Raw genomic sequence first — 139087 nt, 5'->3', positions numbered from 1 at the left:
TTCAGGGATGCTTCTCAAACCCCATACCTCCCAAACAGCTCCCCACCCCCATCACCCCTCTATGGAAACGTAGGTGGGGAAGGCCTCAAGCAAACCAATGAAACATGACAAAATTTGGAAAAAGAAACATATGGAAGTGGCCAGGGCCTCTCTCTCTCTCTCTCTCTCTCTCTCTCTCTAGTTGAGCTCATCCAATCCTGGAGCTCCAAACACCATCCATACCCTGCTGACCCCCGTTTCTGTCAGCCCTCATTTCTGTCTCTCTCCTGACCAAAGGACTCTGGCATCCAGCCGCCTGCCGCGGCCTCCACTGGGATGTCCAGACACATCTCTTCTGCGTCCTGGCTAAAACAGAACTCGGTTTTTTCCTCTTGCAAACCTGCTCCTCTCCCCAAGGTTCCCAGGCAGTCCTAGCCCCAAAGCATAGACCCGCCCTGTTTTTTTTTTTTTTTCCCTCTACCCTCTCATTCACCCCATAGTTTCCTGTTACAGCTACCCCCAAACAGGTTCCTCCCCAAGCCCACCCCCACGCTCTCCAGTCCTCTCCGTTCAGCAGCAGGCAGAGCAGCTGATGTGAAGTCTGATCCCCTGCTTCCCACCTCTGTTGAGAAGGCCTCCAGTGGCTTTTCATCAGACTTAAGAGGAGTCTGCACTCAGCCACACTGGCCTTTTTTTTTTTTTTTTTTTTTTAATGTTTATTTTTTTGAGAGAGACAGTGTGAGCCAGGGAGGGGCAGAGAGAGAGAGAGAGAGAGAGAGAGAGAGAGAGGGAGACACAGAATCTGAAGCAGGCTCCAGTCTCTGAGCTGTCAGCACAAAGCCTGACGCGGGGCTCGAACTCACGAACTGGGAGATCATGACCGGAGCTGAAGTCGGATGCTTAACCCACTGAGCCACCCAGGCGCCCCTACACTGGCCTTTGTGTTCCTCACACAGACCCAGGGGACTCCCACCTCAGGGCCTTTGCACTTGCTGTGCTGCTGACTGCCTTTATTTCGATTGCAATCCATGGATACCTACCTCTTCAGGGCAGCCTCCGCGCCAGCCTGGCTGAAGTACCTGTATCACATCATCCTGCTTTATCATCCTCTGATCATGTGCTTACCATCATCATCTGACCCTATTCTTATTTGCTTGTGTAAAACTGTAAGAACAGAGTGGGGCCTGCCTTGCTCCCTGCCAGATCCTAGCCCTGGCCACACCCTGCCTGCTGGGTACCCCTGTTCGTTGCTGTCTGTACTGCAGCCAACGGGGAGACGGACCGGAGCCATGAGCTCCTGGTTTGACCTGGACCCTGGGCACTCCCCCAGACCTCTTGTGCCACCCACCGCCCCCCACCCCCCACTGCTCTGCCTCGGTTCCCCAGTTTGTGAAAAAAGGTTGGATGTGTGCAGTTTGAACGACCCTCCTCCAGCTTTGGCAGTCTGAGTCTGGACAGCCGAACCGAGATGTCCTCAAGAGAAGGGAGGACCCAGAAGAACACAGCCTGCCTGGAGGATGGGACGTAAAACAGAGATCTTGGTGTCAGCAGAGGAGTCTGCTGGGCCTGATGGCAGGTCTGGGTCTAGGATGCAAAACCCCGGGCTCTGGGCAGGTTCCCTCCTGTGCTGCTGTCAGCCTCAGTGTCATCTGTAAAAGGGGTACACACACTAGAGCTCGGATGGAGGCACCTTCCCCTGGGAGGGTTTCAGAAGACCTGCGTGGGAGTCACCAGCCTCAGGGATGGGGTTCAGAGACCCTGCCCCCTGAGGGCCCTTCACCCGGAAAGGCCTCATTGGCTTGAGCCGGCTGCAGAGAGTTAACAGTTGAAGGCCAAAGAATCGGTCTCCCCAAAAAGGGTTTTTAACTGAGAGGTTGGCTCCAGCCTAGGCCTGGGCTGGTAGGGAGGGTGGCTGGGCCCAGTTTGGGATTTTAAATGTAAATAGAGAGGCATTAAGTACTTTTCAGCATTTAAGTGGAGACAAAGGGAAATTCACCAGGCGAGACGGTGGGGAAGGTTGCCTTTAAGATGCAAATGTGTATTGTGAAACCCTGAATGGGGACGTTGTTCGGGGCCCTGGCCCCTAACCCCTTGTGGCCGGGCAGTGGGCTCCAAGGGGTCCGTGGGTCAGACGAACCCGGGCAGAGTGGCCAGAGATCAAAGGAGTGGACAAGTCGCAGCTGAGGCTGAAAGGGTGCGAAACGTGGGGACCGAGAGAGCTTGGAGTTCCCGGAGGCCCCGCTTGCAGGGAGCCTGCTGGCCCCCCAGGCCCGAGTGGGGCGTAAAGGAAGAGCCGGGTGGAATGGGATAGGCCAGGGGGCAGGCTCTGAAGTGCAGGTGGCCCATGCTTAGGGCACCGGCAAAGCGTGAGCCCCGCGAAGGGTTCTAATACAGTACGCATTGTTTTAAGAATGGAGGTAAGTAGTTCTCGTGGAAGAAACCAGACCTTCGTGGAACTTCACACAGCTTCGTGCCGTTTTCATTCGGAATGGCATTAAGGGAGAAGGGATGGCAGGACCGCGTGCACACGTCTGCATTTGGCCTTTAGGGGAGCCTTCACCCCAGGCACCTGCGGACCATGGGTGTCGAGTAAGAATCCCCAACCACTAGAGATAAGGCCTTGAGGGTGATGGGAGATTTGAACCTGTCTCCAGGAGCCAGCCGCCCCCTCCGTCCGTCCTCCAAAAGCAGGAAGGCTGTGGGACCCAGCAGCGGGCACAGGAGGAAGGGGGGGTGGGGGCCCAGCCTGCCCCGGCGCTGCCAGCAATCTCGCTGCCCTTCCCCAGGCCGCCTTGCCCCTCCCCCCAGTTCTTTAAAAGCTGTTAGTTTTTTCTCAATAAAGTTGTTCGTGGTATAAAACCCAACGGTGTAGAAGTTAGGATGCGGAGGGAAAACCAAGTCCCCGCCCCTCGCCCCCACCGCCTGTCCTCGGCCCCGCTCTTGGCAGGCGCCCGCGGCTGAACGGGGGCCCTCGTGTCGCCGCTCCCCGTCGCATACGCAGTTGTGCTTCCCTATGTGTTGAACAGGACGTTTCCACGGACACATCCAGGTGTAACTTGGCCTTCGGAACAGGGCCCGGGTGTTTTCCACCAGCCCTGTGGGTGGACGTGCGGCGCAAGCCGGGACTAGCCTTCCTTGCTATCCTGGAAAGATCTAGAGCATTCGTCCTGTAAATGGGGTTCCTCTGTCCAAGAGATTTGCTAACTCTTGGTGACCTGAGACCAGGTTGCCCTCAAGAGCATGTCCCCCCACCATTTCCTACTGCCGTGCTGTGTTCCCACCTGGGGCATTTTTCCACGCACGAGTGCCACCCCACAGGGAGAGCACTGGGCCCTCAGGATTCGTTTTTCTTCCTCTTCAGGTTTTGTAACCTCCAGCTGGTGTGCACATGCCCTCCCTTAGGCCCCCACCTCAGGTGCTGCCATCACTCCTCAGGGCCTCTGTCCCCCCCACCCCGCCACCCCCACTGCCCTCTCTTCTGGGCTGTGGCAGAGACTGGCGGTCTGCCTCCTGCCTGCTTTTCTAAGTTCATGTCCCATTCTTCATTCCTGTCAGTGGCCTCAGCCGCCCGCCTGGCTGCTCTGGGCTCACCCTACACTTGACTGCACCTCCCCCTGCCCCCAAGCAGCATCCCCAGCCCTGGGGATCCTGAGGCTTGGAACTGGGGTCTCTGTCCAGCCCTCCCGCCCATGTGTGCGTCACAGGGCCTGCATGTGGGCTGCTCAGAGAGCCTGGACCAGGGGTGAGGATTTGAAGGAGGAAATGAGCAGTGGAAACTAGAAAATGGCTTCTCCAGGCTCCGCCCTTGAGTAACTGTCCCCTCCCAGGCTCACCCTTGGGTGGGGACCAAGGAGAGCAGCTGAGAGGAGCTGGGTTGTTAACGTTAGGGAGGAAAGGCCCAGTGAGGAGAGGGTAGCTCCCAGCCCAAAGCCTTCTGGGGATTCCCTTTCCTTGGGGGCAGGGGTCTTCTGGGTACATTCCCGGTCTCCCCCCGCCCTGCTTCTTCCCCCCACCCAAGGGTCAGTTTACAGGCTCCGAGAGGGAGCTCTGCCCTGGCTCAGGCTCCGGGACCCGCAGCCTCGCCTCTGCCCCTGCAGGGCTTGGTTTCCTTAGACGGGAGTGTGGAGTTGGGGGGGAGGGAGCTGGGGGGACATCTCTATCCCAGAACTTCGGTTTGAGGCCCAAGGAGCTAGGACAGGATCGAGAAACCATTCTCGAGGGGGATCCAGAAGATGAGGACAAAAGCCGACAGGCAGAAACCACCTGCCCGTGTCTCCCTGGACCACCAGCCCCAGTGGCCTGCTTTGGCCACCCCTGCAGCGCAATCCCTGTTGGCTGAGGTGCAGGCAAGGGAATCTTGGCTTTATCTCCCTTTGTCACAAACAACCTCAGTTAGTGGACACTTTCTTCCTGGGGAAGAACTGACCCTAAAGAGGTGGGGCGGGGAAGAGGAGACTGCAGCCCTGTGCTCAGCAGCTGGGAGCCTGGGCACCACGCTTTCCCGGAATATCGACTGTTTCCAGGGGGTGGCGGGTGCATGTCCCTCCACTGTCCAGATGAGGAAACTGAGGCTTCAGAAAGGTTGGGCAATGCCCCAATGACATCCGGCCAGAAAAAGATGGCAAGGCATTTGCTGTTTACCCAATTGCAAGTAGCCTCCCCTCCCCTCCCCCCAGACACTTGATGTACTTTGTTTTATAGCACTTATCACTTTCTGAGATTATCCTGTCTCCTGCCTGTTCCCACTAGAGCAGGAGCCCTGTCTAACTCACTGCTGCATAGGGCCTGGCACATAGTAGGCCCTCAGTAAATATTTGTTGAATGAATGAGATGGGATTCAAACCTGGTCTGGCTTCCTGTCCCAGCACTGACCTTACATAGGTCACAACTTGAAGTATCTGTGCACTGAGCCCACTGGGCTGCCTGGCAGAGCAGGCAGGGACCCCACAGAGTTGTGACACCTTTGAAAACCCTAGTGGAAAGCCTACTGCGACCTTTGCAAGGCTCACAGAATTCCAAGGCTCACAGAATTTTATTTCATCGTTGCTTGTCCCATTTGGGGACCTTGAACTTTTCTACTAGTCAAGAACGTGTTAACTGCCCCTTTCTTCCTGTGATGAGGCGCGGCCTCACACCAGACTGCTCCCTAATTGCCATTATCTGAGGGGGGCCTGAAGGGTGGGGACATTACGGCTGCACCGGGTAGCTGGCAGCACAGGCGTCCTGCTTGGACGGCCACCATACGTACACCTGGCCCTGCCATGGCCCCCCTCCTCGGCCAAATTCAATCCAGTCCTTCCTCCACTTACGAGGCAGCCAGAGGAGCTTTTAAAAGGCAAACCAGAGCTTGTGGCTGTCCTGCTGGGACCCTCCAGCGCCCCACCCCCCGCCCCGACTCCGCCAGGCCCCGCTGACCTCTTCGACTTTATCCGCCGGTGCTCCCTCCCTCCCTGCGGGCTCCTTCTCCTGGCGGGCACACCCCTGCAGACAGGCCGGCTGTGGCGCCAGGCGTCCTGCTAGCCTGCCCCCCCCCGCCCCCCAACCCCCCACCCCCGACTGCCACCCCCATCTGCACTGGCTCCCTCCATCCTGTCATCCTGATTCCTTTCCTAAGGTTTCTCCAGCTGCGTGAGCTTTTGCTTCCTATCTGTCCGCCTGCCTCCAAGACCTTGGCTGTCTTGTGTAGCATCGAATGATGAGAATCTAGAAACGAATCTAACTCTTGGCCCTAAGTCAGGTTCAGAAATATATTTAAAGATGGGGGAAAAATAACCAAACCAACGTGTAATCTGGAGCCTGACATCAGTAGCTCTCAAAAAATATGCTCCCTTCCTTTTCTCCCCCCCTCCTCAGGTAATCTTTCTTGAAAGAGGTGGGCTTTGAATAATGCTTTTGAGACCATCAAGGGATTGAATGGGAGGATTCTTAGCCCACATCTTGTCCTATCTGCCCTGTTGCCCCCCCACCCCCATTTTACATGACGAAGCTGAGGTCCAGAGAAGAGGCAGGACTCACTTGGGGCATGCGGATTCTACTCCAAGTCTAATTACCAGTCCAGTGCCCTTGCCCCATCTGTCCAGTTGGCTGGGCGTGGGGACGGGAGAGCAGGGCCACAGGATGAGGGCGGGCATCAGGCTGTGCGCCACCCTTGTCTGGGTGTGAAAGACAACCATAAAGGCTGTTCATCTCGGCCCCAGGCCCCAGAACCATGCCTCACTGGAAACAGCTGAAGGGGGTGTTTGACCTCGAGAAGAATACGAAGAGGGACTGAGCTCTCTCTGACGCTAAACTGTATTCTGGACCTGCCTGCCTTACACCCCCTGCCCCAAGACATTGAGAAAGCCTCAAAGTGGGTCTCCCTGTTGCCAGATCTTCACAGAGGCCAAGTTTTCCCCAAAGCCCCCGTGGGATCTTGCCCACCCCTGCCGAAACACGTGGACAGCTTCCCATCACACTCGGAGTAAAATCCAAATGTCTCCCCACAGCCCGGAAGGCCAGATGTGGTCCTGTCCCCTGCTGGTCTCCTGTTTCTACCCTGGCTCCCCTTCATTGCTGGCTTTTCTGTCCATGCCTTGGACATCCAAGCCGCAGGCCACCGCAGTGCCTTTGTGCTGTTTCCCCTCTTCAATTTGAAGACTTTCACGGCAATTGCCTCTTTTTGTGACTCAAGTTAATGTCACCTACTCCGGGAAACCCTCCTTAAACACCCCATCTGAAGTAGGGTTACCCACTCCCCCCCCATCCTCCACACTTTCCCACGTTTTTCGTCATAGCACGTCTCACTATTGGGGAGTTTGTGCGTTTCTAATCCTCATTTCTCTGCCCCACCCTAAAGTCAGCTTATCTGCCTTGTGTATCACGGAATCCTCTGTACGTGGCACACAATAGATGCTCAATAAATATTTGTTTGAATAAATGAAGAAGAAAAAAAAGGGCCCCTCCGGGGTACAGAGATTTGTCCTGGTCTTTTCTGTCCCAAGTATTACACCAGGTGTCTGGAGAGCCTGGGGGGGCGGGGGCGGGGGTGAAGGCCAAGACAGCATCTTTCCGGAGCCCCCCATCTCAGGTCAGGATTGCCGCGAGGTGGCCGTTCACCCCAGCCGGAGGCAGAACAGGCCCACCTGGGGCAATTTTGTGTCCAGGGAACGGGAGGGTTTCAGCGCCAGGGTTGAAAACGAACCGGGAGGATGTGGCGTAGTTCGGGTAAGCGACGGCCGAGGTCAGGGTCAACGGGGAGACCTTTGGGGGACATAAGATAAAGGGTTCCGGCGACACACCGGCAAGGTGTTGGTGCTGGCCCCCGAGCGGACGTGCCCTCCTCTACTCTAGGGGGGTTAGCAGTGGTGGGTGTCTAGCTATTGCCTCAGTCGGTGCCTCTCCAGAGCGGGGGGGTGCAATAGTCCCCCCTCCGCCCCTCCGTTTCACGGGGGCCCGAGGCCCTCGACGGCCTTTGCCGAAGAGGCGGCGCGGGACCCTGCGCTTCTGTCTCGCCGCCGCCTGCAGGCGCCCTTCCCTCCCTCGCCCCACCCGCCCCACCGCCCCCAGAGGTCCGAGCCGCCGGGCCGGGCCCGTCCCCGGAGCGGGAGCGGGCTGGAATGGCAGCGGCGAGACGGCCCCGGGCCACTGGGTTCGGCCCAGCCGTTAGGCGTTGGGCGCGCGCCCCGCCCCCGACGTCCCAGCCGTCGCGGGCCAGCCCCGCCCCTCGTCTCCACGGAGACCCGCACGCTGCACCGCGCCCGCCTCTGAAAGGCCGTCCTGCGGCGGCGCGTGCCTGCGCGGCGCGCCTTCTCTGGGCACCGCGAGCAGTGTCTCCCAGACGCTTATTGACATGCAGACTCCCAGACTCCTTCCCTGAAGAGTCAGTCAATAGGTTCAGGGAGGGGCGTGGGAATCTCCTTTAGCAAGGCGATTCTTATGATCGATGATCGGCAGGCTTGGGAAGGGAATTGACCCCAAAGCCTACAGAGTTGAAATCCTTGGGTATATGCACCCTTGGGTATATGCTAGAATACAGTGACTCCCAGCTCCCTTCCTAGTTTTGTATGGGGCCTTGAGCCAAAAGCTTCGGCTGACTTATCAGCCCCCAGAAGTGTGGTTCTCAATCCTGGCTACACACTCAAATCACCTGGTAAGCTTTAAAAAATACAGTGCTTTCTTTCATACCAATTGAATTGAAAGCACTGACGGTAGGGCCCCGACATGAGGATATATTTTATTTTGAAAATGTTTGTTTACTTATTTTGAGAGAGACAGAGAGAGAGAGAGAGAGAGAGAGAGAGGGAGAGAGAAAGCTCACGGAGTAGGGAAGGGGCAGAGAGGGAGAGAGAACTGTGAGATCATCACCTGAGCTGGTATCAAGTCAGATGCTTAGGGGCACCGGGGAGGCTCAGTCGGTTGGCATCCAACTTCAGCTCAGGCAGTGATCTTGCGTTGGTGAGTTCGAGCCCTGCACTGGGTTCTGTGCTGACAGCTCAGAGCCTGAAGCCTGCTTCAGATTCTGTCTCCATCTCTCTCTGCTCCTCCCCAGCTCACGCTCTCTCAAAAATAAACATTAAAAAGAGAAGAAAAAAAAAAAATGAGATGCTTAAACACCTGAGCCACCCAGGCGCCCCATGAAATATCTTAAAGTTCTAGCCCTCCACACAAGTGTAGGGGGGAGAATGACCGTCTTGGGCATCACCAAGGGGGGAGAATGACAGTCTTGGGACATGTGAAATACTGCCTTGGCAGCTCAAACTCTGTGGCCCAGCCTGAGGAGATGAGCTCCAGGGGCTCCTAATGGTCAAAGGGACAAACTTCTGGGCACCCCAGTTTCTGGAATGGCAGCACTCCCAACAGTGGAGAGCAATCTGAAGCTGGGATAACAGGGAAATCTGGGGGGGGGGGGGGACACCACACTTCCCAGGACCATTTCCCCGGTCAGGGAGAGCAGGGGGAAGGGTGCCCCAAAGGCATTCTCTTTTCACTCCTGCTTATACCCCCTTCCACCAGCAAAGGTGGCAGGTGGTCCACAGGCTCTCAAAGCATTATGGCCAAAGAAATCATCCCTCCTTAACTCCTCCCCAACACTGCATGGAGCTCACATTCTATTTATACAAGGGAGCTGGGGTTTCTGTGAGGCTAAGCCCTATTTTCAGGGTCATAGACTTTAGGTACTAATTGCCTTGGACTTTTTTACATCAATAGTTTCCTTTTAAAAATAAAATGAACATATGGGGCGCCTGGGTGGCGCAGTCGGTTAAGCGTCCGACTTCAGCCAGGTCACGATCTCGCGGTCCATGAGTTCAAGCCCCGCGTCAGGCTCTGGGCTGATGGCTCAGAGCCTGGAGCCTGTTTCCGATTCTGTGTCTCCCTCTCTCTCTGCCCCTCCCCCGTTCATGCTCTGTCTCTCTCTGTCCCCAAAATAAATAAACGTTGAAAAAAAATTAAAAAAAAAATAAAAATAAAATGAACATAAAATTGATCATTTTAACCTTTTTTAGCATAGAGTTCAGTGGCATTGAGTGTATTCACAATGTTGTGCAACCATAGTTACTATTTCCATCAGCCCAAATAGAAAGTGTATCAACCGAATATTAACTCTCCCTTGCCCCGCCCCCACTTCTATCCTACATTCAGGGTCTTGGATTTTTCGTATTCTAGGCACTTCATCTAAGTGGAATCATACATTACTTAACCTTCTATGTCAGACTTATTTTACTTTGCATAGCACCTTCAAGGTGCATCCATGTGATAGCATGACTCAGAATTTATGGCTGAATAGTATTCCGTGTGTGTGTGAACATATACTGCATTTTGTTTACCTATTAATCTGCTGATGGGCACTTGGGTTATTACCACCCTTTGGCTATTTTTTTTTTTTTTTAATGTTTATTTATGTTTGAGAGACAGAGAGAGACAGAGCGTGAGTGGGTATGGGGCAGAGAGAGAGACACATAATCTGAAGCAGGCTCCAGGCTCCGAGCTGTCTGCACAGAGTCCGACGCGGGGCTCGAACTCACGTACTGTGAGATCATGACCTGAGTGAAGTTGGACGCTTAACCAACTGAGCCACCCAGGCGCCCCAAACCCTTTGGCTATTGTGAATAATGCTTCTGTGAACACAATGTAGGAGTATCTCTCTGAGTCCCAGCTTTCATTATTTGGGGTCTGTACCTAGGAGTGGAATTGCTGGGTCATATGGTAATTCCACATTTAACTTTTTGAGGAATGACTAAACTATTTCCCACAGCGGCTGCACCATTTTACATTCCCTCTAGCAATGCACAAGGGCCCCAATGTCTGCACATTATTTTCAACACTTGTTTTCCACTTTGTATAATAGCCACACTAATGAATGTGAAGTGGTTTGGATTTGCATTCCCAAGTGACTAATGACACTGAGCATCTTTTTCATGTGCTTATTGGCCATCTGTATATCTTCTTGGGAAGAATGTCTTTTCAAGTCCTTTGATTTTTTTGTTACTGAGTTGTAGGAGTTCTTTATATACTCTGAAACTAAAAAAAAATTTTAATGTTTATTTTTGAGAGAGAGAGAGAGAGAGAGAGAGAGAGAGAGAGAGAGACAGAGCAGGGAAGGGCAGAAAGGAAGACACAGAATCAAGTGCAGACTCCAGGCTCTGAGCTGACAACACAGAGCCCATGAGGGGTTCGAACTGTGAGATCATGATCTTAGCTGAAGTCGGTGCTTAACCAACCGAGCCACCCAGGCGCCCCTGCCAACAGTAGTTTTGTATTCAGTTTTGAATCAGGAAGTTAAGCGTGAGAATTTCAACTTTGTTCTTTTTCAAGATTGTTTTAATTTTCAAGGTGCCAGGATTTTCCATATGAATTTTTTTTTTTTTTTAAATTTTTTTTTTTTTTCAACGTTTATTTCTTTTTGGGACAGAGAGAGACAGAGCATGAATGGGGGAGGGGCAGAGAGAGAGGGAGACACAGAATCAGAAACAGGCTCCAGGCTCTGAGCCATCAGCCCAGAGCCTGACGCGGGGCTCGAACTCACGGATCGCGAGATCGTGACCTGGCTGAAGTCGGACGCTTAACCGACTGCGCCACCCAGGCGCCCCTGAATTTTTTTTTTAATGTTCATTTTTGAGAGACAGAGCAGAGACAGAGCATGAGCGGGGGAGGGGCAGACAGAGAGGGAGACACAGACTCCCAAGCAGGCTCCAGGCTCTGAGCTGTCAGCACAGAGCCCGATGTGGGGCTCGAACTCACGGACCGCGAGATTGTGACCTGAGCCGAAGTCGGATGCTTAACCGACTGAGCCACCCAGGCGCCCCTTCCATATGAATTTAAGGACAGGTTTTTCTATTGCTGCAAAAACATCATGAGACTTTGATAAAGACTGCATTAAATTTGTATAATCTTGGGTAGTACTGTTGCCTTAATATCCAGGGGCGCCTGGATCTCGTGGTTAGTGGGTTCAAGCCCCGTATCGGGCTCTGTGCTGACAGCTCAGAGCCTGGAGCCTGCTTCGGATTCTGTGTCTCCCCCCCTCTCTGTCCCTTCCCTGCTCGCACTCTCTCTATCTCAAAAATAAAATAAAAAGAAAAGAAAAATAAAGCTTATGAAAGAAATTGAGGACGACACCAAGAAATGGAAAAATATTCCATGCTCATGGATTAGAAGAACAAATATTGTTAAATGTAGATACTACCCAAAGCAATCTACGTATTCAGTGCAAATTCCTATCAAAATAACACCAGCATTCTTCACAGAGCTAAAACAAACAATCCTAAAATTTGTATGGAACCAGGCAAGACCCCAAATAGCCAAAGCAACCCTGAAAAAGAAAACCAAAGCTGGAGGCATCACAATCCCGCAATTCAGGCTGTATTACAAAGCTGTAATTATTAAGACAGTATGGTACTGGCACAAGAACAGACACTCAGACCAATGGAACAGAAGAGAGAACCCAGAAATGGACCCACAAGCATATGGCCAACTAATCTTTGACAAAGCAGGAAAGACTATCCAATGGAATCAAGACAGTCTCTTCAGCAAGTAGTGCTGGGAAAACCAGACAGCGACATGCAGAAGAATGAATGTGAACCACTTTCTTACACCACACACTAAAATAAACTCAAAATGGATGAAAGACCTAAATGTAAGACAGGAAGCCATCAAAATCCTCGAGAAGAAAGCAGGCAAAAATCTCTTTGACCTCAGCCGCAGCAACTTCTTACTCAACACATCTCTGGAGGAAAGGGAAACAAAAGCAAAAGTGAAGTATTGGGACCTCATCAAGATAAAAAGCTTCTGCACAGCGAAGGAAACAATCAGCAAAACTAAAAGGCAACCAACGGAATGCAAGAAGATATTTTCAAACAACATATCAGATAAAGGGTTAGTATCCAAAATCTGAAAGAACTTATCAAACTCAACACCCAAAAAACAATCCAGTGAAGAACTAGGCAAAAGACAGGAATAGACACGTCTCCAAAGAAGACATCCAGATGGCCAACCGGCACATGAAAAAATGCTCAACATCTCCCATCATCAGGGAAATACAAATCAAAACCACAATGAGAGACCACCTTACACCGGTCAGAATGGCTAACATGAACAACTCAGGCAACAACAGATGTTGGCGAGGATGTGGAGAGAGAGAGGATCCCTTCTGCACTGCTGGTGGGAATGCAAACTGGTGCAGCCACTCTGGAAAACAGTATGGAGGTTTCTGAAAAAACTAAAAATAGAACTACTCTACGACCCAGCAATTGCACTACTAGGTATTTATCCAAGGGATAGAAGTGTGCTGTTTCGAAGGGGCACGTGCACCCCAATGTTTATAGCAGCTCTATCGACAATAGCCAAAGTATGGAAAGAGCCCAAATGTCCATCGATGGATGAATGGATAAAGAAGATGTGGTATATATATACAATGGAGTATTACTTGGCAATCAAAAGAATGAAATCTTGCCATTTGCAACTATGTGGATGGAACTGGAGGATATTATGCTAAATGAAATTAGAGAAAGACAAATATCCTATGATTTCACTCATATGTGGAATATAAGATACAAAACATTTGAACATAAGGGAAAGGAAGCAAAAGTAATATAAAAACAAGGAGGGGGACAAAACATGACTCTTTTTTTTTTAAAATTTTTTTTTTAACGTTTATTTTTGAGACAGAGAGAGACAGAGCATGAACGGGGGAGGGTCAGAGAGAGAGGGAGACACAGAATCTGAAATAGGCTCCAGGCTCTGAGCAGTCAGCACAGAGCCCGACGCAGGGCTCGAACTCACATACCGCGAGATCGTGACCTGAGCCGAAGTCGGTTGCTTAACCTACTGAGCCACCCAGGCGCCCCAAAACATGACTCTTAAATATAGAGAACAAACTGAGGGTTACTGGAGGGGTTATGGGTGGGGGGATGGGCTTAAATGGATAAGGGGCATTAAGGAGGACACTTGTTGGGATGAGCACTGGGTGTTACACATAGGGGATGAATCACTGGAATCTACTCCCCAAACCATTATTGCTCTATATGCTAACTTGGATGTAAATTAAAAAATAAAAAAATAAAAATTTTAAAAAGGGGTATTTAAAAATTTTTTTTTTTTTCAACGTTTATTTATTTTTGGGACAGAGAGAGACAGAGCATGAACGGGGGAGGGGCAGAGAGAGAGGGAGACACAGAATCGGAAATAGGCTCCAGGCTCTGAGCCATCAGCCCAGAGCCTGACGCGGGGCTCGAACTCACGGACCGCGAGATCGTGACCTGGCTGAAGTCGGACGCTTAACCGACTGCGCCACCCAGGCGCCCCTAAAAAGGGGTATTTTATAACTTAAAAATATTCTTTCTGGTACTGTTGTAAATGAAATTATTTTATTTTTCTTTATGTTTATTTTTGACAGAGAGCGAGACAGAGCATGAGTGGGGGAGGGGCAGAGAGAGGAGACACAGAATCCAAGGCAGGCTCCAGGCTCTGAGCTGTCAGCACAGAGCCTGAAGCGGGGCTTGAACTCGTGGACAGAGATCATGACCTGAACCGAAGTCAGACGCTCAACTGACAGAGCCACCCAGGGGCCCCATGATTTTTTAATTTACTTTGAATTGTTTTCAGTGTATAGAAATGCAACTGATTTTTGTGTATGGATTTTGCATTTTGCAATGTTACTTAGTTTATTACCTCTAATGTGTATATGTGTGTGTGTGTATCCTTTAGGGTTTTCTATGTACATGACTGTGTCACCTGTGACCAGGGATATTTTATTTCTTCCTTTCCAATTAGGAAGTCTTTTCTTTTTCTTGCCTAATCGTTCTGCATAGAATTTCCAGCACTATGTTGAATAGAAAGTGGGCATCTTTGTCTTGTTCCTGATTTTAGGTAAATGGCTTTTGCCATAGTATGGCCTTTGTTATGTCAAAAAACTTCCTTCTATTGTTTTCAGTGTTTTAATAATGAAAAGATGTTGAATTTTTTCGAGATACAACATGGTATCAATTTTAGGCGTACAACATAATGGTTTGGTTATTTGTGTATATGGTAAAATGATCACAGCAAATGTAGTTAACATCCATCAACACAATTACAATTTTTTTTTCTTCTGATGAAAACTTTTAAGAGTTACTGTCTTAGCAACTTTCAGACATGTAACACAGTATTAATTCTAGTCACCATACTGTACATTAACTACATGATGGGCTTTGTACTCCGTACTTTGTAACGGAGGTATGTACTTCTGACCATTTTCACTGATTTCACCCACCTCCCACTCCGTCTCTGGCAACCACCAATCTGCTTTCTGTATGAGTTTGGTTTTTTGCTTTTTTAGATTCCACATATGAGATCATAGGGTATTCCGTCTTTCTCAGACTTACTTCACTCAGCATACCTTCAAGGTCTATCCATGTTGTTACAAATGGCAAAATTTCCCTTTTTGTGGCTCTGAATACACACACACACACACACACACACACACACACACACACACACACACACATCCTTATCCATTCACTGACTGATGGATGCTTCTGTGGCTTCCATGTCTCGGCTACTATAAATAATGCTGCAGTGAGCATTGGGTGCAGGTATCTTTCGAGCTAGTATTTTCATTTCCTTTGGATTTAGTTTTTTGAGGAACCCCCATACTGTTTTCCAGAGCGGCTGTACCAGTTTGCATTCCCACCAGCAGCGCACGAGGGTTCCTTTTCCTCCACATCCTCGCCACACTTTTCATTTTAGCCATTGTCACAGGTGGGATCTCATTGTGGTTTTGACTTACATTTCCCTGATGATAAGTGATGTCGAGCACCCTTTCATATACCTGTTAGCTATCTATCTTTGGGAAAATGTCTATTCAGCTCCTCTGCCCATTTTTTAATTGGATTTTTTTTTTTTTTTGGCCATTGAGTTATAACCCTTTCTGTATCTTGAATATATATCCAAGGGGGTTAATACCCCTTATCAGAATATGATGTGTAACTATTTTCCCCATATTCAATTCTTGTTGAATACTTACCAGTGTTTCTTCTGCATCAATTGAGGCTCATGTTGGATTTTTTCCTTCCTTCTATAAATGTGGATTATATTGATAGATCTTCATGCTGAATCACCCTTGCATTCTAAGAATAAATATCACTTGGCCCTGGCGTATAATCCTTTTAATTTGGTGCTCTTCAGGATAACCTGAAGTGATGTCAGAGTTGGAGGATCCGATCCCATGGCAAGGAATGAAAAGACAGCAAGACGTTTCCCTGTTCTTCCACAACTCCTAAACAACCCCCAAACAGTGCTTGCTAGGGGTGGAAAAATGACTAGAGCCAGAGCCAGAGTATTTTTCTGAACTGACAGCCATGCAAGTTTCTCAAAGCAGAAGCAACATACACAGATGCAAACCTAACTGCTGAATCCAGCACTTTAGTTCAGTAGGCCCTCCAAGGTGGCTTTTTCCTCCCCTCAGGCTAGAAATTTATCACGGCCTTTACCCTTTCTCCTCCCTGGTCTAGACTAGGCAGTAATAATCCACCCATGAACCAGACTACGGCCTAAGTGGCTGACAAAGTTCCAGCACTGGCTCCCTTCGTGTAATTCCAGGAAAATTACATGCGCCCCAGCAGAAGGGGGCATCTTCAGCCTTGCAGTGCGGAGGTGGGATTTCTGCCAGAGGAAGGGGGGCCAGGAAAGGTACTGTGAGGGCACAGTGCTCCTCTCCTGGAAGGAGAGAGGAACAGGGTGCACCATGCTGGTGCTCAGGTTATCTTCCAGACGGCCAGGATTTTCTGGCTGGTTCAGGAAACGAAGGCCATGGAAAGCCAGTAGAGTGGGACGGGCTAAGCCCACTTGGCAAAGAAGTCCCGCCAGCGCCTCACACCCATAACCAGGTCTCCTGAAGCACGTGTATTCCAGACTTCTCAGCCAGCACTTGCAAAAGACATTTTTTTTTACAACATACGAGCAGTGCATGCAAGTTTTAACTGAGGTGGGTCCTCAATTAATGATCATTCTGAGGTATTCAGGAATGAGATCACAGTATTGCATTTTCTGCCCATTAAAAAAAATGTTTATACATTTTGAGAGAGAATGCAAGCAGGGGAAGGAGGGAGGGTGAGAAAGAGACAGAATGAATCTCAAGCGGGCCTCGCACTGTCAGTGCAGAGCCCAACTCGACACCTGATCTCAAGAATTGAGGCTTGATCTCATGAATCAAGACCTGAGCCGAAATCAGGAGTCAGGCGCTTAACCAACTGCACCAGCCAGGTGCCCCTCTTCCAATTAAAAAAAAAAAAAAAAAAAAATATATATATATATATATATATATATATATATATATATATATATATATAGTGTGTAGGCTTTATAGGTGCCCTCACAAATTTTTATTTTTTTTAAACTTAAAAAAAAGTTTATTTTGGAGAGTGTGTAATTGGGTGAGGAGCAGAGAGAGATGGGGACAAGAGGATCTGAAGTGGGCTCCATGCTGATAGCAGAGAGCCTGATGCAGGGCTGGAACTCGAGAATTGTGAGATCATGACCTGAGCCGAAGTTGGATGCTTAACTGACTGAGCCACCCAGGTGCCCCAAATTCTTCTTTTAAAAATATAATTTATTGTCAAATTGGCTTACATACAACACCCAGTGGTCATCCCAACAAGTGCCCTCCTTAATGCCCATCACCCACTTTCCCCTCTCCCCCACCCCTGCCCCAAAGTCTTTTATTTATTTTTTTTATTTTTAAAAAAATTGTAATGTTTATTTTTGAGACAGAGAGAGACAGAGCATGAACGGAGGAGGGTCAGAGAGAGAGGGAGACACAGAATCTGAAGCAGGCTCCAGGCTCTGAGCTGTCAGCACAGAGCCCGATGCGGGGCTTGAACTCACGGACCGTGAGATCATGACCTGAGCCGAAGTCAGACGCTTAACCGACTGAGCCACCCAGGCGCCCCTGCCCCAAATTCTTTTAAAGTAATTTCTACAACTCAACATGGGGCTTTAACTCACACCCCCAAAATCAAGGTTGGATGCTCTATCAACTGAGCCAGGCAGGCACCCCTTCCCTCTACTTCAAGAGCAGCTAGAAAACTGGATATTGTGCGCTGTCTTCCAGTTTAAAAAATATTGGTTGGATGGGGAACCCGGGTGGCTCAGTCAGTTAAGCGTCCAACTTCAGCTCAGGTCATGATCTCACAGTTCGTGGGTTCGAGCCCCACATCGGCCTCTGTGCTGACAGCTCAGAGCCTGGAGCCTGCCTTGGATTCTGTGTCTCCTTCTCTGCCCCTCCCCTGCTCATGCTCCGTCTCTCTCTGTCAAAAATAAATAAACATTAAAAATATATATATATTGGTTGGATGCATGTAGGGAAAGTGGAATCAAAAGTTAACAGGCAGGGGGCGCCTGAGTGGCTCAGTTGGTTAAAGTGTCCAACTTTTAATCTTGGCTCAGGTCCTGATCTCATGGCACGTGAGACTGACCTCCGTGTGGGAGGCAATCAATGGGCAGGACTGCAAACTTAGTGGTGGGGAGAGGGGCTGGCTACAGCACGCATTTGATATCTTTAAATTTTTTTTTAAGGCTAAATCCTCTTCTCTCTGTGGGCCTTACACATTAGTTGTAGCTCAAAATACTTTAGGGTATTATTTTTATACCAGTTCAACTCTGGCTGCACGTTAGAATCACCTGAGGAGGTATTTTGTTTTCGATTGTCTTTTTTTTTTTTTTTAATTTACTGGAGAGAGAGTAAGCGAGCAAGTGAGCGAGCAGGCACAAGTGGGGGAGAGGAGCAGAGGGGCATGCATATACACACACACACAGAGGGAGAGGGGGAGAGGGGGAGAGGGGGAGAGGGGGAGAGGGGGAGAGGGAGGGGGAGAGGGGGAGAGGGAGGGGGAGAGGGGGAGAGGGGGAGAGGGAGAGGGAGAATCTTATGCAGGCTCCACGTTCATCGAGGAACCCAACAAATGGTTTGATCCCACAACCCTGGGATCATGACCTGAGCCATGAGTCAGAAGTTCAACTAATGGAACCAGACTGGTTTCCCCTCCTGGAAAAGTTTTAAAAGGGACGCCTGGCTGGCTCAGTTAGTAGAGCACACAACTCTTGATACTGGGGTTTTGGTTCAGGCCCCATGATGGGTGTAGAGCTTAAAAATAAAATCTTAAAAAAGCTACTTGGGATACCCCAGCACTGTCAAGTTCAGTGAATCGGATGGGGCCCAGGCCTCCAGCTGATTCTAATACACAGCTAAGCTTGAGAGAAAGGAACCTTCTGCCAGCCAACTTTACGCAAGCTGTTTTCTCTTCAACTTGTTTTTTTTCCTCTTTACATAGGGTAGTTTGTACCTTACAAGGTTTCTTTTTTTTTTTTTTTAACGTTTGTTTATTTTTGAGAGGGAGAGCACAAACAAAGGAGGGGCAGACAGAGAGGAGACCAAGGATATGAAGTGGGCTCTGTGGTGACAGCCCAACGCGGGGCTTGAACTCACAAACAGCAAGTTCATGCCCTGAACCAAAGTTGGACATTCAACCGACTGAGCCACCCAGGAGCCCCTCACTTTTCAAGGTTTTAAAGAAAGGGAAAAATTTTAAGTCAGGAAAGAGGAAACCTGGCATGAAGCCAGTTTTAAGCAATGAAAGGTGACCTCAGCTCAGGTCATGATCTCATGGTTTGAGCTTGAGCCCCGAATTGGGCTTTCTGCTGTCAGTACAGAGCCCTCTTTGGATCCTCTGTCCTCCCCACCACCTCCCCGTCTCTCTCCAGCTCCCGCACTCTCATTCTTGCCCTCAAAAATAAACATAAAAAAAAAAAAAAAAAGTTGGGGCACCTGGGTGACTCAATCAGTTAAGCATCTGTCTCTTAATTTCAGCTCAGGTCATGATCTCATTGTTTGTGGGATTGAGACCCACGTCAGGCTGGTGCTGACAGCACAGAGCCTGCTTGGGATTCTCTCTCTCTCTCTTTCTCTCTCAAAATAAGCTTAAAAAAATGAAAGTTAAATGTTAAAAGGTAACGAGAGATGAGGGAGCTAACACATGTAGATAGCATATGTTAAGGGCTGAATTGTGTCCCCTCCCAAATTCACATGTTGCAATCCTAACCCCCAGTACCTCAGAATGTGAGGACACATTCTTTCAAGAGGTAATTAAGTTGAAATGAGGTCGTATGCATGGGCCCTAACCCAGTATCAGTATGACTGGTGTCCTCGTAAAGAGACATTAGGACACAGACACACACAGAGGGAAGACGATGTGAAGAAACAGGGAGAAGACATCCACCTACAGGCCAGGCCAAGGAGAGGGCCCCCAGAAAGAACCAATTCTGCTGACACTTCAATCTCAAACTTCTATCCTCCAAACTTGCAAGAAAATAAAATTCTTTTGTTTAAGTCACCCAGACTCTGCATATTTGTAACAGTAGTCCTAGCAAACTAATACAGGACATATCCAAGAGAGGAGCCAAAGAACACAATGGGATCTGGGAGGTGAAAATAGTTTGGGAAATGGGAAAAGGACTCTAGGAGGGCACATCATAGTCAGGTTCAGAGTTGGCTTCGGGATAAAGTTCATGGTGTGATAGGTCAGATCATGATTTGTCATGATGAAGGTAAGAGGACAAAGATCAGGGTCAGTGTTAAGGAGAATTATCAATTATTTCAAGACAGGGTATGGATCATGGCCTGTGTCCAAAGGATGGTTACGATGTAAGGTTCAAGGTTACATGGGTCAGTTAATATAGTGGCAGGTAATGTTATTTCAAGGTCAAGTTGAGAAAGGTTAGAATGACTGTCAATATCAAAGTGAGAATCTAGAGCAGGGTCAAGGTCAGGTTCAAAATGAAAGCAAGATATAGTCATGATGATCAGGGTCAGAACCAGAGTCAGATTCAAGGAAAAATTCAAACTCACATTCACCTCAAGGCCAGGGTGTCTCACAATACAGAACGTTTTGGTGTCAGGACAAGAGTCTCAAATGGGCACCTGACTTGCTCAGTCAGAAAAGTGTCCAGACTCTTGATCTTGGACTAATGAGCTTGAACCCCATGATGGGTGTAGAGATTACCAAAAACAAACAAACAAACAAACAAACATAAAAAAAAAAAAAGAATACTAAGAATTAGGGTCATTTCAAGATCAAGTACAAATTTGGGGTAAGATATGGTCAGGGTGGTGGTTTGCATCAGAGTTAAGAGTCTGTTGAAAGGTCTGAATAAAGTGAAGGATAAGGGCCAGGGTCAAAGACATTTTAAGTTCATGGCAGCTCAAAATCAGGGATATCATCAGTGACAGAATCAAGGTCAAATATAAACTTAGGACATGATATGGCCAGGACAATAATCAGGATGTTTCAGATTTAGGTTGAAGGCATCAGTGTCAGCATTTGGTTCTGTGTCCTAAGTTAGGTCAGTTTCAAGGACAAGTTAAAACTGAGAGCAAAATATGGTAAGGATGATGGTTAGGATGAAAACAAGGGCTAGAATTAGGGCCTGGTTCAGGACCACTTTCAAATTCAGGGTCAAATTCGTAGTAATTCCAATTTCAGGGAGAGTTAAAGTCAGGATGATTATCAGTGTACAGGTTGAAGATCAAGGTCAAGTTCAAAGGGTGAGCTATAGTCAGAACATTAGTGGATCAGGGTGAGATTCCAGGTTAATTTTAAAGTTAACCCAAGGTCATGTCAAGGGGATCATAGTCAGGATCATTAGTGTAAGAAGGACAAGGTCCGGATCAAGTGGTTCTTGGTTAAAACCAGGGACTCTGTGAGATGGAGGATGATCAGGGCTGGGACAACGGTTAACTTCATGGTCATTTCATGATTAAATTCAAGGGTAAGTTCAGCATTGATCTTGGTTAATTAGCATGCTAGCATCAGGCTGAAGGTCAATTTTGAAGTTCAAGTTCATTCCAAAGTTGTAATGAGTATTAAATGTGATGTTTAGGGTCAAGCTCAAAATGAAGGTAATTCAGGAGAAACATGATATCCAAAGGGTGAGAGACTGGATCAGGGTTAGGATCGAGGGAAGGTTCTAGCATTAAACCAAGTCCAAGATCACTTTATAGCCAGGGCGGGTCAAGGTTGGGTTCACAGGAAAGGTCCAGTTTGAGGTAAAGAACGGAGTCAACTTATAATCAGGATGAGACATGGTCAGAATCAGGGCAGTATCAGGTCAGGTTCAAAGGGTGAAACATGGTCAGAATGAGTTTCAAGGTCATTTCAAAGCCAGGAAGATCATCAAGGTCATAGTGAAGGTTAAGAGGTTCAGCATCAAGTTCATGTTCAAGATCAGACTGGGGGCAAAATCATGGGTCTTTATTTTTTATTTTTTTACATTTTATTTATTTTTGATTGAGACTGAACACAGTGGGGGAGGGGCAGAGAGAGACAGAGACACAGAATCCAAAGCAGGCTCCAGGCTCTGAGCTGTCAGCACAGAGCCCGACATGAAGCTCGAACTCACAAACCACGAGATCATGACCTGAGCCAAAGCTGGATGCTAAACTGACTGAGCCACCCAGGCGCCCCTGTTTATTTATGTTTTTTGAGTTTATTTTTGAGAGAGAGAGAGAGAGAGAGTGCGTGTGTACAAGCAAGGGAGAGGCGGTGTGTGGGGGGGGGGGGGGCAGGGAGAGGAGAGAGACAGAATCCGAAGCAGGCTCGAGTCTCTGAGCTGTCAGCACAGAGCCCGACGTGGGGCTCAAACCCATGAACCTTGAGATCATGACCTGAGCTGAAGTCGGACACTTAACCAACTGAGCCACCCAGGCGCCCCCAAATCATGGGTCTTGAGAGTATGTCTGGCTGAGCATCAGGGTCTGGGTCAGGATTAGTGAAACAAATGAAGGAAACTCAGCAGTATAAATTCACGTCAAGAGCCAGGTCTGAGAGTCTGAGCCAATTAAGAGGAGTCTAATTAGTGTAAGCACACTCAGTCTGATTCATTTGATTTATGTAACTCCTAACTGCAAGTTAGTCTAAACCAAGATGGACACAAGAAGTGCGCTCCATGCATTCATCTCTTTGGCACATTCTTACTGGGAGGTAGAGTGAATTAGCACGAATCTAATTAGTGCTATTGAGAAGCATCATTATTAGTTCAAATGAGCTCGGTCTCAGGCATTCTTCCCAAAGGCAAAAACTCATTACCTAGTTAGTATCAACTAACACGAACATAAGCAATGCAACACACATTCATCTCAAAGGCATATTTTTAATGAGAAGTGGGAGGAATTAGGTTCAACCTGAAGAGGAGTTGGGATAAGAATTCCTGTCAACGCAACAAAATCGGCCTGGGACTCCTTATAGGTTGTTGGAGCAAACCACCAGTAAACCCAGCAATCCACACTCACACCGTGACACACAGTGACTTTGGGTCCAACTAAGGCATACTACTTAAACAAATCTGTGTTAGCGCAACAAACGCATTCCCATTCTTCTCAAAAGTAACATCTCCCCGTCAGAGCAAACGGAGATGAGCGTGAGCACAGCAACAGCATCCGTCTCCATTCACGTTCTTACCGGGAGGCAGAGCACATTCAAATGAACCCGAGGAGTGTTACTGAAGAGAATCCCAAGTATCAATGAAAACAAACTCCATCCCGCACATCCTCCTCAAAAATAAATCCTTACCGCTTGTTGAAGCAAATCGACTTGTTTGGCTCAAAAGCACATGCTTATGGGGAATCTAAGTGGGAATACGAAAAAAGATACTGTACTAGTGCAGAGTTCAGTGTCAGCCATTCCTTCTTTCTGTAAACGGCCAGGATGATTATCCATCTTAGAATAATGGTTGCGACGAGAGGTCAAGGTGAATCTCCACGTCACATTTAAGGTTAGGACCAGAGAACAAGATCGCTGAACAGGAGCCTGGTCTGTAGAGGAGTGCATCACCCAGGGTCCGTAACCAGAGAAGATCTAGGCCACGTGGCACCAGCCAAGGTGGAGTTGTAGCTGTGCGCTTCTGAGAATGCTATCTGTAACACACAAATGGAGCCAACAGCAGGCGCGAGGGAAGGAACCAAATGAGGAGCCTGAGACGTGGGAATGTAGAAACGTGTAGCAAAGGAGAATCCAAGAGCTTAGTCAACGGGGGCACTTCTAGAAGCAAAACCTACGCCAACCCTCTGACGTGGCATTTATTCAGTTCCAGCTGGTGACCTAGAATGTTGAACACGAGGCCCCTGCTGCCACATCTTCCTCTCCTGCGAAAAATCAGAAATCCAGAACTATGTGGTATCTAAGTATCAGCAACTATGCCAACCACAACACAGAACAAAAAGAACACAAAGGCTAAGTTATAGTCATACCCACAGGCTGTGTATGGTCCACAGGCAACCAACACTCGGTAGCTGCTCCTCTAAAGGGACAACGTCTTCTCCATTCAGAGTCCCCAGGCCCCATCACTGTGATTAAAAAAAAAAAAAAAAACAAAACCCAAAACTAGGGATAGGTACTGCACAGCTGGATGTGACAAGGCCTTTCTGCCTCAGAGCACCACATGAGCCCAGTTATGGAGGGCTCTTTAGCTTGATAAAGCACTGGCTATGATTAGCTAACATGGTCTCTACCGAGCCAAGGGTCTAGAAGAAGGAAAAAAGACAGGGCAAAGGCAGATGATCTTTGTTCTTGTTACATTTTATTGGCATCACGTTCATCTCTTTACAGAAGAACTTGGCCCACACCCTAGAATGTAGACCTTTGGAAAAGGGGGAAGTGCTCCGTTAAGCAAGCTACAATGCAGGGGCAGATCCTAGGGAGGGGGCAGAACTGCCAGGGTTCCATACCAAAGAAACAGGTTAATTAATAATGGGCAAGACTGGGAGTCGGTGGGGAAAAGGAGAAAAAGGTTTGCTAACCTAAGGATACCACAACCCTGAAAGGAGCGCCTTCTAGAACAAAGGTAAAATCACTAGGACAGATCTGTTAGGATTTTCCTTTCCCTCTTATCAGTAGGATGCTGATCTATAGGGGATCGAAGTGTGGAAGTGGGGAGGGGAGGAAAAATGAGAATTTTAATTTCTGAAACAACCATTTATCCATTGCACGCACCACTGTATTATGCAAATCAACCTTTTGGAAAATTTAGACACAGAAGGGAACTAGACAGTTTTCCCCCTGGAGAGATGAAAAGCTTTTTGGCTCTTAAGTCTTTGATAAAAGGCGTACATAATTCTTGTGTCTACTGTACAGAATACTGCCTCTAGCTGGATTTCTGAATTCTGAGTTGCTAACACTCTGCAATCCAGACAGGGTTCAACCCTCCATCTTACACGCCTGCATTACAGGACTTAAACACATAATCCAAGAATTTCTTACACTAATTTATACATTTTTAATTGGTTGCATATATTAACATGTACTATAAGATTCTTTTCTAAGAAGCATTACATAATAAATGGATACTGTAAAAAGATCTGATTAGTTAAAAGTAACAAGCATTAACAGATACATACAAAACTCAGCCTTATCAGACTGGGTGTGAGCCTGTAATGAAGCATGGGGCACCAGCCTTCCCAAGTGGTAGCCTTCACAGGAGGGAGGGGTGGGGGTGGGGGTAAAAAGACCACAAGACCGTTAAAAAAATCAGATAACTAATTAGACACAGATTAACTGTAAACAGTTCTCTCTCCCCAGTGGACAAAAAGAATAAGCTTCCGATGCCGACTCCACACCAGAACGATTTCTACAGCTTGCCTGTCCTGGCTGCCATACGAGGGCTGATGTGGTGGGTGGGCAGACCCCGATGGAGTCATCACAGGCCTGGGCTGGAGTCTGTCTGCTTGTGTCAGGTGTAGGTATAGGGGTGTGTGTGTGTGTGAGTGTGTGTGTGTGTGTGTGTGTGTGTGTGTGTGTGTGTGTGTGTAAGGGTGAGTATGTTTGTTGGGTTTCTTTTGGCAGCTGGATTTGAGAGATGACTTTATGTTTTGTTTGGAAGAGGAGAGGGGGCTTGTGTTGGAAGGCCTAAGTGTGTTCTTTGTTTGTGAAGGACTCTGTGCTCTGCTCTCACTGCCCCTTCAGCAACTGCAGCTTTCCGCCGAGGCCTTGGCCCGGTCGTTCTTGTCCAGTTTGATGGGTTCGGGGAATTCGTTGTACAGCTCCACCTCTGTTTCCTGGGCAGGGAGAGAGAGAGAAAGGCCTGTTACTCAGGGTATGGGGAGTTTCTGAGCTCAGCTCTGGCCCTCTTCCACTGGGCACAGTGGGAAGGGGCCAGGGGACAGACCTGGCAGTGAACGGAGGGCTCTGGTGGAAGGCATTCAACCCTCTAGGCCCAAACGGGGGGAAGACAGGTTTTGCAATAACTCTGGGACAAGGTGAAGAGAGAAATTCAGCAGGAAGGGTAGCAATTGACACTGAGCACTCAGGACAGAGCTGACTCATGCTCTCCATCATAATCGAAATCTGGTGGCTTGGGGACCACAGCCAGCTCACAGATGCTTTGAGTGGTCCGTATCGTATCATTGCCAACACTTCAGAAGTCAGACTTCAGCATGGGCTGGATCCTGGCAGCTCTTAGCCCTTCCACAAGGCAGGAAGGGGCTGGGGCTGGAGTGCTGGCTGCCCTCTCAGTCCCAAAACATTCCCCTAGGCCCCTATCTGACATTCATTTTTCTGGACTTACGGTCTATTTTCTTTTTCTTCCAAAGTTAAGAGGGTTTTTGTCTCTAAGTGCTGCGTGCTCAGAAACCAGCTATGGATGAATTTTATCACCAACTGTGGTTGCGAGGTCACAGCAGATGGACTGTGGTCAGTTTAGTGTGACTTTCTGCTGAATTAACAAGTATCCAGTGAGGAGCAGTTTTCTGCTTCCTGGTGTAGGAAAACAATCTGTCACTTAAACACTGAGCACCTATGTGCCAGCAACTGTTCTAGGATATGGAGATGAAGCAAGCAATGTTTCTAGTCGCTAAAAGTTGTCTAGGGAATGAGGGCCTGGGTGGCTCAGTCAGTCGAGCGTCTGACTTCTGCTCAGGTCATGATCTCACAGTTCGTGGTTTTGAGCCCCCTGTCGGGCTCTGAGCTGACAGTGTGGTGCTGGCTTTGGATTCTGTCTCCCTCTCTCTCTGTCCCTCCCCCACTCACACTCTCTCTCAAAAATCAACACGGAAAAAAACTAAAAACAAAGTTTTCTAGGGAAAATTATACTATTCACAATAGCTATAAAAGTAAAAACCCCCAAGAATTCACATTAAAAAAAGTGAAAGGTCTACCGAGGTATACAGAGTATACAATTCAGTGGTTTTTTAGTGTATTCACAAAGTTGGGCAACCATCACCACTAATTCCAGAACATTTTCTTCACCCCATAAGGAAACCCTGCACTCATTAGCAGTCATTCCCCATCCCCATCAGACACCCCTAAGCCTTGGCAACCACTCATCTACATTTTTTTAATTTTTTTTTAATGTTTTATTTATTTTTGAGAGATAGAGAGAGACAGACAGACAGAGTATGAGCTGGGCAGGGGCAGAGAGAAAGGGAGACAGAATCCACAAAGCAGACTCTAGGCTCTGAGCTGTCAGCACAGAATCCGACGCGGGGCTCGAACCTGTGAACCACGAGATCATGACCTGAGCCGAAGTCGGATGCCCAACCGACTGAGCCACCAAGGTGCCCCTACATTTTTTTTTTTAAATATATTTATTTTTGAGAGAAAGCATGAGCGGGAGAGGGGCAGAGATGCGGGGATAGAGGATCTGAAGCAGGCTGCGCTGACAGCAGTGACCCCGATGTGGGGCTCAAACCCACAAACCGTGAGATCATGACCTGAGCTGAAGTCGGATGCTAAACTGACTAAGCCACACATGTGCCCCCATCTACTTTGTCTTAATAGATCCGCCTATTTTGGACACTTCACTTGATGGACATTTGTTTGTTTCTGCTTTTTGGCTACTAGGGCTATTCTGGATGTACATGTTTTCACTCTTCCTGAGTATATACGTAGGAGTGGAGTCAAATGGTAACTCTTGGGGTGCCTGGGTGGCTCAGTCAGTTAAGTGTCTGACTCTTGATTTCGGCTCAGGTCATGATCTCATGGTTTGTTGAGTTTGAGCCCCGTACTGGGCTCCATGCTGACAGTGCAGAGCCTACCTGGGATTCTTTCTTTGCCCCTCCCCTGCTTGCCCACGCTCTCTCTTAAAAATAAATAGACTTAAAAAAAAAAAAAGATAACTCTTTATGTGTAACTTTTTTGAAGAACTGCCAGACTGTTTTCCATACTGGCTGCACTATTTTACATTCCCACCAGGAGTGTATTTAATATGAAAGGCAAAGGATCTGAAAAATGATACGGTTTTATTGAAGGATATCACACAAGACCTAAAATAATAGCTGTTATGGACTGCATCTTTGTGTCTCCCCCGAATTCCTACATTGAAATCCTAATCCCCAGTGTGCTAGTATTAGGAATAAGAAATGAAGGTTAAATGAGGCCATAAGGCTGGGGCCCTGATCGGACAGGATTAGTGTGTCCTTGAAGGAAGGGACACCAGAGAGAGGGGGCTCTTGCTTGCTCTAGGTCTTGCTGTCTGTGATCACGTAGGAAAAGCCATGCACCTGAGAACACAGCAGTCAGCAAGTGGGGGAGAGAGTCCTTAGCAGAAAGTGAATTTGCTGGCACTGTGATTACAAACCTCTGGCTTCCAGAACCAAGAGAAGATAAAAGCCTGCTCTTTTGCCACCTAGTCTATAGTATTTTGTTACGGCATCCAGAGCATACTAATAAGATAGCTGTAATGCGCAATCCCAGTCAGAATCTCAATAAAGTTTTCTACTTGGGTGCGGGGAGCGGGGGGGGGGGGGGGAGGAGAAAAAAGGTGGAACTATAATAAAATTCTTAGCCTAAATGGAAAATGCACCAACATGGCCAAGGAAAAAATGCAAACAAGACTGGAGGGGTGGGGGGGTGGGGGGAGACTTGCCTTATCAGAGGTCAGATACACTATAAAGGCAGTCAAATCAAGACGGTCCAATGCACAATTGCCAAATGGACTGGAGAGACCCAAAATAGATCCCAGTATACATGAACATTCACCTACATAAAGGTAATGCTTCAATCCACTGGGGAAAGTGGTTTTTTAACAATTTGCAACTAATGTTGGAAATAATTGGCTATCCCTCTTAAAGAGAAAGGTGAGACTCTATTTCCGCCTATAAGCCTGGATGAATTCCAGTCGAATCAGACAACACATAAGCTAGATATAGAAAACCTAGAAATTTAAAATGACATACCTGTCTTAAAAAATTACTCTTTTCCTATGGCCCAGGGATAAAGCATAAGTGGAAAAGTCACATGCGATGCAGGTGAAGTTAATTCCTGTTCACAGAGTGCTCATGATCAGCGACAGGTGCCCAGGCTCCAGTGCCGCACAGCGGTGGCCCACAGGACAGGGAACCCCCAGACCGGCGGCAGAGCATCAGACCTACAGATGGTGCCGACTGCTCGCTGGTCAGCAGGTAAGAGAAAGGGCTGAAGCACTGCTGCCTTCGAGGAAAACGTTCTGGCAGCATCTTTTACTATAAATTATTTTTTAGAGTTTATTTTGAGAGAGAGAGCGAGCACGCACGTGCAAGCAGGGAAGGGGAAGAGAGAATCCCAAGCAGGCCTCCTGCTATCAGCTTAGAGCCCGATGCGGGGCTCGAACTCACAAACCGTGAGATCATGACCTGACCCGAAACCAGGAATCAGACGCTTAACCGACTGAGCCACCCAGGTGTCCCTGGCACCATCTTTTAAAAGCACACATACCTTTCAATCTAACAATCTTACTCCTGAGAGGCTAGCATGTAGGAACAAAAAAGCATTATAATAAGGCTACAGAGACAGCAATATTCAGAGAGAAAAACTGACAGTGATGCCAGTCAACAGGGAACTGGTTGAAGGCAACTCCCCATACCTGTTTAGATTCGCATGCAAGTATCAGGAACATTAGGGAAAACATAGCAGGCTATTATTGACCTAGGTGCGAAGGTGGGTTAGAGGAAGCAGAAGAGAGGGAGGCCTAGGCCTCAGGCCTGCACCCTGTTATCCACGTTTCTCAACAGGGGCTATCCTGGCATTCTGGGTCGATCAATTCTTCATCAGGCAAGACCGTCCCCTTTCATCACGGAACCCTCAGTGCAGCCTCCAGTTGTTCCAGAATGGGAACAACCCATTCCAGTTACCTCCCTGCCCACATGTCCAGATGCCCCATCCTGCTGAGAACTGCTGCATTCTAGAAACCTGGTTTCCTGGAGCTGGCAGAACCTGCCTTGCCCCTCACAGCCACCACGTGCTTCCTCAAATGTTCTCTGCACCCTCTGGCAGGCGCCTCACCTCTGACACTCACTCCCCCCCTAAGTCTGACTATCACAGATGACAGACGATGCCTCATGATGTCCCTTAACTCACTGGCCCTAACGGAGCCACTCAATCAAAAGAGACTTCAACTCCCACATGCCAACAACAAGAAGTAACTGTTTGTTTTCTGGAAACAGCTGAGTAAACAACATTAAGAAAGAAATTCTCATTCAAGGAATACATTTCCTCGAGTTGCTGGGTAAGCTTTCCTTCTGGTGATCAAATATAACCATTTATGAGGATGACAGGAGTGACCCCATCTCATTCAATCTTAACCATCCTGCAAAGCAAGTATTCTCTTATGAGGGGATGGAAGTTCAGAGATGAAACACACACACACACACACACACACACACAACACCACTAAATTTAATGATGCGTAGCAAACCTGGGATTTGAATTCCAATTGATGCTCTCCTCCAATGGAAGAATGGAAGGAGCAATGTGGCCAGGGGCCTCCTAGCGGTCTGATCTCCTAACAGCATGTGGGAGAATAAGCACATACCCGTAAGGGTGGCCCTCAGCCTGTCTTCACTGCCCCTGTCCTACAGAGGTGGAATTTCTGGGAGCTTTAGCAAAATGCCTCATTACCTTCCCAGATAAACACATGGGGTTTTCTGGCTACACGGACAAAAGAGCTAGGAAAGAAGATTACGGACAAGGAAGCCAGGCAGGGGCTGGGTTGATGGTCAGTCAGCAGAGGGAGCCAGATAGCTGCTGGAGACCCACCTGTTTAAGTGCATTCCGTGCAATCGTCTGGAACGCCTGCTCCACGTTGATGGCCTCCTTGGCACTGGTCTCGAAGTAGGGAATGTTGTTTTTGCTGTAGCACCAGGCCTGTGCCCGCTTTGTGGCCACCTGGAAGAGGAAGCAGGGTGTATGTGTGCTCCTAATCTAGCACGGCCTCAACCTTCTCTAGAAGGATCATGGTCCCTAGTCTATAGGTAGCACAGGTGAGGGAGCAGACCTGGGGGGTGAGGGTGTGCAGGGACACAGCTGCAGACCTGTCCAAGGTCACCCTGCTGGCTCTGCGTAACACAGCTAGACCTCAAACCCAAAGCCCATTCTATAATCCATAGTTTCTGACCCTTAGCTACACTTAAAAGGAGTAAGCAGCTAGCCCTAGAAGTATTGAATCATTTCTCCTAGGACCTCAGAGGTCCCAGCCCAGGAAATGCCTGGCAGCTTGGTCTCTAAGGTTCACTGTCCCTTACCCATTACTGCTCATATTAAACCACCTGTGTCACAATCTTGTGTCACAGAATCCTGCTGCTCTCACCAGCACCCCTACCCTCTCCTACCCCAATTCCTTCCCCGAGCCTTAGCCTATTTTCAGGCATGAGGGGACTGTCACTTAGAAAAGGGAGAAAATGAGATCAATGGCCAGAAATAAACCTAGTTATAATTAAGAGTCTATGTTCCCAAGAGAAATGCTATTTGAAAGTGAACCAGAGCAATTTTACTCAAAGCCCAAAGCGCAATCTTTTGCACACATGGAGATCCAGGCAGGCCCCCGAGGTGCAGGAGAGCAGAATTACAAAATCTAATCCCTTCCTTTCAAGTGCAGAAGAAAAACTGAGGCTCAGAAGGCAAAGGCAATGGTCCAAAGTCACAGCCGGTCAGGGGCAGCGTGGGGATTTAAACCAGGTCTCCTGAGCCCTGGTCCTCAAAGGCAGCTGGCCAAAAGGTAGTTCACATTCCCACATATACCTTTCTAGAGCCATTCTGAGCGTAGCAAAGAACCCTCCAAACCACAAGGCACCGTGGAAGCCAGTGCCTCTCACAGGAGGGGAAAATAACAACGGGCCCATAGAAAGCCACCATTTTCCAAGCTCTTCCTGGGTGCCAGGCTTTCAGGTGCAGCGTCACCTGATCCCAGAGTATTCTTGTTACAGGAGTCAACGTTCAGACTCCAAGAAGTATTCCCAAATTAAAAGTGCATGAGCCAGGCTTTAAATGCAAGTCTGCTTTTAAATCCAAAAGACCAAAATGCAGACTGCAACCCAGCCTCAAGTCCAATTATTTCATGGGGACCAAAAGTGATGGACTTGCTACTTTGCTGGCATAATCTCAAAGGGAAAACCACTGCAGACTTTCACTGTCCCTGTGTTGCCACAGAGAAAGCAAAACTGGTATGCCATTACTCGGTTAGGAAGCAAGGCTTTATTCCAAGGGCTGGATGGGTAACTAGTTATCTCTCCCCTCTCCCCCAGTATGGGGCACACACACACACACACACAGATAAACTGGGTATTGGTCCTTAAGGCACGTGGCTTTTTACTAATCAAAACTAAAAACAGTAGCCATCTGAAACTTAGCTGCTACTTTTAAAAGAAGGCCCAGCAGCCACGACCTAAATGAGGGTAGATTCGTAAGCCTCCACATTTTCGACTGTCACTACCTTTGGCACTTACTTGTCTGTTTTCGAGGTCAATCTTGTTTCCCAACACCACGAAGGGGAAGTTTTCAGGATCCCGGGGACTGGCCTGGATGAGAAACTCATCTCTCCAGCTATCAAGGGTTTTGAATGTGTTGGGGGCAGTGACGTCAAATACCAGAACGCAGCAGTCTGCGCCTCTGTAGAAGGCCACACCAAGGGACTGGAACCGTTCCTGTCCTGCTGTGTCCCAGATCTGTGAGAGACAAAACATTATTATTCCTTGGGGAACACGGCTGTAGGAGTGGGGGGCACCAGAGGAAACGAGCTGGATCACGGAGACACTCAGAGACAAGTGACTTCAGAACCAGAGTATCCAGAAGAGCCCTGACAGACAGCATGTGTGAGTGCATGTGTCTGTGAGGGGTGACACTGAGTCCAAACTCTGTTAGAAAATGTCTTTACCTTGATCCAGGTGGTAGTCACACGAACATATATTTATGTGAAATTCATGATGTAAACTTAAGGTTTATGTACTCTGGGGACTTTTTGGGGGTGACAGAATTACAGGGAGGTGATTACTCACTGAATTGTATATTTAAATTTACACATTTTACTGTCTATCAAGCTTACCTTAAAAAAATGGGCATGTTTTACTTATACTATAACTCACTTAAAAACAAAAAAAGCAAACAAAAACCCCTGACAGAGAGAGATGAAGGGAAAGACAGACAACAAGAACATACTCTAGAATATAGGTGAAAGCCGGCTTTCAATCTGAACACCATGTACTACTGACCAGCTCAAAGAACTTCACGCCGTTCATTGCCTTGCTAGGTTTGAGAGCGAAGATGGATTCCCTCGCTGCCCTAGATTCCTAACAAGGTCACCCTGATCAGCCTGGAGAGATGACAGGTGTTATGAGAAATGGTCCCACACCCCCCAGCCAGTCACCAGGTTTAAGAAAGTGGCTGGGTCAGAAGCAGCATACTATTACCTCCAGCTGACACGGGTCTCCCCCCCACTACTGGATTCACTGTCGGCAGGGAACCCGCTCAGCTTCAGAACACAAGAACTTGGACCATCCTTACAACCCAGATACATACCAGCTTTACGTCCACATCACCGGCCAACCACCCCAAAGGCCCAGGGTTTGAACCCAAATGGGGTGTGGATTGGACCACTATGGTTTTATCTCCAGAACCAGATTCTGCAGAAAGATGGTTGAGCTCCTCTGTGAAGCCCTTCTCAGGCAGCCAGTCCTGCCTCACTCCAGGTGATCTGGAACACCTGGGCAACACGTCAAGTGTCCCTAGGCCATACAAAGATTGAGCTCCCAGTTCAGGGAAGAAGAGCACCATACAAGACGAGGGTAGGATGCCTGGTTAGGATGACTTAGGTGCGAGGCTGAAGGGCAGCAGAAACAAACCCAAAGCCTATTAGTCTAACTGCCTCTCATCAGAGTTGGAGGACTAAATGCTGCCCCACCCCCAAGACAACAAGCTAAGTACACACATGTAGACACGACGTGATCTCTAGTGTCACTGGATCCCCAGCAGAGGGGCTGTTGGTGAGGTCTGATTTTGTGCTTTTCAGGTTTCCCAACATCCTACACTGAATGTGCCTCTGAGTGAAAAAATGAACCCTTTCTCGTAAAAGAGAGACTGGGACGAAGGGGGACTCAAGACCTTGGTCACACAATAAGGAAAGTAGAAACACACAACTATTCCTATAAAGAGAAAATAAGAAAACAAGATTTAAAACCAGAATTTAAATCTAGGCTTGTACCAAAAAAAAAAAAAAAAAATACTGTTAGAGAAGTAAGTAACATTGTTCTTATGTAAACATCTGGGTAAGTAAAGCCAAAAGAGCCCTCCAAACACTTGGCACACACCGCCCCACGAGACCATTACTCTAGGTGTCCGTGCTGTGGGGTTTTATGTAGCTGAAATCCTCCCCCACACGTCACTCCTCTTGCCCTGTGAAACACTGCAGCACTTTCTCTGACAGCGACTCACACCTTTATGGATGCCCAACAAACTCAGCGAACAACTTCATTCTTGTTAAAAAAAGCAAAACCAAAAAAAAAAAAAAAAAAAAAAAAAAAAAAAAAAAAAACCCCGGCTGCCAATTTTCTGTACTTGTAACTCAGTAATGAATGCTAACATACAGAGCCTCTTCTGTATTTCAGGTGCTTGTTTAGGACAGAATCCCAACAGGAGAATTACATAAGAACTCTACCACTTTTGGGTGGAACCAAATGGGTATTTGGAACTCAAATACACAGAGAAGGCAAAGTAAGGGGTTGTTAAAAAGAAAAGCTGAAAAGCTGGGCAGTTATTCTTAGCAACTTTCAAAAATTAATTTATCTTCAAACCTAGAAAAGTATAGTCCTATAACTGTGGTCTTTAAAACTTTTTAGTATTTTAACCGAAATATTTTGTTTTCTACATTCAAAACACACCCATACAACTACCTGCTACTCGAATGTGACAAATATTAACACTGACACCTTCGTGTCAGTTTTTTTACTATTTTTTACTGTCTAGTTTTATTTAAATTTTAGTCATTTAAAAAATTATTTTTTCAAAGTTTATTTATTGATTTTGAGAGAGAGAGAGAGAGAGAGAGACTGCAGGGGAGGGGCAGAGATGGAGAAGAGAGAGAGAGAGAGAGAGAGAGAGAGAGAGAGAATGAATCCAAAGCAGGCTTTGCACCACCATCAGTGCAGAGCCCAACATGGGGCTCAAACTCATGAACCTCGAAATCATGACCTGAGCTGAAATCAAGAGTCAGATGTTTAAACTGAGCCACCCAGCCCCCTACCCCATCCCCCTTTTTAAAAGGAAACAGAGTTAACCCTTCCTCACAGCATTCCCTTTCCTCCCTCCCCAGAAGTAAACGGTTCCTGAAGAACTTTTTAGACAAATGGTATTATCCTATACATCTTTTTTTGCAATTTGCTTTTTTTTTCCCTTTTCCAAAAGTTAATGGTTATATAGCATTCCACTTTCTTAAGATACATCCTTTATTCCCTGGTCATCTGAACTGTTTGCAGTTTTTCAACGTTTTTTATTTATTTTTGGGACAGAGAGAGACAGAGCATGAACGGGGGAGGGGCAGAGAGAGAGGGAGACACAGAATTGGAAACAGGCTCCAGGCTCCGAGCCATCAGCCCAGAGCCTGATGCGGGGCTCGAACTCACGGACCGCGAGATCGTGACCTGGCTGAAGTCGGACGCTTAACCGACTGCGCCACCCAGGCGCCCCTGCAGTTTTTCAAAAAAGCTGCAGTGAGCATTTTTCCTAGGCGTCTCTTCTTGTGCCCAGAGGTAAATTTCTCTAGGCTACCTGCCTAGACAGAGAATTGCGCATGTTCAACAATGGAAAGCAAAATGGTAGTCTCTATTAAGAAGAGCTAATATCCCACCAACAGCTTGAGAATATTCTGCTTCCCTATATTCCTGCCCAAACTTGATTGTGTCAGCTTTTTTTTCCATGTCTGCACATTAAAAAAAAAAAATTTATTTGGAGAGAAAGCCACATGTACATGCATGCAAGCAGGGAAGAACAGAGAGGGAGAGTGACAGAATCTCAAGCAGGCTCTGCAAACCCACAAACCGTGAGATCATGACCTGAGCTGAAACCAAGGGTCGAACGCTTAACTGAACGAGCCACCCAGGTGCCCCTTCATGTGTACATATTTATAGTAACACACTTTATTAACTTAAAATTTTTAAAAATGTTTATTTTTGAGAGACAGACAGACACACAATGTGGGCAAGGGACAGAGGAAAACATAGGATCTGAAGTAGGCTCTATACTGACACCAGCGAGCCTGATGCAGGGCTCAAACTCACCAACTGTGAGATCATGACCTGAGCTGAAGTCAGACACTCAACTGACTCGAGTCTGGGTCGCCCCATGCTTTAACTTTAAATTACAACGTAACAAATTACTGTTAAAATACAATAAAGAGGGGCACCTGGGTGGCGCAGTCGGTTAGGCGTCCGACTTCAGCCAGGTCACGATCTCGCAGTCCGTGAGTTCGAGCCCCGCGTCAGGCTCTGGGCTGATGGCTCAGAGCCTGGAGCCTGTTTCCGATTCTGTGTCTCTCTCTCTCTCTGCCCCTCCCCCGTTAATGCTCTGTCTCTCTCTGTCCCAAAAATAAATAAAAATGTTGAAAAAAAAATAAAAAAAAAATACAATAAAGAATATCTGGGTAGTACATCTGAATCACTTTAAAGAACTCTATCTACATCAAGAGAGATCTATATAAAATGAGGAATATATTAGAATTAAAAGGCTATCTAGTTTGCATTTTTCTTAAAATGTATATAAACTCTCACTTGCAACTCAGTGACTTTAATAATATGTCTGAATATTTATTTTCTACATGATGGACTCCTTGTTTAAAATGTTATGGTAAAGGGGCTCCTGGGTGGCTCTGTCGGTTAAGCATCCAACTCTTGGTTTCAGCCCAGGTCATGATCTCACAGTTTGCGAGCAAGTCCCAAAGCTCTGTGTAGGACTCTGAGCTGACAGCATGAAGCCTGCTGAGGATTCTCTCTCCCTGTCCCCCTCTCGTGTTCTCTCTCACTCAAAAATGAGTAAGTTAAAAAAAAAAGTTACAGTATGACATTCTTTTAGTCCTATGGACAGTAAATAGAATATCTGTTACTGTTTACCATTAACAATTTCAATTATTATTATTTTTTAATGTTTTTATTTATTTTTGAGACAAAGAGAGACCAAGCATGAACGGGGAGGGGAAGAGAGAGAGGGAGACACAGAATCCGAAGCAGGCTCCAGGCCCTAAGCTGTCAGCACAGAGCCCGACGCGGGGCTTGAACCCACAGACTGTGAGATCATGGCCTGAGCTGAAGTCGGACGCTTAACCGACTGAGCCACCCAGGCGCCCCATTTTTTTTAAATTATTTTTTTAATGTTTTAATTTATACCATTAACAATTTCAGATAATACTTTATATTGAAATAAGACACTTTTCTTCCCATCTCCATGATTTACTTATTTTATAACCAGAAGTTTGTTCCTTCACCTTGACCTGTTTCTCCCACTTCCCACCCTCCCTCCCCTCTGGTGGCCACCGGTTTGTTCTGTGTATTTATGAGTCTGTTTTTGTTTATTCATTTGTTTTTTTCAGATTCCACAGACAAGTGAAATATGGTATCTGTCTTTGATTTGTTTCACTTAGCATAGGCCCATCCATGGTGTTGCAAATGGCAAGATCTCATTCCTTTTTTATTGTGAGTAACATTCCATTGTATGTATACGCGTCTTGTCTATTCATTCATCTGTGGATGGACACTTGGGCTGCTTCCATATGAAATAAAACACTCACTGAATATTATAATTTTACTTCAAATCTAATTTTAGTTCCAGAGAAGGCAGTACTATCTTAAAGGCTCGGACAAGGTTTTCTTTTTCTCTTACTCCAGGAAGATCACTTAACAGCAAACACTTGAGGGTTTTACTTAAGTGATGCAGAGAAATGATGCCTTTGTCTGTGACAGCCCCACACAGAATTGTTTCCATTTCCAACACACTTTGTTGTAAATTTTTAAGTTTACAAAGTCTCAACAGTGATCCTCAATATAATGACACGTGCATGACCTTATGTTTCTAGCATGCTGTTAGTGCTCCATGGGACCAAACCCGATGCTCAGGATTTAAGAGCCGGTGCATCAACTGCCTGAATCCTGTCTGTCTAGGGAGCCTGCTGAGAGGTCGTTATAGTCCTTCTGCCAACTCTCCTGGCCACGGCAGCGCAGAACGGCCCACCGCACAGTAGCCACATGGATGCTGTCCCTTCAGGGTTGAATCCACTTTATTCAACCAGGCCCAGAAGTATCTGGAGTCACAGGACCACGGGAGTTTCTTTAAGCCACACAACTGCTGGCAAGTTTTTCCCGAAGGCATCATTTGATAGCATCGGAGAAGCGGAGGGTGTAAGGAAGAGGAGGTGTTCCCTGCACCTACAGTGGTCCAGCCTGCCCTGTCGCCTTTTTAAATTTGCAATTCCCTGCAGTTAAGCCACTGGAATTAAAGGCTTCTTCTCATAATTGCCTGCTGATGTCTTTTGTCCAGTTATCCAGTGGGTTGTCTGTTGACTGGATACTATGATGCATTATTAACATTTTCTTCTGGTCTGTGGTTTGTTTTTGTCATTAGGGAGTCTTATTATTCAAATGTTTACTTTTTTTTTTCCTTTCTTTCTTTTTAAAAATATGGAACGCTTCATGAATTTGCGTGTCATCCTTGCGCAGGGGCCATGCTAATCTTCTCTGTATCGTTCCAATTTTAGTATATGTGCTGCCGAAGCGAGCACTCAAATGTTTAATGTAGTTTTACTGTCAAACCTTTAGGATTTTCGCTTTCTCTATTTTAAACACCAAAGGTTAAAAAAATTTTTTTTTTTACTTTTAAAGTTTTCATTTTGTATTTTTTTTCATTCAGGTCTTGAACCCTCCCTCTTGGTTACTCCTCCTCATTTAAAGGGAAAACCACTGGCCCGTCCCATTTACTGTGTAACTCCACTTTGCTAGTCTTCTGGAAGCCACCTCTCTACTCAGTGTCCAGCTGGGGGTGGCTTGTTTGTGTGCTCTCTGTTCCCTTGATCTGTCTCTGACAATATCACAGTTTAAATTGCTATGGATTCAGAGTAAGTTACCTTTAAATTTTTCATGCATACTTGATTCCATCTAATGTTTACTACTGACTGATTTCTAGCTTCTTCCTGAACCATATAAGGAATTTAAAAAACCCACAGCAGTCACTAATCTTCCTCCACACATTAAATTACAGAGGTCCAATCCTGGTTTTCTATGATAGTTTAGAAGTTACATACTCTTACTATTATGGTCATAATTCTAACAATAAATACATGTATACAATTAAAGTTGACCTCAATTTATCTTCCTAACCTTTCCAAATGAAATCACTTTCCTTCTGTCTGAAGTACATCTTTTAGAATTTTCACCGTGGAACTTAAGGATATATGCTTTCATTCTTAGTATTTTTAGTAGAGACAGAATACTGTGGTCAAGGTTTCTTTCAGAATATATTCCACTGCCTGGTGATCTCCACGGTTACTGTTTGGAGTCAACAGCTTCATTTTTGCTTCTTTTCAAGATCATCTTTTTTGTCTGGATGCTTTCAAGTTCGTCTTTTTTTTTTTTTTGGAGAGAGAGAACGACCAAGTGCACGCAGGGGAGGGGGGTAGGAGAGGGAGGGAGAGAATCCTAGCAGGCTCCATGCTCAGCATGAAGCCCAATGTGGGGCTCGATCTCACAACGGTGAGATCATGACCTGAGCCAAAATCTAGAGCCACCCAGGCGCCCCTGTCTGTTTTGTTTTGTTTTGTTTTGTTTTGTTTTGTAATTTCATTATGATTCATCAAGATTTCTTTTTTATTTATCCATCTTGGAGTTTGGGCTTCCTCAATCTGTGGATTGGTGCCACATCAGTTCTAGCAAATTCTCAGCAAATATTATCTTTGATCTTTGTTTTGAGATTGATTAAAAGGAAGTTTGACCTATCTACTGAATCCTGTTTGTACCTCTCTTTCCTACCATTCTTCATTTCAGCTCTCTTCTAGCATACTGATCTGTTGCTAAAAACATTCTCGGATTTCCACCTTTTGGTTATTGTATTTTCCTTTTATAAATTCTACTAACTTACACACTTGTTTAGTTTCTTCTCTCCAGATATCTAAGACTGTCTTATTTCTCTGAAATATAAAAACCACTCTGAAAGATCAGGGAACTTTCCATTGGTTCTTGTCTTGTTTTCTTATTTGGATCATCTTATTGCATGTTGCTAAAAGCCCGTGAAAAATATGTGAGGATTCTTCAAGATCTACCTTGATGATGCCTTTGTCCAGAGATGATGACTCTCATTTACTTCTAGTCTTTCAAGCTGCCTGCAACAGCATGAGGGCCAGCTTTTCCTTTCAACCTTTCAGGAACACGTTCTCTGGGGCACCTCGGTGGCTCAGTCTATTAAGTGTCTGACTTCAGCTGAAGTCTTGATCTCATCGTTCATGAGTTTTGAGCCCTGCGTCGGGCTCTGTGCTGACAGCTCAGAGCCTGGAACCTGCTTCGGATTCTGTGTCTCCCTCTCTCTGCCCACCCTCCCCGCTCGCACTCTCTCAAAAATAAATATTAAAAAAAAAAAAAGGAACACGTTCTCTTTCCCACTGTTTCCAGACTCCAGTGACCAGTGGTTCCTCAGAAGGTGTTCACTCCAGTAGTGCAACAGTATAGGGTGCAAGCTTAGTAGGGTATGTGGGCTCCCAAACCCAGGAGGACCTGGGGTCTGACTTCTGAATCAGCCCACATCGCCGTCAAAACCACAGCTTGGTCCTATAGCTCTGTTTCTCCTAGGTACAGGATGCAGCTTTTAGTCTGGCTGGTACACATGTGGAATCCTCGGGTGCTACTTTACTCTAGTACCCTGAAGCTATTCTGTTCCCTTCTGCCTTCTATGGTCTCTGAGAACTCCTCTAACTGTTGTTAAGTAATCAGTCTCTTCTCTTCAGAGACAGAGTTTGCTTGTTGGTGTTCTGCAGTTTTGAGTTTCCCAGGTAATTTGCTCAGTTCTTACAGCTTACTGTTTTCTTCAGGTGTCTTTAACCTGCAGTTTAACTGTTCGTTTGGCTTATTTCAATGACCATCTTTTCATTTCTTGAAGTTCTATGTTTTCCATATCCTCATTTTTTATAGTGTCCTTTTTCTCTATGGTTTCTATTCCCTTTCTAAAAATCTCTAGTCATTGTGAACATCTTTTGTGGTACGTTATTTCCTCATGTGGCTATGAGCTCACCTTCTGTTCTGAGGTTGCAAGTCTTCCTATAAAAATGGTCTCGACTCTGCTTGTGTCAGGAGTGGCAGGGGTTTATAGGTTTATGTCCAATTCTTTAACATTTCTGTACCATGTAGAGTATAAGCTCAGAACCCACACATGAGCATAGTGGGACTGAGCGTCTCCAACAAGAAGGCAAAGAGGCAAAAGCCCCAAGCTTTTACTCCATGCATGAGCTCTGCCACTTCACTGGATTAAGGCATTTGTTCCTGTTTTCACATCTTTCCAAGGTCCTATGTGAGTGGGAGTCTCTCTCCCTCCCTCTCTCTTTCTCTCCAAGGGGATTCCTAGTTCCAGCTCTCCCACCTTTTGTAGTCACTTCTCTTGCCCATGGTGAGTGATAAAACTCTAGTCCTGGTTATAAAGTTGCTTTTAAAGCATCATGACAGAAGCCCCTGGGCTTATCACTAGTTCTCAGTTCCATCTTCTTTCCTGTAATCTGGAAATTACCTTTTCTCTCAAGCTTGGCCTTTAAAACTTTAGTCTGAGCCTGGGTGGCTCAGTTGGTTAAATATCCGACTTTTGATTTTAGCTCAGACCATGATCTCATGGTTCTTGAGTTTGAGCCCCACACTAGGCTTCGGGCTGTCAGCTTGGCAATCTGCTTGGGATTCTCTCCCTCACCCTCTCTGCCCCTCCCCGACTCACATGCACATGTGAGCGCATGCGCTCTGTCAAATAAAACTTAGAACTTAAAAAAAACTTTAGTTGTATTTTAAACATCTCTATGTGTATGTGTGAGGGAGGTGGGGAGGGGAAATCCATATTAACTGCATCCTGGAGGTGTGAGTCAAGGAAGTGTCAAGAGTCTTTATCCTCTGGGAGCACGTCACAGCTTGAGGTCAATGTGCATAAAAACCATCTGTAATGCCTGGATCATTCAAACATTTCAGCAAACTTGGCGTTTGCCAGGACTACAGTGGGATAAGAACTATATTTGTCTCAAGAGGCCTGAGTCTGCCAAGGGCATCATTTAATATAGGAAGAAATAACTGCTGTGGAGGTAGGAATTTGAAAAGACAACACCTGGGCTAAAGGTTGGAGACCTGGGGATGGGCTGAGATGGGACAAAGGGGCTGGGCTGGAAGCAGACATGTGCAAGGACAGGGTTGTAAGAGCAGCACTTGGTTTGGAAGAGCTGGCAAAAGACAAAAAAGCGAAGAACAGTTTGTAGCCAGAACGCAAAGGCTTTCCAAAGGCCATATGAAAGAACCCGTATTTTATCCTAACTGTTGCAAGAGAAGCCCTTGAAAGATTAAGGTGATACATGCAAAAGCCAGGCTGGCTTAAAAGAAACTCAACTTTGGTGGCTACAGGCAGGACAGATGAAAAGAAGCCAGAAAAACAGGGAACTACATTAATAGCTACTGTAAGAACCTAGGAGAGACCCAAAGATGTTCTGGCCTAAAAAACTATGCAAGGATATTAAAAAAGGCATGAGTTAGACATTTTGCAGACACAATAAGACAGAGGACTGTGTGTTTTCAAATTCAGCAAAAACAAAAACAAAAACAAAACCCCAAAATAGAAGTCCAATGAAATTTGAACTTTTTTGGAACGACAAGGAAAAATTTCTAGTATGTCTCATGCAATATACGGTCATACTTGATGTCCTGTATTTTCTCGGCAATACCACCTGTGGAAAATTATCCATGAATATAGTAGTGGGAACTGAAGAACAGGGAGGGGAAATGCCTAGGCATGAAAAAAAAGGGTTCAGAATGAATGAACTAACAAGATTTGATTGGCAAAGTTGTGACATGTGCTTACCTGCATTGTAACTAGTCTGTCATCCACCATCACCTCCTTTGTCAGAAAGTCTGCTCCTATTGTAGCTTTGTACTGATTACTGAATTTCTTGTTCACATACTGGTTCATGAGTGATGTCTTACCAACTCTGAAATTGGAGAAAAACCACAAGTATAGGTCAACTAGGAAGGGACTGAAAACTGATTCCGGTATTTGCAGCTCTGAAGAGACTTGCCTATCTTGAAAGAAAACAAAGAACTGTAATCACAACAGAGCGCAGTGCCAGCAAACTGCCCAGCATTATTCATTTGAGGTTGTATTTTCTCCTGGGATAAAAATAGAGGGTACAAATGTAGCCCAGATGTTGAAAAGCTGCTTGTAAGTTTTGGTACAAGCACCTCAGATGGTACAGCCTAATATTATTTTTTCCTTCCAGAAAGATGTCAGCAAATACTCTCCTTCTAAAAGAAGCTACAGTAATAAGATCGTTCCAATATTCCAAAAATATCCCTTATGTCTTCGGTGTCTCTCCATTTAGAGGCTGCTATTCAGTCCAAGAAGTAATGGCAGGAGGAAGTCATTGGCTGAGAGCAGACATATACACCAGTCAGCCACCTGCTGCTTCAAAGTCTAAAATCTGAAGGAGAAAGCACCAGTATTCCACCAAATCAGAATCTACCTCAAAGTAAGCTCTTCCAGAGATGTTCCCCCCGCCCCAGTAGGAGAACTCAGCAAAGAGACAATGGATTTCTTGGTGATGAGATTAGTTAGGGCAGGCTGAAGATGATGCAAAAGCCTTCTTCAAAGCCAACTGGATCACCTTCCTTTCTCACTAAGGAACATTCTTATCTGTATATGCAGAGCACCTGGAAGTGCAGTTACGGCTTAAGGAAGTGAGTGTTCTCCAATCCAGGCCACCTGCATCTGAATTTTCAGGGGAGAGGCCAGGAGATCTGGAATCAAGTAAAGGCCTGGTGATTCTTTCTGGGCAAGTTTGGGCCTAACACCGTATCTCTCAATCCTGACAGCACACTAGAGTCACTAAGAGTATGGGAGGGAGGGAGACAGACAGACAGACAGATGTGTGTATTTAAGGTACTGCCAACTCGGCCCTACCCACTGGTCTGGAAAAACACCAACTTTTAAAAGGCTCCTCAGGCAATTGAAAAAGCCAGCCAGAGTAGAAAAATCACTGCCTTTTTAAAGGGCAGGGGACTTTGGGATACGGAGGCACACCCGTGTTTATTATTATTATTTTTAAAAAGGCCCAGCTTTCAGTTGGTCTAAGGTTTCACAGGTCACCTCAGAAAAGTCTCCTTTTCTGAGCTACTGCTAGGCCCCACAGCTGCTAGGCATGGCGTCAGTGGCAACAAATCTACTTAAACAGCACTCCTTAGACTAACCAGCTTGGAAAAAAGGGACTCCATGAAACTGCTCTTGAGTTTAAATAGCCCCCCCTCCCCCCAAATCATGCCTAAGATCATGGAATGAAGGGTTATATAACAAGAGATCGTTCACATTTCTGCTGTGCCCAAAACAGCTGGAGACCTAGGGCCCTCATGCCACCACTACTAGAGAAGGAAGTGGCAGGTGTCAGCGTGGAGGGCACGGGCTTCATTCAAAGGAGGCTTCATCCAAACCAATGTGTCCGTTCAAATGGTGAGAGCCACTTACCCAGAATCTCCCAGGATGATAACCTTCAGCAACACTTTCTTCCTAGAGGTCATCCTTCAAACTAAAAGGAGAAAGGAAAACACACTGTGAGTGTGACAGAATTACCAAGGCAAACCACCTCCCCTGGCACAAACCTCTCAAGAGCCGCAGGAGAACTGTGTCCTGAGCCTTCCTGTTGGCCATCCTGCCCCTCGAAATGGCCTAAAAGAATGGATTCTCCCTCCTGGATCAGTCTGGATCAATGCTCCCAACTTACTCAACAGCTCGGTCCTGTTTCATTCAAGTCTCTGTTCAAACAGCACCTCATCAGAGAGGTGATCACTTTATCTAAAGTAGCACCCCCTCTCCCTATCTGCTCTCTATCCCTTTACGTGGCCTTAGTTTTCTTCAGAGAACGTACCATTACTTCACATTTGCATCTATTACATCTGTCTTCTCCCTTTTCCAATAATCTCTGCCAAGACAGATGTATTCCCTGCTGCATCTCCAGTGCCAAGTAGAGAATTATTATCAAATATTGGGTTAGCATGAGAATAATACCTGACCTTGTAGCTCCTGGGATCACTGTTTTCTGGAACATCTTTTAGGCAGCCTTCCCTACCACTGACCATATAATATGTCAGATGCCTAATCTGTGTTCATCTCTATTCCAGAACTTGCCCCTGTTTACTTATCAAGACAGGGTTCCTGTCTTAATTATCCCTCGGTGTCCCAAACCTGACTCAGTGACTTCCAGGAAAGTAGGAGTCCTAAATTCTGGACCCCAATGGCAGCGACTTATCTAAGACTGCTGGAGGAACACTCCTCAGGCGCGGCTGGAATCCCCAGCAGGAGGCCCATGTTCTCCTCCAGAATCAGGAATTCAAGACTGAATGTGAGTGCCTCAAGATTGACATCTACATCTTCTGAGAACCACTACCAAGCTCTGGCCCATTATCCTCACCAGACAGTGAAACAGCTAGGGCAGCAGACTACAAGTAACAAGGCCAGGGTCAACTCTACCTCCTGCCTCCAGTGGAACTGGGGGAAATAAGTGTTTACATATAAAAAAGTAAGTAAGCGTGTTCAATAAAGCCTGTTATTCTTCTACAGTTTGGGAGAACAGGCAGTCAGGACTGGGTCCTAGAAAAGCTACTTTTTAGTTTCATTTTTAACCAATGAGCTTCTAGAAGGCTGAAGCCGATAGTACTGGCTACAGTATGCAAAACTGCATGCAAAAACTGTTCCCAGACTACTTAGATTTTTACTCTGGCTTTGCTACTTATTAGCTGTGTGACCTCAGGCAAATTATCGAACCATTCTGTTGGAATGGGGATACAGGGATCATAGCCATCATGTCCTAAGGATACTATGAGGCCTGAGTGACTAAAATGCTATGCTCCGGACGGTCACTAGAATATAGTAAGTAGTTAACAAATGTTGGCTGCTACCGTTTTAATGAGTGTCAAATACAGAGACGTGTAACAGAACAGACTCCAGAAGGCACTGAGAGAACCAGGAAATCACAGAGCCTAGACAAGGTAATGAAGCCACGCTCCCCCATTTCCAGGTGCCTGGCTGTCAACTGCTCTTTCAACAGGTGGCACTGCAACAAAGACCACAAACTAAAAGGAAATTTTACAACTGACTACTGCCCCATAGGGCAGGGTTAGATTATGAATCCTATGCCCCTGAGGGTGGCGTTTTCCATGGCTTCTCAAAGAGTGCAGCAGTGGGAGCGAGACCAGAAGACAGTTTTACCAGGCATGTAAACCAGGCCCCATGACACACCCAAGGGTCATGCTGTCTCTCACCGCCCAAAGCCTCACTCCCCTGGCAGGTCTACTGAAGACACCATCTCTGCCCACCAGTATCTGTCTATAAAACTCCCATTAGTGCCAATTAGGGGGCAGTACAAGACGAGCTGAGTTTGTGCAAAACCTGTTTCCTTTAGTCTTCCATCATACCTAGTTTCCAGTGCCTCCCGCCCCCCCAGTGAGAGGTATACCCCAAATCACCTGTTACCTGTGGAGCCCCATCACCCCCTCCCTTCCTCCCCAGAGACTGCCTTGACCAAGGTTTAAGAGTATCAACCCGGGGGACAAAGCAGAAGAGACTCATAAATATGGAGAACAAACTGAGGGCTATGGGAAGGGTTATGGGGGGGGGGATGGGCTAAATGGGTAAGGGGCACTAAGGAATCTACTCCTGAAATCATTGTTGCACTATACGCTAACTAATTTGGATGTAAATTTAAAACCATAAAAAATAAAACAAGTTATAAAAAAAAAAAAATCAACCCAGGTCTGGTCTACATTTTGGGGTAGAGATCAGATTATGACAGTTGGACAAGTTTCAAATTTGAAGGGCAAATTAAGGAAAGGGATGAAAAAAGAGGAGAAACTTTACAAAGAAAGCCTTGAAGAATATTTAGGAAGGATTATGAGAATGTGAAAAGGGATTTCCATAACTTGGTTTAGTGAATTTCACTGATGTACCAAGAATTACTTAATGGCTTTTAAATATTATAAACAAAGGGCAACTGGGTGGCTTAGTCGGTTAAATGTCCGACTTTAGGCTTGGGTCATGGTCTCACGGTTCGTGAGTTCGAGCCCTGCGTCGGATCCTCGGTACCCTTCTCTATCTGCCTACCTCCCCACCCCGGCTCAAGCTCTCTGGCACTCTTGCACTCTCTCCAAAATGAATAAACATTAAAAAAATAATAAAGAGGGCTTAAAAGTAAATATTATAAATACTAATTTAACAAATGATGATTTTAAATTTATTTAAAAAAACACCAAGAAATGCGCTTCACCTTGCTGTTCCCACTTGACAGATTTCATGTTTGTTTCCTTTGTGTTTCTGCTCACACAGGCTGCAGGCAAGCCCACCTGTGTAGCTACCTTGTTAGGCTGACTCTTGAGCAGCAGAGCCCTGAGGGTTTTCTTCAGTCACGGTGATCCCAGAAAACACCTGAACACACAGTACTAAAGTCTCCTAAGTGCCCACTAGAGCAGGTGCACATCCCCAGCACACAGTCTGTATTTTGTTCCTCCTATATTCTTTATCCTTGTTGCTAGTACTTGCTTTTGTTATAGTCTTCACGTCTATATTCCTTTGAGTGAATTAAGTGTTTAAACAGCCATTCCTGCCTTTTACATATTATACCAAAAATCTGGGGAAAGTAAATGCTATAAAGAACATCTTTGAACTTCAGTTTGTGGGATCATTTCTTTGGGACACAGCAATCTTCTTAGACTCACAAGACTATCACAGGCCATACTTGGCACTTGTCTACTGAGGACTGGGACAGGAACACAGCTTGCTAGCTGTTCGTGCAACAATCCACATAGCAGCTCTCAGGTACAGGGAGACAGTGTGGGTTCAACCCGACTTAAAACCTTCACTGCTGAGGGGAGCCAATCATCTCTTTGAATAGCTTCTTTGGCTCCATGTGAGGGACACATCCAGCACAACAGCCACTGTGCTCTGTGAAGCCCAAGCATGGGGGCCCATCAGTATGACGCACAGCCTCTCCCTGTCCGGATGCAATTACCAACCAGGAGACATTTAACCATAAGCCACAGTGCCCAGCAACAGAAGCAACAATCTGCCTTTATCAGGTTCCCAGGAAACAAAATTAACCAAAGGTCAAATTCTCACACAGGAAAAAAGGTTTTCTTAAATTTAATTTATAGATAATGTTTAGGAATGGGGTTACTGAGTCAAAAGTATAAACATCTTCATGACTTTCACTAACTCACTTTCCTGAAGGATTTTCCACATTTATACACTGCAACTGTTGCAATGGTTAACAGCAGTAGGACTTAATTTTTTTTTATTATTTTTTAATTAAATTTTTAAAGTTTAGTTACTTTGAGAGAGAAAGCGAACGGGGTAGGGTCAGAGAGAGAGGGAGGAGAGAGAGAATCCCAAGCAGGCTCTGCACTGTCAGCACAGAGCCCAATGCAGGGCTCAAACTCGTGAACTGTGAGATCATGACCCGAACTGAAATAAAAAGCTGGACACTTAACTGACTGAACCACCGAGGTGCCCCAACAGCAGCATAGGACTTAAATAAGAAAATGACAATCTCGGGGCACCTGGGTGGCTCAGTCAGTTAAGTGTCTGACTCTCAGTTTTGGCTCAGGTCAGGATCTCAGGGTTTGAGGGTTCAAGCCCTGCATCCAGCTCTGCACTGACAGTACAGAGCTTGCTTGGGATTCTCTCTCTCTTGCTCTCTCAAAATTTAAAAAAAAAACAAACTTAAAATGACAATCTTATTGAAACAAAGGGAATCTGAATAAATGAAGAGATATTCCCAACAGAAATCCTTAATACAGAGACAAAAATTCTCCCCTGCTGAAACAATACTAAGGGTTGTTTTGGAACTTGATAATCTAACTTTATTCATAAAAATAAGTGCACAGGAGTCCCTCCTATTCCTCTCTCCAAAAGAATATTGATAGAGGACTTGCCTTAACAGTCTTGGAAAGTATGTTATACAGTATTAAAAGTATGGGTCTGGAATAGGACTAAACAGAAAAAGAGCCCAGAAATGAACAACTCAGACAAATATAGCATTATAAAATTCAGGAGCAAAAGGATGAAAAAAATTCACTAAGTGAAGGCAGCCAGAAAAATTCTGATGAGAATTAAGATCCGTATACTTCATGTTCCAAAACAGATTCCCAAAGGAGTAAAAATTTAAATGTAAAAATGAAGTTGAAAGGAATACACACAATATTAGCAGGTTTTTCCTGGGTGACAGAATTACAAATAGCTTTGTTTTCTTTATGCTATATTATTGTGACCTGTGGAGGGGGGAAAAATTTAAAAAAAGATTTTAAATTTATTTTAATGTTTATTATTTTTGAGAGGGAAAGAGACAGAGTACAAGTGGGAGAGGTTCAGAGAAAGAGAAGGAGACGTAGAAACTGAAGCAGGCTCCAGGCTCTGAGCTGTCAGCACAGAGCCCCACGCAGGGCTTGAACCCATGAGCTGTGAGATCATGATGTGAGCCAAAGTCGGACTCTTAACTGGCTGAGCCACCCAGGCACCCCTAAACATTTATTTATTTATTTGTTTGTTTGTTTATGTATTTATTTAGAGAATGCACACATGCAAGTGGAGGAGGGGGCAGAAAGAGAGGGAGAGAGGGAGAGAGAGAGTGAGGGAGAGAGGGAGGGAGGGAGGGAGGAAGAGGGAGAGAGGGAGAGAGGGAGAGGGGGAGAGAGAGAGGGAGACAGAATTCCAAGCAGCTCTGTGTTGACGTGGGGCTCAAACTCACAGACTGTGAGATCATGACCTGAGCCAGGATCAAGAGTCGATGCTCAACTGACTGAGCCACCCAGGCACCCCAATAGGCACTTTTTTTTCTGAGCAAACACTAACAGTATTCCATATGCTGAATCAATTCTTTCCCTCAAGGATAATTTTTCTTGTATAATAAATCAATAGCTAGAATTTTCCTCTATTAGCCTGAAGTTATCACTTTCTTCATCTCTGAAGCAGAGAAGCCAACTGCCCAACAACAAAGAAAGCCCAAGTAAGTAGAAAAGGTCAGGAAAATACTGTTCAAGGGGCTGGACTGGGCGCCTGGGTGGCTCTGGCATTAAGCATCTGACTTCGGCTCAGGCTACGATCTCACAGTTCGTGGGTTCAAGTCCCATACAGAGTGACCTTGTGCCCTGCTTTGGGTGAGCTCAAGCCCCACTTCAGGTGGGCCCCACTTCTCTCTCTGCGCCCCTCCTGGGATTCTCTCTCTCTCTGCCCCTTGCTCACTTGCTCCCTTTCGCTTTCTCAAAAAAAAAAAAAAAAAAAAAAGCCGATAGTGGGGTGGGGGTGTCTGGGCTGGGCAGGGTCAGCGAGGGCCTGTCAGGGTCAGTCAGAAAAGGCCTGACCGAGAATGGTCAGGTGGAGGGCAGTGAAAACAAAGAACTGATATGAAAAAAACTGTACCAAAAGGAAAGGGGCAAAAGTTGGGGGTCAGCAGGCCACTGCAAAGTCTGGCCAGTGCAATTTTGCGTGGTGATCACAAACTCACAATGACTACAGTCAAGTGGAGGTGAGGCTCTAAGGAAGTACAGTATTAAGAAGTTGAAAGCAGGGCACTTGGGTGGCTCAGTCGATTAAGCCTCCAACTTCGGGTCAGGTCATGATCTCACTGTCCTGTCCGTGAGTTTGAGCCCCACGTCGGGTTCTGTGCTGTCAGCTCAGAGCCTGGAGCCTGCTTCGGATTCTCTTCTCCCTCTCTCTCTGCCCCTCCCCTCCTCATGCTCTCGCTCTCTCTCTCTCTCTCTCAAAAATATCGAAAGATTAAAAAAAAAAAAGTTGAAAGCAAAGCATCTGCAAAGCCATTAAGACAACAGTGTAAAATGCAGGGAATGGAAGTGGACGAGGTGTTGTATCATGTCCAAGGACACACAGCAATTGAGTGACAGAGCTAGAATTATCAGGCATGTCAGTGCAGGCCCCAACAATCAACCATCATGCCACTCTGTGATACCAGCTCTCACAGCAAAGAGGATCTGTTTCACCAGGGTGGGGAATCAGTCCTCAGTTAGGCATTGTGAAAAGTTCCCTCTGGCAACTGAGGCACACACACAGGGTTTGGAAACCACTGACTTGAGGTCATAACTGCCGTTGTGATTTGCATGTGTGTCTGAGGCAATGACAGCACTAAATATGTGAACAAATGCTAAAGGTGCAACAAGGATGGGACAGAGAAATCAGCTGATAGTTTTATTTGCTTGGTGCTGCCAAGTTGCCTACCTGTAACACGTAGGTCCTAATCATACAGTTGACTTTTCTGCTACCCTGTCTCTCCCTGTCCCCCAAATAAAGTACTGAATTGCAGAAAATTCAGAAAGGTACACAAAAGAATGAAGCAAAGACAAAAAGGCACCCACAATTTCATCTAGAAACGATCACTATTACCATCAGAGTATAGGTCTTTCTAGTGTTCCTTCAGATGGTTGAGATTATGCTGTATGTAACTTTGCATCCTGGTTTTTTTGTATATTAAATATCCTCCCATGTTATTAACATTAAGGTTGCATGATTTATTTCAGCATACGGATAGTCCTGCTCATTCCCTTGTTATTAAGCATGCAGTTATTTTTAATTATGAGATGAACCTATGTGTATGATCTGTCAGCATAACCCGAGCAGACACACAAATGTGTTATCACTAAACAAAATAGTATGAAAAATTTAAAGGCCCTTGAAACATACTGACGAATTATTTTCCAGAACAGCTTTATTAACACCCACACCAGCAGTGAACTAGTATTTCCATTTCACCATACCCCAGCTATCATTAGCACAAATCATTGTTAGTCATATAGCTAGAAAAGAGGGTCAACTGGTTCCACCTGCATTTTAGATTAGCAGAGGTCAAACAATTCAACCAGGTATCTCTCAGCTGTCTTTGACGGTCTCTGCCTGTTTTACCTACCATAATGTGATTTATTGCATACATGGTTTAAATATAGTACTGAAAGGGAAGCATCATGGGGACGCAGATTCCAGAAGTTGTAGGCTTCTGAGCGGATTCAAAAGTACCATTCTAAACTTTAACCAGCATGGAACAGCTCCATCCCATTTTCTTCCAAGACTCCGTGCTCTGTACCTGACCATTAAAGACCCAGCAGCATACCCTGTCCTCAAAACCAACAAATAGAAGGGTCAGAATGAAATAAGCAAGCAACATGTGCTGGTAAAATTTTAGAGAAGGTCACAGGGGAGACACCAGGAAGGCATTTGCAGTCATATACTATTATTGTGCTGGTTATCAACCTGAACAGTAATGTCTACTGTAGGTAGGCTCTTTTTAACTTTCCAAAGTCAAGAATCAGATTAGGGCCTAAACAGTTGAAGAGCACAGAATAAAAGACCCCTTCCTGAATGCACTCTGTAACCAGGCACTACATTATAGACTTCACTAAGGTCATGCAGTTAATACAGCAAGCCTATAAGGTCTTATTCTCATTTAACACATGAGGAAACAGAAGCTCGTAGGTGGTCACTGGATTTGTAAAAATATTCAGATGTGAGACTGGAGCCCACGACCAATTACAAAGACCTTGTTCATCTCAGCCACTACACTGGGTTGCCCACCAAGATCAAAAAGGCATTTCATGCTTCCAAATAACTCAGAGGGTGAGATGGAGTGTATAGCCAAAACAAGACCAGCACGAGCCAGTAACATGTTGAGAAATTGGGCGCATGGTACTGCTCATGCTATTTTTGTACATATTTGAGATTCTCCATAAAAAATTGTAAATACAATTCATACTTTTAACAAATTAGGAATATCTGGAGGAAAAAATCAAGAATGTGTAAATTTATTTTCATTAATAAAAATACTGTGGCAAGTTTTTATGGCAAATGTGTCCCAGATTCAGGCTTGATAAATCATCATCTGTGATGATCAGCTTTTGGTCTGAGGGCAAGCCGACTGTTAGTTTTGTCACCATAGAAATCTTAGGTTGGAAACACGGCACATACCTTCTAAAAAGGAAGCCTATATCATTCAGAGCCTGGAGCCTGCTTGGGATTCTGCGTCTCCCTCTCTCTCTCTCTGCCCCTCCCCCGCGCGCGCGCGCGCGCGCGCTCTCTCTCAAAAAAGGGAAGACTATATAAAAAATTGTTATGACTTTGATAAGAAGTAACTTAAAAAAATTTGTTTTAATGTTTATTTTTGAGAGACAGAGCATGAGTGGGGGAGGGGCAGAGAGAGGAAGACACCGTATCCATTTTTTTTTTTCAACGTTTATTTATTTTTGGGACAGAGAGAGACAGAGCATGAACGGGGGAGGGGCAGAGAGAGAGGGAGACACAGAATCGGAAACAGGCTCCAGGCTCTGAGCCATCAGCCCAGAGCCTGACGCGGGGCTCAAACTCACGGACCGCGAGATCGTGACCTGGCTGAAGTCGGACGCTTAACCGACTGCGCCACCCAGGCGCCCCTGAGGAAGACACAGTATCCAAAGCAGGCTCTGGGCTCTGAGCTGTCAGCACAGAGCCAGATGTGGGGCCGGAACCCACCAAGCACGAGATCATGACCTGAGCTGAAGTCAGAAGCTCAAATGACTGAGCCACCCAGGCACCCAGTAGCTTTTTATTTTGAGTAGGCTCCACACCCAACATGACCCTGAGATCAAGAGTCACATGTTCTACCAACCAAGCCAGCCAGGTGCCCCCAAAGTAACTTGTTTTAAGATCAGTTTGAGAAAGAAAGGGAGAAGGATAATAGGAGTTTGGATTCCTACAACAGAGCAGCTTAAGAGCGAAAGTGAACGGGTGCCTGGGTGGCTCAGTCAATTAAGAGTTTGACTCCAGTGCAGGTCATAATCTCACAGTTTGTGGGTTTGAGCTCCTCACTGGGCTCTGCCCTAACTGTGCAGAGCCTGTCTGGGATTCTCTCTCTCTGCCCCTACCCCTCTTGTGTGCTCTCTCTCAAAAATACATAAATAAGCTTTAAAAAAAAAAAAAGTGAAAAGTTAGAAAAAGAGCAGATTTTTAAAAAATAATCTCTATCCCCAACATGGGGCTCAAACTATGATCCCAAGATCAAGAGCTGTAAGCTCTACCGACTGAGGCAGCCAGGCCCCCAAAGAATAGAATTTTCAACAGATAATATCACCTAGCCAATTCCAATTGCTGAAAGACACTGCATAAGGGTTCTACAGTAGCGAGACAGCCATGCAATGTCATAAAGGTAAATAAAAACAATTCTCACCAGCACTCCAAGCCAGAAGGTGGAAGAAAGAAGTTATGCTGGTTTGCAGAAGGTAGGTTTGTTAGATGGGCATAGGAAATACAGTGAAGGAAGTGAAGGAAGACTAGCTACACAGAGGCCTAAGATCAAACATTACCAAGTGCTTCTCCTGAAAACTCATTGTGTGCTTGTCCCTAGACTAAGCATCTTATCTGGGTAAACATGAAGAGTAAGATAACTGAGTGTTCCTTACAGGACAGTTTAAGGGTGTTCAGTGTCCTTTGGGGAGGAGAGTTGAAGTGTGGCTACTCTAACAATCCAAGGATTAGCAGATCAGAGAAATCCTCTACTAAAAGAAAGAGGAAAAAGGAGAGGGACATAACAGATTGCCTGAGTTAAACATAAAAATGGTTTCAAAATTCTAGGCCCAGAGGAAAGGCAAGAGAAATAACATCACCAAATGAGGTTGTGAGAGCTACTGAATTAAAATTGAAGCCACAATTTCAAACAGTAGCAAAAATGTCCCTCCAATAAGCAAACAAGAAAGATGGAAACTGGAGTTGTTTGGAAACCCCACAATCAGATGGTACAAGAACCGGGTGCAGGTACAGGAAAGCGAAGGAGAGAAAAAAGTAGGTCACAGTCATACACTTCCAGGAGGGGATGTAAGGCATGAGAGAGGAAAAGGCCCATTCTGGGCAAGGGGCAGGACTGGCAGGGTGCCAGTCTGGCAAGGAGGAGGGAAGGGGATGAGTGGAGGGCTTTGACAAAAGCCCTTTCTGTGGAATCATGAAGTCACTTTGGGGGAGCTCAAGATAGTGCTGGTGTTCCAGAAACTGAGACAACAGGATTAGGCTGGAAAGCAGAATTTAGCAACCAGGTCAGAAGAATCACTATCTCTGGATGCACAACAGGCATTTAGGCAAGCAAGCCACTCTTAGGTTTAACTAACCTTTGTCTTGTTTTTATTGAATAAAGTCACTTGCCTGGCCTAGAGCACCTTCCCTGCCATTCAACTGGCCAATCTCTTAATGCCCTTCTTTCAACACAACTGTATTTCACAATAACTGTAAAACCTTAAATCTAGGTTCTCTGTGCCCAGGGCACCAGAGTTTGTAGGTAGTTTTTCCCTTTTGGGTCAAATGCTGCCTTCAGCAAGAAGCCTCCTTTAGCCTTCCCAAGGCCCAAGACAGACTCAAGTCTTCCTTCTGCCAGTTTCCATTATATCCACCCAATAAATGAAGAGATATTATGGGTAGGACTAAGCTATGACCAACCTAGAGTGGAATCTGCCCCAAGAGGGAGCCTACGCCTGGGACATAAATGTCTGGGCAGTGGGCAGAGGCTGTGGAATTTCTTGCCCTGCTGAAGTAGTTTGTATCCTGGAAAGTTCAAGAGCCACTGCTTTAACAGAGTCAAGGATCTGATGAGGAACGTGTATTTTGAAATTCATATATCAACTACTTTCATGTTACAGCTTACAGGGATTTCCAAGTCTAGGAAAAATAGGAGCTCAGTTGAGTTTTATCATATTCCCCTTTCCTCCTATGAGAGGGCCTGGAGTAACCCTGCAGTCAAATCTTTTTTTTTTTTTTTTTAAGTAAACTCTACCCCCAATGTGGGGCTCGCGTTCACCACCCCAAGACTGCTCTCCCAACTGAACCAGACAGGTGCCCCTGTGTGTGTGTGTGTGTGTGTGTGTGTGTGTGTGTGTGTGTGTATATTTTTTAAGATACACTGTATTCAGTTGTATCTCAAATTTCACTGCTGAGGGAATACTTGTTTGCGTTAGGATTTTAGGACTTCAGTCTAGATGCCTGTGCTAAAATGGGAATGTCAGCATTCACTGGGCACACAAGGGCAGTACAAAGAATAATAGATGGCTGGCCTTGCCTTCTAGAGGTTTGCTGTCTGGTAGGCAAGAAGACATCATCATTACACGGGGCATATACACACAGTACTTTAAGAGTGCGGTATGGCAAGGGAGAGAACCGTATCAGCAGGAATACTGGAACATTTCAAAAGCAAGACTGAACAGCTGTACCCACAATGCCTAAGGAGTGTTCAATGTGTCAAAACTAATTGGTCAGGATGTTTTACTTGTTTTCCATTCCTTACTAGCCTCAGAGAAGTTCCCAGGAAGCTCAGTGGGAGATGTTAAAAGGCTGAAATGAGAAGATCAAGACTGTGAGGGGTCAGGTCTCAGGAGCAGCTAGACATCAGAGGGATCAAAAAGAACTGTCTGGGGCCAAGACAGCTGGGATGCGCACAGGGCCCAAGGGGACAAATCCACCATGGCTGGAGCTGGCACACAAAAGCTAAAGCCTCTCTCGCCATGGGCACTCTAGACGACCAAACCTTACACTATTTCTCTAGAACAGGCATCATTTCCATCCCAACAGGCCTCGTGTCTCAAGTGCACTTGGCGCTCCTTCCCCAGGGTCCCACCCCCATCATGTACCCAGGAGCCTGCTCATCTGAGAAGGGGCAATGTCGAGGCGGTCTTGACGGCCTGTCTTCCGGGACACCACTCTGCAAGCCCCAGGGCATCTGGGTCCCATGTCCCTTTTTATCATACGGAATCGTGACTTACCTGAGTGTCTGTCTGTCACCTAACTGGGGGCGGAGGAAGAGGAAAGCTCTCCTTGAAGGCAGTCTCTCCTCCATCCCTGGATCCCCAACTCCAACAGTGTGCATGGCCCACGAGGGCTTGGCAAACAATGACTGCTTGGACAGTGCACATGTCCTATGCAGTAGTTACTACATGCCCCACACAGTAGTTACTAACCACAGGTGGCTACTTAAATGAAATTAAGTGAAGTCAAATAAGTTCCTCAGCCACACTAGCCACACTCTAAGTGCTTAATAGCCAGCTGTGGCTAGCACCTACCATACTGGACAGTGCGGATATAGAGCATTCCCATTATCACAGGAAGTTTTATAGTACAGTGCTGGTCTAAACAATTCTGGAGCATTTCACCAGGATTAATACGAGTCCTCAAACATCTCAAATCTCAATTTATGGCCATTCCTTGTTTCATTATTGATAACCTTCCACCTTTCATTCTTGACAACACAATAAAAATACTGGTTCTTCAATAGCAAACTTTCTGTCTGAATTTTTCATAAGATTAGTACAGCAGGATAATGCCGCATCACATCTGATACATGCAACATGGATTCATGAACCTCAGAATAATGACGTTGAGTGAAAAGGCAGACACCTCTCCCCCAAAAGTACCTCCACAGAATGCACATCTATGTAAAGCACACACACAATTCCATTGAAATGAAATACCAGAAAATGCAAACTAGAAAGCAAGCCAGTGGTTGTCTGGGGATGGGTAAAGGAAGGGGAAGTAGGCAGGAGGGAGGATTTACAAAGTAGCCTTAGGAGACTTTTCGGGGTAATACATTCATTCATTGTCTTGATTGTGGCGATAGTTTCACAGATGTCAAACTGTGTTGTGTCAAACTCAACGTGTATAGCGTAAACAGGTATGGCATTTTCTATACGGCAATTATACCTCAATTAAGGTGTTCTAAAAGAAGAGACGGTAACAGGGGCATCTGGGTGGCTCAGTTGGTTAAGCATCCAACTCTTGACTTTGATTCTGGTCATGATCTCAAGGTTCATAAGTCTGTGCATTGACAGGGTGGAGCCTGCTTGGGATTCTCTCTCTCCCTCTCCCTCGTTCATAAACTTAAGAAAAGAGAGAGAAAGTAATCAGAGGCTGTCTGCAGATATTTGAGGGGATGACGTGGAAGAAGTGGTGACCTTGCGATGCTTCAGTTCCCACCTCATCGAGGACATCAAATCCAGATTCCAGTTTAGGTTATCTGCTGCACACGCATTTGTCATGTGTTCTGTCAGCATCTAAAGTCACATTACATACAGAAATCCACCCACCCAAATCTGTCCTTCTCAAGAGGAACATTCTCTCCTGTGCTCAGACTCAACACTATTTCCTATGTTCCTTTAAGCATTACATCTGATCTAGTCCCACCCATAACTAATCCTCCCCAAACCTCTCCTTTCCATTGGAACAACCTCACTTTGAATCCTCGCTACTTCCTGTACTTTATTTCCTTAGCCCCAGAGTCCCCCTGCTCTATTTAGTCTGCTTTGCTACATAATGTTATACATAATGTACATACACGATGTTAGCTACCAAAGGCAGAGCTCCTTGGACTAACTCTTACAGCCTTCCCAGGATAGGCTCCCGCTCCCTTTTGGTCTATTTGCTTACCACATCCAAATTCCCCTTCCACTGTAACCTGCCTCTCCACACTCTCCCAGCCCCGGATCCTACAAGGAGTATCCCTCTTGTACTATGAGCCAAACCCAGCAACTCCTGATTAGCCTAGAGGTAAACAACTGACGGAAGCTGTCGATCCACATGGTAGGTGCTGAACCACTCACATTCTCAATGGAATCTCAATGCCAGCATGCAGCTTGGTTAAGCAGTGCCACATACTAGGCACAAAGGATGCAGAACACGCAAGTCAGACCCAGGTGTCAGTAGAGAGAACAGAAGAACACACTTCATATCCACTAGGATGACTATAATCAAAAGGACAGACAGTAACAAGTGCTGATGAGCATGTGGAGAAACCGGAAGTCCCACACAGTCCGGGCTGGTGGGAAGGTAAAACTGTGCAGCTGCTCTGCAAAAGGCTGGCAGTCCCCCAGAAAGTTAAACATAGGGGCGCCGGCGGGGGGCCTCAGTCGGTTAAGCATCTGACTTTGGCTCAGGTCACGATCTCATGGTGTGAGGGTTCGAGCCCCTCATCGGGCTCTCTGTTGGCCCAGAGCCCACTTCAGATCCTCTGTACCCCTCTCTCACTGCCCCTCTGCGCATGCTCTCTCTCAAAAATAAAAAAAGAAACTTAAAAAAAAGAAAGTTAAACAGAGTCACCTTATGACCCAGCAATTCCAGTCCTAGATATGAACCTAAGAGAAATGAAATGAAACATGTCCACACAAAAACTTGCACACAAATATTCATAGCATCGTTATTCACGATAGCCAAAAAAGAGGAAACCACCCAAATGGTACCAACTGATGTAAAGAGCACAAACTCCCAGTAAGAAAAATAATTTGGGCCCTTAGAAAAACTAAAAAAGTCAACAAGGGAGGAGAGATGAGCAACCACAAGATGTTCCACAGAGATGACAACCTTCCCACTCGTGCTAAGCTGGGCTGAAAAAGACTTCCCTGAGATTCTCCCCAGTATCCTTGTGGTAATTCCTCCCAGCCAGTCCACGTGAGTGATGAGCAGGACAGAGACAGCCTTGACTGCATACGCTATTCCCATGCCTTGAAAGAAACAGCTCTTAGCCACAACTTTCTCATTTTGCCAAATTCAATCCCTTTCCAGTGCCCGAGACGTTTCTACTTCTGACTCTGCCAGTTGACACTGCTCTTAACTGGAAAGGCCTTCTTGCTCCTTCTCACCATCCTTGGGTAACACAAATAACGCCTCCAAAACTGAACAAATTTCTGTCTTCAGTTGGCCTCTCTACTCACACATGCAGAAAATTATCACTAACATTGATGTGCTCTACTGATAGACCCGCTTGGAGCCTGGATCCTGCTTCAGATTCTGTGTCTCTGGCTCTCTCTGCCCCTCCCCTGCTCGTGCTCCGTGTCTCTCTCTCTCTCTCTCTCTCTCTCAAAAATAAACATTAAAAAAATCCTTCTTTTTAAATTTTTTTTAATCTTTATTTATTTTTTTGAGAGACAGAGCACAAGTGGGGGAGGGGCAGAGAGGGAGAAGGAGACAGAATCTGAAGCAGGCTCCAGGCTCTGAGCTGTCAGCACAGAGCTCCATGCGGGGCTCGAACCCACAAACCGTGAGATCATGACCTGAGCTGAAGTTGGACGCTTAATCAACTGAGCCACCCAGGCGTCCCCAAAAAATCTTTTTTAAGTAAAGAAAACAATTAAGTTTCAAAATGACGAACAGTAACTACCAGTTGCTCAATAAAAAGCAGGCTACACCAAAAAACACTGGTAACCAATGTTAAACAGTGGTAAACACTGTCATGGGCAACAGGAGGTAGGTCATTCATCACGGCAGCAAGACTGGACTAAATGTACCATGTGATTCCTTTCTGGCTTCATGATTTTATAATCAGCTACCAAGAGCATCATAAAGTGTAAATTCTGATGAACAAAATTATTTCAAGAAACGATTATTTCATATAATTCCTCATTCTGAAGATATGTAATTAGAGGAAAGCAATGTACCCTGCCTTTTTAATAGGAATTGTACCAGCTGACAAGTAGGAAAAAATTTTGAACAGATGAATGCCAGAAGGAATGATTGAAATAGAAAAAAAAAAAAATTCTGCAACCCTGAATGAAAAGGAAAGATTCAGGTCAAGATCATCGATGATGCTAATACCATAGATGAAAGGTGGGTGGGGAATTAAAGATCCACAAGGCACTGAAACAGCATTTCACAGATCACTTCTTAATCACAGAGGCTGGGAAGGAAGAGCAGTACAGAACTGTGACTACCCTAATACAGCGATTAAACTTATTCCCACCAACAGTGGGATAATCAGACATTATGAAATGTTCTTGTCAAAAACACATAACCTAAATTTACCCAAGCTTTTAGTTGTAATTTCCAGGACACAAGAAATACCAGGGCTAGAGGAACACACTGACTATCAAAGGATGCAACCTGCCAAACCCAGAATGTGGAACATTCATTCTGTTAAGACAATTGGCTTGATCTTTTCAAAGTTAATGACATAAAAGCAGGGAGGGGAAGGGATCACAGTCTAGATGAAAAGACTTGAGCATTTAGGGGTGAAATGTCATGATAATATCTACTTTATTTTGTATTAGGTCAACCAAAAGAACAGATAGAGCAAACAGACCTGACCCTGCAATAACACAGGTCTCAACTGTGTGGGTCCACTTATATGTGTACTTTTTACAGGACAGTACTGTAACTATATTTTCTCTTACTATTTTCTTAACATTTTTTCTCTAGCTTACTTTATTGTAAGAATACTGTATATAATACATGTAACATACAAGTGTTTATGGGTGTGGCTTCTGGTCAACAGTAGTCTATTAATAGTTAAGTTTCTGGGGAGTCAGAAGTTATACTTGAATTTGACTACATGGGGACGTGGTACCCTTAACCCCTGCACTGCTCAAGGATCAACTGCTGAATTTAGGTAGGAGTGTGTGTGTTCGTATATTTTATGATTCTATTTACTTGAATTTTTTCATAACAGAACACTTAACTTATTAGATGTTTATTTATTTATTTAGAGAGCATGTGAGCAAGCAGGGGAGGGGCAGAGAGAGAGGGAAAGAGAGAATCCCAAGCAGGCTTCTCACTGTCAGAGCAGAGGCCAACGCAGGGCTCGAACCCACAAACCGTGAGATCACGACCTGAACTGAAACCAAGAGTCCGACGCTTAAGCGACTGAGCCACCCAGGTGCTCCCAGAATAGAACATGTGAAAAAGAGATGGCTACTCCACATTAGAGGAAGAGTGGCTTCCTGAAGCAGTACTGTTAGAGCATGACCTCTGACCAGATCACATTCTGATACTTAACCCCCAGGATTCCCCAACTTCATCGTGGGCTGTTAGACCTGCCAAGGAACTTCAACATGCAGAAGTGCCTCAAATAAAACCTTCCAAAGTACTGCAGGTGTGCTTAGACAGTTGAGCACTTAGTTCAGATTTAAGTAATCCTTTGCATCTAGTCATACAATTCCCTCCCATTTTTTTTTGTTTTAGAGGGTTGTGTCTGTGATAAGACTTCAGAAAGTTAATAAGTGTGGGAGGGGTTTGTAATAAAGAATAATAAATAACATGGTCTGCTTAGTTTACTGTGTTGAGACAGAAGAGCTTGAAAGGGCACAAATTCTAGTAAACATATTTTTTTCCCCCTATAGGGAATGAGAGTACAAGCAAAAGCAGACGAGGGGCAGAGAGAGAGGGAGAAAGAAGCTCAAGCAGGCTCCATGCCCAGCACAGAGCCTGACTAAGTGGTGAGATGCTCGATCTCACATCATGACCTGGGCCAAAATCAAGAGTGAGGTGCTTAACCAACTGAGCTACCTAGGTACCCCGGTAAACATTCCTTCTGATTCCTGAGGGACGGTGGGCAGAAATCCTTAAAGTTTCCATTGTTTTCCCTTCCCTTATTCCCTTAGCCTTTTTCATCTTTAACCTCCACACAACAAAAGCTACCTGCAGCCTAGAACAAACTGACCCATCATTTTTAGTTCAATATTGCCAAGACTATCCTCACCCCAACAGGTCTTCAAATTTACTAACATAAAGTTATAGAAAGCATTCTTACTTTATTTTATTATGATTTACTGTGGCAAAATATGCAGAACATAAAATTTACCATTTTAACCTTACTAGCTTTATAAACAAATTTTCGCATCTACAATTCAATTTCCTTCCTCACATGTAAGAGAGAGACTTCCTGCCCACCTCTAACTGGTTGTAGGGTTGTAGGGAGGATTCCACGTGTGAATAGGTAAAGCAGCCTTGTAAACAATAAAACACTTTACATGCATACAACTTCTCTGAAGTCAATATGGGACTGACAGTAGAGAATATGATTCTTGCCTTGTCTCTCCTACAAACAGGATGAGATTTTAAAAGATTTCAGTTAACACTATTCCCATATGTTTTTGAATCCATTAACCTAGAGACTGAGTGTTTTCCTATAGCTCTCACTCACCCCAAAGCTACCCATCCTTTCATTTCCACATCTCACTTCTGTTATGGTTGCTGGATGAACTTCTTCACTTTTACCCAAAGGCTTAACTATCAAAAAAGCCTGTTGGTTAAGTGACTAAACTTTCTGCCAGAATACAGCTGGCTGTTCAAAAACCAGACACTAGTTCCCTGAATTCTAAGAACTATCTGAGAAACAGAACTATGTAAAGGATCATATAAGGATACTCTGGGACCTATCTCTAGGAAAGGGGGACTCTATTAATGCCAAGTTCATTAGTCAGGGTTCTCCAGAAACACAGAACCACCAGAACTACCAGAGCCACCAGATGGAGAAAAAGAACTTACTGGCTCTGCTGGCACCATAAAAAGTCCAAATTTTGCCAATTACCTTCAAGTGAGATTTCAAATATAATGTTAAGGAGCACCTGGGTAGCTCAGTCAGTTAAGCATCTGACTCTTGATTTGGGCTCAGGTCATGGTGTCACAGTTCGTGAGTTCAAGCCCTGCATCAGGTTCTGCACTGATGGCGTTTGGGATTCTGTCTCCCTCTCTCTCTTCCTCTCCTCTGCTTGCTCTCTCTCAAAATAAACTTAAAAAATATATATATGTTGTTAAAAATAAACTTCAAATATAATACACTTCATATACATATGAGATTTATATATACAACAATGTATATGATCATATAAATATATACGTGAGTATATAAACACATACATAAAATTTCTACATATGCCATTTATTACAAGGAAGTAGCTCACATGATTAAGGAGGCCAAGGAGTCCCAAGATCTGCAGTGTGAGGGTCTGACAACCAGGAGAGCCAACAGTTAAGATCCAGGCAGGGTCTGAAGGCAGGAGAAAACCTTCAGAGAGAGTGAATTCTCTCTTGCTCAGCCTTTTGTTCTAGGCAGGACTCTACCGATTGGATGAGGGCAAGGTGCTTTGCTCAGTCTACAGATTCAAATGTTCATCTCATCCAGAAAGATCCTCACAGATAGAGCCAGAGTAACACTTTACCCAAATAAGCAGGCATCCGGGCCCCAGTCAAGCTGACACAAAATAAGCCACCAGGCCAAGGGGTAGGCACAGAAAGCTAACAGAGTCAGGTGAAATGAGGAACTGTGATGCTCAAGCACAGGCCCAGCTCTTTGGGCTGAGAAGGAAATGCTAACGAACAGCAATGTCACAAGTTTCACAACACTGCTTCTATTTCAAGGGTTACATTACCGAAGAGTAGGTTTAACAGGACTAACACCGGGCTCACACAATTTTGGCAAAACGAAGATCCACCCGCCAAACAGGATCGCCAACAGACAGCTTGCTTTGGACAACATTTAGAGAGGTCACTGCTGAATACTAACTCAAGGTGAAGGACACAGCTACCCTGATAAAAAAGGAAAAGGGATGAACATTTCACATTCCATAATTATGTGCTTTTCTACCACACCACACTGCATGGGTGAGCACACCACAAGGTGGTAAATCAGTTTATGTAACTTTATTCTTCCTTGGTTGGGATAGTTGCTTCAGAACAGAGCTTCTCCGTTTCCCCATTGCTGCTTACTAGCCTCAATGCAACTATGAAATCATATTTCAAGGGCAGAGATCTGTCCGTTAAGATGCAGTTTGGCTTTAATTGAGAGGAAGAGTGTGTATGAAGAGAAGCTACTGATCTTAATTTCCTCATTTGTAAGAACATCGCACTGTGGTGCAACATCACCACCGTCTATTTCCAGAACTTTTCATCACAGCAAACAGAAACTCCATACAGATTAAGCAAGAACTCCCCAGGTGCCGCTACCCTAGCCCTTAGCAATGTCCACTTTCTGTCCATGAATCTTCCTTTTCTAAAGAGCTCACGTGAGTGGGATCATACGATATTCATCCTTTCGTGTTTGGTTGACCTCACTTGGCACGTTTTCAAGGTTCATCCACGCTGCAGCGTTAACGCTTCATTCCTTCAGGCGGTGAATAACACACCACTGCGTGTAAATACCAAATTTAGTTTATATCCAGATAAAATATCTGCTGATGATGTGGGTTATTCCTACTTTTGGACTGTTGTGAGCAATTCTCCAGTGAACGACTGTGTGAATATCTGTCTGAGATCCTGTTTTCACATCCACCTGAGAGTGGCTTTGCCAGGACATACAGTGAGTCTGGGTTCTGACTCTAGCTTTCCACAGGGCCAGCACTATTTCACCTTCTCAGCAGCAACAGCAAGATGTCCAATTTCTCCACATCCTCACCTCATGTATTCTTCATGTTGCTGTTGTGTTTTAAATAATAGCCATCACTGAGGTGCCTGGGTGGCTCGGCTGGTTTTGGCTCAGATCATGATCTCACAGTGTGTGGGATTGAGCCCCGCATCAGGCTCTGTGCCGATAGCACGGAGCCTGCCTCGGATTCTCTCTCCCCCCATCTCTCTCTGCCCCTCCCCAACTCACACTCTCTCTCAAAATAAATTAACGTAAAAAAAAATAGTGAATAGAGGCGCCTAGGTGGCTCAGTCGGTTGGGCGTCCGACTTCAGCTCAGGTCATGATCTCACGGTTCGTGCGTTCGAGCCCCACATCAGGCTCTGTGCTGACAGCTCAGAGCCTGGAGCCTGCTTCAGATTCTGTGTCTCCCTCTCTCTCTGACCCTCCCCCGTTCACGCTCTGTCTCAAAAATAAATAAACATTAAAAAAAAAATTAAAAAAAAAAATGAATAGCCATCACAGTCACTGTGAAGTGGTATCTCACTGTTGGCTTAATTTATATTTCCCTAGTGACTGGTGATATGCATTTTGCGTATCTTTGAAGAAATGTTTATGCAGGTCCTGTGCCCCTTTTGAATTGTGTTGTTTGTTGCTGAGTTGTAGGGAGGTGTGTGTGTGTGTGTGTGTGTGTGTGTGTGTGTGTGTGTAAGCTCCATGCCCAACACGGGGCCTGAATTCATGACTGTGAGATCAAGAGTCGCAGCTCTTACAGACTGAGCCAGCAAGATGTAGGAGTTCTTCAAATATTCTGAATATTAATGTCTCATCAGATGTATGATTTACAGGTATTTTCTCTCATTCTGAGGGTTGTCTTTTTACTCTCTTGATAGTGTCCTTTGAAGCACAGAAGATTTTTTGATCAAGTCCAATTTACTTGTTTTTCCTGTTGTTGCCTGTGCTTTTGGTGTCACATTTACAAAATCACTATCAAATCCATGCACAAAACTTTCCCTTATGTTTTCTTCTAAGAATTTTATAGTTTTAATCTTTAGATTTAAGTCTTTGATTAGCTTAAAACATTTTTTAATGTTTATTCATTTTTTGAGAGAGCACAGCGCACGTACATGAGTATGGGAGGGGCAGAGAGAGGGGGAGACACAGAATCCCAAGCAGGCTCCAGGCTCTGAGCTGTCAGCACAGAACCCAACACGGGGCTCGAACTCACAAACCACGAGATCATGCCCTGAGCTGAAGTCGGACACCTAACTGACTGAACCACCCAGGCACCCCAGTCTTTGATTAATTTTAATTTTTGTTCATAGTCATAGCTAAGGGTCACTTTGGCAGGTATGTGTTTTCCAGTACCATTACCGTTTGGTGAAGACACTGTCCTTTTACCACTAGGTGGATTTAGCACCCTTGTGGAAGTTCAACTGACCATGTATGTGAAGGTCAGTTTCTGGGCTCTATATTCTACACATGTATCCAGATGCCAATATCACAATGTTTTGATTACTGTAACTTTGTAGTAAGTTTTGAAATCACAAAGTGGGACACCTCCTACTTCGTTTTGAGCTTTCAATATTGTTTTGACTATTCAGGGTCCCATGATTCTCTATATAAATTTTAGAATGCATTTTTCTATTTCTGCAAAAAGTCACTGAGATTTTAATAAAGACTGCACTGAATCTGTAGATGGTTTTGAGTAATACTGTCATCCTAATAAATTGACTTTTCTAATCCAAAAACATGAGCTATCTTTCTATTTATATCTTCTTTCAATTTTTTCAGCAGTTTTATAGTTTTCAGGCCTTTCACGTACCAAGTTAATTTTAAAAAAATTTTCATTTTAAATTCCAGTAAACATACAGTTTTATACTAGTTTCAGGTGTACAATATAGTGATTCAACACTTCCACACATCACCCAATGTTCATCACTACAAGTGCATTCCTTAATCCCCATCACCCATTTCACCCATCCCCCCGCTCTCCTCCCCTCTGGTAGCCATCAGTTTCTTCTCTATAGTTAAGAGTCCGCTTCTTAGTTTGTCTCTCCTTTGCTCAATTATTTCTTAGATGCCACATGTGAGTGAAATCATATGGTACTTGTCTTTCCTAACAAGCTGATTTTATTCTTTTTGATGCTATTTTACGTGGAACTATTTTCTTGGTTTCCTTTTTGGACAGTTTGTTGTTAGTATATAGAAACGCAGCTGGTTTTTTTTGTGTGTGCATTTGCTATCCTGTAACTTTGCTAGATTAGTTTATTAGCTCTAACGGGTTTTTATTTATATTTAGTATGAAATCTTCAGATATTCTACATGTATAAGAGCCTATCATCTACAACAGAGATAATTTTACTCTTTCCTTTCCCATTCCTATGCCTTTTTTTCCTTCTTCTTGCCAGTTTGGTCAGGCTAGAACTTCCAGGACTATTATGAATAGAAGTGGCAGCAGTGGGCATCCTTGCCTTGCTCCTGATCTAAGAGGAAATGCTATCAGCCTTTCACCATTATCATGGTCACTGAGTGCTTTACATATATGGCTTTTATTATGTTGGAAGTAATTGCCTTTTATTCCAAGTGTTCTGAGTCATGAAAAGTTGAATTTTGTCAAAGCTTTTTTTTTTTTTTTTTACATCAAATGAGATGATGTTTTGTTTTTGTTGCTGCTGTTCCTTTTACTCCGTTAATGTGGTGTATAAGTACCGTATATGGTATACACTGATCACTTTTTCAATGTGAAATCATCCTAGCATCCCAGGAACAAATCCCACTTGTTCATGGCAAATAATCCTTTTAATATGCTGGGAAATTTTATTTGCTGGTATCCATTCAGGAGTTTTTCAATCACTGTAGTTTTCCTTTTTCTGTAGTGTTTGCCTGGCTTCAGTATCAGAGCAATGCTGCCCTCACTGAAGGAGTTAGTAAGTGTTCCCCCTCTGATTTCTGGGAAGAATCTGAGGATCAGTATTAGTTCTTTAAATGCATTCACCAGAGAAGACATCAGGTCCAGGGCTTCTCTTTGTTGGGAGGTTCTGGACAACTGATTTCATTTCCTTACTTGATAACAAGTGTAATTTTTTATGGAGTCAGTTTAGGTGGTTTACATTCCTAGAAATTATTAGTTTCATCCAGATATTGAATCTGTTGGTGTACAGGTGTTCATACAACTCTCTTATAATCCATTTTTTTCTGTAGAATTGGTAGTAACATCCCCACAAAGTTCATTTCTGACTTTAAGTAACATGAACTTTTTTCCCCCTTAGTCAATCTAGCTAAAAGTTTGTCTGCTCTAATCTTTACAATTTCCTTTCCTTCTACTGGCTTTGGCTTTGGTTGGTTCTTTTTTTTTCCAGTTCCTTAGTAAATAAAGTTAGGTTGTTGATTGGAGAGGTTTCTTCTTTTTCACAGCCATAAATTTCCCCCTTAGCTCTGCTTTGCTGTGTCCCAAAGTTCTGGTGTACTGACTTTTCATTTAATTAACCTGAGTATTTAAAAATTTCCCTTGTGATTTCATCTTTGGCCCATTAGTTAAGAGTGTGTTGTTTAATATCCATAAATCTGTGAATTTTCCAGTTTTCCTCCTGTGACTGATTTCCTTTTTTTTTTTTTTAAAGTAGGCTTTGCACCCAGCATGGAACCCAATGTGGGGCATGAACTCACAACTCTGAGATCAAGACCCGAATTGAGATCAAAAGTCAGATGCTTAACTGACTGAACTACCTAGGTGCCATATCCCGTGACTGATTTCTAACTTTATCTCAATATTGTGGTCAGAAAAGACATTTTATATGATATCTACCTTGCAAAATCTACTGAGACTTAAACTGTGGTCTAACAGCAGGTGTGTCTTAGAGAAGGTCCCATAGGCACTTGAGAAGAACTTGTGCTGTTGTTGGGTGGGGTCCCGTCTCTTAGATCTGGTTGGGTTATTGTTATTCAAGTTCTCTATTTCCTCACTTACTTTCTCTCCGGTTCTACCCACTCTCCAATATCATTGTAAAACTGTCTATTTCTCCCTTCAGTCCTGTCAGTTTTGGATTCATATAATTTGATGGCCTGTCATCAGGCATGTAAATGTTTATCATTATTTTATCTTCTTCCTGTACTGAACATTTTATTAACATATGTCCTTCTTTGTCTCTTATAACTTTTTTCATTTAAAATCTATCTTGGGGCGCCTGGGTGGCTCAGTCGGTTAAGCGGCCGACTTCGGCTCAGGTCATGATCTCGCAGTCCGTGAGTTCGAGCCCCGCGTCGGGCTCTGTGCTGACAGCTCAGAGCCTGGAGCCTGTTTCCACTTCTGTGTCTCCCTCTCTCTGACCCTCCCCCACTCATGCTCTGTCTCTCTCTGTCTCAAAAATAAATAAACGTTAAAAAAAATTAGAATAAAATAAAATAAAATAAAATAAAATAAAATAAAATAAAATAAAATCTATCTTGATTCATACCAGTACAGCCATTTCAGCTCTCTTTCAGTTACATAGATTTGCATGGATTATCTTTTTCCATTCTTCCACATTCAAATTTTTTGTGTCTTTGGATCTAAATTGAGTCTCTTGTACACAGCAAATAGTTGGATCACGTTTTTTTCTATTCAATCTGCCCATCTGCTTCACACGGAGAGTTTAATGCATTTTCATTTAAAGTAATTACTGGGGCGGCTGGGTGGCTCAGTCAGTTGAGCGACTGACTTCAGCTCAGGTCATGATCTCATGGTGAGTTTGAGCCCCGCTTTGGACTCTGTGCTGACAGCTCAAAGCCTGGAACCTGCTTCAGATTCTGTGTCTCCCTCTCTCTCTGCCCCTGCCCTGCTCACACTCTGTGTCTCTCTCTCTCAAAAATAAATATTTTAAAAAATATTAAAAAAAATAAATTACTGACAAGGAAGGATTTATTTCTGTGACTTTGGTGTTTGTGTTCTATGCATCTTAGAGCTTTTTTGTCATTCTGCATGACTGTCTTCTATGTTTAGTTGATTTTTCGTAGTGAAATATTTAATTACCTTTTCATTTCCTTTTGTGTGTATTCTATAGCTATTTTCTTTGTCATTACCCCTAGATTACATTTAACATCCTAAAGTTATAACACTTTTATGTGCACTTATACCAGCTTTAGTAACACAAAACCTCAGCTCCTTTACAGCTCTGACCCAAACCCCTTTCAGTTACAGATGTCACATCTTTATGTACTATGCATCCAAAAACATATTAATTTTAAAAACTGTATTAGTCTCTTGGAGTGCCTGTGCAGTTTAGTTGGCTAAGTGTCCAATTCTTGATTTCAGATCAGGTCATAATCTAATGGTTCATGAGATCAAGTTCCACATTGGGCTCTACAGTGACAGTGCAGAGCCTGCTTGGTCTTCTCTCCCCACCCCCATCCCCGCATCTCTCTGCCCCTCCCCCTGCCCGCGCACTCACTCTCTCTCAAAATAAATAAATATTAAAATACATACACACACACACACACACACACACACACACACACACACACACACACAGGGGCACCTGGGTGACTCAGTCAGTTGAGCATCAAACTTTGGCTCGGAGCGTGATCTCACGGCTCTTGAGTTCAAGCCCCATGTCAGCTCTGTGTTGACAGCTCAGACACAGCCTGTCAGATTCTGTGTCTCCCTCTCTCTCTGCCCCTCTCAAAAATAAACACTAAAATTTTTAAAAAATATATACATGTATAGTCTCTTAAATTACAAAGAAAACAAAAGGCAGAGCTATAAACCCAAGCTACAATAGTGCTAGCTTTTATAATTTTCCAGGTATTTACTTTTACCAAAAATCCTTATTCATTTATAAGGTTTTGAGTTACTGTCTAGTGTCCTTTCTTTTCAAAGGTGAAGGACTCCCTTCATGTAGGCCAGGTATAGGGGTAATGGTCTGTCTACTTTGCTTTATCTGGGAATCTCTTAATCTCTTCCTCATTTTTGAAGGACAGTTTTACCAGATACAGGATGCTTGGTTGACAGCTTCTTCTCTTCAACACTTTGAACACATCAACCCATGCCTTCTGGCCTCCAAGGTTTCTCATTAGAAATCTACTCATAATCACATTGGTGAAAGTAAGATGAAAGAAAGCTATCTTCCTCTCAATGCTACAGATGTTAATAACGTACCTCATTGCGTCTTATGCCACAAAACCCTTTCCTATAGTATTGTGATGCAAAAATAGTTGTAGCCTCATTTTAACACCAATCAGAGCTTAAGCAAAAGGAAACAAAAATTTTAGGTATAAACAGTGAGGTCTTCAAAGCCAAAAATTATTACAGATTTCCAAACTAGAAAGGAAAAGCCCACTGAAGCACCCCAGATTTTAATTCTCAATAAAATAAATATTAGTCTCTAATAACCTACCTAAAACAAAAAGTTCTTTGAAGTCCCTTTTAAAAAAAAACGAAAAGTCTTGAGACAAAAAAGTGAGAAAACCACTGTAGATTATCTCTAGCCACTATCAGTCCATGTCTCGCTCTGCACCATTGGTGATGGAATCACAAACACCCCAATCAGCCCCTGGCTGCACCTAGGTTTTTGGTCCTGATAGCCCAGAAAGCTGATTTCTGGTGACCTGACAGCCTGTCTTCTCCTTTTTAAAAATTTTCCATCTTATTTATTTATTGTCTCCATTCTTTTGTTTTTCCCATTTTTTTCTATTTTCCTTTTTCTTATTTTTCTTTGTTCTATTTTCTTAAAATTTTTTCCATTCTTTTTGTCTTTTCTCATTTTTCTCTTTTTTCTTTTATTAGCATAGTCAGTAAGCATAACTACTGTTTTGTATCATTAGTGTTGTTAGTACAACTGGGTTAGGAGATCATCATGCAGCAGGGACTCACGGCCATCTCTGCTAACATACTACCCATATCGACAATTATGAGCTCCTCAAGACCATTGGCCAGGGTAACTTTGCTAAAGTGAGGTTGGCCCAGCACATCTTGACTGGGACAGAGGCGGTGAAGGTCATTAAGAAGAGTGAGCAGAGCTCCTCCAGCCTGCAGGGACTTTGCTGTGAAGCACGCAGCATGGAGGCCTTGAATCATACCAATACTGTAAAGTTATTTGAGTTGAGTGACACTGAGGAAGCACTATTCCTTGTTTTAGAATACATTAGTGGAGGAGACATGTTCGGTTATTTATTGGACCATGGCCACATGACAGAAAGAGGCCAGAGGCAAATTCCAGCAGCTAGTATCCACTGTGCAGTACCGCCATCAGAATGGTACAATCCATAGGGACCTGAAGCCAGAGAACCTGATTTGTGGCATGCAGCTAAATATAAAAATTTCAGACTTTGGCTTTAGCAATCAGTTCACCATTGGCCATAAGTGGAATACCTACTCTAACAGCCCCCCTTATGCTACCCCAGAACTCTTCCTGTGCCAAAAAGTACAACGATCCACCATGGTGGATGTGTGGAGCATAGGAGTCATTCTGGCTCCATGGTCACCAGTGTCCCAGCCTTTTGTGGGAGAGGACTTCTGGCAGCTATGGAAGCAGATCCTGAGGGGGCAATACCACATTCCAATATTCTTATCTGTTTAATGTGAAAACCTCTTGAGAAAACTGATGGCCCTCAACCCCAGTGACAGTAGAACGTTAGAAGATATTATGAGGGGGGGCGCCTAGGTGGCGTCTGACTCTTGATTTTAACTCAGGTCATGATCTCATGGTTCATGGAATTGAGCAAGACTCCTCGCTGACAGCATGGGGCCTGCTTAGGACTTTCTCTCTAGCTCTCTCTGTCCCTCCTCTCCCCTGCCCCTGCCCACCCTCTCTCTTTCTCTCTCTCTCTCTCTCTCTACCTCTCCCTCTCAAAAATAAATAAACTTAAAAAGAAAAAAAAAAAGATATTATGAGGGACCCATGGATAAACATGGGCCAGGAGGAGAAACTCAGATCTTACACAGAGCTGCCTAATCACAACAAGAACTGCCGGTGTGACCAAGGTGATGGTGAACATGAGCTATGGGTGGAACCAGATCCAGGACCCATCAACAGGCTGGATGTATGACAGTGTAATGGCCACCAAAGTGATCCCAAGCTCAAGAAATCCAAGGTGGAGGGCCACCCCATCACAGTAAGGCCCTCCCCTTCTGCTGACTCCAACAGCTGCATTCTTTCCCCAACCCAGAAGGTTCAGCAAGTGTCTAACGATGAAGTGAAGAATACCTACAGCAAGCCTGCTATCCCCACCTGGTTCTCCAAGGCAGAGAATCAGTGGTCCGAGGAGGACCAGGAGTCAGGATAAAAGGCCACAGGGCCTTCTCATCCCCTACCCAGGCTGGAGTTGAGGACCACCATCCCCAGCTCAGCCCCCTAGCATTGGTGGGCCTCCTCCTCCACCACCAGTAGCATGGCACCAGAGGGAACCAACTCTCCTCAAGGTGTGTCATTGAAAGAAAATCTGCTCCAAACCAGACAGCCTGATAGTATGACCCAAGCCTCTGCCTCTGGGGAAGGGGGGTGGGGGCGGGGGGGGGGGGGGGCAGGTTCTTCAAGTTTATTCTAAGACACTTCTGTTTAGGCTGCCCAGCAAGAATCAGAACAGCAAACAAAACAGAATGAAGCCAATTGAATTTCTCATGGTGGATGGCCAAGGCAGAAATCAAATCAAAGACCGCGGGGAGGTTGAGCTGTGCTCCCTGCATTTTAAATGTAGAGAAAGAAGATGCTGAGCTCCAGGGAGCCTGGCAACACAGTACAGATCAACCAGAGACTGGACACAAAGAGCTGTGGGCAGGAGCAATGTAAGAAGTACATGCTGTGCGTGCAAGATGCTCGGGCAAGAGGAGTTGGTAAGTATTGATAAGGAAGTCTTTACCTCTGTCATATACTATTTGTTTTCTAAATGTCTATTTCTGGTTGTTGTTCATTTCTTCCTTTACTGATATTTTTGTATTTAGTTGAATTTTTAATGTAATTTTTACATACCATTTCAATTTCCTCTTCTTTCCTCTTGTGTATATTTATTATTTTCTTAGTAGTTACGTCAGGGATTACAATTAACATCTTAAACTTATAATAACCTAGTTTAAACAATATCGATTCGTTTCAATAGTATACACTCTGTTCTAATCTCTGTCCTTTATATTATCAAAGATTACATCTATATACACTGGCTATTATGACAAATTTATAACTTTCATATTATAAATGTAAGAAAAAAAGAGAACAAAAAGAGCAAGAATAGTGGCTTTTAAATTTGCCTGCATAGTTATCCTTACCAGTGTTATTTCTCCTTATGGCTTTGAGTTAGCATCCAGTGTCTTTTCACTTCATCCTGAAGAACTCCCTCTAGCATCTCCTGTGGGGCAGGCGTACCAGTAAGGAATACCCTCAACTTTTGTTCATCATTTGGAAATATCTTAATTTCTCCTTCATTCTTAAAGGATAGCTCTGCCAGACACAGAATTCTTAGTTGATAAGATTATTTTTTTTTTCTTTCAGGACTTCAAAATATGCCATTTTTACCATCTTCTGGCATCCATGATTTTTCATAAAAAATCAGCTGTTGGGAGCTCCTGGGTGGCTCAGTGGCTTAGACATCCAACTCTTGATCTCAGCTCCAGTCACGATCTCACACTTCATGAGATGCAACCCTTTGTTGGGCTCAACATTGACAGCACAGAGCCTGCTTGGGATTCTTTCCCTCCCTCTCTCTCTGCCCCTCCCCTGCCTCTCTCAAAATAAATAGGGAACATTAAAAAAAAATCTTGAAATAAAAAAAAATCAGCTGCTAAAATCTTATTTAGAATCTCTTATATATGACAAGTTGATTCTCTTGCTTTCAAGTCCTTGTTGCTTTGAAAGTTCAAGTTACTACTCTACTATAAATGTGCCTTGGTGTAAATCTCCTTTGAGTTTACCCTACTTGGAGTTCATTAAGCTTCTGAGATGCATAGATTCATTAGATTTTGGAAGGTTTGGACCATTATATTTTCAAAAATGTTTTACCCCTCGTATATATTCCCCCTCTGGGGCTCCTAGGAAGTATATTTGGCATGCTTGATGGTGTCCCACAGGTCACTCAGGCTGTGTTACTTTTTGTAATCCTTTTTCCTGTTCCTCAGACTGAATAATTTTGATGGCTTTATCTTCGGCTTGCTGATCTTTTCTTCTGTCTGCTCAAATCTGCTCCTAAACCCTTCTAATAAATTTCATTTCAGTTACTGTACCTTTCTGTGCCAGAATTTTTTTCTTTTTATATATTTTTTCTTGATGTTCTCATTTTGTTCAGACATTGTATTCTCCATTTCCTTTAGTTCTTTGTCCATGGTTTCCGTTACCTCTTTGAGTATATTTAACACAGTTAATTTAACGTCTTTGACTTACAATTCCAATGTCTGAGCTTCCTCCAAGATAGTTTCTGTCCAATTCCTTTGTTTCCTGTGAATGGGACGCACTTTTCTGTTTCTTTATGTTTCAGATTTTTGTTGTTGTTGAGAAATGAACATTCTGAGTACTATAATGTGGTATCCTGGAAATCTCACTCTCTTGTTCATCAGGGATTGCTCATTGTTGCTTGCTGAAAGCTGGAACCGTCCATTTGTAAGCACACCACTCACTTATGAAAGATCAGTAGCCTATCCCTGCGTGAAGCACATCTCCATCCAATCAGGTTCCAGAGTTTCAAAACAGTTGATTCTAACCACTCTCTCTAGGTCAATGGCTTTGACTGGTAGAGGGACTGACCTCCAAAGCTTCCCACTCTGTCATTTTGTGTGATATCACTGTGGTCTATAGCCTTAGTTTTTTTTAAGTTTATTTTGAGAGAGAGTGAGCAAGCAGGGGAGGGGCAGGGCAGGGGGGAGAGAGAGGATCTCAAGCAGGCTCTGTCTGCACTGTCAGCACAGAGCCCAATGCGGGGCTCAAACTCATGACCTGTGAGATCATGACCTGAGCCAAAACCAAGAGCCAGATGCTTAACTGACTGAGCCACCCAGGTGTTCCTATAGTCTTAATTTAAATATCAGTGAACGAGTCCAATTTTTAGTCCTTGACCAAACTCAATCAAGTCCTTGAATCACTGCTAATTCTCTCAGCAGAAAATGCCAGGTACATGCCTATTTTTTGAACAGAAGTATGATTTGTTTTCTAGTTTTGGTAAGGGATCAGAATGAGTCATTCCTTCCCTAAATGTAAGTTCTTCCTTAAATCTTTTGTGACCACAGAAGACCATCACAGGAATAGATTTGACATGCGGCAGAAGACGAATATAATCTAATAGCACAGACTGAAAATATCAAACTAGTGGCTCCTGGGTTTAAGTACTGTTCAAAATATTAGAAGTGAAATGTTGTATTAAGAGGTAGTTAGTTGACTGGGAACATGGCACAGAATTCACTTCAGAGTCATTATTTGGCAATGCAAGCTGGTGAAGCCACTCTGGAAAACAGTATGGAGGTTCCTCAAAAAACTAAAAATAGAACTACCCTACGACCCAGCAATTGCACAACTAGGCATTTATCCACAGGATACAGGTGTGCTGTTTGAAGGGACACATGCACCCCCATGTTTATAGCAGCACTATCGACAATAGCCAAAGTATGGAAAGAGCCCAAATGTCCATCAACAGATGAATGGATAAAGAAGATGTGGTGTGTGTGTGTGTATATATATATATATATATACACACACACACACCACATCATATATATATATATATATATATATATATATATAATTATGGAGTATCATTCAGCAATCAAAAAGAATGAAATCTTGCCATTTGCAACTACGTGGATGGAACTGAAGGGTATTATGCTAAGTGAAATTAGTCAGAGAAAGACAAAAAACATACGACTTCACTCATATGAGGACTTTAACAGGTAAAACAGATGAACATAAGGGAAGGGAAACAAAAATAATATAAAAACAGGGAGGGGAAGAAAACAGAAGAGACTCTTAAATATGGAGAACAAACAGAGGGTTACTGGGGGGGGTGGTTATGGGAGGGTAGAGGGGCTAAATGGGTAAGGGGCACTAAGGAATCTACTCCTGAAATCATTGTTGCACTATATGCTAACTAATTTGGATGTAAATTAAAAAAAATAAAAAACAAACTGTTGAGTGTGGGGGCACCTGGCTGCCACAGTTGGTAGAGCATCCAGCTCTTGATTTCAGGGTTGTGAGTGCAAGCCCCACACTGGGTGTAGAGATACTTAAAAATAAAACCGTAAAAAAATTAACAACAACAAAAAAAGAGTCACTATTCAACCGTCCAGGGCTCTGAAGAAGAGTTAACACTTCTCTGTGCTCAGCACACATTAGGAACTTGAACATTCCTTTGCCTTAATAGAAGCATCTTTCTGGATGCATACATAAGAAAGGATACAAAGAATGCTCCATACAAGTAAAGTACTTAGCTCTCACTCCAAAAACCTTCTCTCTTTAAAACATGCCTTTTTTGAAGTAAGAAATTTCTATCAGTAGGATAAGCTGAGAATTACAATGGTTGGAAAATTAATGTCCTAACAGTCAGCGATTCCCATCAAACAAATTCTTCCTCCAAAAACAGCCAAACTACATCAACAGTTAACCAGTTAGAGGCTGTAACTATAAATGAGTTCACCATGAATAGGACATAATCACTGGTTAGGAGCAACAGGGGAAGTTGAGAACTTCCTTTCAGTATCACCAGAAATGGATACAAGTCAGGGCACCACACCATGCCAGCACTGCCTAGGCATCTTTGGTTAATCCTGTCTTTTCAGGAGCAGTTAGCTCTGCTTCCTCTTTCACCAACTCGGCTAGGCTTGCCCAAACCGACCCCTATCTGCGTAAAGCCTGTCAAATAGGCATTCTTGCTTTTAGAGCCACAGTCACCATCTTACACCAGGCTTATACACATCATACCCATTCTATACAACTTGTAAATCCTTTCAACCAGAGTAATGTCCCTCATATTTTCTTGTCTTTTCTTTTCAAATACGTAAATATGGATAGATTATCATGACGAGATGTGGTTAATGTGAAAAAGAGAGGTACCAAAAATCTGTTGCCTTTACAGAACATCATAGTGCTTCCTGCCTATGCTCTTGAACGGTAACATACCTGAAAAACACAAAGCCTGCCGCACCTGGAACTACCTGAGCAGCGGTGCATACCACCTGGATTTCTTACTGTATTGCCCCAGCCTTTCCTCATTTTTAAGGCGTACCGTCCTCTCAAATCTATCACCTCAAATCAATCACTGCCAAAAATCTAGACACCTACTTGCAGGTTTGGCCACATTAACACATTTGGAAGGTCATAAGTCCACTTCTCCCCTTTCCTTGATGCATCTCTCTCAGCCAAGAAAATACAAGTGGGGAAAAGAAATCTGCCCCTGCTTCAAAATGCATATTCAAATCACATAAATACACAGGGACAGACTTACATGTATTATGAGTGAACACTCTAAAACGTAGTTAGATTTTTTCTGTGAGAGAGAGCACAAGCAAACACATGTGCCCAAGCAGGAGAGCAGCAGAGGGAGAGAATCTTAAGCAGGCTCCATGCTGAGCGTGGAGCCTGACGTGGGGCTCAATCCCACAACCATGAGATCACGACCCCGGCCTAAATCAAGAGTTGGACACTTAACCAACTGAGCCACCCAGGTGCCCCAGGTTTTCTTTAAGTATGGTACAGAACAAGATAATGTTTCCATTTGTGTTTATTAGGCTGAATCCTATGAAAGTGTCATGTTTGGTCAAAACCAATCAACTTTATAGGGTTCACTATTGTCTCTAAGGTAGGAGGGACTGAGGTATGAAAATATTTGTTTTCAAGGTTTCCTTCTGTACAATGAGATTTATGAAGTGTATCATTACCTCCTCCTCACATCCAAAAACTCAACACCTGTCCAAAAGCCTCCTATCAAATCTTTTTCATACTACATCACCCCCTTTGGTGGGTGGCTCCTCACGTGTCATGCAGTCAAAAAGAAACATTCCTCCAGGACAGGAACTATCTTACTCCTTTGGCATTTCCCTAGCGTAGCCCTCGGCACGAAGCACCATTTGGATACTTGCATGCCTGAATAACTACACGTCCACTTCCCCTGTATCACCAGGGGTAGAACTTGTTCCCTACCAGAGCAGTAAGAAGGAGAAAAGCCAACTCCCTTCTCAGATTCTGACATGCACTGTTTGATTTTGGCCTGTGAACAACCACAGGTGAAGTTATTTGTTAAATGTGTGTGTACACCATGTGTCTAGGGAGGGGGTACATTCCAAGGCTGGCCAACATGAGCTCCTTCCTCCTCACTCCCCTCTAACCTCCCACCCCCTTCCCAAACTCACAAGTGGAATCTTGCTACTGCCTCATGGCTCCAGTGGGCTAACAGAAATCTGGCCACAAGGTTCCAACCTTCACAGAGACAGCACTCCTTTCTCTCCCCCAAGTAGATCGTGGGTGCTCTATAACTCCAGACGACTTTATGGGCTCAGAGAACCGCAAGCCATAGAAGGCTGCCATTTGTCAGAGTGGTGGCCAGTCATATGTACACAGAATTTCATGTTGACGTCATGCAAAATGATTAGCTATAACTTTAGAATAAGCAAAGGGAAAAAAGAACTGGCAGACCCAGTGTACTTTTTTCCTGTAGAAAGGCAATCATTTTTTACCAATTCAGACTAACATTCCTTTAACAACCCTGAAAATAAAGACTGGCCCAATGGTATGATCTTCATCTGTGAAAATTAATTAACTCCCTCCTTATATATTAGAATTAATTAATAAAAGGAAAAAAACATTTTTAACTCTTGCCAAGTTTGGGACATTCCTATGGAATCTGCTATTACAACCCTCTACCAGGAGTGACAGACAAATCTATTTTGTCCAAGTTAGACAAGAAAAGTTAGTAAAAAATCCATCTAGAATACAGATTATAAGTAACTGTGTATGTTCGAATACTACAAGAAATGACCACAGAAGACAAAACATGAGGGGGCTTGGTCAGTTAAGCTTCTGACTTGGGCTCAGGTCATGATCTCAGTTTTTGAGTTCGAGCCCAGCCCTGCGCTGACGGCTCAAGAGCCTGGTGTCTGCTTCGAATTCTGTCTCCCTCTCTCTCCCCCACCTCCCCCTACTAGCACTCTGTCTCAGTCTCTCAAAAATAAATAAACCTTAAAAAAAAAAAAAAATGAAATACATAAAAGCTTCATGAACATAACTTAAAACCTAATACTTGCTTTCCAGTGTCCTTTTTCAATCCTTTATATATGGCATCTGGATACTAAGATTAAAAGATGTGGGGCACCTGGGTGGCTCAGTTGGTTGAGCGACCGACTTTGGCTCAGGTCATGATCTCACAGTCCGTGAGTTCGAGCCCCGCGTCGGGCTCTGTGCTGACAGCTCAGAGCCTGGAGCCTGCTTCAGATTCTGTGTCTCGCTCTCTCTCTGACCCTCCCCCGTTCATGCTCTGTCTCTCTCTCTCTCTCTGTCAAAAATAAACACGCTAAAAAAAAATTAAAAAAAAAAAAAAGACTAAAAGATGTGTACCACTGCCCCACCAAATCCAAGGCTCACTGGGGGTCAGAAACCAGCAGGTTTTCTACTATTCGTACAGCTATTGCCTTGCACAAGGGTTCGGACGTGGTGGCTGCTCAATGAAACCTACTGGCTACATGAGCCATTATATAGTATTTGTCCCAGATACATAGGGGAGAGAATTTCACTGCTTCCCTCTGTCAGAGGGCACCTTAGTAAAAGCTTCTTCTAAACTTGATGGATGAAACTGTCCTACAAATTGATTAAGGGACCAAGGGTAGAAAGAGTACCAATTTAATCAGAAGCAAACGTGTTTTGAGCCTAACTTCAACAGAGTTCTATGCAAGATGGAAAACTGCAAACTTATCAAAATGTATTATGAAGCAGAAGCAAATAAGACGGCAGTACTGTCCCAGAGACAAAGAATGGAAAAGTTAAAAAAAGACACATGTAGGTGGGTAATTAGTATGTGATAAAAAGATTTCTAGTCAGTGAGAAAAGGATGACAATATAATGAAATACCAAGACAACGATACATTTGGAAAGATTCTGACATCATATTGCATCATATATAAGAATTCCGGGGGCGCCTGGGTGGCTCAGTCGGTTAAGCGTCTGACTTTGGCTCAGGTCATGATCTCGCAGTTTGTGAGTTCGAGCCCGCCATCGGGCTCTGTGCTGACAGCTCAGAGCCTGAAGCCTGCTTGGGTTCTGTGTCTCCCTCTCTCTCTGTCTGTCTCAGAAATAAATAAAACCTTAAAAAAAAAAAAAAAATGGGGGCGCCTGGGTGGCGCAGTCGGTTAAGCGTCCGACTTCAGCCAGGTCACAATCTCGCGGTCCGTGAGTTCGAGCCCTGCGTCAGGCTCTGGGCTGATGGCTCAGAGCCTGGAGCCTGTTTCTGATTCTGTGTCTCCCTCTCTCTCTCTGCCCCTCCCCCGTTCATGCTCTGTCTCTCTCTGTCCCAAAAATAAATAAACGTTGAAAAAAAAAATTAAGGGGCGCCTGGGTGGCGCAGTCGGTTAAGCGTCCGACTTCAGCCAGGTCACGATCTCGCGGTCCGTGAGTTCGAGCCCCGCGTCAGGCTGTGGGCTGATGGCTCAGAGCCTGGAGCCTGTTTCCGATTCTGTGTCTCCCTCTCTCTCTGCCCCGCCCCCGTTCATGCTCTGTCTCTCTCTGTCCCAAAAATAAATAAAAACGTTGAAAAAAAAATTAAAAAAAAAAAAAAAAAAAAAAAAAAAAAAGAAAAAAAAAATTAAAAAAAAAAAAAATGAATTCCAATGTGCTAAATACTAGGGGAAAACACTGTTTTACTGCCCTCAGGATAGGTTGGGCCAACATATAATAATGTAAACCCCCCCACCCCCCACACACAAATCAACAGTTGACTACAGGAAAGTTTCTTTACTACAAAAACACACCATCAACCAAACCAAGCCATGAGAAACAAGGCTGGAACGTTTGCAACATGAAAAAGTGTCAATATTCTTGCTATAGATAAAAAGTTTAGGTTAAAACAAAAACCTGTCTCACTTGGGCTTTATACAAAACAGTCAAATCACAGAAGAAAAATAAATGGCTACTATTTTTTAAAAGTTTAATCTATCATCAATGAAATGGAAATGAGGTATCATTTAAATTTTTCCCACTGAACTGGCAACCATTAAGAAAACTGATGACTGACATAGGCAACTATATAAATAGAATTCTCAAGCTACAAATGTTAAGTACGCAAACTTCTTGGAGGCTGTATGGTAATATGTACCAAATTTTAAGTATGAATAACAATTATAAGGAAATGATCAAATAAGTGGACAAAGATAAATATAGTCACCAAATTATCCAGGAGGGTGACAGAAACCTATTCACTTGCTTCTGTAATTTAGAAACAAGTTCACTTCAGGAAAAATCTAACCACCTCTATACAGTGAGGTTATTCTCGCTCCTCATAAAGAAGTGAATGAGCAGGGCTCCATGTAGGTGACAGCTTTGAAATTGCTGAAAGGGTACTCAAAGTCATCTTGCCAGTTGGGATACTGCAAAAGCCACTGCAGTATGACCAAGAGCCAAAGAAAGCCAAAATATGAAAGGATCTTGAGGACAGCCAATCCGCTACTCTCATTTTTCAAAAATGGAAACAGAAGCTTAGGAACTCACTTGAGAGTCATCCTGTGGCCCTGCTTAAGGAAGTCTCTGCACCCTACAGCCTCTGGCCTACTGATTTCAAACATGAATTTCTTTTTTTTTTTTTTTCCAGCCAGAGAACACAATATAGAGAGAGAGAGAGAGAGAGAGAGAGAGAGAGAGAATAAAAAACCACTTGGAGAATATATTTTTAGTTCTTTCTTTCAAATGATTAGCTTTGGGGGGGGGGGACATAAATTAGTCTAGGATCTACCCTGAAGCCCCACTCCTAGAGTAGGTAAGATGCATATATGTGTGTGTGTCAGACACACACATGAAATACAAGTCACAGGGATTCAAGGAAAGCTAAGAATAGTACAGGCTAAAAATGAAGCTGGTGGTACCTGAGCCAGGCAGGATCCCAACAGATGTAACAGAAATGAAGGGACCTGGCAGGAACCAAGCTGAAAGCAGCAGGGAACAAAGTGTCCTAAGGAAAAGGTAAGTAAAACAACTCTCAATAAAGGGTCTGTATCAGAGAAAGCACAAAACCAGGAAGACCAGCTGCAGGCAGTTTGTGGAGGGAAATAACCAAGGGCACTGAAAAAACAAAGGGTTCTGCGGGCAGGGAAAGAATAGGACTTAGGAGTACTTTTAAGACTATGACTATCTGGTAGCACTTTAGGAGAAGGACTGGGGGAGAAGGGGAGTGAGAAATCAGTAAAAAGACATTTAGGGTATCTATAGGATTCCAACACTGAAAATATGGCAGGCAAGGGAATGCTCACACTTGGCTGTTTCTTTCACACCTACTTCATGCAAAGGGCATTTCAAGACACTTGAGTTGAGATGATCACATTGTTTATTTTTTTAATAAATTTTTTAAAAAATCAATTTTTTAGAGAGAAAGAAAGAGAGAACACGTGCGCAGGGGAGGGGCAGAGAGAATCCCAAGCAGGCTCCCCGCTGTGACCTGAGCAGAAGTCAGATGCTTAACTGACTGAGCCACCCAGGCGCCCCTATTATACACCATTTGAAAGAAGTAGATTTCTTAGGATAGAAAGGTGATTTGTGAGTGAGGCAATTTGTTATCCTTTTGGCATTTAAATTACCAGTTGACTGGGGCAAGAATCTATGAGGCAGTCTTTCCCCCAACACCTATTACCTATTACAGCAAGCCACGATACAACTAGTACTATTTCCTAAATATTTCCAACTCTGTGCTTTCCAAGCCCACGGCAGAATCCCACTTCTTGGTCTCTGGTGTGGTGTGACTCATTCTGGCCAGCGAGCTGTAAGCAGAAGTGACGTGTCCCTCTGGGCTGGAACATTTAACTTCAGGAGCAAGACCTTCCAATAGTCCTTTTTCACTTTGCCAAGATGCCCAGCAATATTCCATATTGTCGCTGCTCCTTCAGGTGGAGTAGGAATGAGGCAGAGCCCCTGGAAAACTCATGATGCACATGCTGCACAAGCAGAAAATAAACCTGAGTTGCTTTCAACCATTTTGAGGTTATTTATTGCTGCAGAATAACCTAGCCTATTCAGTCTCATTCTGCTGGAAAATTCACTACCTGGAAATTTACATATCAAAAGAGAACAAAGCATCCTTCTTTTTACAAACCCTTAAACAAAACCAAATAAAATTTACATAAGCTCTTCTTCTATATGTTATTTTTCTCACAACTATTAGGGTTACAGAAACATTTGGCTACTTGGAATATGAAGTGCCAGTTCTAATCCCACTACCTGGGGACTCCATGGTACTGAGCGCATCCTTTCAGGCCATTTCCGTGTCTGCGAAGAGATGGTAATAACTCACATGCTGCTTAGACTGAACTTTGAAGTGAAGCTTAAACAAGGTAACAGTTGAGTTCTGTAAAAGAATAATTATATATACACACTTTATTCCATGTATCACTCACGAAGAGGGGGAAAAACTAAGGCAAGTTTTACAAAGAAGCAAGTTTCTTGAACAGTATGGTACTGGCACAAGAACACTCAGATCAATGGAACAGAAGAGAGAACCCAGAAATGGACCCACAAATGTATGGCCAACTAATCTTTGACAAAGCAGGAAAGACTATCCACTGGAAGCAAGACAGTCTCTTCAGCAAGTGGTGCTGGGAAAACTGGACAGCAACATGCGGAAAAATGAATTTGGACCACTTCCTTACACAATACACAAAAATAAACTCAAAATGGATGAAAGACTTCAATATAAGACAGGAAGCCATCAAAATCCTCAAGGAGAAAGCAGGCAAAAACCTCTTTGATCTTGGCCTCAGCAACTTCTTACTCAATTGGTCCTCAGAGGCAAGGGAAACAAAAGCAAACATGAACTACTGGGACCTCATCAAAATAAAAAGCTTCTGCACAGCGAAGGAAACAATCAGCAAAACTAAAAGGCAACCTACAGAATGGGGGAAGATATTTGCAAACGACATATCAGAAAAAGGGTCGGTATCCAAAATCTAAAAGAACTTATCCAACTCAACACTCCAAAAACAAATAATCCAGTGAAGAAATGGGTAAAAGACAGGAATAGACACTTCTCCAAAGAAGACATCCAGATGGCCAACCGACACATGAAAAAATGCTCAACATCACTCATCATCAGGGAAGTACAAATCAAAACCACAATGAGAGCCCACCTCACCCCTGTCAGAATGGCTAACATTAACAACTCAGGCAACAACAATGTTGGCAAGGATGCGGAGAAAGAGGATCCCTTTTGCACTGCTGGTGGGAATGCAAACTGGTGCAGCCATTCCAGAAAACAGTATGGAGGTTCCTCAAAAAATTAAAAATAGAACTACCCCACAACCCAGCAATTGCACTATTAGGTATTTATCTAAGGGATACAGGTGTGCTCTTCCAAAGGGGCACATGCACCCCAATGTTTATAGCAGCACTATCAACAATAGCCAAAGTATGGAAAGAGCCCAAATGTCCATCCACGGATGAATGGATAAAGAAAATGAGTATTACTTGGCAATCAAAAAGAATGAAATCTTACCATTTGCAACTACATGGATGGAACTAGAGAATATTATGCTAAGCAAAATTAGAGAAAGACAAATATATGACTTCACTCATATGAGGACTTTAAGAGACAAAACAGATGAACATAAGGGAAAGGAAGAAAAAATAATATAAAAAGGGGAGGGGGACAAAACACAAGAGACTCTTAAATATGGAGAACGAACAGAGGGTTACTGGAGGGGTTGTGGGAAGGGGGATGGGCTATACGGGTAAGGGCCATTAAGGAATCTACTCCCGAAATCATTGTGACACTATATGCTAACTAACTTGGATGTAAATTAAAAAAATAAATTGGGGCGCCTGGGTGGCTCAGTAGGTTGAGCGTCTGACTTCAGCTCAGGTCATGATCTCATGGCTCACGTCAGGCTCTGTGCTGACAGCTCAGAGTCTGGAGCCTGCTTCAGATTCTGTGTCTCCCTTTCTCTCAAAAATGAATAAACATTAAAAATTTTTTTAATAAATAAAATTAAATTAAAAAAGCAAGTTTCTTGAAAAGCAATTCTTGTTAAGAGGACTTGGCAACCCAGCCCAATAGATTCTCCACTATGGTGTGCTCACTGCTCTCGAGCTTTCTAAAGGCAGGTACCAAACCAAGAGCAGAGGCTTTAGTCAGAGACCCGGATGGTAGTGCCTTTTTTTTTTTTTTTTTTCTTTTTTGGTAAAACAGACTGGAAAGCAGCTAGCTAGTAAAATAGACAGTTACACAGAACCGCAGAACCATTTCAATAACTCAAAGCTTTTATAGCAACCCTTGCTTATCTCAGGCATTTACCAGTAAAATAGATTGCTCATAAATTGCTAAAAGCAGCCCATAGTGGGCTGGCTGGCTAAAGAGGAAAACCAAACTAACTGCTCCTTCTCCATTCCATCCCTCCAAACCAACTCCTTTTAATCTGTGTTAAATGCACTTCTAAGGAAGCACCTCTTTGAAGGTTTAAACACATTTGTATTTGACTCCTAGCCCCACTAATCTCTCAATGTGTGTTTCTTTAGGTAAATTATAACATCAAAGTCATTCCTTACCCATACCAGGGGTACCACCTGCCTTACTCAATAGGGTTGTGAGAGGATTATGCCCTATCCTAGCATTATCTATTGAAGTATCACTTTGTTAAACATAAACCCTTCAAGAAGGCACTAGAGTGCCTCCCCTCCCCCACTCCATCTGGCCCCCGTACATCTACTCATTCCCAAATTGGAGATAATGCAGTCATTCCATCTGCCTTAGCATTTCCTTACCTCCATTCATTTGCTTATGCCAGTCTCTCCAATTACAATGGGGTTCCCAAGTCTCCCTTCCATACCACAACTCTACCCAGCACCCACCTAACCCAGCCATTTGAACACCTCTACCATTTTCTTTAAGCTATTTTTATGACTCTCATTTGCCTTGTTTTACAATTATTCCTAAACCTCCAGTGATCTTCATTTTATACTCCCCACAGCTGTCAGCAGTGTTTTCTTACAGCAGACAATAAAAATCTGTCAAATGAACACAAAACACAGTTCAGCATTCAGGAAAGCTCTACATATTAATCACTGGCCCAGAAGCATAACTTACATGCTACAAATAGCAATTTACTGTGCAAAGTTAGAACTGGAAAAATTTGTTTAAGTTTACTGAATATTTCAAGATCCATCCTAGAATAATTTATCTCTGCCCTCAAGGAGTTTAGAGTGGGGGTGGGGGGAAGCAAAGTCATGTAATATCATTCCAACCAAACTAAGGTCTACAGTGGATGTACAAAGCTCAAGATCACTTAGCCAGAAAGCTGTTGGTCAAACACCAATATGTAAATGGTCAGTCAGAACATGTAAACAGACCTATTTCTAGCATGTGTATGATGGAATCCAGTATTTTAAGGACTCAAGTGTCAAAGCAAAGAAGAATTTGAATGAAAGCACAGATGATCCTTTGGGGCCCATTCCACCAGCAGGAATGGATCCAGATCATAAATGCAAAACACTGCTGGTGGGAGTGTAAGCTGGTACAACAAGTGGATAATTGACAGTATCTATACCAAAGTGTAACAGATACTGTTATGGGCTGAACTGTATCCGCCCCAAATTCATATATGGAAGTCCTAACCCCCAATACCTCAAAATATGACTATCTTCAGAGACAGGAACTTTAAAGATGTGATTAAGATTAAATGAGGTCATGAGAGTGAGTGAGCTCTAATCAATATGACTGATGTCCTTATGAGAAGAGACTAGGACACAGGCACGTGAGGACACAGGACAGCCATCTACAAGCTAAGAGAAGTCTCCAAACAAACAAATCAACCCCGCCAACACAACACAACATCTTGAGCTTCTAGCTTCGAGAATTATGGTGAAACTTTTTTTCTTTTTGTTAAGCCACTCAGTCTGTGGTATTTATTACAGCAGCCTTAGCAAAAGAATACATATACATTTTAAGCCTAAAATTAAGCCTTTCCACTCCTCGGTATTAACCTAATAGAAATACGAACACATATTAGTCAGAAAAACATTCTGACCACACAAGAACATTCATACAACATTATTTGTAACAGCCAAAAGTTATAAGCTACCCAAATGCACGTCAATAAATTAATAAATACATCTGGTATACCACACAATGGAACACTTCTGAGCAATAAAAATGGAGTTGAGAACTGCACTCAATACAAAATCTCACAAACAATAATGGATCAGAGAAACCAGACACAGAAGAGTACATAGCGTATAACTCCATTTATGTAAAGTCCAATTCGGGCAAAATCACACTACAGTGCTAAAAATCAGCAGACTCATTACCCAGGGACGAGGGGATGATAATGACTTGAAGGAGGCACAAGGGGGCTTCTAAATTTACCAAAATCCTTCAAGTTGGGGCACCTGAGTCTCTCAGTCGGTTAAGCATCCAACTTCAGCTAAAGTCATGATTTTGTGGTTCGTGAGTTTGATCCCCGTGTCGGGCTCTTTGCTAAGCGCTCAGAGCCTGGAGCCTGCTTCAGATTCTGTGTCTCCCTCTCTCTCTCTCTCTGTCCCTCCCCCACTTGTGTTCTCTCTCAAAAATAAACATTAAAAAAAAAAACCCAAAAAGTATTTATATAAATGTCTCCAAGTTCACTTGTGTACTTTTCTAGAAGTATGTTCTGCTTCAACTTCAAAGTTTAGCAGCATATAAAAATGACAAATTACTTAAAAACCAGGGCAACATTTTACTTATCCAGCGTCACCATGCCAAATAACTTTATTCTGGAACTGAATCCATCAGGTTCTTCACCTGTTGCCATTAAACATCTGAAAACCACAGCTAGCCTCATGGTCCCCAGCTTCCCATCACAGTGTTTATTAGGAGAAGTCCCATAGGTCAAAGGATTCAAGTGTCCAGTCCCAGTCATAGTTAAATTCTCACACCATATTTTAGTCTATTTCATAAAAGAAAGGTATTAAAGGATGGATTCATAGGAAGAAAACAACCAGTTAACTCTGCGGTCTTCCTCTGGATAGTGAATGGTGGTTTTTTTCCTTTTTACTTCTGTATTTCCCTAGTGTGTGTGTGTGTTTCCTTTAAAAGAACGGATTCATTTAATAATGAGCAAAAGAGAAACATCATTTTATTAAGTTTTTTATTTATTTATTTTTTTAATTTTTTTAACGTTTTATTTATATTATTTTTGAGACAGAGAGAGACAGAGCATGAACAGGGGAGGGTCAGCGAGAGGGAGACACAGAATCTGAAACAGGCTCCAGGCTCTGAGCTGTCAGCACAGAGCCCGACGTGGGGCTCGAACTCACAGACTGCGAGATCATGACCTGAGCCGAAGTCGGCCGCCCAACCGACTGAGCCACCCAGGCACCCCGAAGTTTTTTAAATGCTTTATTTATTTGTTTGTTCTTGAGAGAGAGTGCGTGGCAAATGAGGGAGAGAGGCAGAAGGACAGAGAGAGGCAGAGAATCCAAAGCAGGCTCCAGGCTCCAAGCTATCAATACAGAGCTTGACGCAAGGCTCGAACTCAGGAACTGTGAGATCATGTCACAAGTGACTGAGCCGAAGTCACTTAACTGACTGAGCCACCCAGGTGTCCCGAGTAACGTCATTTTAAACAAAAGGTTGTTGGGGGGTGTCTGGCTGGCTCAGTTGGAAGATCATACAACTCTTGAGATTGGAGTTGTGAGTTTGAGCCCCATGTTGGGTGTAGAAATTACTTAAAAAAATAAACGTTAAAATAAACAGTAGTGGAAGAAAAACCTTTTTTTAATGTTTATTATTATTTATTTTGAGACAGAACACATGCAGGAGCAGGCAAGGGAGGGGCAGAGAGAGAGAGAGAGAGAGAGAGAGAGAGAGAGAGAAACAAAGAGAATCACAAGCAGGCTCTGCGCTATCAGCACAAAACCTGATGCAGGGCTTGATCTTGACCTGAGAGGAAGTCCAGAGTTGGACTGCCGCACACAAGAACTCCAGACAAATACATTTTTAAAAGGAGTCAAATGCTGAGGGCTCTAAGGCAATCATGTATAATCAAAAAGGGAGGGTGGGGGGCGCCTGGGTGGCTCGGTCGGTTAAGCGTCCAACTTCGGCTCAGGCCATGATCTCACGGTCCGTGAGTTCGAGCCCCGCGTCGGGCTCTGTGCTGACCGCTCAGAGCCTGGAGCCTGTTTCAGATTCTGTGTCTCCCTCTCTCTCTGCCCCTCCCCTGTTCATGCTCTGTCTCTCTCTGTCTCAAAAATTTAAAAAAAAAAAAAAAAAAGGGAGGGTGGTGTATCAGAAAGAGCACTGAGCTATGTGTTTCAGCAGACCTAGATTAGCATTGTCTAGGAGCTGGGCCACCTGAGCACCAGCAGTAGCTCTCTCAGACACAAAAACAGAAAAGGCTATCCTCTCAGCGTACAGAGATGTTCTAAGCACCAAATGAAACCTTATGTAAAAGGTAGGCAATACACAAACACTAAAGAGCATCTATTTAAAGACAAGTATCACGTAGTAACGTTTCTACAAAATGTTAGTACTCTCTAACAACCATCAGCTGGCACAGGTCACAGAATTTCAGAGGGGCTCTTACCCTGTGGGCTGCCCAGATGACCCAGAGTTATCTCTGGGGTCCCCAGATCTCTAAGTGCACAGTGCACAGAGCACTGTTGGTAGACTGACTACCATATGTAAGAGGCACTACTTTTCATAAAGTCTGTGCTGTTACGACCGGGTTTTTTCGGCTCTGTCATGTATTCTCAAATTAACTCGAACTAAGAGTTTATCCATCTGAAATAGACTTTTAATTAAAATTGCATACAAACATTGGAAACCAACGATGTTCACTATTTACCTCCCAACGCAATTTTTAAAGGATTCCGGAACTGGGCTGGTGACTCCAGGAAAGCCAGTAGCAAGCATAAGCTGTCGTTACTTGAAGAGTCAGGGAGAACAGAGACGCTCCTTCACTGGGTCTGGCAGCAGTCACACAAGCAAGCTCATTTGAGAGCCAAGTGAGGTTACAGGATTCCTAAACTGCCCAGGTCCCCAGACCTCCCTAAATATGCTTCAGATTTACTCTGCCCCTAAAGCAAACAGTCGGAGGCAACCAGGAAATGGACAACAAAATCAGTCAGACTGATCTCCACGGCAGCGATGACATCACCAGACAGCCCAGGAGAGGCTAGAGGTCCCCCGCATTAAGTACTGCATCTTCAGGCAAATGAACGAGGCCAACACTGTATGTCACCACTGGAACCAACTCCCAAGCTTTCTTCTTCCCCCACAGAGATATTCTGCAAGTAGCTATTCTTAAATTTGTTTTTGAAATCACAGCCTGAGTACTAAAATTGAAACTAGTCAGAGGCACTGCTACAAGGCCTGTTCTGATTTCACCCACAACACATCACTTTTACCTTTGATTCACAAATCACACTGACCACAATTATCATGAAAAAGTTTTAAAACATAAATACAAACTATTTTTCTGTGTTTATGAAAAGTCAGAAAATAGAGGGAAGATGTGAGAGCAAATACTGAAGAGATCAACACACTGAAAATGTTTCTGCAGCAAACTGCAGAGGTACAACCCTACGGAGCTATTAGATAGCATTAACAGATAAATGTTTGATAACACATAGGAATGGATGACTGAGAATACAATGGCAACCTTACATGGGAGATAAGAGTCAGCAGAAAGCCAGTAGCCGCAAGGGGCGGGGGGGGGGGGGGGGGGGGGGGGGGGAGTGCTAATTTCTAGAGCTTCAGTCTCCTTCAGAGGATGACATCAGTGCCAAGGGAACCACTGTTTAGCCTTACTCAAGAGGATTCCACCTCCTTACTTCCCTGGAAAACCTTGCTTATAACTCCTAGTCCAATATCTTGTCAAATCCTCAGCCATATTTGTTGAATTATATAGATACAGAATTAGGACATTTTATCACAGGCATAATGAGAACTATTTATGTCAAATCTCAGAAAGGAACAGTGTATAAGACTATCACATGTGTGTGGTCTGAATTTGCTACACCTTTGCACAGAAAGGTTAATACCAAATATAAGGGCAGAGATGTTATTTGTGTAATTCTCTTTGGAGATTTATTAAAAGCTAATCAAATAACCAAAACCATTTTGCTTCACTCAGTGGTGGGGTCAGGAATCGGATGCAAAGCCATACTGTACTATAAAGCAGTGCTTTTTGATGATGGGGTTGGGGGCTTAGGCCTGGTTGGCCCCCCAAAACATAACAAAACAAGCAAATGCCCCAAGTGATTGCTAAGAATCACCTGGAGAGATATACTAACAAAACTATTTTTAGAATGCCTTCTACATTCCACCCTTCTGTTTGTTTACTCATGCAGTTCTACCACAAAGGCAAAACTCACATCTCCTTTGAAAGGGAAGACAGAACAGTTGCAAAAGAAGGGACGGCACAGGGTTTTGTTTAGTATAATACGGACACTGTAACTGGTAAGCACTATATCAAACTTTCTTCATCAGCTAAAGAAAAAAAATCCAGCATGCCAAATGTGCCTTTGCTCAAAGAGCACTGCAACAGCTAACGTTTGCAGTGTCAAATGGCAGTGACATGAACTCCCTCCAGTGCACAACAACAACAAAATGCCACTAGAGCAAAAGGAGAAACAAGCTTCGTGTTGAAGGTTACTCTCCAAAAAGCATGATCAATTTGAAACTGTAATATTATCTTCTGTACTTTAAGAGCAAACCATACAAATGCCACTGCAATTAACAAAGCCTTCGAGTTGGCCGGAACACCAGACTGCCTACTATGAACTCACTTGGGAAAAGGTGAGAAACCACTCTTTCCAAAAGCCTCAGGTTCTACCACCAAGCCATTCCACAACAGAACGCCTGGCCACAATCACACACCATTTTTAAACTCCTTTAGGACAGGAACCACACCTACCTCTCTGAGTCAATAACCAGTAATGCCTAATACATGCCAGATACTCAAAACATCCGAATGAATGAAAAAGTGCTCATCACTACTCCCTTCTAAACACAGACATTATTTAAGACTTACCACTTAAGTACTACGCACTTACCACCCGCTTAAATATATCAGTTCAGGTATAAGAGTTAAAAAAAAAAAAAAAAGAAATTAGAATACAACAGGGTCGTGAGGACTAAGCTTCAGCTTGGACAGTATCTTCAGAAGCACTCACAACTCACCTTCCAGTTCTTAGACTCAAATCTGAGCAAACTCTCCCAAGTCTGAAGACAAACACACTAATAGGAGACTCTATTAATCCGTGGATGAGAAGTCATGCGGCTAATCAGCTGCTTAAGTCACAAGGAAGAGACAAGAGCCTGTTCTTTTGGAGTCCAAAGAGAAGATACAGTATTTTCAACAGGAAAGAACCAACTGGCTAGATACCCACACACTAAGGTTTGAAGAAAGGCTGTCCACACGGCAGGATTGCCAGACTTAACTTGTTTGACCAAAGATTTAAGTAACAACATTCTTCAGACCTCAATCGAGCACTCTGCTGGAACCGGAGAGCTTCTACTTTACGAGCACTACGCTACAAACAAGCTGTGTTAAAAGTCACAACCGCACAGAGAACAGCTTACGGTTTATGAGGGAGCACTAAGGCAGCTACCAGAACAGGCTTTCAAACGCATCACTAAAAACAAAGGAGGCAGAGAGGGGCAGATACACCAGACGGCGAAAGATGGATCACCAACTTCAGCAGCACGGGAAAGCAGTACAACCCAGGGACTGATCAGAGTACTCGGGAGTCTGACCGCCCGGGGTCGAATCTCCCTCCAGAAGTTATTTACGGTGACCTTGGACAAACAAGTTAACCTCTCCGTTCTCTGACAATAATGGTTACTTCAGAGGGCCGTTCCGAGAATTAAACATAATGATCTGTGCAAAGTTCTTGCCCATCTGCCCAAAATACAACACACGCTCAAATGCTTGCTATTATTCTTCTCGATTTTCCACTTTTAAGAACCACTAGGCACCAAGGTTCAATTTAATGCGGTAGAAGATCCCCCGACGCGGTGGAATCCCAACACAGCCCGACAGCCAAACACCATCTTTCCCCCCCAGTAAGTTTGAAAACTTCTCTCAGGATTTACAACATACTTAGGACAAAAAGCTCCCTGTCTCCCAGAGCCAGAGGCGTCTCACATGTATACAAGTGCTTGGGGAGAGCCCAGTGCACGTGATCTGACTCACTGCCTTGACTCAGTTGCTGTCAGGGAACCTCTCTCATTAGCAGGGTCGGGCTGTTCAACTGAACAGACAGACAGGAACGTGGCTCAGCCTTGGGCGCCTGTTAACAAGGCCCGCGCGGTCGGCGGGTCCCGGGCCAGCGTCCCCCGGACAAGTCAGCGGGCGGGGTCGGCTCCGACACACTCCGGCTAGCTACTCCCAGAGCCCCAGCCCAACAGCGCGTCCCGCCGCGGCGCAGGGCCCCCAGTGCCCAGAGGCCACCCGAATCAGGAGACCCTCCGGGGTCGCGGGTCTTGACGCCACCAATAAACAAGGCGTCCGGGACAGCCGGCCCGGGGTCCGCAACCCGGCCAGAGGTCACACCCCGCGACCTCTGACCTCCCCCCCGGCCGGGCGCGGTCCGGGCCTGCGCTTGGGCCCTGGGCGACGCGGAGTTTCCCCGCGAGGCCTGCGCTGGGTCCAGAGCCTGCCCAAGACACGGACGACGCGAGGCCCAGGCGACCGAGGAGCTGAGGAGGGGGATGGGACCAGGCCACCGGCCGGGCTGGGCCCAATGCTTACCGCGGCCGCTCCGCTGGGGGCTCCGGGCCGGGCGCGTAGCTAGGGCTCCCACCGAGGAGGAGATGCAAGGGAGGAAGGACAGAGGCAGAGAAGTCCAAGTTCCGGTTCCAGAGGACTCCTCGGCACTCCCCAAGCCTTCAACGCCGCCGCTGCCGCCGCCTCAGGCTTTATGGCCAAGACTCCGGCTCCGCTCCCACTTCCGCCACCGCCGCCGCCCCGAGCGGAAGTACCTGTCACGAGACGCTCGACGCCAAGAGTGCGGGGGAGGAGCCCGCCTCAATCTTCCGTCACGTTCCGGCCGCCTCTGGGCTGAACCTTGATCATGTGGCACAAACATGTCTGCCCCTTAGTGGTTGTCGCCATCTTTGAGGCTCGTACAATGAGCAGGACGGCGCCATGTTGAACCCGCAAACGGATGTCTCAGCCATTCCCTGTTACCCTGGAATAATGAATGCCAGGGAAGAGAGGACGTGAATGAACTGGCTCTTCCATTAGAGTCCTTCTGCAGAAGGCCCTGATCACAACTAAAGAGTCCTACTGTGTGCCCTGAGTTCTTCAGGATTCACAAAGCATGCTGTAGGAACAGGCTTTCTTAGGGAGAAATCTGAGTGTTAAGACACAAGAGAGTGGTTATTTGACAAACTTACAACGGGTTGAGGAAGGGCACCCGTATATATTGAGTATCTCCCGTGACCCTGTACTATATACCTTTGGATCATCTCCATTTTAACCACTTTAGGGAAAGATTATGTTCACCATTTTGCAAATAGGCAACAGAGACCCACTACAGGTCACTGTGCATCGCTCCACGCAGTAATTGGTAGAGTGGGATGTGAATCAAGGGATGTCTGATGTCAACGTGCATAATCGAGTAGACGGCAAATGACTGCACCAATTGTGTTACAGAGTGATAAAGACATGGAGGTAAATTAGACACTACCAGAACATTTTTTTTTTTCTGGCAGAAGAAAGGGTCCAAGAAAACGGAAAAACAGTGTAATCCAACTAACATGAGGTCACTTCTTAGTGAGTCACAGACATGCCAGGTGGAGCTGTCACACAAAGTAAACTTTATTTGCAGCAAATAGGGGCGCCTGGGTGGCGCAGTCGGTTAAGCGTCCGACTTCAGCCAGGTCACGATCTCGCGGTCCGTGAGTTCGAGCCCCGCGTCAGGCTCTGGGCTGATGGCTCAGAGCCTGGAGCCTGTTTCCGATTCTGTGTCTCCCTCTCTCTCTGCCCCTCCCCCGCTCACACTCTGTCTCTCTGTCTCTCAAAAATAAATAAACATTAAAAAAAAAAAAAAATTTTATTTGCAGCAAATAAGGAGATTGCTGAGGAATAACTTCCGAAGCCATGACTTCCTGAGCGAGGGTGAATAGGTTCCTTTTACTTAGGGTTAGGATGAATATTTCGATGGAAGCCTTGTCATCCTATGTAGAGGGAGGCAAAAGGAGGCACAGGCACCTTAAGGAAACATGCCTATACATACATCGTATGTTATGTATATGAGGCGTATGCTCCTCCTTGGGCAGAGATTTTACTATTATAATGAGGTAATTGTAACTGTCAGTCACTCCATGGATCTCTCCATGGTCCATCTGCACAGGCATGAGTGGGGGGTTAAGTTCAAACTGGTCTGGGTGGTCTAGGCAGTTGTCATTGCTTGAGAGGTATTTCTGTTTCCATCTGGGATGTTATGTCCCTCAGGTCTTTTGCCTGAGTTAAGAGATAAGCTGGAAAGAAGAGCTTAAGGAAAAAGGTGAGAGAAAGGTCAGTGAGTACAATAAACAGGTAGGCAGTAAAGGTCAGGCTTTGGGGCCCAGCTGGTGACAACAGCTCAAGACTCTCTGAGCTTAGGAGGGTGGGACACCCTACCAAGCACCTGCCCCATCTGAGCACATTAAGATCAACTCAGAACTCAGATCAACATCTTCGACAACATGCTCTTCTCATAGTCCTTTCCTGTCTTGGTTCATGAAAGCTTCATTCTTTCAGTTGCTCGGTCCAAAAAATGTTGGAATCATTCTTGTCTGCTGTAGTGGACTGAATAGTCACCGGCCAAAAGGTAAGCCTCTACCGTGGAACCTGTGGATGTGACCCGATTTGGAAAAAGGGTATTTGCAGATGTAATTAAAGATCTTGAGATGAAAGCATCCTGGATTATCCAGGTGGGTCCTACATCCAATGACAGGTGTCCTTAGAAGATACACACGGGGTACAAACACACAGAGAAAAGAAGTCCATATGAAGATGGGGTCAGAGATTGGAGTGAGTAGCCATAAGCCAACGAATGCTGACAGCCACCAGGAGAAGCTGAAAGAGACAAAAAAGGTGGAGGGGTAGGGTGGGGGGGTGGAGGCTTTGATTTTGAATTTTCTATTTAAGATGTATTTGAGAGAATATATTTCTGTTGTTTTAAGCCACCAAGCTGGTGGTGATTTGTTTACAGCAGTCCTGGAAAATGAATTAAACTCCCCTCTCTCTTGTACCCCTCGTTCACAGCCTTCAAAAGATATTCAGAGCATGACCACTTACTATCTCTGCCATTACCACCTGTTCTGAACCTCCATCACTTCTCCCCCGGATTGCAGTCAAAAATCGTGCTTGCCTGCTCCCACCTCACTCCTTGTCAATTCTTAACACAGCAGCCAGAGTAATTCTATAAAAATGTCAAACCATGTCATTCTCCTGGTCAAACTCTTCCCATAAATCAGACTAAAACTAAAAGCTGTACAAGCAAAAGGTCCTGCCCCATCAGGGTAGGTGGGTAGACCCACCTCAGATAGGTCTGCTCGAACTACATTAGTTTAAGAAAAGAGAAGGCACACATCTAACTCAGGTCTTTGCCGTTGTATTTCGTTCTGTCTGAAAGGCTCTTCCCTCAGATACCTGTACGGCCACTCTCACTTTCTTCTTTCTTCAATGTCATCTCCTCAGTGAGAATGGCCTTTCCTATTTAAAATGGAAGTTCTCCTTCCTACCGACACAAAATACCACTTGCTATTTCCCTGCTCGCTTATTGCCCATCTCTGCACTAGAATGGCATCTCCATAAGAGCAGGCATTTTGGTCTGTTTCATTCATAGCTATGTCCCTGATCCCTAGAATAGTGCTAGGGCACAGTCGGTGCTCAAGGAGTACCTTTCGCAGAGTATTCACGGGAATAGAAGTTGGAAATAGTCTCAAAGGCCAAGAATTATGGAAACTGCGCCCCATCCTGCAGCCTTACAAAGTGCCAGGTTTGAAGATAAGCAATTACAGAACACAGGGAAAGGCAGAGCACAAAAGGAGAAACCTGTGAGCCCCTGCCTTCTAAGAAGCTGACTGAGGAGGCTATTCAGATGTAAACACGGGCTATTTCTTGTGGAAAAGAAGGGATGACTCAGAAGAAACTCACCAGAGGGTAGAGTCAAGAGCTGCAGAGAATCGGTCCCAGGAAGCAGTATTGGACCAGAATCTAAGAGCTGGCAGCGCATACCTAACTGGATTTCAGAATTGCTATGACCCAGGGTAGCCACGTCACTCCCGTTTTCCCCCTTTGTTGGAACAGAAGTGTCTGCTTGAGATCTGGTGAGCTCAAGCCTGGTCAACTCTACTTGCTGGGTATCTGGAAAGCAGAAAACCCGTCCGTAGCTTGCACGTCTTCAGATCAAGAGGAATAGTACTCAAGAAGCTGTTCTTGAGGAATCATCTGTACCTGATCTGTACCTGGACCTGATTTATATGATAAGATGCATTATGAGCCAATGATATTTTGGGATGAGACTTCAAGGGTCCTTGGGAGGAAGTAAATATCTTTTGCACATGGAAGTAATAGAAATAATTTGTGTCTAGAAGGTGGTCTGTTGTAGATTAAAGGCAGTGGTAAATTCTTTGCTCCTACTTCGAGATGTGGAGTCTACTTCCCTTCCTTTTGAATTTGGGTGGGGATGGGGGCACCTGGGTGTCTCAGTCAGTTAAGGATCCAACTCCTTTTTTTTTTTTTTACATTTATTTATTTTGAGACAGAGAGAGACAATGCATGAGCAGGGGAGGGGCAAAGAGAGAGGGAGACACAGAATCAGAAGCAGGCTCCAGGCTCCCAGCTGTCAGCTCAGAGCCCGATGCGGAGCTCGAACTCACAGATTGCGAGATCATGACCTGAGCCGAAGTCAAGTCGGATGCTCAACCGACTGACCCACCCAGGCACCCCATGGAGTTTGCTATTTAAACATGGCAAGTTTCAGGGGCGCTTGGGTGGCTCAGTCGGTTGAGCATCTGACTCTCAATTTCAGCTCAGGTCATGATCCCAGGGTTGTGGGATTGAGCCCCATGACGGGCTCTGCTCTGAGCCTGCTTGAGATTCCCTCTCTCTCTCGCTCTCGCTCTCACTCTCGCTCTCTCTCTCTCCCTCTGCCCCTTTCCCCTGCTTGCGTGCTCTCTCTCTATATATAAAATAAATAGAAATGAAACAAATTAAAAAAAAAAGAAACATAGCCAAGTTTTGCTCAAGGGTTTCTTCCTTGGCAGTTCCTACTAACCCAGGAGTCACTTGCTGGCTGTTCCTCCATGCCTGCTCTAATCTTCCCTTTTTGGTACTTCCCCAGTCTAAGCCCCTGTGCCTTTGAGAAACTCACTTGAGCAATGTGGGCCTCAATTTCCTCATTCAAAAATGGTAGTGGGGCGCCTGAGTGGGTCAGTTGGCTAAGTGCTAACTTCAGCTCAGGTCATGATCTCACGGTCCATGAGTTTGAGCTCCGCGTTGGGCTCTGTGCTGACAACTCAGAGCCTGGAGCCTGCTTCGGATTCTGTGTCTCCCTCTCTGCCCCTCCTCCACTCAATCTCTCTCTCTCTCTCTCTCTCTCTCTCTCAAAAATAAAATAAACATTAAAAATAAATACATGGAATTGATAACACCAATTCTGAGTTGTTGTGGGAATCAGATGTGAAAGTGATTTATCAAGTACTCTATCACATGTAGGAGAATGAATGAAGTTATATATCAGTTGCTGGGTGAGATAAATCTGGGGTGGTGGCTTCAGGCATCTTCCTGCTAAATGTAGTGAAGGAAACAAAGATCCATTCATTTGTTCATCCAAAACAAATCAGTCCTCAGCTTGCAGGACGACCCTAGGAACAGAGAGATGTACCAGCCACGGTCCCGGTGCTCCAAGAGGTCCCAGTGTTGTGTGTGTGTATGTGGTCAGGGGTGTACCTACAAAAAGACAACCTCACATTACACAAGGTCTTCTTCCTCTTCCCATAACACTAGCCACAGACTGCTTTCCAGAGCTTTCCTGCTCACAAGGCTGCACTGTAGCCCTCTGCCCACAGTAACCCTGTTAGGAATGGGCACTCGACCAGCTCCAGGGAAATCAAGGCTAATAACTCTCAAGTCCAGGGGTTCCTGGGTGTTGCAGTTGGTTAAGTGGCTGGCTTTGGCTCAGGTCATGATCTCACAGTTTGTGAGTTCGAGCCCCACGTAGGGCTCTGTGTTGAGAGCCTGGAACCTGCTTCAGGTTCTCTGTCTCCCTGTCTCTCTGCTCCTCCCTGGCTTTCTCTCTGTCTCTCTCTGTCTCTCAAAACGGAATGAACGTTAAAAAATTTTTTTAAAAACCGCTCAAGTCCAGTTCTTCTTTGGGGTGGAGGAAGGCAGATTTTTGGAAGAGAGAAGACGTTTTCCCTGTGGATAAAGAGTAAGACATGTCTAGAATTGCTGGGGGATTTCTTGTCACCTTGAGGGCAGACCACCTGGGAGTCTTTACTTACTAAATAACAGAAGAAAACAGGGGTGCCTGACTGGCTCAGGTGGTAGAGCATGCAACTCTCAATCTCAGGGTCATGTGTTCAAGCCCCACGCTGGGTTTTACGTAAAAAATAAAAACAGAGGAAAACAAAGAGATGGTGAGGGACATGTCTTAGGGTTAAAATCTGGGCACTTGTATCCAGTGATGCCTGAATCCACCTGCCTCCTCCCTCCCCCATTTCCCCAACCCCATCTCCACTCCACCCTCCAGCCTTCACCACTTGTTTAAGGGAAAGTCACAGCCATTCCCAGGGGCCAGCCTCAAGCAGGAGCTACAGCGGCTTCAGGTCCCAAGTCCCGCCCAAGTGGACTTACACAGGCTTTGGTGACTCTTCTACGGACTGCTCAGAAGAGGCAGGAAATACAGCCCAGAAATGAAGGGGGGTGAACATCCCCCTGGATAAACTCTGATCAACGGGAGTCAGGATTTGGGGACTGAGAGGTAAAGTCTTGCTTTTATCTTTCCCCAGTGGATGGTTCCAAATGCCTGTCTAGAGATATCTCATGGGACTAAAGTTGTCAGAATTAGCAAATAAAAAGACTTGGCTTAGGGCCGCCTGGGTGGCTCAGTCGGTTAAGCGTCCAAGTTCAGCTCAGGTCAAGATCTCGTAGTTCATGGGCTCAAGCCCCATGTCGGGCTCTGTGCTGACAGCTCCAAGTCTGGAGCCTGCTTCGGATTCTGGGTCTCCCTCTTCCTCTCTGCCCCTCCCCAGCTCGTGCTCTGTCTCTCTCTCACTGTCTCTCAAAAATAAATAAATGTTAAAAAAAAATTTTTTTTTAATTTGGCCTAAAACATTATTCGTATTCATCTGGAATTCAAATTTACCTGGGCGTCCTATATTGATCTGGCAGCCTGTATGAGACCCAGCAACCAGCTGTGCCTGCTGAGGCTGTGACCAGTATGATAACACATTACCTTCTGTTTGTTTTCCCTTCTCCCCTGTCCTTTCCTCACTTTGCTTTTTCTTTCACTCTTGCTGCCCAGGTAATGAACTCAACAATAAAGCAGTAGCATGTCAGGCTTGCTCTCAGGTTCTGTGTGCTAGGAGCCAAGCCTTGCACATAAGGCAGCTCAAGTTAGATTTCTGTCACTTACATCCGAGAGTCCTGATGAAAACTTGGCCTGTTTCCTCTTCTGTGGAATGAGGATAGGAGTTTCCACCCCATTGATAGCTTAGGATGGATGAGAAGGTCCAAAGACCTTATGAAGGGCAAAGTGGCAACCCCACAGCCAGTAGTAGGTCATTGCAGTCACCCCAGAAGACAGGAGGTTGAGTCCCAGAGCTGGCCCCTGCCACACTGAGTTAATGAGGCCAGGAGAAAGGGCTGCTAACCATTCAGTGGCCGTGGGATCCTTCTGTGTTCTCTCATATGGGTGATGTCTGCCCTGGGGACCACTGCCAAGGTGGACCACTGTATTTGTTCCAGACTTTGCACTTCAGATTAATAAGCACCACGCGGACCAGGGAGTCCTGCTGCCACCCAGGCATTCTTTCTAGAGTGTGGATCGAAGCCCCCCTCTAGCCTCTGAAGCCATCATCCCGACAATGCTATGGGTGCTTTGTCCTGCCTTTAGCAACACATGCCCATCCCTGTGTGTGCCTCTGGTCCCCTTTGCCCGGGATGCCCCTATACCATGGTCTTCAAGGCCCTACATCATTTGGCCTTTGGCTTTCTTTCATGCGTTTATTCATGCAACAAACCTAGTTTGAGCACTTACTGTGTGGCAGGCATTATTCTAAGCCCCGGAGAGAGAGAAGTGAACAAATCAGACAAAACCCTTGCCCTCGTGGAACTTACACGAGGCAGACACAGAAAATAAACCATAAGTGAAAATAAACCATAATAAACCATAATAAGTGAAATATGTAGCATGCTAGATGGCGATATGTGATGGAGAAAAATACAGTAGGGAAGTGGGGTTGGCGAAGGACCGTGCCCCCAGCTAGTCTCCCTTTCTCCCTTGATCAGTCCACTCCTGCCACACTGGTCTTCTTCCTGTTCTCAAATACATCAGAGTTGTTACCACCATTGCCTTCTTAGGTCCTCTGTCTCAACTATTTCCCCTCTCCTCCATTCTGAAGATCTTTACACAGCTGGATCCTTCCTACCATTTGAGTCTTAACTCAAATGACACTATAGGTGAAACCCCCCTGGATCACCCTGTCTAATGCACTTCTCAGTAATTCTTTATCCTATGGCCTTGTTGCATGGTATCATTTTCTCCATATCATCTCTAGTTACAAGAGGAGGTGGGAAATGAAGGACAGGGTTAGGCAGCTGCCTTCTGGCAACAGCTGTTTGCCATGGAAGTGGGAGAAGAAACTTTGGTGGACAGCTTTCTGCCTCTGACACATATACAGCATGATACATGCTACATGCAGGAAACAAAGGGGTGGGGGTGGCCCAGGAGAGGCACCTGATGTAGCCTGAGAGACAGAGGAGTCATGGGCGGGCTTCCCAGAGAAGGTAGTGATGAGGTGACTCATGAAGGGTAAGAAAGAATCTGCTGGGCAAAGGAAGAAGGAGGTTACTGCCAACAGAGGAATGACTATGTGCAAAGGTTTGGAGAAAAGAGAGAGCATGTCATAACGTATTTTGTTTAACTTTTTAAATGTTTGTTTATTTTTGAGAGAGAGACAGAGTTGAGCAGAGGAGGGGCAGAGACAGAGGGAGACACAGAATCCAAAGCAAGTTCCTGGCTCCGAGCTGTCAGCACAAAGCCCAACGCAGGGCTCGAACTCATGAGCCGTGAGATCATGACCCGAGCCGAACTCAGACGCTTAACTGACTGAGCCACCCAGGCACCCCCTGTCATAACTTACTCCAGAAATTGATGATGGTTCAGTGTTCCTAGGAAACAGCGTTAGAGGAAAGAAAGCCAGAGCTGCAAGGAAACCTAAGAAGAAAGAGTAGGTCATAATAGGATGTGAACACCTTTGACCTAGATGTTGCCAGGGGCCTTTTCCTGTTTTCCTGGTATTGACAATTGAAGTAGATGCAAGGTTGAGGACAGTGTTGAGGACCTCGCATTTAAGGATGATTAAGGATGTCTACTAAGACTGGGGCAAGAACAGGCACTGCCCTGGGAGTATACAGAGAAGTGGCAGGACTGGCCCTACCACAGTCACCCTCCTCCCCCGCCCCTCTATGAGCAAAAGTATGGGAAGAGGTGAGACAGGGAATCCATGTAGGCTCAGGGTCCACTGGGGACTCCTGGTTTTTTTTTTCCCTTCCCCACCATCGCCAAGGTGAGGGGATTCTATGAGACTTACTCTTAAAGCTGGGGTGGGGGGCTACGAGCAAGATTGATGTGCATCTGGTTTCCCAGTGGAACCTCCACTTAGGCAGCAGGTGTGTTGATCCTGCCCTCTGCCTCCCTGGACAGAGAAAGGACAGGGACATGAGGACAAGAGGAGGCTGCAGGGGAGCTGCCAACAAACCCTCTGGGGTGAGGCTAATGGGCAGGAGTTTCCCAGCATCAAGGGTTTGGGCCAGAAGGGCATCGGGCTTGAGCCACTGTATCAGCTACCTATTGCTGCAAAACAAAATACCCTAAAACTTAGAGCCATGAACCAATAGTCATTTATCATGTCATGATTTCTGTGGACCAGGAGTTCAGATGGAGCACACTACACATGACCTATCTCTAGTCCATGATGTCTGGGACCTCAGCTAGAAGCTACCATCATCTGAAAGACTTACCTGGGGCTGGAGAATCTACTTCCAAGGTGGCTCACGCACATGGCCGGCAAACTGGTGCTGACAAATTGGTTTCTTTCCATATGGGCCACTCCAAGGGACTGTTTGTCCTTATGACACGGAAGCTGACTCCCCCCTGAGAAAACAACCCAAAGGACCAAGATAGAAGCTGTAATGTCTGATACTACCAAGCCTCAGAAGTCATACACTGTCACCTGTACAGAATTCGACTCACCATACAGTTCAGCTCTGATTCTGTGTAAGAGGAAACTACAGCAGGAAATGAACACCAGGAGGTAAAGATCATTGGGCCCAAAGTGGAGGCTGGAGACCACATCCCTGTTTTGCCTTCTCACCCAGAAGGGCTGATGAGGGAAGGGGGGATCCTTAAGCGGATTGGGGGTTTATCCTTAGCAGAGCTGAGTCAGATCTCACTCATTTTGATTTTGATCTATGGGAAGACCCCACAGGGTTCTGTGCATAACTCACACATGCCCTGTTAGAAATGCAGGTCCCACGGAAGAGGTCAAGGATCAGTGAGCATAGCCAGAGAAGCAGCCACGGCCCTGTATCCTCTCCTAAAAAGACCATCTTCTCCCCACTGCTCTGGAGTATCACCTTTCTCATAAATCAGATGACTGCATATTTATGGGTCTATTTCTAGACTCTGTCCCGTGCCACTGAGCTGTTTGCCTATCTTCATGCCAATACTACATTGTATTAATTATTATACTTACGTGAGTAAGTATCTGGTATCTGGTAGCGTAAGTCCACCACCCTTGTTCTTCCTCTTCTGAATTGTCTTGGCTCTTGCTGGCCCCTTGGATCTCCATATACATTTTAGAATCAACTTGTCAATTTCCACACAAAAAATTCTGCCATAAATGTTGACTGGAATTGCATGGCATTCGTAGATCCATTTGAGGAGAATTTTGCCGAGTTACAAAGTTAGGACTCAAATACTTGCTTCTGTACATGTTACACTTCAAAAAACATTTCATGTCAGGGGCACCTGGGTGGCTTAGTCGGTTAAGCGTCCGACTCTTGGTCTCGGCTCAGGTCATGATCTCGCGGTTCATGAGCTGGAGCCCCAACCGGGGCTCCGTGCTGACCGCACGGAGCCTGCTTGGGATTCTCTCCCTCCCTCTCTCTCTCTCTCTGCCCCTCCCCATATTGTTCTGTCTCCGTCTCTCTCAAAATAAATAAACTTAAAAAAAAAAAGAGTCGGATGCTTAACTGGCTTAGCCACGCAGGCACCCCAATACTGCTTTTTACAGAAAGGGAGTTGATTTAAATTGTCTTTTAATTTATTTTTTTAAAGGAAAACTTTGTATCACCATTATAAGGGGATAATGAGTCTCTCTTAACATATAAAAATAACTGCCAAAATAAGCATACTTAAGCATTATTGAATTATAGATAGATATTGTCTGGTGAAGATTTTAAGAATGAACCTCGCTCTTTCTTTGTTCAAAAGGGGTACTTGCAAGTGTCAGAGAAGTGTACAAGGTACATTGCTGTCATATTTTTAATTTCTACTTTGGGTAATCAGAAAGATCAGAAAATACTGAAAAAAGAATAATTTTATCATCTGTTGCCAACTGTAGATTCACACGCAGTTGTGAGAAATAATACGGGGATGGTTCGTATACTTTTCTGTTTCCCCCAGTGGTGACATTTTGCAGAGTTATATAGTGCCTCACTGTGAGGATACTGACATCAATCTTTCTTTTTTTTTTTTTTTTTAACACTTATTATGAGAGACAGAGAGACACAGAGCATGAGCAGGGGACGGGCAGAGAGAGAGGGAGACACAGAATCCGAAGCAGGCTCCCGGCTCTGAGCCGTCAGCACAGAGCCCGACGCGGGGCTCAAACTCACAAACCACGAGATGATGACCTGAGCTGAGGTCGGATGCTTCACCGACTGAGCCACCCAGGCGCCCCTACTGACATCAATCTTACTCAACGTTCCTCACTTTTACTTGTACTCATTTTTGTGTATGTGTGTGTGTGTGTGTGTGTACTAAATTCCATGTAATTTGATCTCCTGTCTAGATTTGTGTATCCACCACCGTAGATTCTGTGTGTTTTTTAATGGTATGTCTTGCCCCAACTTGTCCTCATTTAGGAACCTGGGCTGATGGAGCAGGCCTCCCCTTACTGGCATAGCACGTGCTGTGTCATGGGGGTGTGGCTATGGAAATTATGCCCTGGCCCCCACTCACATGTGAAACCTGTTGCCTCCATTTCTGTTTTCTGAGACAAAGCCTGTCATGCCCTAACTAGCTTCAATTAGGCAGGGAAGCAAGATCTTACTAAGTTCCTGAAAGGAGGAGAATTTGAATACTAACGACCACTATCACACCGTTTACCCATTGTGTCCATTGGTGAACACCCTGAAAGGGCCAGGTCTCTAATCCATTCTTGGGGGAAAGCAAGGTGAATAGAACACAAACAATTATGTACAGCTTTCAAATAACCTCTTAGTAACATTGACACTGTGAGAGAGTAGATCAATTTCCCTTCTCGGGGGTCTTTAGAGACTATGTCAAGTGTGGGATAGTTATTCTGGTCATCTCTCTCTGCCTCCTTATTAACCAGGCACCAGGGTCTACCCATATGGCCTCCTAATCCTCTCTTGGGTTCATCCTTCTTTCTACTCCAACCTCTGAGCTCTACACCCCATACAGACCTACCATTCCACTCTCCTCCCAGGGTCTAGCCTCCACTCTGCCTTTCTCCAAGGTCTGCCAAGGTGATCTTTCTTCATTCTCAACGTTCTAGCCAAGTGGAACTCAATAATTAAACACCATGATAACAATGAATTTGAAATTCAAAGGGAGATTCTGAAGAATTAACTGTTGTTGGTGGTGGTTTTTTGTTTGTTTGTTTGTTTGTTTTAGTAAGCTCCAACCCCTGCATGGGGCTGGAACTCACAACTCCTGAGATCAAGAGTTGCATGATCTCCTGACTGAGCCAGCAGAATTAACTGTTTTGAGCTTTCCTTTCCAGACCTTATCCAAATACAGAAGGAATTTTTATGTAATAATAGTGATATATTACAGATACGATTTTTATATTGCTTATTTTACCTAATATTGTATCAAATCCATTTTACATGTTACCAAATAGTCCCTAAGCATACTAAAAGTAGCTGTCACTGGGGCTCCGGGGTGGCTCAGTCGGTTAAGTGTCTGACTTTGGCTCAGGTCATGATCTCAAGGTTCATGAGTTTGAGCCCCGCATCGGGCTTTGGACTGACAGTGCGGAGTCTGCTTCGGATTCTGTCTCCCTCTTTCTGCCTTTCCCCCTATTCTCTCAAAAATAAATAAATGATGAAAAAAAAGTAGCTATCACTTTCCTATTCTCCCTCATTATGTAAACAATATATTCATTATTGAACAGTTTAGAAAGATCAGGAATCCGTGAATAGGAAAACAGGGCATCAACAATCACACTACCTAGAGATAACCAGCAAAATAATACGTGGCATACATCATTACTGGTTTTTTGTGCATGCTTGACGTAACAACATAACATACCGTATTCGTTAACTTTAGAAAATATCAAAACTACCCCAAAACCCAGCAGCTAAAAATCAACACTTTATTATCTCACAGTCTCTGTGGTCAAGAATTCAGAAGCAACTTAGTTGGGTGCATCTGGCTCAGATTCTCTCAAAAGGCTGCAATCAAGGGGGTGGTTGAAACTATCCTCATCTCAAGGCTCGACCGGGGCTGGGAGGATCCACTTTGTTAATTTTTTTTTAATGTTCATTTTTACTTTTGACAGAGAGAGAGAGAGCACGAGCAGGGGAGGGGCAGAGAGAGAGACACACACAGAATCAGAAGCAGGCTCCAGGCTCTGAGCTGTCAGCACAGAGCCCGACGCAGGGCTCGAACTCATGGACTGAGAGATCAGGACCTGAGCCGAAGTCAGATGCTCAACCGACTGAGCCACCCAGGCGCCCCTTAGAAGGATCCACTTTGAAGCTGACTTGCTGGCTGTTGGCAGGCCTTCGGTCTGCCCTGTTGTGTGCGGACATTAGTTCCTCACCACATGGGATCTCCATAGAGCTGCTCATGATATGGCAGCTGGCTTCTCCAGAACGAGGAGAGAAGGGAGAAGCAGAGAGATGGAGAGTCTCCAGTATGGAAGGCACAATCTTTTTACAAAGTAGTATCCAAAGCAACGTTCCACCACTTCAGCTGTGTTGTTACGAGCCAGTCACTAAATCTGGCCTATACCAAAAGGCCAGATGAGAATCCCTGGGGCCATGTAAGGGGCTGCCTACTTACTGCTTATACAAAAGCTTATACAAAACATTATTCTGTAACCTACTGGTGTTTTGTTTACTGGAGATATAATTCATATACCACAAAAATTGACCTTTCACCAATTTTAGAGTGTACAATTCAGTGATTTCTGACATAGCCACAAGGTTGTGGAAACACTACCACTTATTCCAGAACATTTTCTTTTAAACAATTAAAAAGTGTTTTTAAATGTTTATTGATGAGAGAAAGAGAAAGAGAGAGAGAGAGAGAGAGAGAGAGAGAGAGAGCATGAATGGGAGAAGGGCAGAGAAAAAGGGAGACACCGAATCCAAAATAGGCTCCAGGCTCTGAGCTGTCAGCACAGAGCCCAAAGTGGGGCTTGAACTCAACAAGCCGCGAGATCATGACCTGAGCCAAAGTTGGACGCTCAACCGACTGAGCCACCCAGGCGCCCCTCAGGAATGCATCTTTAAAGAGTTCTAGCTCCATTCTTCTTCCTCTGGTAGCTGCCACACCAGACCAGGCCTGCAGGTTGTTATTTTTGAAGGTTACTGTGGACCTGGACAACAAGGGATGGGTCTAGGGCAAGTGCAAATGTCATAAAACACTGTTTGTACTGACACTCATATTTACTCTTGATTAAGTGTTCTTCAGGTTGTTTCAAGCCTTTGGCTAATTTCCACAGGCCTCAAAAAGTTGATTTTGATCATTTTTTCAGTTTTCTGGTTGATTTTAGGGAGGAAACAATTTTTTGAGTCCTTACATTGCCATTTTCACTGATCTCACTCACACCTCCTTTTTTTTTTTTAACTTGAAAATGAACTCTGAACTTTTTCAAATGACTAATTATTCTGAAGTATGATGTTCTCATGACTGAATTGCATTCCACTCTATGAATAAATTATTGTTGCTTGAAGAACCGCCTCCCAACTGTTAGACATTAGATGGTGGAAATCTCCAGGGATGTGCTGGAGCCAGGGGGCACTGACTCGCAAGACCCACTTGTATACCTCTCTTCCCAAATCCCTGGTCAATGAAAGTCCATTGGTAGCTTGAAATGGGCCATGGCAGAAATGCTTACATCACAGAAACTGGCAAAAGTACAAAATGTTTCTCTTTACCCCCAACCGGTAGCTGGCTGCTAAATATTTAACTGCACATCAGTGGGTGCGGGTACATAGCAGAAAGCCGTATTAGGACCACATTTCATTCGTTTGTGTATCCTCAAGACTCAGCAGAAGGCCTACCACACTGTAAGTGTTCATGGCTTTTTGTTCTTTTTGTGTACATGCTTTTTCAACATAGATTCCCAATTTGAGGACTATTTTATCATCTTTCTTGATTCAGCGTAACTTCAAAGCTCATTATATGTTGACACATAATTGTCATTATTTTAATGGCTGCAATTTTCCTTTGAATGAATGAATCATTGTTTCTTTAATCCCTTCCATGTCGATTTATTATTAGGTTATTTCCAATGTTTTGCGGTGATGGACATCTCTATGGAATGACCATTTTGTATCCTGTTAGAACTCCTTTAAACCTGGAACATGTTATTTTGTCAAAAAAACCCACCCGAGATAGAGTAAAAATCACACAGGACCTCCTAGATCATGAATTCTTTTATACAGCGAGTGTCTCTTCTAGTCTAAACTTAAAACCTTTATGCTGTACAGAAATTTTGCTACCCTGCTTCAGTCTTTTTCTTTTTTATATGGCAGGAGCTAAAAGGAATTGGCCCTGAACTTGCTTAGCTGTGTAAACAAAGGCAGGTGAGACCTGGCCGTGACTCAGGCCACTTGAGTCTCTGCAAGGACATACTGAATGTGTTAAAATACCTACCGTTACAGAGATTTGGAGCCTCTTTCATTTCCGTACAAACAAAGCCATGGGTGTTAAATCAGAGCCTGCGGAGGCAGGGGTGGGGACAGGTGGTGGTGCATAAGCAAAGAGGAAGGAGTGATCTCTCTGCATCTGTCACCCCACCATTCATGTGGTACACACATGAACATTTTGTTTTTTATTATTATTTGTTTCAAGTTTTTATTTAAATTCTCACATGAACACTTTAATTTTTTAAAATTTATTTATTTATTTTGAGAGAGAGAGAGAGAGAGAGAGAGAGAGAGAGAACATGAGTGGAGTAAGGGCAGAGAGAGAGGGAGAGATAGGATCCCAAGCAGCTTGGAGTCCGACACGGGGCTCGAACCCACGAACCATGAGATCATGACCTGAGCCAAAATTAAAAGTCGGATGCTTAACTGACTAAGCCGCCCAGGTGCCCCTCTTCGGGACATGTTTAAATGGCAAACCACGTAGGGGGAATTATTAGGTAAGTAATAATAGAGCATGGCAAACCACGCAGGTGGCATAGCAATTCCTAGGATTTGGAAAACCCACTGCAGGATCGTAGTTAGTCCTCCTGACAACTGTAACAGTTGCTTATTTTTTTTCCCCCACTTGAGAATGGACACTGAGGGTCAGAAAATAGAAATGACCTGTCAGGGTGACGTGGTGGCAGTGGTCAGTGACAAAGTTGAGATTCGCTCCTGGCCACTCCACTCCCACCCCCACTTTGTCACATACAGACTGTGAGAGCCACCAGCAGGGATAACTTTGGAGAAGTGAAAACTCTTCCAGGCCACTTCCTCCTGGTGGCTGTGGTCATCCATCAGCTCCCAGTTCCCCTCTGATGGGGCTGATCTGTTGCAGAGAATGCACTGTGCTGGTGGTGCAGAGCCTGCTTGGAATTCTCTCTCTCCACCCCTTCCCCAATTGCGTGCTCTCTCTCTCTCTCTCTCTCTCTCTCTCTCCCTCCCTCCCTCCCTCCAGGAGATCTACTGCACCCTCCAGTGTGCAGACTGGAAGGCTCAAGACCAGAGAGGAGGGAGGGGCCTGTCTGGGTCTCTGTTCCTTCTCCTTGCCCTCGTCTGTGGGCTGCGGTCTATATTCCAGGAAAATAAAAGAGAAAGTGCAGTGGAGATGGCATAAGGGGTTGGGATGCTGCTTGAGCACAGGCTGAGAGCTCCTTGTCCAAAGCCAATGACTCATGTGGCCCCAGGACTCACTCAGGGCAGCATATGGACGAGGGAGTGAGACCCAAGCCAGCCTTTCCAGGGATCCATTGGCCATTGGAGTGCTCCTTGGGCTAGAGGTTTCAACGCTGTCGTATGCTACAGACCAGGGCCAACCAGTAGGGAAGGAGAAAGTTTTTTTGGGCATCCCTGCAGCCCACTGCTCTTGCTACAATACAAACAACTTCTGTTTTATGTCCTAGATTGAGAACCATTGCCCTAACATCTTCTAGGCCTCAGGTTTGGGCATGTATGTACGTATGTATGTATTTGTTTAGAGGGAGAAAGAGAGAGACAGAGAGAGAGAGAGAGAGCGCAAGTGGGGAAGGGGTGGGGAGAGAGAGAATTCCAAGCAGGTTCTGCACTACCAGCGCAGAGCCTGATGAGGAGCTCGAACCCACAAACCGTGAGATCGTTTAGTTCTATGAACTATAGACTTGGAATCTAAGTTCCAAGTCTGTCAGATATGGTTATTCCGCCATCTACCCTTCCCTCGGCCTCTTTCTTCTACCTGCCTACTCCTGTGATCTCTGATTTTAATTTTACACTATCAAACCAGAGAGTGCTTATGTTTCGTTCTGTAACCAAAATTCTCTTCCTTGCTGCGTCTATAGGTTGACTTTTAAAGTTGAAAAGTCAATATTGCTCACAGGGTTAGAACTATATAAACATTATTACCAAGCAGTACACTATGGTTATATTTCCTTTCTTGGACAGCCTTTGATTTTTCTTGCACTGAACTTATCGAACTACTTTCAAGGGCGCCTGGCTGGCTCAGTCAGTTAAGCGTCTGACTTTGGTTCCAGCCATGATCTCACAGGTTTGGAGTTCAAGCCCCACATCAGGCTCTCTGCTGTCAACACACAGAGCTCGCTTCGGATCCTCTGTCCCTTTCTCTCTCTGTCCCCGCCCCCCCCCCCTTGCTCTCTTTCTCTCTGAAAAATAAATGAGACATTAAATAAAAATTAAAAACTAAAGTTGAAAAGTCAATATTGCTCATAGGATTAAAACTATATAAATAAGCACTATTACCTCCACAACCAAGCAGCATACTATGGTTACATTTCCTTTCTTTGATCAAAACCTTTGATTTTTCTTGTCTTCAATTATTTTTAGGGGTGCCTGGCTGGTAGAGTCCAGGGAGCAGGCCACTCTTGATCTCGGGGTCATGAGTTCAAGCCCCAGTTTGGGCATGGAGTGTACTTAAAAAATAAAGTAAAATAAAATAAAATCTTTAAAAAAAGGAAACAAAAGTCAACTACTTCCACTTAACGGCCTCTTAACGGTCTTCCATTTTTTTCCAATGACCATATAGTAATTCAAGTCTGTAGATTTAAATTTTTTAATTAAAACTTTTATCGTAGTGGGGTACATGCCACATGAAGTTGGCCATCTTGACCTTTTCTGAGTGTTTAATTCAGTGGCATTAAGTACATTCACACTGTTTGGCAACTATCACCATCCACGGAGCTTTTTCACCATTCCATATTAAAACTCCGTAGCCATTAAAAAATAACTCCCCATTCTCCCCTCCCCAGCCCTTGGTAACTACCATTCTACTCTGACTCTATGAATTTGACTATTCCAGGAACCTCATACGAATGGAATCGTATGAGAGGGAGCAAAATACATGACCCCAAAATATGTCAGTCACTTTGGCACAAGGATTATTTTGAGCTAAAGGCAATCAAGACCAGCAGATTCAAGAAAAAATTTTTTTTTTTTTTTTTTTACTTCTTCCTTAACTACCTAAAGGAATTTAGAATTGGGTCCCGGCCCAGAAAGAGAGCTGTTACCAAAAGTGGCTGTTTATCTGAAAAATCTATCTGTAGAGCAGGGCAAACACCTAATTACCAAACATCCACTCTTCCTGTTGTCCTGTGAACGACCCTCTGTCCCTTTGAAGCACCAGGCCCCCATCCCATTCCCTAGCTTCGGAGGGCATATAAGCCTCAACTGACTGACTCATCTTTGGAATCTCATTGTCTTTGTGGGGTCCCCACATGTATGCAATTAAATTTGTTTTTCTTTTTTTTTTTTTAATGTTTATTTTATTTTTGAGGGAGAGTGCGCACACACAAGTGGGGCAGGGGCAGAGAGAGAGACACACACAGAATCGGAAGCAGGCTCCAGGCTCTGAGCTGTCAGCACAGAGCCTGACGCAGGGCTTGAACTCATGGACTGCGAGATCATGACCTGAGCCGAAGTCCGACGCAGGGCTTGAACTCATGGACTGCGAGATCATGACCTGAGCCGAAGTCCGACACTTAAGTGACTGAACCACCCAGGTGCCCCTAAATTTGTTTTTCTCCTGTTAATCTGTCTTATATCAATTTACCAAGAAAGATCGTTCCTCCCCAGCAGTCAGCACCTCCCCAGCAGGATGAACCACCAGCTGGAAACTGCTTGCTTTGAGGCTGCTGCAACACAGAGGGCCTGGGACCTCTGACAAGCACTAGCAGGCAGTAAGAATTCTTACCACTTCAGTCTCCCAGATCTCTGCCTACAGAGACTCGTGGAAGAGACAGTGGTGACTCTTCTCTCCCCCTTTCTCCTTTTCTAAATTTAGATAAGCAGGAGAAAATCTGTGTGCAGCTAGGTCCTTGGATTTAGGGACTCCGGTGAAGATTTGATAGGCATACTCTTGATTTTTTTGTTGATCCTTTTCCTCCCAGAGATGGTCACTGTTTTCCTTTGTCTCTGTTGTGTCATTTGTCAGGAGGAAGAAAGCCACAGGGACGAATGCAGGCGTGGGCCTGTAAGCCTGCTGTCTGACCTGGCCTCCCAGAATGGTGAGCCCATGGCTCTCAACAGACCCGTGTTCACTTCGACAAACGTTGCTGTGGGTAATTGTTCACATGAGATAAAGACTGTTGCTAAGGGACATCTTGGAAGCCAAAGCCACAAAACTGGTGGGCACGGGTCTAGCACTTAAACACTGTTAGAATGATCATCACGTAACTCAAAGACTCATGTGTTACGATACACTGGTTACAGAACAGGTTTGGCTGACCGTAGGTCACCGGCCAGCCTTAAGAAAATTTTTGCGTAATGAGGCACACTGTAAACCACCACACAGTCCCCAACCCTGAGGCACATCCGTCTTACATATTAATTTAGCTCCGAGAGACCCAAGGCTTAGCTAAAGCTGTTAACGTGCATATAAGAAAAACTGGATGAGGTTTCCCTTTTCTCCTGTTCTATGTCTTGAGAACTTGGCTTTATCAACAGCGAGAATACTCTGGAGGATGCATGTACTGGTTTGCATCTGGTGGATAGCCATAGCCTGTGGATCTCGTAAGCAGAATTCTCTTTGTCCAACTGTGCCAGTTTTCAGGGGAATTTGACATAAGGGGTCCTGGTCCATAAGGAGCCTTTGTTTTCTCAATCTCTGTTGTCACTAGTTTTGTCGGATAGAATTGTGAGCGTACCCCCATCTGCGGCTGGATCATTTTCAGGCTAACTTTGGGAGTGAATATTTTTGGACCTTGTTAGGGCTGCAGTTTTTATACTCTCCTTTGGAAATACCTCTTGAGTTCATAGTTAAGTCATACAAAGACTTATTGGGGGGCACTTGGGTGGCTCAGTCGATTAAGCGTCTGCTCAGGTCATGATCTCATGGCTTGTGAGTTTGAGCCCCACGTCAGGCTCTGTGCTGACAGCTCAGAGCCTGGAGAGTGCTTCAGATTCTGTTTCTCTCTCTCTCTCTCTCTCTCTCTCTCTGCCCCTCCCCCGCTCACGCTCTGTCTCTCAAAAATAAATAAACATTAAAAAAATTAAAAAGAAAAAGACTTATTGGTTGGAGCTATTCGTCGATGGAGCCTTTGAACTGGCTATATTTAAAAGAAAAAAAAAAGTGTTTTAGAGAGCTGTTATCCTAAACAAGTATCTTATTGGTACCCATACAAAGACCAAATTAAAAAGAGGACACAACAAGTTATAATGGCTAGCCTTAGGGACTCCCTTAACAAGATGAAGGAACACAAATTAGACTTAAAAATTAAATCCAATGTGAATTCCTCTCATTTTTTAAAATGTTTATTTATTTTTGAGAGAGAGAGCATGAACACAGAGAGGTGGAAACACAGAATCCAAAAGCAGGTTCCAGTCTCTGAGCTGTCAGCACAGAGCCTTGTGTGGGTCTTGAACCCCCAAACTGTAAGATCATGACCTGAGCCAAAGTCAGATACTTAACCGACTGAGCCACCCAGGTGCCCCGAATTCTCCTCCTTAAAATCTAGCCCTGTCTGTGTATTTTGACTTCCTTTTCCCTACAAGATTTACAGAGAGCTCTCCGGCCTGATCTTCAGGCCCGTGGTATATAGGTTACTCATTTAAGTGCTAAGAGTCAGGAAATGAAGTTAGTAGAAGCACCTTGGACAGGGAATAGGGCTTGGTTTGCTGAGCTCTACAATCAGGCTCTGCCCCAGCATCAGGCTTTCCTATCAATGTCCTTTGCAGATAAATTCTAGATCCCCATCCAAAGAAATCACGTCTCCTACATGGCGGGAAATAAAATTTCGCCTTGTCCCTTCCTTTGCAAACCCAGACCTGTTGGTTTTCAATCCTTTCACTCCCAGAAATAGCTATTGCCTTCTTTCTTGCCTAGTTTTGTGTCCTAAGAACTTGGCTTGGCTCTCTGCCTGCCTGGAGCATACAGGTTGTCAGTCCTTTCTTTTGGCTACCTTTGGGAGTGACTCCGGATCTTGGGAAGGTAATATCCTTTGCACCCTCTTGGGGACCCCTCTCACATCCAAGGAAGGAATTTGTTTAATACTGCCAGAAATATTACTGTTTGTCCTGGCTGAAAACTGACAAGACACAGGCGTTCCTTGGAGCTATTGCAGGGTTGGTTCCAGACCACCACAATAAAGCAAATAGCATAATCCAGTCAGTCAAATGAATTTTTTGTTTCCCAACGAATGTAAAAGTTATGTTTACACTACACTTCAGTCTATTAAATGTGCATTATGTCTAAAAAAACCAATGTATGGGGGGTGCCTGGCTCAGCTGGTAGAGCATGTAACTCTTGATCTCAGGGTCGTGAGCTCAAAACCCTGTGTTGGGCATGAAGCCTACTTAAAATAAATAAAAATTAAGAAAAAAAACCAATGTACATACCTAATGTAAAAAATACTTTATTGCTAAAAGTGTTAACCATCACCTAAGCTTTCAGGGAGTCATCACCTTATTGTTGGTGTAGAATCTTGACTCAATGTGGATGGCTGCTGTCTGACCAGGGTAGCCAGGTTGCCCAGGGCTGGGTGGCCGTAGCAAATTCTTAAAATAAGACAACAATGGAGTCTGCTGCGTTGATTGACTCTCCTTTCATGAACCATTTCTCTCTAGCATGTGATGCTGTTTGATAGCGTTTTACCCACAGCAGAACTTCTTTCAAAATTGGAGTCCAAACTCTCAAACCCTGCTGCTGCTTTATCAATTAAGTCGTTGTCATATTCCGAATCCTTTGTTGTCATTTCAACAGTCGTCACAGCATCTCCACTAGGAATAGATTCATTTCAAGCAACCACTTTCTTTGTCATCTATAAGAAGCAACTCCTCATCTGTTAAAGTTTGATCATGAGATTGCAGTCACTCAGTCATATCTTCAGGCTCCACTTCTAATTCTGGTTCTCTTACTGTTTGTACCACATCTGTGGTGACTTCCTCCACTGAAGCCTTGAACCCCCTCAAAGTCTTCCATGAGGGTTGGACTCAACTTCTTCCAAATTTCTGTTCATATTGATGTTTTGACCGCTTCCCATGAATCACGAATACTCTTAATGGCATCTAGAATGGTGAATCCTTTCCAGAAAGTTTTCAATGGAATTTGCCCAGATCCATCAGAGGAATCAGTATCTATGGCAACTATAGCTCTACACAATGTATTTCTTAAATAATAAGACTTAAAAGTTGAAATCACTCCTTGATCCCCGTGCTGCAGAATGGATGTTGTGTTAGCAGACATGAAAACACGAATCTTGAACATCTCCTTCATAGCTCTGGGGTGACCAGATACATCATTAGTGAACAGTAATATTTAGAAAGTAATCTTTTTTTCTGAGCAGTAGGTCTCAACAGTGGGCTTAAAATATTCAGCAATCCATGCTGTACACGGATGTGCTGTCATTCAGGCCTTGTTGTTGCACGTAGAGAGCATTGGCAGGGCAGATAAAGCGTAATTGTCAAGGGCCCCGGGATTTTCTGCATGGTAAGTGAGCACTGGCTTCGACTTAAAGTCACCAGCTGCATTAGCCCCTAACAAGAGAGGCAGCCTGTCCTTTGAAGCTTTGAAGCCAGGCATTGACTTTTCTTCTCTCGTTATGAAAATCCTAGACGGCATCTTCTCCCAACAGAAGGCTGTTTCATCTACACTGGAAATCTGGTTAGTGAATCCACCTTCATTCGTATCTCAGCCTGACCTTCTGGATAACCCGCTGAAGCTTTTACATCAGCACTTGCTGCTTCACCTTGTCCTCGTATGTTGGGGAGACAGCTTCTCTCCTTAAACCTCATGAACCAATCTCCGCTAGCTTCAAACGTTTCTTCTGTGGCTTCCTCACCTCTCTCAGCCTTCACAGAATTGAAGAGAGTCAGGGCCTTGCTCTGGATTAGGCTTTGGCTTAAGAGAATGTTGCGGCTGGTTTGATCTCTTATCCAGACCACTAAAACCTTCTCCATATCTGCGTTCAGGCTGCGTGACTTTCTTACCGTTTTTGTGTTCACTGGCGGAGCACTTTGGATTTCCTTCCAGAACTTTTCCTTCGCATTCGCATCACAGCCACGTTCCTTGGCTATTTGTTCCACAAGGCCTGGCTTGGGGCCTTTCTCAGTTTTTGACACGCTTGCCTCACTAAGCAGAATCACTTCTACCTTTTCACGTAAAGTGAGAGACGTGGGAGTCCTCATTTCACTCGAACGCGTAGAGGCCACTGTAGGCCTCTTCACTGGCCTGATTTCAATATTATTGTGTCTCGGGGAACAGGGAGGCCCGAGGAGAGGAAGGGGGGAAGGGGAGGGGCTAGTCGCTGGAGCCATCAGAACATGCACATCTTTCGATTAAATTCCTAATCTTTTATGGACGCGGTTCACGGCACCTCAAATCAGTTACAGCAGCAACATTCAACAATCTCTGATCACGGATCGCCAGAACAAATAGATTAACAATGAAAAAATTTGAAATACTGCAAGAATTACCAAGATGTGACAGGGACACGAAGTGAGCAAATGCTGCAAAAGAAAGGGCGCCGACCGACTTGCTTAAAGCAGGGTCACCACGAACCTTCGATTGGTTAAAAAAAAAAAATGCAGTATCTGCAAAGCACAATAAGGTAAGGTGTGCTTTACTCAAAAAATATTTGAGGAACGAGCAAATGAACGAGTCTGCTTACATGATGACGGATAAAGTCGCTGGGCTTTTTAGTCAAGTGATCGGTCCTCTTCCTTCACCACCAAGCCTGCCAACTTCCCCCTCCCCTCTCCTTTCTCCTTGGCCTCCCTGCGAATACCCTCCTTTGTGGCTCCTGCAGGAGCAGGAACTTGGGCGTGGAAGGTCCTGAGAGCCCCCTGTGGGACCTGCCCATGATGCTCCAGAGAAGTCCCAGCTCCCGGCTGTGCTGCGGCCTCACCCTGGCTGGCCTCTCTGAGCCGGCCACTCACCCCTTTGTCCATATCCAGCCATTCCTCAACTCCTGGCCCATTGTCAGCCTCCCTTTGGATCCAGGGACACTGAGCATCTCTGGCATAGAAACAAAGACACAGGCACGTCTGAGAGATCTGCAGGGATTTTCCTGAGAAAGCCTTACCCTCCAGGGGAGGGGGGGGGTGGTGCTCAGCTGTTCGGAGCTCCTGCCAGGTCTCTTTGGTCTGGAGCTCCCCCATGGAAGATGAACAGGCATAAGGCAGCTTGTGTAGGGCTAGGGTGGGCAGGGCCTGGAGGAACCGGACAGCCCGGTCTGGAGCAGGGCAGCCTGGTGGAGGGCAGCTCAGCACCCCCAGGCTCTACAGGCAGTCCTGAAACCCAGAGAGCAGAGATGACACCAGGAGGGAGCCAACTGCAACGCCTTCTGGGGCCAAGCTGATCCACACTGTGCAGGGTTGAAGCTGACTGCAAAAAGGAGTGAGCTCCCCGTCTCCGTGACTAAGAAAGCAAGGGTCTGTCAGGGGCAGAAGAAGGCCTTGGGAGCCTCTGCCAGCCCTGAGGACTCTGGATCCCAGGGATGTCCCCATGAAGTTCTCAGGGAAGCCCTGGTGTTGCCCCAAGCCCGATGTCCTGGGGTGTAATACTACGATGTCCCAGCAGAGGGCAGCATGTGGCTGCCACACAGTCCTGGAAAGAGTTGCTGGCAAAACCCCAAACCTCCGGACTCAAGGAGGTCCAGAGAGGCCCAACAGACCTGGCTTCCTCCCAGGCCTGCCCATGAGACCACTCGCCACCTCCACACCCACGCCAGTCCCTAGCATCTTGTTTCTAGATTGGATCCTTTTGGCAACATCGTGCGTGGGATTGTTTTAGCCCCACCCAGGTCCAAAGTCACCCCTCAGTGGCCTCACCCATGCACTAAGTCAGACTTGAAGGTCCCACTCAGATACTGTCACTTCTCAGTGACCCACCCAGGTCCTAAGTCACAAGGTGTCCCTCGGCAGTCTGCTCTGAGAGCCCGGGGAGGTGGGCCGGGCTGTGCCTGGTCAGCTGCCATATCCTACCTTGAGGACACTAATTTCGCATTTATCAATTTCCACTGTCCGTTTTTCTTATGTATTTTAATCCAAGGCATTTTGAGTCCTGCCTCCCACAGCCCTGTGAGGAGCTTATAGGCCTGGCCCTGCCCTGCCTGTGCTCAGGAAGATCTCACCCCGGCTCTGACACCAGGTTCAGGGTGAGCACAGCCCGCACACGGTCTCCCAGGAGGCCACGAGACTCTAAAAGCAGCTTCCAGAGGAGGAGCGATGTCTCAGGGAGGGGACTGCACTGTGTGACCCTGGGGACTGCCTCACCCTGACCCTCAGACTCCTCGTCTCTCAGGTTTGCCATAAGGAGGTGGTGGCAGAGAAGCAGCCACGTCCACTGATGGGGGGTTGAGCGTGAGTGGTCACAGCAGCCTCTTTCTTCTCCTCAGGCCCATAGTACAGAAGTAGAAACTGAGGACAGTGAAGCTCAGGGTCTGTCTCTGGCCACACGGCTGAGCAGAGGGGCCAGGAGCCAAACCCAGGCCAACTGATTCCAGCAACCACATGTTCGCGAGGGCCTTCTCTCAGTGAGTCCTGCACCTGCTAAGCTGTGTGACCTAGGGTAGAGTGCCTGCCCTCTCTGGGCTTCTACTGGAAATTCAGGGAGGGTGGGAGTTCAGTTCAATCCTTACCTCCCCAGAAAACAGAGGGGCACATTCAGATTATTCACAAACAAAGACTTCACTGATGTCAAATCAGACCCTAAGCGAGGTAGGTGTTCTGTACTTGGCGCATGGTAGGGGTTCAGAGGGGCCACTGCTGCTGTTTCACCATGGTAGTGACCTGGTCATCAGTGAGTTGGCACCAGTCAGATCTTGCTCTCTGAGCACACTCCCTCTTCCTCACCTTGCTCTAGGCTTACTGCACAGGCGAATGAGCCAGAGGCTGCCACCATCCCTGTCCCTGGGGTCCCCTGGGCTGCGTGTGACCCGGTCCAGATGGTCACTGCCTTCCCCAGAGGCGAGCCCAGCTGGGCAGGGTCTCGCCCTTCCTGAAGCCTCCTCATGGTTCCCCTAACCAAAGCATCAAATGTCCACCCCAGGCTTCTTGAACCAGAACCCCGGGGCAGGTCCAGCCCTCAGGGTGTTAACAGCCTTCCCGCCGACATCCTTGCAGCCCTATTAGGGAGACACTACCTCTCGAGAGGCAGGAACACAAGCTTTGGCGCCGATGGAGCAAAGGACATTGTAATGCATGCCCTGCACTTCCCAGAGGCCAAGCTCCCTTCCTGCTCCGTCACCCCTCCCTCCCCAGCCATCTGGGGCTTTTTCTGCCACTCCAAGGCTCCAGGTAGGCCCCAATGGGGATGCTGAGGACACAATCACCAGCCTTTTAGGAACGCGTGTTTGTGAATGAAGCCTGGACGTCTGCTTGCAGAGAATGCTGAGTGAGCCTTTCGGGGCTGGCAATTTGCAGAGCAGTCCAGATGTGGCAGGACAATGGGGGTCTGATTGGCAGGGGAGCAGGAAGGGCCAGCAGCTGCAGAGCAAGGAAAGGTAGGGTGTAGGAGGGGGGCGGCGCGCAGGAAAATCTGCAGGGAGGTAGGAGTCCTGCAAAGGCATGGGGCGGGCCAGGTCTCATTCTACGGCCCCAAATAAAAGCGCTGACCCAGCTGTACCGGAGAAAGGCCTGGGCAGGAGGCAGAGGGACTGGCGTGAGAGAGGAGGGAGGCAGCAGGCTTCTCCTGAGAACTCTGTAATTCATTCATTTATCTGTGTACTCATTAAGTCACTCATGCATGCATGAACGCCTTTGGAAGGCATCGTCATGAAATGGCAACAGCTCTCAAGGGCCATTCAGACTCTGTGGTTTAAATTCTGGCTCCTGCGCATATCTGGGTCCTTCTGCCCCAGTACCCACATCTGGACCATGAGCTTGGTATGACGCTAAAAAAAGGATCATACAGGTAAAAATGCTCAGCACCACCCTTGACTCTTAGTAGGTGCTTACTAAGCATGGGCTCAGCTTTCCCATCTCCTCTTTTCCCTCTCGGTCATTCTGACATCTTTTGAGTAGCTAGTATGTATCAAGAACGGACCTGGCCAGTGGGAGACAGACAAAGGCAAGACCCCTAGACCAGGCTCTGGCTCTTGAGAAGTTCACAGTCATGGAGGCAAAGGATGGCGAGGGACAGGCCTCTAAGTGACATCAGGGAAGGGGTAAATGGCCATTCATTTATTTGCTCATCCCTTTAGTTATTCATCCAATTAAAGGTAATTATGTCACCGCCTATGAGGCGGCACAAAGCAAGGCCTTTCCCACAAGGGATTCACAATCTAGCAAGAATCCAGTATGTTTGGAACACAGAAGTCAAGCAACTGACAGTACTGGGAAGGCAGCACAGAGGAGGTGCCGTATGAGCTAGGTTTTGAAGGGTGCGTAAGAGTTCCCTAGGGGAAGGAGACAAGAAAGCACACTCCCAGAAAAGAAACAGGACAAGCAAAAGCATAGCAGGCTTCTGGTACTTGGAAAGACTGTCCTAGCAGAGGGCAAACCTGCTTGGCTCTAGACTCAAAATACATCCTCATGCCCTCCGGAGACACGGAAGAAACACCGGCTGTGGTCTGTGACCAGTTCTGGGCCTTCAGAGATAGTTCTCATTTACTGAGCATCTATTCTCTGCCTAAAGTCTCCCAGGCCTTCGTATACGTGGCCTCCTTCCATGCTTGCAAACCTTTGAGAGTGGTCTGGTTTTCTCCTGGCTCAGGAGGAAGTTGAGGCTCCAAGACAGAAAGCGACTTACCCGCTGATACCACTGGTCGGGAGAAGAGCTGGGGTTTGAATCCAGATCTGCCTAACTCCAAAGCAATGGTCTTCCCCTGCCCTGCATTTGGACCTAGATCCGCTGTCCTCCGGTCACTAAGTCCTCCACATGGGATCTTCGTTCTGTCTGCTGGCACGTCATGCAAGCTCCGCCCCCTCCCCCCCCCCCCCCCCCCCCCCACCGCTCCTGGGCCTGGGCCTGGGGGCTCGAGCCTCTGGCCATGCTCCTGGGCTGGCATGAACCCTTCTGGATTTCACACCATCGCCCTTCACCTTTGAGGATCTGGCCTCAGCCCCTCCCTCTGTGAAATGGGGCCTGGCCCCTCAGCTCTGCCATTCCTGACACCCCTCTCCCCACCCTTTGCCTCCGCATCTGCAAAACCCTGATAAACCATCTCTGGGCCTTTAAGGGCTTTTTATTTCTCCAGCCACGCTTTTCTCTACATTTTAATAAGCTGCCTGCAAAATTGGTGATTGATGAGTAAGAATGAGGAGGATGTGGGGCTGAACATTTTTTTCCTCGGAATCGCTTCTGGCTGCGCACTCGACTTTAAATTGATTAATAACGTGCGGGTCCAACATTAATTATCAGCCATTTGTCACCGGGGAAGGCTGAGGCCTGAGCCCTGCTTGCAGACCTTGTCCCCATGGCCAGCTCCATGGCACTGTGGGAGATGCCCAGCTGCCCTTCGTGGGCACCGAAGGCCCCGGACACTTAAGGCCCTTGCTGAGCTCGGCCCCTGGAACCCTGAGCACTGTGGCGGCATCTAGAGGCTGAAACTGAGCATCCCAGGGTGATAGCGCTCCTGATGCGTGCCTGCCCCCAGGTGGCTCATGGCCTCACCAGACCCTAGGCTGGCTCTGAATAAGGTTAAAAGGATCCCAGAAGACCCTGGAATTTCTTCATTCAACCAACACAGAGCAGCTATTACATGCAGCCATTTTCGGGGGCACTGAGCAGTGAGCGAGACAAGGTCCCTGACTTTTGGGGAGGCTGATAACAGAATCATAGGGAAGTGCAGCAATGTCGGGGAGGGGGGGAAGCTAAGATCTCTGAAGAAAAGCAAAGCTGGTAAGGTTGGAAGGGCCAGGAAGAGGGCGAGAATTACCCATTTAAATAGGGGTTGGGGAAGCCCTTGCTGAGGAGGGGAGTGAAGGAAGGAGCCACAGAGGTATCTGAGGAAGAACATTCACGGCAAAGGGAGCAGCAGTGCAAAGGCCCTGAGGTAGGGGGAAATGGATGATTAGAAATAACACTTTGCTCCAAGAATGAAGTCGGTCACAAAAGACCACACAGAGCGCATGGTCCCATTTATAGGAATATTCAGGACAGGCGAGTCCACAGAGACAGGAAATGGGTAAGTGGTTGCCAGGGGCTTGGAAGATGGGGGTAATAACGGGGAATGACTATTAATGGGTGTAGGTTTACGGGTGATGCAAACATCACAAAAGTAGACAGTGGTGATGGTTGCACAACTCTGAATATACTAAAACCGTTGCCTTGCTCGCTTTAAGCGGGTGAGCTTTCTATATGTAAATTACCTACCGAGGAAGCTGTTGCACAATGACTATGTCACATGTCAGGTAGCCAACAGTGCCCTGAAGGAGAAGGAACTGGGATAAGATGGGGAGGGGGGTTAGGAGGGGACACTTGAGCAGAGACCTGAGTGGAGTTTCAGGTCCAGGAATGGCTGCAGCTGGACTAGGCTGCCTGTGTCTGCCACCCGGGGAAGTTGATGCCAGAGTTGGGCACGTGGGCGTGTCAGACTCCGGCCTGGGGGTGCCGACAAGTACTCGGTGGGGTGGGAGGGGATGCCGCTTCAGGTGTGCTGGATGGCATTTCATGAGAATCTGACGTTTTAAAACCACTAAGACTTGCATCCTCTCAGAGCTAGTGGGACAAACGCTTTTCAGGCTCAGGTCCCTCGGGTGGTCACGGAGGTCACTACCGTCCTCTGTTCAGAAAGAGCGGAGGCGGCACCAGGTAGGGCTTACGGGTAGTGGCCATTCTGTGCCTGAGTGCTGGCCCAGGCATCCGTAGCCCTTAGAGGCCCCGCTTAAGTCACATCACTGGCAGAGCTCGATCTTTTGGGAAGCCAAAGTCAGTATTTACAGGAATGAAGCAGGCCAAGGTAAATGGGACTTCTCCCAGATCACCCTGGGGCTCCAGCTCTGGGAGGGCTTCTTGGCCCTAAGTTTTAGGAAAATAGCCATCAGTGTTCCCCAAAAGGTCTCCCTTGGGGCAGCTTTAGATACCAGGAAAGTCCCCTCAACTCAAAGTGCTCCCTGTTCGTGCCCAATTCACCTTGTCTCCCTATAAAAGCAGAACCAGCAATGAAGGAGGTGGTTCTGGGCAGAGGGCTCAGCACGTGCAAAGGCCCTGAGTGAGGTAGGAGTGGGCCTGGTGTGTTCCAGGATCAACGAGGAGGCCGCTGTGCTGGTGCAGAGGGAGTGATGGGGACAGTTGAGGAGGGGTGGTCAGAGGACTGGCTGGTGCGGGCTTTGGATGGCCTTGGCCTTTACTCTAAGGTGGGGGCTTTGGGAGGGCCCCTCTGGCTTTGTGCTGAGAACAGATAGCAGGGTGGCAAGGGCAGGAACAGGGAGGGCAGGGAGGAGGCTGGTACAAGGGGCCATGGGAGAAGACTTCCCCATGATCTTGAGTGAAGCTCCACCGACTCCTCCTTAGCATAGAGTGGTGGGGGAGATCAAATGAGACAGATAAAGACCATAGTCCTCCTTCCAAAATGAGGTTTGGCTGGCTCTTTCCTCTTCTGTCTTTATACCAGGCTCTTCCTACATCTAGGCCTTTGCACACACTGTTCCCTCTGCCCAGGACACTCTTCCCTCTCTCCTCATCAGCCTGGTGAAACTTCATCCTCAAGTCCTAACCCCTTGGGTGTTGGGGTGGTTTCCTCTGCTGGGGTTGGCAGCCCAGGGTGAGGCATTTCCCCTCAACACACACAGAGGGCTTGGACTTTCAGTGCAGACCGGCCTCCAGGACATCCCCTTGAGGCCCGCCCTCCGAGCTGGGACAGAGCCAGGGGCTGAGGACACCAGCCCCTGAGGGTTACCTATCCTCAGGTCAGTGGTTTGGGACTGGTGGAGGGGGTGGCGGGCAGACCCAGCACAATGCCACCAAGTGCGGGTAAATCCAGCAAAGCCCAGAATTCCGGGCCAAGTCAGGTTGTGTCTCTGGCTGAATTTTTGCAAAGCCTCACACTCTGTTCATTAATTGTACAAATGTTTACCGAACCCCGGCCTAGGCCCTGGGGATTGGGCGGTAAGTAGGAAAGACAGTTCCTGCTACCATGGGGGTAGGGATAGACGGGAAGCTTGTGCACAGGTGCACACTCAATACTTGGAGAGGGCACTACGCGCCGTGAAGGTGTCTGGGGATGGTCCGGGAGTGTTTTCTAAGGAGGTGACCTGTGAGCTGAGACCTGGATAGTGACAAGGCACCAGTCATGCAAAGACCTGGGATACTAGTGGTTCAGACAGGGAGTGGCCAGTGCAAAGTCCCTGAGGCCAGAGAACACCCTGTGTACTTGAAGAGCTGCAAGGGGAACGGAGTGTCTGAAGGGGAGTGCCCCTTCAGGGGAGGTAGAGGGGGAGGCGGGGCAGGTGTGATGGGGAATCTAGATTTTGGGCAAAGTGCAAAGCATCGTGTGTTCCAAACCAGCAACATGATGTGGTTTGTGCTTATAAAAGCTCCCCCTGCTGAGACAGTAGAAAGGAAACGGAGACCCAGGAGGCCCTTGGGTGGATGGGCAGTGTGATGCCTGAAGGGCCACTGGTGCTAAAAAGCCTGGAATTGGGGGGGAGGCGGTGGAGATATAGGCTGGAGATATAAACTTAGAGGCCATCTTTCAGTTTTATTGTTTCAGAGATAAACCCTTATAAAGCCCAGCGATCAATAAGCAGACTAACACTGGCCATCTTCCCCACCCAAATCCCGAGAGAGCATTTCACGAGTAAGTGCTTTCAAAATGACTCTGGTCTAGGGAGGGAAGGAGGGGGTGCGGTGAGACAGGAGCCCAGGCACCAGCCGGAGCTTGATAAAGTCTGCCCACGCCTCAGTGGCATCCACTCACCAGGGGCAGTGTGAACAGTCACCTGCCTACATTCTAGAGCAGCGCAGCCCAAGATGGGCCGGGGCTGGTGAGCCAGGCCCTGGGCCCAGCCCTGCTGTGATAGTGCGGGGACACCAAAGGAATACAGCCACGGCCGCTCCATGAGCTGTGGCAAAGCCCTGCACTGGGGGCTCGGTTTCCTAGCTGTGTGGCCTTCGGCCCTGGCCAAGCGTCTCTGAGCTTTACTTTGTTTATCTGTGTAACGGGCATAAAATTACGTGTATGCCGCAGGGACTCCGTGAAAGGAAACAAGCAGATCCACATCACTGGTTCTCCGCAATGGTGCCGCAGTCCCCTGGGGGTGTGGGGATCTGAAATTTGGGGGGTATTTGTGGATTGCCACGGTGTTGTCTGTTCACACCACAGGCTACTGTTGCCAACTGCAGGCCACCGGGTCCTCCCCCCTCAAGGCTTCTGCACAGGCAGTTCTCCCTGAAACTCTATCTGCTCATTGTGTGTCGCACCCACTAGAGTGTGAGCTCCAGAGGGGCTGAGACGTGGGCCAGGGTATTTACTACCGTGTACCCAGCACTGAGGACGGTATTTGTCACAATCCACTTAACCTGACAATAATAGCAGGGGTCAGGAGTTTCCAGATGAGGAAACTGAGGCAGGATAGGAGCTCCTCTGATGAGGACCCCAAGCAGAAACGCAGCGGGCTCCCCAGCTCTGAGCCAGAATCAGTACCCCAGGGCCCAACTGGGAGGCTGTGGGCACCTCCTCGGCCCTTCCCCGACCCATGATCCCAGTGCACCTGGGGCCGATCAGCTCGGGGAAGGGGCCACATCGATTCCTGCCACCTGCCTGTGCCGGAGCTGTCTGCACGCTCAGAAACCATCGGCTTCCCATTAGGCAGATCAATAGCTTGCACTGGTTTCCAATTTGTGTTTCCAGAAATTCATCTCCCAGCCACCTTTTTAATTAACCCCCCTCCACCACATCTGGGGCACATTTAGATCACCCACCCTGGGCCACCTCTGCAGACCACAGACCACGAGGCTCCGCGAGGCACAGGGGAGCTGCAGGTGTGTTTAAAGCCGACCAGCTGCTTCCCGGTCACCGCAGGAGCTGACCCTGCTGGCTGGATGCCATCCACTCTGTCCCCTGCTCCTCGCCGAACCCCCGTGGAAGGGGCTGGGTCCTCCCTCACAGAAAGAAAGCAGGTGATGAGAGGCCAAGGCACTGTCCTGAGGTCCCCCAGCTGGCAAGAGCTAGGACAAGTGCACCTTTGAGGCAGGCAATTGGCAAAGCGCTCCCCAGATGCCGCAGGACAATGGGGTCTGGCTGGCAGGTGAGCAGGAGGGGCCAGCAGCTGTAGGTTCAGGGCAGGAAAAGGTGGAGGGAGTGTGATCCCCAGGAGCCTCTGCTTTCCCCCACCTGGGGTCTCCTGGGTATTCCCCACTGCTCACCTGTCTATCCCTCCGGGGCCTAGCACCCCATCAGTGTCTCCATCACTGCTGCATCCCTGGTGCCTGGCACATAGTAGGTGCTCAGTAATGGCCGCTAAATGAGCAGTAAATACTTGCCGCACTTTGCCCTGGGCAGTGTTCCCAGAGCTTCTCTAAATGACCTTATTTCAATTTCACAGCTGTCCTCGAGGCGGGCATCACCACTGTATGCATTTTATAGGTGGGAAGACTGAGGCCCCGAGAGGTTAAGTGACTTCCCCAAGGTCACACGGCGAGTCAGCGGTAGAGCTGCGATCTGAACCTGACTCTGGAACTGCACTCCACGCTCCCTTACCTATTCCCGGTGGCCTCAGCTCTGAAGGGCAGGAACTGGGTCCTGTGCCCCATGGAACCTCCACCATATATACCATCATGTAAACGTGTGTGTTGAGTGAATAAATGAGTGAATTATGCACTCCTTGTCCTTTAAAACACAGTACAGTCAACCAGTCTGCTGGCACAAATCTGGAGTGTTTCTGGTCGGGGATGAAGGGGAGAGAGGAGTGAATCTCCTGGGGGACCCAGAGGTGACAAGCCTCTCAGTAGTTCCAACTCGGGGGCCATTACTAGGGACCCTCTGATCTCACCCCACCTCCTTGCTCACCAGTCTGTTATATTGGGGTTCTGTGTCATGTATACAGAGGGCACAGAGCCATGATTTGGTTTTATGTGGTGTCTTAAGACTTTCCAGTGAGGTAAGTGGACTACTGTTGACCCAACATCTGGGCAAAAAGAGCCTGCTATGCGTGGTCATCCAAGTCAGCTTCTGGAGGTGGCCAAAGTGAGACATGAAGGGACTGGGGCCATGACGGACCCTGCACCTGTGGCCAGTGAGAGCAGGTGAGTCCGGAGCCAGGGCAGAAGGGAGGACGGGGACAGGAGGGGGGAGGGTGGGGTAGGGAGAGCTGGGACATCCACCGGCTGAGGTCTGGTCCCCAGTGGGTGCACAGGAAAGAGAGGGTGATATCCAGAGTGTTTCCACCCAGCTCATTCCTTCCCCACCAGGTGGGCAGTCCCTGGAAGGGGACCCGGGGCTCCCGCTGCCCACACGCCATTGTGACCCACCCCCGGTGACCCCGCTGCCCACACCCCATTGTGACCCAGCCCCGGGGCTCCGGCTGCCCATACCCCATTGTGACCCAGCCCCCGGACTCCCACTGCCCACACGCCATTATGACAAATAATGACAAATCTACTTCATCAGAACCCCCGCAACATATATGCTGGCAATCATCCTCCACGCTTATGGCCTGCCCAGATCCATCTAAAGGGTCTCATGGCTGAGGTTTCATTAAACGGCAAGAAACGGCGTTTTCCTGGCAACAGCTAGCCCCTCAAGGTCCTGGAACCTTGAGTCCTAGAGTAAGTCTCCAAGGAATTCTGGCTCTCTCCCTAACCCCCTCCCAACCTGAGGGTATCTAATGAGCTACCCGTCACGACGCCAGTGCAGCTCTCCCTGTCCATGGGACCTGTCCCCGTGCTTTAATAAAATCACCTTTTTGCACCAAAGACTTCTTCACGAATTCTTGCTTGGCCATCGGCTCCAGACCCACGAACCCCCCATCACTCCAAAACTTCGCCACCTCCACCTTGTGCTTCCTACAACTCCAAATCCAGCAGGTCACTATCCCACCGACACTCCTTCAGCCTGTGAAGCTGTTCTGGATCTGGTCCCACCCGTCGCCAGGCCAATCTCCTGTGCCATGTCCCCGGGCTTCCTGGAGCTCAGCATCGTTCCCTGCACTTAAAACGCAGGGACGGGGCTCCTGGGTGGGCCTCAGTGGCTCAAGCGTCCCACTCTTGGTCTTGCTCAGGTCACCATCTGTTTTGTGAGCTGATAGCACAGAGTAGACTTGGGACTCTCTCTCTGTCCCTCCCCCACTCGCACTGTCCCTTCTGTTTCAAAACAAACATTTAAGTCCCTTTAAAGTTAAACAACAAAATAAAATAAAGGCACGGACACGTGGCTCTCTTATGGCTCTCATTTATTTGCATTTTTTTTGGGTTCTATTTTATTGTTCTTTCTGAATAAATTTTTGAATTTATCAAGAAGTTTGAGAACCTGATTTTTTGGCTCTAGGGACATCCTCCCTGGCTGCGTGTATTCACTGCTGGTGTTGGAGTTTGTGGCTGGTGAGTTGTATCTGGGCCTGCTAATCGTGGTCCCTATGCTGGTCCCTTCGGAGGTCAGACTACTCCGTTCTGAAGACAGACCTGTGGTGGGACGGGTTGGGATGGAGCCCCACCAACAGAATCTTTTTCGTGTCCCGATCGTGGGGTGGTTAGTTGTCAACGTGTACCACATGTTTTCATTCTCCAGGGACATGAAAATCAAAGCACTGTGTTCCCTGTTTTCGATATTTCGTTCTGATTCCCAGAAGACTTCCCCCTCAAACGGCTCAAACCCGGTGGCCAAGCAGTACCAAACCACTCCCAGGTCCCAAGGGTCTGCGGGAGGGGTGTCCTCCCTTTGCTTCAGGAAGAGTCGCGGGGCAGAATAAGGGGGGCTGTCCCAGAAAGTGTGGAGTTTGTAGCCAGCAAACTGGATGCTCAGTCCACCTCCCGTGTGTTTTACCTTCAGCTTCTTGTCAAAAAGCAGTGTCTCCAGCTTCTGATACTCGCCGATCATACCTTGTTGGTGGCAGTACTCCACAATCGATAACAGCTGGCAGAATTTGTCTGGAACCTCCGTCACTTGGCCACGGTGCGTAAAATGGTCACACAGGTTGTCTCTGCTTACACATTTTGAAAGGAGGACTAACGTTTCCTTGGTGTTGATCACCTCGAGTGACTTGACAATACTTGGGTGACTTGAGGTCTTCATATTCTGGGCTTCACGACAAAGTCCCTGGAGGCCAGCGGGGTCCTTCTGGGTTTTCCTGATGAACTTCGCATCAGTCCGCTTCCCGATTAGGATGTGCGGGACCAGCTTCATCGTGGGGACGTGCCCTCACTGGTGGTCTCGGGGATCTCGAAAATACAGATGTCCTCCTCACCAGCGGTAATGGCCTTACGCCCCTGAAGGGTGGTGACCTACTAACTATACTAACGCTAAATAATGCTAATTACACGGACTATGCTAACCAACAATACCAACCTACAAAATTTGCCAATACTAACAATACTATGCTTATGAACTATACTAACAATATGAACTGTACTAACAATATGAACTATACTAACTGTACTAAAACGCTAACACAAAAAAAAAACAAATGAAAAACACACACGCGCACACACACTCACACACACACACACACACACACACACACAAAGAAAATGAAGGGAGGAAACGAAGAAAAATTGAGAAAAAGAAAAACTAAAAAAGGAGAAAAAAAGAAAAAAGTAAAAACAGAAAAAGGCAAAAAAAATTGGGAGAGAAAAGGAGTAGAGAAAAAAGAAAAATGAAAATAAAAAAATAAAGAAACAAAATGAAAAAAAGAGAAGTCGAAATCAAACTAGCTAGGGTCAAAGGCCGACAGGTCACCAAAGCTTCCTGGGCTGTAAAGACCAAACACCCAGCCGAGCCAGGGTCTTATATAGACAGGTCTTGCCATGACTTCACAATGGGGCTTTGTGAGGGCACAGCAAGAAATGGGCCAATGCAATCATGGCTGGGGATGTCTGAGACCACAGTGGTTTTCCTCACTTTTTATTCCCCAAACCCCTTTACTCAATAAAAAAAAAAAGACCCCCAATGGGCTTTTTGTTTGTTTGTGTGGGCTTTTCAAGATTGATATTTACTTTGTTAGAAATCAAAATCTATAAGATGGTTCAGTGGCCTTTCACTTCAAGTTTAGAAAACTGTAATTTTGGCTTGTATAGACCTCGTAATGTCTACACTTAAAATACCCAGTTCCTGGTCTCAAAATGGTGCTACAACATATAAGGAAATGTTGTGTTGTGTAAAACACGATAAGGCTCATTACTAACATCTATAAAGCTCAGAGGAAGATTGCTTTTCATCATATTTTCACTGATAAGGTTGTGAGGAGATTTCTCATCAGAAACCTTGGAGGCTAGAAGGCATGGGTTCATGTGTTTAAAGCATTGAAGGAAAAAAGCTGTCAAGCAAGAATCCTACATTTGGGAAAACTGTCCTTCAAAAATGAGGAAGAAATGAAGACATTCCCAGATCAACCAAAGCTGAAAGCCTTGCCCTGATGACTAGACCGGCCCTGCAGTGAAGGGGGTCCTTCAGGTTGAAATGAAAGGGCACTGAACAAGTAACTCGAAGCCTTCTGAAGAGATAATCTCCGGTAAAAGTAAACAGACAGACAATTTTGAACGCTAGTACTGTTATGACTTTGGTCTGTAGCTCTACTTTTTGTTCTCTAGGTTAAGAGACTGATATATTTAAAAACCTAATTATTCATCTATGCTTTTGGACACAAGATGCATAAAGATGTAATTTTGTGACATTAACAACTGACAGAAGGTGGGGTCAGGGCTGTAAAGTAGCTGAGTTTTCATGTGTTATTGAGGTTAAGCTGGAATAAATTGACACTACAATGTTGTAACTTTAGGATGTTAAAAGCAATCCCATGGTAACCACACACAACCACACACACACACACACACACACACACACACACGCCACAGAACATACACAAAAGGAAATGAGAAGGGAATTAAAATGTTTCACTACAAAACAAAATCAACTAAATGCAAAAGAAGATAGTCATGCAGAAAATTTGAGACAGAAAGCAATTAAGGCATATAGGAAACAAAGAGCAAACCACAGAAGGAATTCCTTCCTTATCAGTAATGACTTTAAATGTAAGCAGATTAAACAGATTAGTGAAATGGATAAAAACATAGGATCCAACGATCTGTTACCTACAAGGGACTCGTATCCAAAGACACAAAAAAGTTGAACATGAAAGGAAGGAAAAAGATAATCCATGCAAATAGTAGCCAAAAGAAAGGGTGGAGTGGCTGTAATAATACCAGACAAAACAGACGTTAAATCAGAAAATGTTACAAGAGACAAAGAAGGACATTTTATATGAATTAAGAGGTTCAGTACAGCAAGAAGAGAAAATGAGAAACATTTACACACATAATGAGAGGCCATTATCGACAGAACTGAAGGGAAAAATAGTTCTTTTTTTTTTTTTTTTTACAGATTTGTTTTTTTTTTATTTATATATGAAATTTATTGTCAAATTGGTTTCCATACAACACCCAGTGCTCATCCCAAAAGGTGCCCTCCTCAATACCCATCACCCACCCTCTCCTCCCTCCCACCCCCCACCAACCCTTAGTTTGTTCTCAGTTCTCAACAGTCTCTTATGCTTTGGCTCTCTCCCACTCTAACCTCTTTTTTTTTTTTTTTCCTTCCCCTCCCCCATGGGTTCCTGTTAAGTTTCTCAGGATCCACATAAGAGTGAAACCATATGGTATCTGTCTTTCTCTGTATGGCTTATTTCACTTAGCATCACACTCTCCAGTTCCATCCACGTTGCTACAAAAGGCCATATTTCATTTTTTCTCATTGCCACGTAGTATTCCATTGTGTATATAAACCACAATTTCTTTATCCATTCATCAGTTGATGGACATTTAGGCTCTTTCCATAATTTGGCTATTGTTGAGAGTGCTGCTATGAACATTGGGGTACAAGTGCCCCTATGCATCAGTACTCCTGTGTCCCTTGGATAAATTCCTAGCAGTGCTATTGCTGGGTCATAGGGTAGGTCTATTTTTAAATTTCTGAGGAACCTCCACACTGCTTTCCAGAGCGGCTGCACCAATTTGCATTCCCACCAACAGTGCAAGAGGGTTCCCGTTTCTCCACATCCTCTCCAGCATCTATAGTCTCCTGATTTGTTCATTTTGGCCACTCTGACTGGCGTGAGGTGATACCTGAGTGTGGTTTTGATTTGTATTTCCCTGATAAGGAGCGACGCTGAACATCTTTTCATGTGCCTGTTGGCCATCCGGATGTCTTCTTTAGAGAAGTGTCTATTCATGTTTTCTGCCCATTTCTTCACTGGGTTATTTGCTTTTCGGGTGTGGAGTTTGGTGAGCTCTTTATAGATTTTGGATACTAGCCCTTTGTCCGATATGTCATTTGCAAATATCTTTTTCCATTCCGTTGGTTGCCTTTTAGTTTTGTTGGTTGTTTCCTTTGCTGTGCAGAAGCTTTTTATCTTCATAAGGTCCCAGTAATTCACTTTTGCTTTTAATTCCCTTGCCTTTGGGGATGTGTCGAGTAAGAGATTGCTACGGCTGAGGTCAGAGAGGTCTTTTCCTGCTTTCTCCTCTAAGGTTTTGATGGTTTCCTGTTTCACATTCAGGTCCTTTATCCATTTTGAGTTTATTTTTGTGAATGGTGTGAGAAAGTGGTCTAGTTTCAACCTTCTGCATGTTGCTGTCCAGTTCTCCCAGCACCATTTGTTAAAGAGACTGTCTTTTTTCCATTGGATGTTCTTTCCTGCTTTGTCAAAGATTAGTTGGCCATACGTTTGTGGGTCTAGTTCTGGGGTTTCTATTCTATTCCCTTGGTCTATGTGTCTGTTTTTGTGCCAGGAAAAATAGTTCTATAACAATCGTTGGAGCCTTCCATATCCCACTGTCAATAATGGACAGGACAACCAGACAGAAGGTAAGTAAGGACACAGAGGATTTGAAGAACACCATAGCCCAGCCAGATCTAACAGACGGGCACGGGACCCCACCCAACAATAACGGCACGCGGGACCTTCTCTGAGACAGTCTTTGCATTAGGTCACGAGTTAAGTCTCAGCAGATTTTACAAGATAGATATCATACAAAGTATCTTTTCCAACCACAAGAAGATGAAGTCAGAAATCGGCAACAGAAGGAAGAGTGGAAAATTTAAAAAGCTGTGAAAACTGAAAACACACTCTCAAAGAACCAATGTGTCGAAGAAGAAATCACAGTGGAATGCGAAAATACGTAGAGGTGAAGGGAAATGAAACACGGCGCGTCAAAACTCCTGGAAAACAACAAAGCAGTGGCGAGGGGGAAATTTATAGCTGTAAACGCTCACAGTAAACATCAAGACAGATCTTAAATCAACACCATAGACGCGCAACTTAAGAAACTAGAAAAAGCCAAAGGTAGCAAAGGGAAGGAAATAATAAAGATTAGAGCGGAGATAAATGAAACAGAGGCTAGAAAAACGAAAGAGAAAATCAATGGACCCAAGAGCTGGTCCTTTGAAAACACCAAACTGCCAGCAGGATTGCCGATGGAGGCAGAGAAGACTCAATGACTGCATTGCCACTGACTCCTTACAGACGTAGAAAGGGTTAGAGTGCTATCGGCAAGTGTATTCCAGCTAATTGGAGAATCCAGATACAATGGACCAATTTCTAGACCTAGAAAACCTACCAAGACTAAATCACAAAGAAAGAGAAAATCGGAAGAGATGCGTACATAACTAGGGAGGAGACTGAGGCTGTAATCGAAGATCACTTGACCAAAAAGCCCCGGATCTGACAGCCTCACCCGTGAATTCTACCAAACATTGGAAGAATTGACACCAATCTTCTCAAACTCTTCCAAAAAATTCAGGAGAAAGAACACTTCCTAACTAATTCTATCAGGCCGGCATTGCTTTGATGCACCCTGAATATCTCTGGGCCACCTTCCAGAGAGTCACCAGAGGAGTTTTCTAAAATATCCAGCCAGATGAGTTATTTTCTCAGTGACAAAAGAGACCTTTCTCTTGTCTGTGGAAAGAGAGGACCGGTAGTGTCTCCAGAATCAGGCTGAACATCTATGGACCTCTTCTGAGAGCCTCCGTCCACAACGGATGGGCCACACCGCAGACTGGACACAGCTGAAGCGGGGCAGGGGGTGGGGTGGGGGAGGGGAAAATCCACGGAGGTAACCTGGGCTTCAGTTGGTCTGTCAGCTGCTTTGACTGCTTTGGGCATCTTTGAATACAACAAGCCATGTCCTCGTTGGACCCTGGGAAAGGACAATCTCTCTGCACATCCAGCCCTATGGGCTGGAGTCTCCCAAACGAGGCCATCGTTTGTTTTTGGCAACTCTGCTCCACCACAATATTCATCAGACTCCTGAGAAAGACGACCGATGAAGGGATCCATAAATGGTAAGACCATCTCGCACTTAGCTGTGTTTTGTAAAAGGGAGATATTAGGAAACTGGGCCTTTAAGGTTTTGCTTGCACCCTGTTTGTGGAATGGTACGTGTGTCCATGTATGTTGTAAATGTGAGACAGTTTCTCTACCTCCGGGTGGTGGTTGTGAAAATTAATTTGTAAAAGTGCTCTACTTAGCTGGTTTGAAGGCAAGTGCTCGTAAGAACTGGGTGTTCTAGGGGCGCCTGGGTGGCTCGGTCGGTTAAGCGTCTGACTTCAGCTCAGGTCATGATCTTGTGGTCTGTGGGTTCGAGCCCCACGTAGGGCTCTGTGCTGAGGGCTCAGAGCCTGGAGCCTGCTTGAGATTCTGTGTCTCCCTCTCTCTCTAATCCTCCCCCATTCACGCTCTGTCTCTGTCTCTCTCTCTCTCTCTCTCTCTCAAAAGTAAATAAACATTAAAAAAATTAAAAGAAAAAAAAGAACTGGGCGTTCTAAAACTCAGAAAGATAGAAACTAACCCCAGGTGTCTTTCAAGTTCAAGTGATCTTGGAAAATATTTGGTACGAAAGCTAATGTAACGTTGTTTGTCTAGTTAAAATGGACATAAGTCTTTAGAATTGCCAACGTTAAATATGATAGTTTCACTCTGCTTGTGTTTACTGTAAGTCAAACCAGCTGTTGGCGTTGTGACTGTCACAAAATGTGATGGAAAAGAAAGACGTTAGAGCCCTGTCCAATGGCTTCTGAAGCTTTACAGGCAAGCGAAGGACAGACAGACAGATGTAAATAATTTTAACAAATGTAATTAAGGCTACTTGAAAAAATAAGGGAAAAAATTCTGTATTTAGTGAAAGTGAGACTGGTTATTCAAAGAGGGAAAACTTGGGGTACCTGGGTGGCTCAGTCTGTTGAGCATCCCGCTCCTGACCTCTGCGCAAGTCATAATCCCAGAGTTGTGGGATTGAGCCCCGTGTCAGGCTCCAAGTGGAGCCTGCTTGAGATTCTCTCTCTGTGTGTCTCTCTGTGTCTCTCTCTCCCCCCCTCCCCCGCTTGTGCTCTCTCTCTCTCTCTCAAACAAAATTTAAAAAAAAACAAAGAGGGGAAAACGTAGGACAAAATCTGAAGGAATGCGAAAGGGAAAATTGCAGAAGGTTTGCGAGAAGGGAATCTTTCGAAAGAAATGCTATGCATGGTCGGGGCCGAGATTCTGGAGTTTCGCATGTAAGAAACAAGTTTATGAGGGCAGCGATGGACCCCCGGGGAAGAGAAGGGGGAGGCAGAGAACGATGTCAGGCAGAAGTTGAGCAGTGACACTTCAACGGAAGCCTTAGCCGACTCTCTGAGCAGTCCCGACAGTTGGACTGCCCTTCGGAAGCATCCAAACTTAGGTGAAAGGGGCTGGCTCTTCGTAAGCGTCTTTGGATGTGACCAGCTGGGCAGCGGGCAATGCCCTTGGCAAGGCCGCTGCCTACAGTCACGGCGATCCCTGATGACATCTGAGCGTCGAAGGCTGTAGGCAGCATTGCTATGGCTGGGAGACCTGGGTTCCTGCCGGAGATTCTGGTCAGCACGTCCCAACACCCGTCACAAGAACTCAGACCCATGCAGTGCCCTGGATGTCCTTGTCCAAATAAGTATGTATCAACGTGGGAGGTGAGACGGAGGAAGAAAGAAGGGACTGCATATCTTTTTAAAAATTCATCTTGTTGCAACGAATGAGTTTTAATATCAAAGTACAGCGGTATAAGACTGGAATTTGGGTTTTCTCGCTGTTCATGTGACAGAGGCTTCTTAGATGATGGGTCTAAATTATCAACAGAGGTTTTTCCTTATCTTTAATCTGCCTAGAAAAACAAAGTTTCTATGTCTTGTCTTCGTTAGGTCTTTGCTTACTTAAGAAAGTTGAATCTGCTCAGTGTTAAGAGAGCTAAGGTTTGCTCACAGCTCCATTTACCTTGCTGTCTGCATTTACCTTGAGAATCTCTTCTTGCCATCCTGGCTAAATGAGTATGCTGTTTTGTAATTATCTGTAATCCTATTTAGGCACATGTTTTGAAAGCTTCTGGTATTTCACCAACTTCCAAAAACCCAGCTTGTGAATGGAAGTCTTTTTGACGAATTAGGCTTATTCCCTGGTGTGTCAAATGACATGGGAGGCATCATCAAAT

At 45.6% G+C, this 139087-nt stretch overlaps 1 protein-coding gene, 1 long non-coding RNA gene, 1 other non-coding gene and 1 pseudogene across 3 annotated transcripts; all 4 read right to left on the bottom strand.

The window, feature by feature from the left end:
- Positions 1-24037: 24037 nt before the first annotated feature.
- Positions 24038-95148, bottom strand: RAB7A (RAB7A, member RAS oncogene family). The gene is made up of 6 exons (XM_025922468.2): positions 94933-95148; positions 44439-44499; positions 42786-42912; positions 32171-32389; positions 30486-30614; positions 24038-25531 (listed from the first exon to the last, which is right to left on the bottom strand). Exons 2-6 carry the CDS (start codon positions 44489-44491, stop codon positions 25436-25438), a joined length of 624 nt encoding a protein of 207 aa, XP_025778253.1. The 5' UTR covers positions 44492-44499; positions 94933-95148; the 3' UTR covers positions 24038-25435.
- On the bottom strand, positions 37233-40270 carry LOC147583452 (ATP synthase subunit s, mitochondrial pseudogene; annotated as a pseudogene).
- LOC112859505 (U6 spliceosomal RNA) lies at positions 38375-38481 on the bottom strand. The gene has a single exon (XR_003223519.1). It is a non-coding gene; the product is annotated as a U6 spliceosomal RNA (small nuclear RNA).
- A 1086-nt stretch (positions 95149-96234) lies between the features above and the next one.
- On the bottom strand, positions 96235-112991 carry LOC147583451 (uncharacterized). Its single transcript, XR_015243116.1, has 3 exons — positions 112804-112991; positions 104422-104554; positions 96235-96678 (listed from the first exon to the last, which is right to left on the bottom strand). It is a non-coding gene; the product is annotated as an uncharacterized LOC147583451 (long non-coding RNA).
- Between the last annotated feature and the right edge of the window lie 26096 nt (positions 112992-139087).

This window comes from Puma concolor, chromosome A2 (assembly GCF_028749965.1).
Source record: "Puma concolor isolate L17-30 chromosome A2, mPumCon1.1.hap2, whole genome shotgun sequence".
NCBI lineage: Eukaryota > Metazoa > Chordata > Mammalia > Carnivora > Felidae > Puma > Puma concolor.
Note: the sequence above shows the minus strand (reverse complement) of the source record. Positions and strands in the feature narration are given on the sequence as shown.

Coding starts and splice junctions, on each gene's coding strand:
- RAB7A (XM_025922468.2), bottom strand. CDS start 44,491: ATGACCTCTAGGAAGAAAGTGTTGCTGAAGGTTATCATCCTGGGAGAT. Junction 32,390..42,785: donor ACAGACTAGTTACAATGCAG/GTAAGCACATGT, acceptor TGTCTCTCACAG/ATCTGGGACACAGCAGGACA. Junction 25,532..30,485: donor CACGGAATGCACTTAAACAG/GTGGGTCTCCAG, acceptor CTCCCTGCCCAG/GAAACAGAGGTGGAGCTGTA.